This window comes from Schistocerca americana, chromosome 1 (genome assembly GCF_021461395.2).
Source record: "Schistocerca americana isolate TAMUIC-IGC-003095 chromosome 1, iqSchAmer2.1, whole genome shotgun sequence".
NCBI classification, from domain to species: Eukaryota; Metazoa; Arthropoda; class Insecta; order Orthoptera; family Acrididae; genus Schistocerca; species Schistocerca americana.
In genome coordinates this window covers 210,097,562-210,219,457 of record NC_060119.1, presented here as the reverse complement: position 1 = coordinate 210,219,457, position 121,896 = coordinate 210,097,562, and the positions used below count along the sequence as shown (strand labels likewise).

At 40.9% G+C, this 121,896-nt stretch overlaps 1 protein-coding gene across 2 annotated transcripts; it reads right to left on the bottom strand.

Moving 5' to 3' along the window:
* Window positions 1-246: 246 nt before the first annotated feature.
* LOC124597621 (protein ARV1) lies at window positions 247-79,007 on the bottom strand. 2 transcript variants are annotated; one of them, XM_047135959.1, is made up of 6 exons: window positions 78,803-79,007; window positions 43,899-44,003; window positions 27,345-27,464; window positions 14,562-14,727; window positions 12,269-12,502; window positions 247-431 (listed from the first exon to the last, which is right to left on the bottom strand). In XM_047135959.1, exons 2-6 carry the CDS (start codon window positions 43,998-44,000, stop codon window positions 313-315), a joined length of 741 nt encoding a protein of 246 aa, XP_046991915.1. In that variant the 5' UTR covers window positions 44,001-44,003; window positions 78,803-79,007; the 3' UTR covers window positions 247-312. The 2 variants fall into 2 exon arrangements, with proteins under 2 accessions (XP_046991915.1, XP_046991908.1); XM_047135952.1 differs by lacking the exon at window positions 78,803-79,007 and adding an exon at window positions 78,581-78,722.
* Between the last annotated feature and the right edge of the window lie 42,889 nt (window positions 79,008-121,896).

The window sequence follows — 121,896 nt, the reverse complement described above, 5'->3', positions numbered from 1 at the left end:
AATGTTTCAGTCTTCCAGAATATTCTAGTCATTGAATCTCTGTTGTGGGTTCCTGTCTCTATCCCACTTGCCTGTATCGTCCCCCAAGATACTTTAATTTGCAATTTGTGAACTCTCTTGATACCACCATTGTTTGATTTTTATTATTATAGTAATATTTACAGAAAATGAAATGAAAGCTGTTACATACAAATGTAGGAAGGGGAGAGGGGAATGGAAGGGGCCAACACAAAACTGACCTACAAGTTTATTCAACACCATCAATCTATTCTTTATTTCTCTTAACTCCTTGAAATCACATCCTTCCCAGATTTACATTGCATATTTGTAAAGCTGTACATGCAGTGTTTCTGATTCTGTTATGATTGTTTTTGTAAAAAATCCAAGTAGTACCACAAAACCAGCCACTGTTTTTGAGGTCTTGGAAATGACTGTAAAGAAATAAAATTATGTCCTGAATACAATGAATAAAAATGTTGATTTCTACCATACATAAATTTCATATACAATGAATCTCAAATCAACTTGTAGGAGACTCAGAGATAATGAAATATAACACATTTTATAAAAATAAAGTTACAATATTTTGCACTTTTTGTAGGTATGAAATCACTTGCCAGTGAGTGAGAAAGAATCTTAACATTCAGTGAAAAACAAAACTGTCAGCTATGTTTCCTATGCACTTAAAATTAGAATTTCTCCCAATGCAGTCCATGTATGTATAAACACACTTGTCCTCTGCCCTCTCTCTCAGTTTCTTAGAACAAGCTCAAATCATTTGCCTTCTATTATTATTCACCTCTTAATCTTTTAGAGCATAATTTTGCATTTATTTATACAACACATACTATATATAAGGAATACATATTTGCAATTAGAGGTGGTGTCGCAGACTACAGATAAATACATCTGCATCAAAGAACGATGAAATGCTAGAACTAAGAGTAATGTACAACCTTTAACTGACTACTAATTAAAACGTCTAAAGCTAAAAATGATGCTATTTAACTGAAGAAATCTCCTTCATACACATAAGCTACGTCTCTAATATCTAATTCAAACTTAAACTTTTTTAGTTGTGAAGGTATCAACAGGAATACAGTATACATGAAATTGCTAACATGTTTCTCAATATCTGGCATATTTTTAATACTTCATCACTTAATAAGTATACCATAAAAATAATCAATCAAAAGTAGTTAATTAGCAAATACAGTAGAGTCCCATTATTCCGAACTAATTGGGACCGGACCTTGTTTGGATTAGCTGGAATTACGGTGACGAGATTCTAGAATGAAGTATACCAAGCAGATAAGTAAGTACACCAAGTTAACAAATGGGAACAAGTGTGGGAACAATGGCTCACTCTCACTCCCTGCCCTTGTTGCTGTGCACTATTGAGACTTTTGTAGTGTGAGGTCAGTGCACTGCCAGTTGGCTCGCAAAACACTCGATTATGTTAGTTATCGATCGCTGGCATGCGTAACAGTTGTATTGTATTTGTTCAGGTGTAGTGGTGTACGTATTTTCGTCATGAGTAAACTGAAACATACCTTAACTCTCAAAGAAAAACTGAATGCTTTGAAGCAGAGAGACAATGGTGAGAATGTATCTAAACTGACAAAGGAACTGTGTGTTGGTAAAGCAACCATTTGTGATCAGAAGAACTGAGTGAAGCTTGAATGGTTCTGTGCAACGTCTTTGGGAAAAACACTCTAAATTTGGCAGACTATGAAACAGTCCCAGTATGATAAAGTGGATGAAGCTCTTTTCCTTTGGTTTACGCGGGAAAGAGAAAGGGGAATTCCTTTGAGTGGAGCACCGGTTCAGGAGAAGGCTGTTTACCTGAACAAGTTAATGAATGGTGATGAGTCTTTTAGTGCAAGTACGGGTTGGTTGGACAGATTCAAAAAAAACGTCATGGAATCCGTCAGCTAACAATTAATGGAGAGAAGCTTTCTTCTGACTGTGATGCAGCGAAGGAATACTTGGGTAAGTTTGAAAAAATGATGAGAGGGGGAAAGTATTCTCCCCAACAAATTTATAACACTGACAACACTGGCCTTAATTTTAGGGCATTGCCAACAAAAAGCCTGCCATCAAAAGCAGAAGACCATGCTTCTGGTTTTAAAATGTGCAAAGATCGTGTAACTTTATCAGCATGCAGCAGTGCTGCTGGTAATCACAGGCTGCCTTTAATGCTGATTGGCAAATTTGCTAGGCCCAGAGCTTTTAAAAACTGCAACATGAAGTCCCTGCCCGTATATTATCGCAACCAGAAAAAAAACATGGATGGATGGTAAGCTGTTCAAAGAATGGTTTCAAGGCCAGTTTGTTCCCTCTGTTCGACAGTTTTCTAAGGAAAATAATTTGTCTCCCTGTGCAATCCTTTTGATTGATAACGCGCTATCTCACCCAAGCACTTGGGAATTATGTGATGGAGAAATTGTGGCAAAGCTTTTGCCCCTGAATGTTGGATCAGGCCGTACTGCATACATTAAAACTTGATAGCATTCCTTTAGTGAACCTGTGAAGGATGTTGACAAACTGCCTATTTGCTTCTGTCTCAGGTTCTTCAGCCGATATTCATCTGATGATTTTACTGATATTTCGCCAGCACGAGTGGCTGGCATTATCAAAGCTTCACCCTCCACTGCCAGTGCTGAAATGGAGCCGAGCTATATGTACCTGGCGTGCCAACATCCGAGGGCTTCTCTGAGGTCATTTCCGGTGCGGTTCACCTCTTGCTACCTGCGACGGTCGTTCACCACCGGCAATGGAGAGTGAAGCTTTGACAATACCAGCCACTCGTGCTGGCGAAACGTCAGTAAAATCATCAGACGAGCATTGGCCGAAGAATCCGAGACAGAAGCAAATAGGCAGTTTCTCAACAAGTGGCCACGAAAGCCTCAACAATTTTGTATTACACCTCTATGGGGAGGAGATTTGCAGATTGTACCGACACCTTGACCAACGACAGAAGAAGGAAGAGTGATTGATGTCCTCTCTTGCCTTCCTTTCGCGGTGCAGAGATGAAGATGCTACACCGAAGTTCTTGAAATGTAAGCACATATTCACCATCGCCCAAGCACATCGTATCTACGACAGAATGGAACAAGCTTTCCTTTATGAGCGAATTCATGAAACATGGAGAGACTTGTCAAGAACGGATCAGGAACGTTTGGACATATTCTATCACCTAAGTAGCAGAAGGCATAAAGACGACTGGGAAAAGATCGACAGCATCACTCACAGGAGCATGCAGAACAAACACGAATGCTGTACTGAGTGACAGAAGAAAAAGTTTGAAAGGTGCCGGAAGCAGACTGACATGGCGATTCCCGACATGTCACATACAGTGGTCAACTTCACTGAACGACAATTGACCGAAGAGGAAGTGTCTGTTCTTCAAAAAGGAGGGAATTTCGCTATCATCCCAAGAACTATACCTATTGAGGACATCACTGCTAACACCGAATCGGCCATTCGGACCCTTCCTTATGAAAGGACAGAGGAAATACACACTGAAACAGCCAGGATACAGCGCCGAGCTAAACCACCAGCTTGTAATCTGAAGAAAGAAGAGGTACAAGCTATTAAGAATCTTAACGATGACAAAGAGTATATTGGTACTGCCTGCTGATAAAGGGAATGCGACCGTTGTAATGAAGAACAGAGATTATGAGCAAAAGATCCGACGACGTACCAAAAACTAAGCGCAGATCCGACGCAGCGTATCACACGGAATACGAATTGGTTAATCAAGGCTTCTTCTCTGCCAGTGGACATACAGGGAATCCTGTGCAACACGGAAGCCCTACCACCTCTACTGTATGGATTATCTAAGATCCATAAGAACAACGTTCCACTAAGACCGATTGTTAGTGCTCCTGGCTCACCGACGTATAAACTGGCTAAACACTTGGACACACTGCTCCAGCCACACGTAGGGAAGACCAACACATAAATAAAGGACTTAGGACATTTCACCGAGAAGCTGAAGGAACTAAAACTTACACCAAATGACATCCTAGTCAGCTTTGATATTGTTTCTCTGTTTGCGAAAGTGCCACTCAGTGACGCTCTGGAGCACATCGATTCCATTTTCCACGCAAGACACCACAAAGCTCTTCCATGCATGTCTCACCACAAGCTATTTCACATGGAATGGCAATTTCTACAACAGCTGGAAGGTGTTGCCATGGGTAGTCCCCTATGTCCAATGGTGGCCAACTTCTTCATGGAGCATTTCGAAGCACAGGCACTGGAATTGGCGACTTGTAAACCTGAGGTGTGGTACAGATATGTCGATGATACTTTCGTTGTGTGGAGCCACATTGAAGAGCAGCTCGGTGACTTCCTAAGATACTTGAACAGCCTCCACACCAACATAAAATTTACCATGGAAGTAGAAAAGGACAAAAAACTACCATTTCTAGATGTGCTAGTCACAAGGGATGGCGAAAACCTGGGACATAGCGTGTACCGAAAACAGACACACGTGGACCGATACCTGCACAAACTATCAAACCACCACCTGAGCCAGAAAAGAGGTACGATTCACATGTTCGTAATGCGAGCAGGACGAATATGTGAGCCGCAGCACCTCAGACGTGAAATGCAATATCTGGAAAGTGTTCTGAGGAGCAATAGGTACTCCACAAATTATATTAGAAATGTAACAGAACCAAACACTTGACAAAGTTAGAAATCAGGAAAAGAAATGTCGGGTACGGCCATTCTGCCATACATTCCCAGAGTGACTGACAGAATCGGTCGTATATTGCACAAACACGGCGTAAGGATAATATTCAAACCAACAAGGAAGATCAAAGAATGTCTTAGATTGGCAAAGGATAAAAGGGGCCCACTTGCAATGTCGGGAATATACTGCTTACCATGCACATGCGGAAAAGTTTATGTCAGAATGACTGGATGATCAATCAACACCAGGATCAAATAACATAAGTGACATTGCAGGTTGGGGCAGGTGGAGAAATTGAGCGTGGCAGAGCACGCACTGAGTGAGACCAACCATGTAATAAATTTCACCGACACGGAAGTTCTGGCTGTAGAGAAGCACTATCACACGCGCTTGTTCAGAGAAGCTGTAGAAATACAAAAACACATGAACAGCTTCAGTGAGAAAGAGGAAAGCCTTAAGGTAAACGGATCCTGGCTTCCTGTACTGCAGCGAACGACCGTCGCAAGTAGCAAGAGGAGAACTGCACCGGAAATGACCTCGGGGAAGCCCTCAGACGTTGACGTGCCAGGTACATATAGTCTGCGGCTGTGAGCTTGGCTCCAGTTAACCACTGGCAATGGAGGGTGAAGCTTTGACAATGCCAGCCACTCGTGCTGGCGAAACATCAGTAAAATCATCAGACGAACGTCGGCCGAAGAACCCGAGACAGAAGTAAATAGGCAGTATGTCAACAAGTGGCCACGAAAGCCTCAACAATTTTGTGAAGGGTGTTGTTTATTGGGCCGCTGAGGTATGGCAGAATATTTCAGAAAATACTCTGAGAAAATCGTGGAGAAAACTGAGGACATCTCTTGAATTTCAGGACAACCTAGTCGAAAATGAAGAGGAAGCTCTACTACAAATGATGCAATCCCTGATGCGAAGAAGCTAGTGAAGGAGACATAGATGCGTGGAAGGCAGCAGATGGGGCATGTGTGGAGAACCTTATTGACTCTGATTTAGTTGCTGCTGTGACGGAAGTGACAATGAGCCTGAAAGCGACAAAGGAGAGCTGAAAGCGACAAAGGAGAGCTGTTGCCACACAGTGACGCAGCAGAAGCCCTTGACCTCGCGCCATGTTATTTGGAGCAACAGCCCACTGCTACACCTGCTGATATGATGTTTATGAGACTATGGCGCAACTACATGTCGTATAACAGACTGTCTTCATTACGCCAAAAAACAATGAGTTTTTGTCATCTAAAAAGTAGGGATCAAATGTCCGCTGTATTTTAGCAAGTTTGATAGCTTTTATTTCATTGTTGTGCATTATTTAAACCTAATGTTTTCTTGCCAATTTCTCTAATACATTTACTGTACTGTGTAAATTAAAATTGTGTGTATGTACAGCAGTTTATGGCACAGATTTCCGTACTTACCAGGAAAGTACTTGGGCTCGAACAAACAGATCTGTATGACATTTGGTTACAGGACCATTATGTACCTCTGAATGAGCTGGTGGGTGTCGTTTTTCTGCAAAACTCTGCAGTCATGCTCTAGATATCACTGTAGATGTAATTGTAGACGCCATACGCAATGTAGCAATCTTAACTATAAATGTAAATGCAGAATGTCAATAAAATGCTCCGAGCAATACGAATGACTGCAAAACACACAGTGAAGAAACGCAAGTTGATCGCATGGCATATTTGAACATTCTATAATATCAGTGTTGAACGCCACATCAATGACACTTTTGAAGTTGTTCACTGGTTGACCAATATCGTAGTCAGCATTCTGCCACGCTTAATGAAGCATTGGTCTGTATACTCTTGCAGATAACTGACTGTAAATGACAGAATGCATATTCATGATAAAGAATCTGTCGTGCAATTTCGGCTGCATATTACTGGCACGTAGTTTAATGAAGTCTGTTATTTTCTTGGCATATATTTTATATTGCCTGAAGAAATGCACATCCAGAGGTTGTGCATATTTTGTAGTTTTAGGCAGAATGATTTTTAAATCTACATGTTTTCCACCAGATGCTTCCAGTAGTACTCATTCACCCTTACGTCCAGACCAGGAGTCACAAAGTACTAATGACTTTCTCAACAAATGTGGATTCAAAACTGACAGAAAAAACGTCTTCAGATGTTTCGTCATCTTCCCACTCACACTTGCATCGACAACGACATTTGGAGGGCACCGCATTTCTATTTCCCTTGACACGTGGGGTCCAAACTTTCCACTGGATTCTTGAAAGCAAATATAGTGTTTGTCTGCCAACCGTCCATCCATTTATATAGCAAAAAACACAGACGATGTGACTTACCGAACGAAAGTGCTGGCAGGTCAATAGACACACAAACAAACACAAACATACACATGAAATTCAAGCTTTCGCAACAAACTGTTGCCTCATCAGGAAAGAGGGAAGGAGAGGGAAAGACGAAAGGATGTGGGTTTTAAGGGAGAAGGTAAGGAGTCATTCCAATCCCGGGAGCGGAAAGACTTGTCTTAGGGGGTAAGTCACATCATCTGTGTTTTTAGATATATTTTTCCCATGTGGAATGTTTCCCTCTATTATATTCATTTATATAGCAACATTGATTGTTTAACTATGTGTTGCACAGTTAAGTGATCACAGTTCCATACAGAACTAATATCGATGTTTTCTCTTGTGATATGCTCATTGACATCAGCAACAAACGTTTGAAGCTCTTTCAATCAGCTCTTCTTCGTCATCCTATCTTTTCGTGCTTGGAGCATAGTGATACGGCGTGATGTTATCCTAAACTCCTTTTTCAAATCAGTAATAAATTCTAGTGAAGCTGTAAAGTTTGCACACCCGAGATTTCTGGCTACGTCCAATGCCCAATGTTGTAAATGCCAATAATGAATGGCGGAACCGCATTCTTGCGCTTCATTGAATTTCGCCATTACACGCTCCTTGATGGTCTTTAACAGCAGTGTACGATTTCCCTTGAAAACTGTATTTCCTTCTCTTTTAATATTGCTTTTAGACTTCAGTTTAGGGTATCTTTTCAGAAACTTGTCGTATGTGTCAAAACCTCTAACGTAATAATAATCGTACATGTTCTCCAGTGTGTTATCATCAAACGCCGTGATGATACTTGCAACTTTAACCTCCTTCTTGGGAGACGGTTGGTATTCACTGTCACTGCTTCCGTCGCCTCTTCCCGCAGTTGCCGTAGCACTACTGTTTGTAATGAGTTGTTCGTCATTATCATCTCTATCATCATCATTATGTGTTAGTGTTACAACAGTATCTGTTTCTAACTTATGCTCATATTTCTGCACTATAACAGATACCAGAAAACATGCGAATGATTCGTCTTCTACACCAATACCATCTTCACAAAGAAGGGTTCTTTGTAACCTCATCTCAACCAATCGCAATACATTAGCAGGATTGATTACCAATCGCCGAGCCATCTGATGCTTCAATACACAAATAATGTCACAAAACGCAACTTCAGAGGCACACTGCACCATCCCTACTGGTCCCGACTGGCGTACCGGCAGGTCAGTGTGCAATGCGGCATGGCATACGCATAGGCCTCTAACAGACGACTGCAGAGTTTTGCAGATGCGGCAGTATCACTAGTGCAATAAGAGACCTTTACATTATTTCTCACACGATTTTGGTGTATTTGTGTTTGTTCAAGCCCAAGTACTTTCCTGGTTAGACTAACATTTTTCATATTTGGATTAACTGAACATTTGGATTACTGCAGTTCGGATTAGTGGGACACTGCTGTACCAACATATTTAGACAGAGGTGATTACGATATAGTTGTAGAAAATATTAGGTTATTAGATTGTATTAGACAAGTTGTATAAGCTAAAATATTGCCAGAGAAACTGCCTTTAAAATTATATTTACTAACACTTTACTTGAAATTAAAGTATGATTTTAGTGTAAGTAAATATGGGTTAGTATGTATGCACCAAAACACGTCCTAATGCCCAGTTTTGTAAGGTGAAAAATTTCCTACTTAGGCGAAGCATTTTACTGCAAGGGTAAACTTCCTGGCTTCATTTCGGACAACCCATTGCAGAAACAGACAATATTAAATATGACAAATTGTTTTATAGTCCCCTTATTCTTATTGCACTCAATTTATTCATGATTAAACAGACTACACATACTGCCTTGGGAGAAAAACAGTGACTATACTGTAACAAAAATGTTCTTTCCTGTTTTTCAGCCACAGCTCTCTCAAATTGTATCATCTACAGGACTACTGCACAGTTAACACTTATGAGCTTGGCAGAAAGTTCATAAAATCAGTTTCAGACTATTTCTCTAATGTTTGCTCTTGAATAGAGTGTCGGAAAAATGAACATTTAAAGCTTTCTGTGCCTCTGATTTGTGTTATTTGATTATGATGATCATTTCACCCTATGTAAATGGGAGAGAAAGTTGCTGACTGCAACAATATTATGAAATATTAATATCGTATATGATGTAATATTATAATGGATGACGATGGAGTAAACAAAGTACTATATGGAATGGTCAAAAGTAAGAAGTGGTTTGAGAGAAAATGCAACAAAGACAGACAGAAATGGGAATGAGCTTAATAACAAAGACACTGAAGATAGTGCAGAAGGAGTACCTCGAGCATTTGTTAAATCCAAATGGAAATGGCACTGGATAAGATGAAAGGAGGAAAGGCATCAGGTATGGATGAAGTCGGTGTCAAAATGGTGAAGGCGGCAGGGGAGGTTGAGAAACAGTGGCTGTTTCATGTGATGAGGGATGTGTGGAGTAAAAAGAAGACTCCACAAGATTGGAAGAGGGCACTAATTGTCCCTATATTCAAGAAAGGGAATAAGAAGGACTGTAGGAACTACAGGGGAGTCACACTGATACTACACTGTGTCACACCATATGAAAAGATCATGGAGTGCAGAATCTGAACAAGGGTCAAGACCAAATTGAAATAGGATTGGCATGGCTTCAGACCTGAGACATCAACTGTTGACCTTATATTTGCAATGAAGCAGCTCCACGAGCATCACTACGAATTCGGGGAAGAGGTTGTGGTGGCACTTCTCAATATAGAAAGGGTATAAGCAGATGTATGTAGAAGAAATGTCTGGGAAGCACTAAAAAAGAAGGGAGTGGAAAGAGAGAGAACAAGCAGAGTGGACGAGATGTAATGTTGAAGGTTGAGTTGTGAGAAAATGGGAAATGAAAGGACGGATTGGTTCCAGCAGACAAGTGGTATGAAACAGGGCAGTCCAGAGTCACCTGTCCTCTTCAGTTTGGTCTTAGTTATTATCTCATCCAAGATGGCACAAAAAATTGGAGAAGGCAAGATGAAAGCAATCGTGTTCATAGATGACCTGGGAAACAGGGAGGAGGAGATTCACAAACAGCTGGATGCTTGGGAAGGAACTAAGTGACAGCATGGGATGAAATTTAATGTAAACAGGTGTGAGATCTTGGTTACAACTAGAAAGAAAGCTAGACTAACTAGTAGAATGAAGATTGGAGATTAACAACTGAAGACGGTGGAGGGTGCCGAGTACTTGGTAAGTACGATGGAGGAAAATGGAAGAAATGAGAAAGAGATCAGTGAATGTGGCAGAAAGGCAGAAATATTTCTATGAAGTGTTAGGTGCCTGTTTTACAATGAAAATGTTCCACAAAAAAAGCAAAGAATTGTTACTCAAAATTTACTATGTCCCAGTATTGTTGACCTATGCGTCTGAAACAAGGGTAATCAAGAAAAAATATGTAAGCAGATTACATGAATTTCCTCAGAAGTAGGATAAAAGTAACAAAGAGAGAGAAAGAGGATGAGGAATGATTGGGTAAGGGAAAGAGGAAGCTTTACAGAGCAGGATACAAACATCAAGGCTAAGATGGAATGGCCACTTAAAGAGAATGGAAAACAAGAGGATTCCCAAGAAGATACACAAAATGGAGATGTGAAGGAAATTTGTGTTGAAAAAAAGAGGCAAGGACTGGCTCAGAGTGAACACAAAGTTGGTGGGAAGACAGGGCTAGGTGATGAGGCTTATGTTCCATACATCCCCAGCCTGGGTCTGGAAACATTTGTTGATTAAGGTGGTGGTGGTGGTGGTGGTGGTGGTGGTGATAACATAATATTGTTCTTATCCCATCCTGGAATTTCCATTGTTCAAAGTTGGTAATTGAAATTTCATGAAAAGGTCTTCTATAATGAAAAACATTTCTGTTTTACACTGAGGTGACAAAAGTCATGGGACACCACCTAACATCATGTCGGACCTCCTTTTGCCTGACCAAGTGCAGCAACCTGGCATGGCATGCAGTCAACAAGTCACTGGTAGTCCCCTGCAGAAATATTGAGCCGTGCCGCCTCTGTAACCATCCTTAATTGTTAAAGTGTTGCCAGTGCAGCATTTTGTGCACATACTGATCTTTTAATTATGCCCCGTAAATGTTCAATGAGATTCATGTCAGCTCATGTGAGCGGCCAAATCATTGCTGTACGACCGAAGCCAGCACAGCTTGGAGCTGTGAGTGAAGGATCACCTCAGCTCACATCTGAACACAGCCCTTTTTCATGCTAAAGATGACAATCTTCCCTACACAAACACAAGAAATTTTTGATTAAACTACAAAAGCACACAGATGAAGCCAAGTCAGTAACTCAAGTCTGCTCAGAAGCTCATAATATAATGAACAAACAATGTATTCTCCTGGTGTTCCACGTACAGCAGTTAGAACGTAACTGAGCTACCTACAAAGACTGCCAGGGGTACAGAACAAAAACAACATCAGTGATACAGGCTGTGTGAATCTACACTGCATCATAACTGGTTTCGACTTCTTAGTAAGCCATCATCAGATGAGATGATTGATCTGAACGTGTTACTATGTAACTTGTCAAAACACAACTGAACAGGGTGTGAGGCCCTGACAATGTAGAGTGCCTCTCCAGATCTGGCACCTGATGACAACTTGCTAAGAAGTTGAAAGCATTTGTCTGATCAAAGGCTGAAAAATAAATAAAAGGATTTCATTATTCTACATTACAGAGTGTAAGGACACACATTGCAAGATCATCTGAGTGTACTGAGAACAATCTTAAGGGCCGAGATCAGAATAGATTGATTTGGAAAAACAGAAGTTCTTGTTTAACCTCATTGATGAATAATGGACACTGTATTTGGCTAGAGAAACACACCTGTGTACTGACCAAAAGTGCAGAAATATTTTCAGTATTATTAATATGCCTGTTGAGTGCTCAACTTTATGGTGTATGGTACATTTTCTCCTAACATTACATGTATACCACCCAGGACTTTTGAGCAGCATTTCAGGATCACTGAAACTCGTTATTTTATGAGTTCCTAGTCACTATTCATTCAGTAAAAACAGATCATCATCATCATCTTTTGACTTCCAAAAGATTCACCAGGTGACATCCTGTTTAATTTTTCCTTCAGAAAACAAGAAAGTATTTTGCGTTGTTTCTCAATATACAATGAAAATCAATTATGGATGTATAACCCAAATGTTTTAATTCAAAAGAACATGATTAATAAAACAAAAATTACCTGAGTAAGAGTGTAACTGTGAGAGATATACGTAGATTGTGACAAACAAACTTGTTATTCCATTTCCATTGCCATCCCATATTAACTCTGCAACTGTAAGAAATTTTCCAAAATTTGACAGAACAAATGCCTTCCAAAAGATCAAAAGTGTAAAATTGTCTTGATATTTTTTTGGAAACACAATCCAATACAGCTTTGTTACTGCTAACACTGTAGCAAGAAGCAGCATGTGACCTGCAAAGCAAGTACAACATTATGAGAAGTCATTCTCTCTCTCTCTCTCTCTCTCTCTCTCTCTCTCTCTCTAATTAGTAAAAAAGATATCCTCTTAACACATTACAACAAATTAAAACACGATGGGCATTTCCCAATCTCACAACAGCAGCGGCAGCAACAACATTAAAAACACTAGTGTTACATTGTGAGCCCTCTTATATGAAAATCGGCAATCCCTCCACACCAGTTCTTAAGAATACAGTTCTTGTGTGTAAAACAGCTTAAAGCATCTGGTTTCTTTACCAACAAGTAAACGTGCTTAACTTCACATGTCAAGCATGTGAAACCTTTCTGACTGAGTAAAGTTTGTCAGTTTGCACTCCTTGTTAAGAAGAACTAATTTTTCAAGAATCTCAATTTTTATGGAATGTCATGTGTCATACAATGATATAATTTTGTATGTACATTCATGGATCCTGTCTGAAAAATTTGTTGTGAATAAAGTTAGTAGTAATGAAGTAATAAAGCAAATCACTATGCAAATGTAAGCACTTAAAATAATTGTATACTTCTCTACATGTGCTGCTGTTGGTTCTGAAATAGAAATACTCTTGCTGCTTGTGCAAATTTCCTAGGTACTGAATATTAAATTCAAGAGCACTTGATCACGGATCTAACCATTTTGAAGACACTGGTATAGTTCCCAGTCATTTGTTCTCAATGTATAATCAGAACTAATATAGATGCAGCAGAAACAATTCTGCAGTTGGCAGAATGCAATGCAATAAAAAGACCGTATGAGTATTCTAATAAATTATGTGACGGGATTTCTGGACAGAGCTTACCTTCAGGAGATGACCTGTGTAGCACTGCCAATAGACACATCTCTAACTGTCTCTTGATATGAGAAACATTCTCTCCATCTCTCCCACAGTGGTATTCTGCCACCCACCCAACCTACACAATATCTTTTTCTGCCACTACTTCACCCCTGCTCCCAACCCCTTGCCTCATGGCTCATATTCCTGCAATATATCCAGATGCAATACCTGCCCATACACCTTCCCACTACGACATACTCCAGTTCTGTCACTAACATCTCCCAACCTATAAAAGGCAGGGCCACTTGTAAAAGCAGCCATGTAATCTACAAACTTAGCTATAAACACAGTACCACATTCTATATGGGCTTGACAACTGATGAGCTGTATGTCCACATGAATGACCACTGATAGACTGTAACAAAGGACAGCTGGACCGCCCAGTTTCTGAACATCCTGCCCAACACGAACTTCAATGACTACTTCACAGCCTGTGCCATCTGGAGTGTTCTTACCACCAACAGCTTTTGTGAGATGAGTACGTGCAAACTCTCCCTACAACATATTTTTCGTTCCCAATAACCCCACTGGCCTCAAACCTTCTCTTCTCTCCCCCCCCCCCCCCCCCCCCCCATTCCACTAGCACAACTTCACAGTTGCAGTGAATGGTGTGTTGTGACTCCACAAATGTTCATGTAATCCCAACACCCACCCCATCCACCATCACTATTTGCTATCATGGTATGAGGTTCTGAGAATTGTCAAATAGTGACAAACTGGTTACCATCAAAGTAAATGTTTTTGCAGTTGAGACTGTTTGTAATCCATTTTTAAAGTACTTTTAGCCAGATTGCCATTTCTCCATGAGAAATATTCTCAAAAATTGTAATCTTTCCACATTGTTTAACAACAATGAAAATCCTGTGGGGATAATATGTAAAATAAAGGAAAGGCAACCACTCACCTATAGCTGACTCTGTGTAGCATAGTATTTGTACTAGCTTTCGAGCTCTTGCTCTTTGTCTTTAAGTACACACGTTTACGCACACAGCCATCCAAATGCACACACCAATGGCCACGGGTCCAAATGCAATTCAGATGCAGACCATACTGTGCAAGATGTGAATAAGTGAGGGATGATGCATCAATAATGTACACTTGTGAATGCCCGTTTTCCCATATTAACCTGCCAAATTCTGAATGGATGTGATTGACAGAAATATATTTATTTATTTATTTATTTATATTTTACTAACCAAAAAGGACTTGCAAGCAAGTGATGTAAAAGTATTTCTCTCCTTCAAACATAAGTTCTGTACTTTTATAGCCTCCATTGCTTAATGAAGAATATTGTTTCTTCATGGACACCCATTCGCAATATGTTTCAGCCAAAAGCAACACAGCTGCAAGCTTCCAATGGCCCTTAAATAGAAAAAAAATAAAGAAAAAATATAAACATGTGATTTGGACATGTGTAAATGATAAATACAAAAGAAGTAGTTAACCCAGCACACTTCATAGTTACACTGACTATAACAGTATTGAAGTCATGTTAAATCCACAGAAGAATATATATTATTTTGGCTGGGCTTGACTATGACTGTCCTTCAAAGGCCTTGAATTATAAAAGAAATCCAGTCATTTTAAGTATTTTTTACACTTGTAAAATCTGGGATGGAATAATGACAATATTATGAAAAGGATAGATTGCTACTCGCCATATAGAGGAGATACTGAGTGACAGACACAACAAAAAGACTGCTGAACATGTGAACTTTTGGCCACACGTGTGTGGGTTGTGCTTGCGTGACTGAGCATGTGTGTTATCTACTTCAGAAGACCTTCTGGCTGAAAGCTCACATTTAACAGTGTCTGTTGCGCCTGTCTGCAACTCAAAATGTCCCCTATATGGTGAGTGGCAATCTATCCTTTTCATAATACTGTCATTTTATATTTGCAGTACATATATTGAGTAAAATCTCACACAGGTGCTGTAGCTTATTGGGGCTAGTCAAATTGACATGGATCGAACGCATTTGACAGACACGGATAGCTTTTCCTCACTGCCAATCTAGTCTGACTTAGCAGACAAAACCAAGTTTAAAACATTGTCTGCTTTTTTTATTTGAAAGTAGACATGAAACATTGCTAGTTACGTAGCTAAACTAGAGCTAAATAAAAAAAGGAAACTCAGCACATCAAAGACCACACACAATGCTGATAAAATACCCATGTGCACTGCATTGTATGCTGGATCAAAATAGAGACAAACTTGAAACAGGAGAATATCAGTCCAAAGAAATACAGTACTGCAACTTTTATCGATTCTATCACTTTGTCACCCGCTGTGCTGAGTGTAGTCCTGGAGTGTACAAGTAAAATAGTGCATTCTGTTTTCAGAAGTAGTTTACTTCAGTAAACAATGTTTCAAACAGGTTCTTATTGAAAAGTGCAGTGACAACAGTTGTAAAAAGGCAAAAGTTTAACAGTGTATCGTATATAAAGTGTCAGAAACAGAATGTAAAAGGAATTCTGTGTGTGAAGAACAACTTCTAGCTACATGAAAAGTGTGCTTAATCTTCATTAGTGATGGTACTCACTGGGCATGCTGATGTGTTATTCTCATATCTTTCTAAGTGATGAATGACGACTGTGGCCTTTGTGAACATGGTTTCATGTTTGTTAAGTGTTAACATTTCAAATAGCATACTATAGGAAAGTTTCTGACCTTCTTATGTGCATGTTCACGATCTGAGATGGATGCAGCGTATTTACTGGTCGGGACACTGAGGTTAATCTTTCCACATGATGTGGCACTTGCTGTTCAGCTGATTACTCCACGTCATCACCACCCTACCTAGAAAGTGTGCTGAGGGCTATGGCATCCTGCCTAGAAAGAGTGCTGAGGGCCATGGGAGAGAAGTTCATGTTGTCAGCAATATTGTCACGGTAACAAAAGTTGAAGCTGTTATTACATTCGATAACATATCTATACTATGCTTGGAAAAGGACTGTTAAACAAATGGTTATAATTGTGACTTACAATCATATTTTGTGTGTATATGAGGTGTTATGAACTGCAGCTGATGGAACAATATATTTATATATTCTTCTTATTATTCAGCAGCTAGCTGCAAACACCTTGAGAATGTTGCAAAAAATGGGGATGAGATGAAATTACAAGAAACTCAGGAAGTGCATTCTCTCAGCCTCTGTCACCTCAATTTTCCAACTTCCTACCTACATGGGGTGCCTCTGTTGAGCTGAGCAACTCAGTGAATGGTTGGGTAACCAACACTAGTGGGAAACAGTCAGTGAGGGGACAGGATTTGGAGGCCATTGAAAGGCAATGGGAAACCACCATCGAAATTACTTGCTTCAAAATGCTCCTCAGTTTTAAGTTCCCCATTCAGATCTGTGGGGGAACCACACAGAGAAGCTTCATGAAGAGTAAGATGCTGCAAGCAGAAGTACTGTGTGGGAACATGAAATGTAAGACCCTTGTATAAAGGAAAACTGGACATGGCCCAAAGAGAAATGGAGATAACTGGCAACAACGTACTGAGAATAATAAAAATTAGGTGGGCTGGCATGGGACAATTTGCTTCAGATGGCTATATGGTTTACTATTTGAGACAAGAGAACAGGAGCAATGTAGTGGCCTTCTCAGTTAGTAACAGAGTAAGAAAAGTTGTAATGGGGTGCAACTATAAAAATGATAGAACGATGACTATCAGATTCCAAGGTCAACCCCTTAATATCACAATCATTCAAGTTTACATCCCAACCACTGATGTTGAAGAGGATGTTATTGACCAATTCTATGTAAATTTGCAGGAACACAAAAGTGGGAAATCAAATTGTAGAAAGTGTAAGGAGAAATTTTGGTCTTGATACAACAAATGGAACATGATAGAGATTCCTAGAATTCTGCGAAGACAGTTTACTGGTTTGGCACAACTTCATCAAGTAATGGCATTCGTTGGTTATTACTAACACAATGCTCCAGCTACCCAAACAATGCCTATACAATTGCATTTCACCAAGCAGACAATACCAGAATCAAATTGATTAAGTACTTCGCAATCAGAGGTGGAAGAGTGCCAGCCAGTTAACTACAACAAGACCTGGAGCTGATTGCAGATCTGACCATGATCACTTAATTGCAAAGTTCCAGCTGAAACTGAGGAAAGTGGCCAAAGCCATACCATTTTACAGATACGATCTTAAGAACATACCTTCTGATTATACAAGAGACATCAGGAATACATTTAATGCACTAGAGTTAGAAGACAAAAACTCACAAGATTTGTGAACATGTCTATGAAGCAGCAGAACTGACTCCCAAGAAATAGAATAAGGAGAAGGCCTGATGGTTATCGGCTGAGGCATTGCACGTTGCACAAGAATGAAGTAAAGCAAAATTGAAACAGGATAGATTAGCAACATTTAAATTAAATGATAAGTTTTGAAAATCAGCTAGAAGAGACAAGAATATCTTCTTAAATAAACAGTGGAAAGAAGCTGAAGAGACTAGCAGAGTGAGGAGCAGAAGGAAGCTTTACAAGAAGATTAGAGACATCAACGGAAAATTCCGTGTGAAAACTGGAATCATGAAAGATAGAAATGGTAAAGATTTAACAGGAGCAGAGGACATTAAGGAAAGATAGGCAGAATACATACAAGATCTATATAGGAAAGAACTGGAGACTCATGATGAGGAAGGTAACATTATTTTAGAATCAGAGCCAGATATTTTGGAGAGAAATCAAATGGGCCCTATAAAATGTTGGTGAAAACGAGGCCAGTGGATATGATGGAATTCCAGCAGAATTGTTCAGAGTCATTGGAAATAATGCAGTGAAAGTTTTCACTCAGTATGTCAAGAAAAATGGACAACCAACAGTGGCCAAAGATGGGAAGAGTTCAGTATTCATCCCAAACAAGGAAAATTCTAGAGTGTGTTCAAATCACCATACAATCTCACTTATCTCGCTTGCTAGAAAAGTCATGCTCAAAATCTCACTAAATAGACTTCGCCAGTATATGGACCAAGAGCTACATGAAGAACAACCTAGATTTTGTAAAGGAAGAAGGACCAGAGATCAAATTGCTAACATCTGATGGATTATGGAGAAGGCAAGAATTTCAGAAAGATGTATACCTCTGATTTATTGATTATGCTAATGCCTTTGACTGTATCTGCTACAATAAATTATGGGAACTACTCAAAAACAGGGGATTACCACATCACCTCATACAGAATTTATACTCTGACCAAGAAGCCATGGTGAGGACCATATAAGGCACAACTAAATGGCTCCACATTCAGAGGTGCACATCATCACCTTATTTATTCAATTCTATGCAGAGCACATTATGAGGAAAGCCGAGCTAGCTAAAGAAGAAACTGGAATTAAAACAGCTGGGATAAATAATCTTAGATTTGTGGATGACACCATACTGATGGCATAAGGCGAAGAAGAGTTAAAGATTTGCTTATAGAAGTTGGAAGAAGGGAGTCCAAGGGCTGATCTAATGCTGAATGCCAAATCTTGACAATGTTTTAATGAGAAGAGACATAACATTAACAATGAAGATTTGTATAGTAAGAACTATGATCTTTCCAGTTATGATGAACAAATATGAGACCTGGACTGTAAGAGAGACTGAATGACGTAGAATGGATGCCTTTAAATTATGATGATGGAGCAGGAAATTCCTTAGTGTTCCATGAACTACAGAGAGAACAAATAGGTCAGTTAGAGCAAATAAAACCAGATTGTTCCTTGGGAAGGTCTGATACGGACCTACTTTGTGCATATTATGAGATAATATGATTCGCTGGAAAAGAAGTTAATGTCTGGGAAGATCAAAGGCACAAGGTGAAGAGCTGGACCAATGGCATAGATTCCAACCTGAAAATCTGTGAGTGTGCAGGACAGAAGAAATTGGCTTGCCTTTTTCTTTAAGTCCTCTGTCGACTGCCAGAAGAATATATGGTTTAGTGGAAAGAGAAAATCAAAGAGATATCACTTTGACATTTAAAGGGTATTGTAACTTTAAATTCAACACCAGTACCAATTAACATCAAGTACCATAACTGTTTGCAGGACAAAAACACCACTAGTTCACAGGAAGAAATTATTAAAATGCTACATACCAACATTGACACTTTAAAAGAAGAAATAATAAAACTGAGTACTGAAACACAGTTTAGAAAAAGCTGAGGAGGTAGACAAAAATAACATAAAAACCTGATGGAATTCCTACACAAGGAACTCCCATGGAAGTCTCAAACGCTGAAAATGAATATCTGTGTAAAATTGCAACACACAGTGAAAAGTAAACTCAGTGTCTCAGAGATGAAAACTGAATTTTAAAAAAATAATAATAATTCTTTGTCACAGGTGATTCCCTGCCGAAGAATGTGGTAGTGCCAAATTATTCTGACGTTTGCCCAGGAACTAGAAGCTGCCAGTTGAAGTAACACTTCAATGACATATTAAGCTTACAGGATGGTTCAGCAGATGCATCTCTGAAGAATTACAAACAAGTTTTCATCGATGTAGATACAAATTCTCTTAGAAACGACAGTGAAGAGGAAACTATTAGCAAAACAAAAAATTTAATTTGATCTGCCAGTATCCTCTACAAAACACTTGGAATTGTAGTGACTAGCAGTGTGTACAGAAGATCCCTCAGTGATTAATATACAGAGTGAGTCAGCAGCTGCTGGCTGAGAAACAGGGAAGTAACCTGACATTTGGTGGTAAGTTCCTATGGGACCAAACTGCTGAGATCATCGGTTCCTAGGCTTACACACTACTTAATCTAACTTAAACTAACTTATGTGAAGAACACACACACCCATGCCCAAGGGAGGACTTGAACCTCTGACGGGGGAAGCCGCACGAACCATGGCAACACGCAGCAAACAACGCAGCTACCCTGCGCATCTTTTGTAACATTTTATGGGTTCATAACCAGGAGTGAATTGTATAGTTTCATCCGTGTGCTTTGGTAGTTCAGTTTCTGAATCTCTGTGTGTTAATCTAATTTATTAGACACAGTTCCTGCATTGTCCTGTGTGTCTCCGGTAAAGTTCCATAGTGCACGTCGACTGTCATTTGTCCACGTAGTGTAGTTTCCACAGTCTTTAGTATGGATAGGGACTGTGATGGCTGCACGTGCAGATGTGAGCCGAGTTGGTGACACTTTGCTCTTAGCTCCAGGCTGTGATGGCTTTGGTTACACAGCTTGAAGCTGCAGTGGATGGGCATCACTGTTGTGTGCCGGCTGTGCAGATGCAATGGACATCCACAACAAGTCTGACTTCACCGATCGGCCCGCACTGGTGACCAGCCCAGTTACAGCTCACACTGAGGTTGACCACTAACCAACCTGTGGTCGAGTGGGAGGTAGCCTAGGGGCGTGTGGTGAGCAGCAAAAGACTGCCCAGCGGGCTGCATGTAAGGCCAACCTGGTTAGTCTGACATACAGGTTCCAGGTGCAGTCTGTAGCCCTCAGCCAGAGGCAGTCGCTTGTTCTTTTTCAGAGGGAACCTCTCAGCCTGCAAGATATGGGCAATCACAGAGGGTAGGATTATTGGTAGTTGGGGCCCCTTAGGAACTTGGCTGCCAAGGAGAGGAAGAAAGCAAATGTGCACTTCGATGCATACCTGGCAGAGTCATTCCAGATGCGATGAAGAGCACCGTGTGCAGTCACCTGCGGGTGCTGGCTCATGTCGGTACCAATGATATGTGTCACTTTGGATCAGAAGAGATTATCTCTAGTTTCAAGCGGCTATCAGAAGTGGTAAGGGCTGCCAGTCTTTCTTGCATACGACAGCAGAGCTCACTATCTGCAGCGTAGTCAACAGGACCGACTGCAGACCTTTGGTACAGAGCTGAGTGGAGGGTCTGAATCAGAGCTCAGATAGTTCTGCGACCTTGTAGGCTGCAGATTCCTCAACTTGCACCATAGGGTGGTGGGGTTTCGGGTTCTGCTGAATAGGTCAGGAGCCCACTACACGCAGGAGATGGCTACATGGATAGCAGGGGTTGTGGGCAGTTTTTTTTCAGTTAGAGTGTCTTCGGAAAATACAAAAAGGGCGTCAGTCTCACAGGGAGGAGGTTGAACATAGGAAGAATATAGATAGAGGAACAATTGGTATAACAGTTGTAAATTATTGTAGCTGTGTTGGCAAAGTACCAGAGCTCCAAGGGCTAATAGAAAGCACTGATGCTCAAATCATTATAAACGCTGAAAGCTGACTAAAGCTGAATATAAGTTCAGACAAAGTTTTTGCGAAGAACCTAATGGTGTTCCTAAAGGATAGGATAAACACAGTTGGTGGTGTCATGTTTGTTGCTGTTGTAAGTAGTTTATCTTGTAGCGAAATTGAAGCAGATACAAGGGTACTAGGAAAGTTTTGCAATACAACACAACAATAAATTGCAGGAGGCCGATTGTTGCTGTGTTCTGTGCTTGCTATGGCATCTTGGTCACAAAGTGAGATTTGGGCAGTTTTGCGGTACAACTTTTAGTTCCTTTGAGTAAGTATGAGCAGAAGTCATGCTTGGCAATTGGAATAAAAAAATAATTGGATCCTTTTATTCAAAAAAACTCACTTGATGCCTTCCTAAGAGGCAATCTCCACTCCTTCCAAATTAACAATGTACGTGTAGACAACCCTTGGCTTGAATTCAAAGAAGTGCTATTGGTACCAACTGAGAGATTTATACCAAATAAAATAACAAATGATGGAGCTTACGCCCCTTGGTACACAAAACAGGTCAGAACAATGTTGCAGAAACAATGAAAAAAGCATGCCAAATTTAAACGAATGCAGAATCTCCAAGACTGGCGATCTTTTACAGAAGCTTGAAATTTAGCACTTACATCAATGTGAGATGCTTATAATAGTTTCCACAATGAACCTGGCAGAATATCCAAAGACATTTTGGTTGTATGTAAAGTGTGTTAGCGGCAAGACAAAGTCAATGCCTTCTCTGCGTGATAGCAATGGAAATACTATCGATAACAGACATGCAAAAGCAGAGTTACTAAACACAGCCTTTCAAAATTCCTTCACCAAAGAAAACGAAATTGAATCTAGAACAGCTGCTAACATGAGTAACTTACAAGTAGATATCCTCGGAGTAATTTAACAACTTAAATCCCTTAACAAAAGTAAGTCTCCTGGTTCAGACTGTATACCAGTTAGGTTCCTTTCAGAGGATGCTGATGCAATAGCTCCATACTTATCAATCATATACAACTGCTTGCTCGACGAAAGATCCGTACCCACAGACTGGAAAGTCGCACCAATATTCAAGAAAGGTAGTAGGAGTAATTCACTAAGTTACAAGCCCATATAATTAATGCTGATACACAGTAGGATTTTGGAACATATACTGTGTTCGAACATTATGAATTACCTCAAAGACAATGGTCTATTGAGACACAGTCAACATGTATTTAGTAAATATCATTCTTAAGAAACACAAGTAGCTCTTTACACACAAAGTGTTGAGTGCTATTGACAAGGGATCTCAAATTGATCCTGTATTTCTAGATTTCCAAAAGGCTTCTGACACTGTACCACACAAGTGGTTTGTAGTGAAACTGCGTGCTTATGGAATATCAGCTCAATTATGTAACTGGATTCATGATTTCCCATCAGAGGGGTCACAGTTCATAGTAACTGATGGAAAGTCATCGAGTAAACAAAAAGTGATTTCTGGCATTCTCAAACGTAGTGTTATAGGCCCTCTGCTGTTCCTTATTTATACAAACGATTTAGGAGACAATCTGAGCAGCTGTCTTAGGTTGTTTACAGATGATGCTGTCATTTATCATCTAGTAAACCCATCAGAAGGTTAAAACAAATTGCAAAACGATTTACGTAAGATATCTGAATGGTGAGAAAATTGGCAATTGACCCTAAATGATGGAAAGTGTAAGGTCATCCATATGGGTGCTAAAAGGAATCCATTAAACTTTGGTTACATGATAAATCAGTCTAATCTAAAGGTCGTAAATTCAACTATATGTCTAGGAATTACAATTAAGAACAACTTAATTTGGAAAGAACCCATAGAAGATGTGTGGAAAACAAACCAAAGACTGTGTTTTATTGGCAGAACACTTAACAGATGCAACAGATCTAAAGAGACTGCCCGCACTACACTTGTCCATCCTCTTTTAGGGATACTGCTGCGCGATGTGGGATCCTTACCATATAGGATCAACAGAGTACATCGGTTAATTCAAAGAAGAGTAGTACATTTTGTATTATTGAGAAACAAGGGAGAGAGAGCGTGTCAGGGACATGAAACAGGATTTGGGATGAAAATCATTAAAACAAAGGTGTTTCTTGCTGTGGCGGGACCCTCTCCCAAAATTTCAATCACCAGCCTTCTCCTACAAATTCGAAAATATTTTGTTGATGCCAACATACATAGGGAGAAACAATTATCATAATAAAATAAGGGAAATCAGAGCTTGCACAAAAAGATATAAGTGTTTGTTTTTCCCATGCACCGTTTGAGAGTGGAATAATAGAGAATTATTGTGAAGCTAGGCACTTAAGTGTGATTTGCAGAGTATCGATGTAGATGTAGAACACTGGAAACTATAGAAAAGAAAGAATGTTCCTATATTATAGGCTGAAATATTAATGGTCTAACTGATGTCTTTACATACAAAAGTCAAATTGATTTATTACAAATTATTCTTTCTGAATGTAAAAATATCAAAGTTACTTGTCTCAATGAGCAATGGCTTACAGATGATATTATTAAAATTCTCAAAGAAGTTGCATGCATACTTATTCACTCTGATATAAATATAAACTAAGAAACAATTTTCATTCTTTGAATGAAGAGTGTGTAACAGAGATGCTGTGTTAAGGGACCTACATATAGTGTTAGAAATCTCTATTTACAGATTACCAGAGAAGCTTATAATTGAAGCTTTTCTGGTCAAATTTCACGGCATGCCTGAAATTTTTTATAACGAAAACAGGAAAAGATCAACTGCTGACTTCAATATTAATATTACAGTTGGAAGCAATGATTCATACAGATTCATCGACTATAAAAACTTTGGCTTCAAAGTAAACTTTACACAAACCACTAGAGCAAATGTGACCTGTATTGACAAAATTTTTACAAATTATGTGTTTGAAGATTTTTACAAGCTTTTCTTATATTTAGGAATCTCGGACCACTCTGCATTATTCATTGAACTACCAACAATTGACAGAGAAATTTCATGTAACAAAACTGTGCCAAAAGACACTTCAATAAAAGAAATACAACCCTGTTTGGTTGATAAATTACATGAGTGTGAATGGCCTTTTGACAGCTGTATTTCAAATAGTAACTTCGACAAATTTTTAAGTAGGTACTTCAAAATCTTCAATGAAACCTTTTCACTTAGAGCCATGTATAACAAAATTAGTGGTAAACTTAAATGTATAACGCAAAGTACAAAAATTTCTAGTGACAGGAAGAAGTATAATAAAAATAGGCATTGTACTGAGTATGTTTGACATTATCAAGCTATATCTCAATAATAATAATAATAATAATAATAATAATAATCTGTGGCAGGAGCTAAACAAATGGTAAAAAATTGCATTTTACAACACAAAAGGCAATGTAGTCCACTGTCAAATTAGAGTGATTAGTCATGAAAGGCGATGATAGCCTTATTGTTAACCCAGCTTAAACATCAAAAAGTTTAAATGAACTCTTTATAAATGTGGCTATGACAGATGTTAAAGTAAATCCCTTTGGACTTCACCAAAAAGCTGAGGATGGATATAAAAAATGTGGAAAATGTTATATTATCACAACAAAACAAAAACTCTGTTTGGTGGGAAGGGATATCCACTAAAGTAATTAAAGCAGTGTATCACATAATGGCAACTCCACTAACTCAATCAACCAACATTCTGAACAGGGATGCTTTCCTGAAGTGTTTAAGTACACCAAGGTGGTCAGATCTCGTTTCAAGAATGAGTTCAGGGAAGACTTCAAAATCTATCACTATTTTTATTCTTCCAGTTGTGTCACAAGTGTCAGAGAAAGTTGCAACAATTCACACTCTAAATTTTATTGTAAAAAAAATTATATTACAGGATTGCAAGTAACCAATTTAGATACCAACAAGGAGAAAAGACTCTAGATGCAGTGAATAGTTTTAGGGGTGAAAAGATAAGCAAAATATTAGATCAGAGGAGTGTAAAGTTGTATGTCTCTGCTGTCTTACAGAAGCCTTTGTCACAGTAGCAATGAAAATGTCCCACGGCTCCATTTTAGGATCAATTGTGTTCCTGCTCTGTGTAAATAATTTACTCAAATATAAATTCTCCACTAGTAGTGTCTGCAGAGGGTACTCCTGTTTTGATCGAAGATGATAAAGAAACAAATTTCAAACTCTAGTGTGATTACACGTGATACACTAGGAAATAGGTTCCACTGAAACTGTTTGAAATTGAATATTATGAAAATCAAATATTCCAAAAGTGTGGAGCTTGAAATACAATGTAACAATCAACTTATGAGAGAAGTTGACATGATCAAATTCTTTGGACTATCTGCATTTGCAATGCAAATACTAGAAAATTCTACTGATATGAGAACACAAAAAGTAGCATACCACAGTTAGTCTGAATCTGGCATTAGGAATGGTATTATTTTCTGGGGAAGTTCAAATGGCACATCTTGATTACTGAAACTGCAGAAGAAATGTCAGATAAATGTGTATTGTACAGAAAAAAGAATGTTGTGGGCCATTACTTCAAAAAATATAAATCCTCGTGGTTTTCTCACATACATTTATGAAATTATAATGTTCCTACATAGTGCACAAAAATTATTTGAGGAGAATCATTTTAGCCCTACATACAACACAAGACAGTGTATGGATATGAAAATACATAATAAATTAATGGGCAAAAATTGACTTAATTAATGTCAACCCACAGATTCTAAAAATAAATCTGCAGCCTATTCTGTGGGAGGAATGGGGCTATTTGGTAGAAGAATTCATGTGGAATGAAATGATAATTTAAACAAGGGGGACATCAGCATTAGATTTTTTTTACTGCATAAATTAAAATTGTATTATTATTGGGAAAAACTGTATTATTTGGATGCTGTTTACAATGCAGGAGAAACATCTAAGAACAAGATATAGAGGATAAACATTTTTAAAACACCAGAAAAATTTTGATTAAATACTGGATGAATGAAGACCCTGACTTATCTCTACATCGATATTTATACTTTGCAACCCATCATGAAGTGTATGCCATAGGGTACATCCCTTTGTACCCTTTGTTAGGGTTTCTTCCCATTCCTTTCAATCTATGTAATTATGTAAAGAAAAACTGATTTATGGTGAGGTCTTTGCAACAAAACTGTTATTTCTCCTCTCTCCGAGCTTCAGATATACAATAATTGTTGTATCAGTGTGAACCAGGTGAGAGTATAATAAAACCACATCACAACTTCAGTCATTTCCTAGATTTCATGAAACTAAGTTCAGATTTGAGTTTGTCTCCATACTCTCAATCTTCAAACAGCATATGAAGAAAATCTGGATAAATATGGGTTATAGTTAACATCACACCCTAGTGTGTGTGTGTGCGAGAGAGAGAGAGAGAGAGAGAGAGAGAGAGAGAGAGAGAGAGAGAGAGAGAGAGAGAGAGAGAGCGCCCTGGCAGAGTTTTATTAATATTTTTGTTTTAGATCGGTTGGTAACGTTTAAACATTAAGAGATGTGTGTGGTAATGCAGTATGCAATGCGAAGGTTTGTGAATAACGTGACATTAATTCTCTTTAAATATATTAATACATAAATCTCAATTTCACTTCTGCCATACTATTATAAACATTTTTCTCTATCTTCATCATACTACTTCACTGTCTTGGCTATCAATAGTCTGCAATTAATTTGTTATATTAAATACAGTGACAAGTTACAGTCAAAAAGAATATGTGAAATAGTATAAATATAAGTACCTCAAAGCCAGTATTCCACAAGATGTGTCGGTAAGCTTGCTCATTCAGCAGAACCAGGTCAATCATAACAATTACAGGGTCATATTCAATATACTTGTCAGCAATGTTCTTGCAATTTTGCTGGAATAAAGATAGACTGTGTTAAAATAATAAGTAAACCACATATCTTGAAACTAAGTTTAACTCATTTCTCCTGTTTTTCATGGCTACCCATGAACCATGGATCATTCCATGGTGGGGTTGGTTCCACGCCACAATGATACAGATAACTGTACTGTAAGGCTGCAATCATAGAAGCACCGACAAGTTGTTAGACGCCATCACCATAGGTTGCCTGGTACCGTCAGCTGACAGGTTGGTCACAGTGTGTCTGATCCCCCTCATCAGTTTTTTGCAGGGTGAAGGAGGCTAGGTTCAGTTAGAATCTGTTTTATCTATGTAGCATATTTCCTTCAGCTATTGAAATAACCATACAAGTTCAAGGAATATATAAGAAGGCGGGAGAAACATTTTGTTACATACTTGGCATGATTCGTGGTGACCCTTAAAAGCAAGATTACAAAAACCCACTGTTTCACTGTATTTATTTAAAGCTGTGCAGGCGTATGTCAATTAACCTTCAATTACTGTCATTCAGCATACTTGTGAAAGATAATCATAAAATTTAGCATAAGACACTCTGAACACCTAAGGCAATGAAAAGTGCAAATACATACTATACACCACATTTGCAAAACACTTCATATAACAGAATCATCACACTACTGGCACAAAAATCCCAGTAAGCAGTAATAATTATTTGTAGACACCTAATGCCAACATACAACTCAAAAAAGACCCACTACAGAAACTATAAGCCTAAGATATGCCACTCCTCTCTCTCTAACAAATTTTTTTTGAGGTTATAATCCCCACATAAAGTTTCCAATAAAGATTTTGCCTACTTGTAATTTCCAATAAACCTGCGGTTTTAGTCCATAGAGTAAACTAGGACTCACGTCTGGAGAATATGCTGGGTGGTGCAGTACTTCCCAGTCCTATTGATCGAAGAGAGCAGCCACAGCTTGCGCCATGTGCACCTGCACATTGTCGTGCAAAATGATGGGTGGGTTGCGCAGAAAGTGTCTCCACTTCTTTCGAAAAGGTGGTCACAGGTGATGTTCCAAAAAAAACACAGTAATACTGTGGACTGACAGTATGCTGTGAAGGAACGTAATGTGTTACGATAACACCATCACAGTGCTACACGAGAATCACCATAACTTTAGACCGTTTCATTTGCAACATCAACAGAACAAGTTCTATTAACGGTATACTATGTCTTCCACATCACTGGCAACGGGTTCTAAACAATGCTGGTGACTAATTTTGAAAGAAAGTAACAGGTGCAAACATGTAACTCTTTTGTATCGGTTGTCAATAAATAGTTGCACTACTTAAGTTCCAACCCTCATATATTCTGATGATATTTTCATCATCAGAATGCCATGAAACAACTCTTTCTTGGACTAAATTTATCAGCTTCTCACATTCAACATTTTGTGTGTGAGAATGTCTGTCAATTTGACCAAAGAAAACAAACCAATTTGTATTTCACTGATTGTTGTCTGTTTATTCGGATGTTGAGATCGGCTATAGTGTGACTGCACACATATCGGTGTACTGATTTGGTTGTCATCAGATTCCACCGATACGGATGCCACTGTGACTGCAGCCTGTGGAGGGGCCAGACTAACTTTTGGTTCCTGAAGAAAAGTGGCCTTGTCAGTAGTTGCAGGGACAATATTCTGGATGATAGAGATTTGATCTTGTAACATAAGACAACAAAGCCTTGCTATGCTGGTACTGCGATCAGCTGAAAGCAACAGAAAACTATAGCTGTTATTTTTCCCAAGGGCATGCAACTGCTTAATATGGATGACGATGGTATCCTCTTGAGTAAAATATTGCGGAGGTGAAATGGCCTCCCTTTTGGGAGTCTAGGTGGTGACTACTCAGGAGGATATTTTCAGAAGAAACAAAAATGGCATTGTACGGGTCTGGACCTGAGTGTGGAAATTTATTCCCATTAATCGGGTAGGTAGGCTAGAAAATTTAGCATCTTAACACACTGCATTTTTATTTCCAAATTAAGTTTGAAAAATATTTTTTATTAATGAAAAACAACCTGTACTGAATGACATTACATACAGACATAGAAATATAGCTTTTGTAGCTTTTGAAGCTTGAAGTAATGACCTATAAATTTTTAAAGATCACCATTAATAAATTCCTAAGTATACTTGTAAACTAGACTTTGAGAGAAATATCCCGAAGCTTGAAGCCTCTTAAGTTTCTGGGTTCTATGAAGTTGAACCATGTATTTCTCAATGGTTTCCTGCAACAGAAATCTTGGAAAAGCTGGATGAAGCACAGTGGACAAAATTATCTCTGGCAAGCACTTGTCAGTCAATTGACAAACTGCCATAACTTTCAGTCCTTACTGTTGTTCTTCAGTTTCTGAGCTGCTAAATTCAATGCCAAACTCAGGATCACTATAGCCATCCTTTTTGGAAAGCACTGCCTAAACAACAATACAGAACACACTGAAAGCACACAATTTGAAGGGCTCGGAGAGATAAAGTCATAAGCCACAACTTTCACGAAATTGAGTTTGTCATGTTGCGGCATTCTTAACAAGGTCTTCTCCACAATGAGTTGAAAAAGTTCCGTGTTACTGCAACAGATGGCAGACTATGACGGAGTGCAGTTCTATGCTGTGCCATTTGGTGGTAGTTTCAGAAGATACATAGTCACAAGCCACGGCAAAATGGCAGGTGGGTCAGGAACGTCTGAAGCGTCTTCGGGTCTTCAACGAATATTTGACACAGACAGTGGTGGAAGTGAAGAGCTTTACCCTTTGGATCCTGACAGTGATGAATCTTGGCATCCATTCACCAGCAGTTCCAGCTCAGATGATGTTACGGTAAGGAAATAAAACGGTTTATTTCTGGTGATTAATTTCCTGTGGCTTGTGACTTTGTTTCTCTCAACATTGGCAACGCATTTGACAGCCATCTTGTGTGTTGATGATGAAACTTGATGGGCACATTTATATTACTGCTTAATGGTGCAATAATGTAGTTTCAAAGGCAAAAGATGTGTAAAAAATATTTTCTCATTAATGTGATTTTAGCGAAATTTAATGTTTTGTGTGGCTTATGACTATATCTCACGCAAATTCTTAGACTATTTGGCTCTTCATATTATACCTTGAAATAAGTAGAATAAATAAAGAATCACCCGAAGAACCAAAGCCTTCATGGAAAAGAAAGCGAAATATTGATCAATGGAAGAAAAATAAAGCAGAACGTCGACGAAATGCTGGTCAGCATTATAAGTCTTTAAAAACCCACAAGACTGTTCAGGCTGCTACAATAGGAAGTCCCTGTACTTGTTCAAATAAATGCTTCACAAAACTGCTTGCAGAGGAAGAAAACATTTTTCATTTATTTTGGGACAAAAGAAACTTTAATGCCCCAAATACTTACTTGATGAGCTATATGAAAATGAAACCGAAAAATCGGAGGTGTGTTCACTATTTAAATACAAATGGTTTAATATTTTGTACATTTATTTCATTTTGTTATATTTGTCATAATTATTTTCAAAGCTATCCAAAAAAGACTTCCACGAAAATATCATCCAGGGATGTTACATTTTCTTTAATGTGAGGGTATGCGAAGTAGAAGTTATGATCTGCAAGGAAGCTTTCCTGTGGGTTCATGGCTTACAGATACATGCACGAAGAGTGAGGAATTTGCAACATCAAATAAAGCAGGGATTTGCAGTGCCAAAAGAAGATGGGAGAGGTTTGTATGTTACTCTGTGCTATAAGTTACGGATGTACTATACAAATATTTCTATTAGGAAGAGGATATAAGCTCATCTTTTTTTTCTTTCCGGAAAACATGGAAAGTACCCATATAAATTTCAAGACGAAGCTGTACAAAGTGTTAGAGAATTTCTCAACGCCATACCGAAATATAACAGTCATTACAGAAGGCAACAGAACCCCAATAAAGTGTATTTGGATTGTGATCTCACAATTGCTTCCCTTTTTCGAGATAAATACTCAGAATACTGCAAGGAAAATCAGGTTCCTGCATTATCTGAAAGGGAAATTCAGAGAAATTTTCGTTTCTGAATTTAACGTAGGCTTCGAACTACCAAAAAGTGACACCTATTCAAAATGTGATGGATTTCTAATTGCAATAAATAACCCAGAATTATGTGCAGAAGAAGTCACAGAAAAGAAACAACAATATGAACTCCATCTCAAAAAGGCTGACAGAGGACAAAATATGATTGTGTCTTTAACTGCTCTGGCTAAAGAAAATTCGAAAGAGCATCATGTGATAGCAATGGACATGCAGCAAACATTCCCCACACATAAACTAACAGTAGATCCAGCATTTTACAAGAGGAAAATATGGACATACAACTATGGTGTCCACGACTGTGCATCAAATAAGAATTGTGTGTTTCTGTGGAGTGAGAAAGATGGAGGACGGGATTCAGATGAGGTTGGGAGCTGCTTATTGAAGTACTTGGAGATAACTAATCCCCAGACAAAACATCTCCACATAGTCATAGACAACTGCAAGGGTCAGACAAAAAATTGGACTATTATTGCTTTGGAAAGGTCCCTTGTTGCTACCAAAAGATTTGATTCTGTCCAGCATTACTTCCCTGTGGTAGGTCACACCATGCTACCTTGCGATCGTGATTTTGGTTGCATTGAACGGCATGCAAGTAACAGTCGTCCAATAGTGTACACTCCAGATGAATGGGCAGAAGTAATAAAATCTGCGAATCCAAAACATTTCATTGTAACTAAAATGGAAAAAGAAAACTTCAGAAGTTTGGAAAGCCTGAAGACATTGACCTCAAAACGTATAGAATCCACGTCTCGAAATCCCCACCATTTCAGTGAAGCTACTCAATTTAAGTTTGAGTCTGAAGATCCCTTCAAGCTAAGTGTAAAGCACTCTTATTCAGACATAGGAGCTTTCATGTCAGTGGATATTCGTGTCAAAAAGAAAGGAAGGCTAGTTGAACCAAATCCATATCAGCTGCCAATAAAGTACAGAAAGCCACTATCAATTAACCAGAAAAAAACTGATGATGTACTGTCTCTTATGCCATACATACCTGCAGCAAATCAAGATTTCTTTCGGTCATGTACTGGAAATAATGTGTACAATAATGAAGTAGAGGAACTTCCTTGATGTAACTGTATAAATGAAAAAGTAATTTATACATCTCAGATACCTGATATGTATATATTAATGTGTAAAAATTATATATTCTGCTTGCTGTGTAAGAGTAGTTAAAATAAATACTTACAAATTCATACATTATGTTTTAAACAAATTTTTGGGAGATATAGTCATAAGCCACCGTTGACTTCATCTTAATTAGAATCATTCTAAAATTAATATTTCATAGCATGCAGAGAGTTGACTATTTAACAACATACTTCGCAAGTATTAAGCAAGTGTTTGCAGTAGAAATAAGGTTTCTATCTTGTATTGAACATTTTCAGACCTCTATGGAACTTTAAACTCGCTGTATCTCAAAACTAGTTCTATGTGGCTTATGACTATATCTCTCCGACCCCTTCATTTGTTGCCAACTATCTAAATCTGCACCAGTAAAGAAGACTAGTAGAAGCCACATCGAACAAAACATGACAGCCAGGCCACAAATGCAGGACTGTACACACTCTAGGTAGTTGCAGAACACACAAATATTGATGATGAAATTGATATAAGCGAGATTTTTTTTTCCCAAAAGTCTGCTCTTAATTTGTCTATGTATATTCAGGATTTTAAGTTTCTGTCAAAATAGTAAAAACAAAATAATTTAGGATTTTATGTTAAGGGGTTAAAAAGGAAAATAGATAAACTCAAGGCAAATATTTTGGGGATTTGTGAACTCTCGTGGCAGGAATAACAGGACTTATGGCCAGGTAAATACAGGGTTAGCGGTAGAAAACCATATAGGAATAACGCAACATACTGAATGTGTTATCTGACTCACAACAGACATGAAGCCAAACACACACACACACACACACACACACACACACACACACACACACATATATATATATATTCCAATTCTCGATGCCATGTGTGCAAGAATTTAAAGACAAACTATACAAATCACAGTGATATACAATTTAGCATATGAACAAAGTTTAGATGAGGCTAGAGGATTTTTATGAACTGAAATGGAAGATACAGGACCAGACACAAAAATTCCATAATATTATTTGTGATTCAAATGTTATTACCAAGTGAGATATGGAAACACTATATAAAATCCAATAATTTAAGGATGAGATGGAGGAAGAATGTAAAGTTGTAAAAGTGTGAACAATGTTGCATACGCACAATTCTGCGACAAACAATTTGTGAGAAAATTGTAACAGCAAGAAAAAGAGAAATAACGAAACTAGATGGTAAGAATCAAGAAGTACAGGATAGACATAGAGCTGTAAATATGAATTTCTGAAATTGTTGAGTTGGTTGAACAGTGTACACAGAATGCCTCAGTAGAGGTCATTGACAAATAACTGTTATGGAAAATACATTATTTGAATAAGAAAGAAGCAACTTAACACATTGTGAAACATGATTCTGGTAGATACTTATTTTCATATATGTTAGTATTAATTGTTCAAGTCGTTTGGCAATGTGTTTCTGATAACATTTTTTCAAGCAGTTCAGAAATGCATTCCCAAGATTCTGGAATAAGGAAAAGAAACAGCCAAAAGCTGATTAAATTACCAATGTTTCTTACACTCTTACTTAGAAGTAACTCTGAAGAATCACTGAGTGACAAAAAAAAAATACCTATATGAGGAAATTTTTGTGGGAGTAACAGCCACAGAAGAAGAAGAAGAAGAAGAAGAAGAATTATGCCAATGAGATGTCCATGAAAGTACCAAAAAATATGGGTCAGTGTCATCAGAGACGACAAAATTGATTCAAACAATGGAAAGTCTGAGTTGGAATATTAAAAATTATGGAAAGGAGAGATTGCTACTCACCAAATCTGGCCTGAGTAGTCAGAGATAGCAGTCCTGGGTATGTAAGAGGTGTGCTTGCTTGCTTTTTTTCTTTCCTGAGGAGAGCTTTGGCCAAAAGCTCAATGTGTACTAGTCATTGTGTTGTGCTTATCTGCCACTCAACAGATCTTCAAGGTGAGTAGCAATCTATTCTTTCCAAAATTGCTAAAACTGAGTTAGATGGATACAACCACGAGGGGAATCTTTTACATTAAGAAGAAAAAATGTCAGCAGACACGTTAATATCAATAGAACAGGCTGAAGTTTTTACCTTTAAAATAAAATCCTCACTCAAAATTGGTAAAGGAATGAGTGATACCTCTTCAGTGCTCTGTGACCAAACTTTCCGCGATAGCACAGGTTGTCATTTTACTTGTATTTTATGTTTACTTCAAATTCTGGCACCAATGAGAATGAACTGCCTGAATGCATACTTTGGAAAAGAACAATGCATCTACAGAAACAAGTACAGAGCTTAGTAGTGGTTCTAAACTTGAATGTAACATTAATTGTAGAAAGTGATTGTTGTGAGTGTGAAGCTGAGATTAATTCTTGTAATGGGGTTCCAACAAATGGCATGTGGTAGTGGAAAAAGGAGAATGAAAATTGTATTTCCATAGACAGTTTTGAATCCATAATTAATCTACAGCATGTGCACAAAAGTATCTGGTCTCCCTACTGAATGAGCTGTGTGCCTTCTGCTTTAAGCATCTTAGAGAATGTAGTAAGTGCATGTGGATTATGTCAATAAGCCTCAACACACATCACATTGAGGATCTTGGATGGTATCCACCAAATTTAAACAACAAAGAAGTAATACTTTCAAGATCAGTTGCAAGGCTGAGAAGTTTGATACAAACAGCACTGTGCAGGTAAATGGCTTATCATCCAGCGGCAGTGTAAGTTATGGTACTGGTGTTCACACAAATAACTTGCCATGTGATATCACGGAGGCCTCTTGGTACAGACTTCATGTGTGTGTGTGTGTGTGTGTGTGTGTGTGTGTGTGTGTGCACATGCGCGGTGGGTACGTAGGTAGGTAGAGCAAACTACAGTGGAAGGTGTAATTGTTACTGTAATGACAATGAAATGAAATGAAGATGGGCAGGACAGGGAAGTTACTTATTGAATTTCTAGCCTTAAGAAAATATGAAGCTGATGTCCTAATGAAAACTGTGTAAATGACAATGCATGCAGCTGAACCCCACAGTAACATGGAGAAATCTGTGGATGTCAAATGGTTAACGGCCGAAATGCCACTATGTTACAAATTATCTTTAAAAAAATTGTCAAAAATACATTTAACAATGATATTAGTCTGCAGCTGTCTACTTAATTTGTTTCCCCTGTTTGTGTAGATTCGCACCAACAAGGGAATGGTCCAATAAGACACATCGATGCCTACCCTGAAATTTTTTACACAGGAAGAAGACAACGAAAGAAATACACGACCAAAATTTTAGCTGCTAAGAGGCACTGGAAGTATTTTGTAAAAAATGTGGAAGTTACACATTTTTGCCTCACAAAGAACAGCTTATAACAGCGGGATGTACACCCCTAAACGCCTAGTGTGTGACTCAGCGAATCACTCGCGCAGTGTTGTGTAGTGGAATTATCTGGAGTTCAAAGACAACAATTTTAAGCACCTAAAGCCTGGTATACAATGGAGCGAATGGAAGCAAACACATGTGAATGAGCATCTGCAGAAAATTCACTACCATTAACTTGTGTATGGGTAGAACCATTTATACCAGAGGAATGGGAGAGGACATGTGGTACCGAACATTACCTATGAACACCATGTTGTTAGTTTTTGGAGCTAATATTCGGCATACAGGATACAACTATATCTTGTTAGAGCCACAATGCGAAACTTTGCTATTGAGTGAGGATTATTTCACATGGTGAGTGCACTGTTCTCGATGGAGTATGCAAAATGGGACAGGGAAGAAAGAATTTAAGTGTCTCAATTTGTACGGAAGCATGACATGCGTGGAGATTGTATACTTTACATGGAACTGCATCTCTATCTCTCACTGGTCCAAAATTTTCCTTGTATGCTGGCTGCCATTTTTCCTCAGCTTCTCATTACCATTGAGGGTAAATTTATGAACAGAACACTAACTACCGACGTGGAGCATCATCTCAAGAGGTGACATAGCTAGCGTTTCCACTATGTGTGTAATGTGTAGTGGCAAAATGGTAGCTTCACGATCCAGAGAGCATGGGATCAAATCCCGTTCAGACCACAACTTTTCCACCAATCACTTCTCACAGATGTTGGAGAGGCCACGAAAGACATGTGGTTCTTCCACACTTCTTTGGTGTGACGTCATAAGCGAGTGACTGGTGTGAGATCGCTCTCTAAGTTTTTATATATTTTTTTAGGTTTCAGATACATATTTTAACAGTTTTTGTGATAATATTTACTATATAAGTGACTTATTAGTGGTTTCTTCATTCACCTCTGCCTTTCTTGTGTTGTGACCTGATATTTATGAGTGTTTCATATTGAGCAACGTAACCTCTTACCTGTGTTTACATTCCGTGCTGACCAGTTGCAGCTGTCGCGGCGCGCCGAAAGCAAAGTACTAATTAATGGTTTGTGTATAGTGGTTCATTTAGGAACTTTAGTAGTCTTCAACCGGTGTTTTTTGTGTTTTCTGGTGAAATAATTTCAGAAGAACATTTTGGGAACTGTTTTCAGCTTCGTTACTGTGTCATTAGACGTTTGATTCTCTTTCTGTATTAGTATTTTGTTATATTCACATTTGTTGTTGATTAATACTGTTAATAATAGTAGTTACTTCCCTTGTAGAGTAAGTTTGTGATTATTGTAGTCAGGTTTTTAACATCATCTTATTGTAGTAGCGGAACTTAGAAAAAGTAAAATTTTACCATGAGTGAGAAGTGTGGGCTTTGCCGTAGGTTCGTGAGTAGTGCATTGCGGTGTGAGACTTGTTCGAAGTATTTTCACTGGAGGGAATGCAGTGGGGAAGCCAGTGGGCGTTCTGGTGAGATCCTCTCCTGGAACTGCAGGTTATGTAGCAAGAGTAAGTTGATACAGGAGCAGGAGTGTAAGATCTGTGCCCTTCAGGTGCAGTTGAAAAATGCACAGGAGGAGCTAGATAGGATGAGGAGGGAGAAGGGGGTTGGGGAACGGGAGCTGGCTGTTGGCAAGAGATCTGCTAGGAGAAGAAGATTTTCAGATAGTTTTACTATTGGTGTTTACAATAGATATGACCAACTGTTAGAGTCTAGTGGAGAGGAATCTCTAGTAGCTGTAGTTACGGTGGCTAGAACAGTTGCAAAGTCGAAGAGGAAGAAGAAGGTTTTGCTGTTAGGTAGTTCTCATGGCAGAGGTGTAGGCCAGCAGTTGCAGGAAGTGCTGGGGAGTGAGTACTAGGTCACCAGCATTGTGAAGCCTAATGCAGGATTGGCTCAGGTGACTTAACATAGGGGGGTTATGTAGGGATTTTACTAAAGAGGATCAGGTAGTGATTGTGGGTGGGGCTGGTAATAGTATTGATAGGGATGGGGAGTATGACATAGATGGTGACCTGGAAAAGATAGCCACTCAGACTGGCAACACGAATATGCATGCTGTTTCAGCACCAAGATCAGCCTCATCTTAATACAGCCGTCAGGCGTAATAACATGAGACTTGGGGGTGCGCTGATGACAGAAAGCATGGGTCACATTTCACTGGTGTCAGTGGAGTCTATCAGCAGGACGGGTTTCGCTAGACATGGCCTGCACCTCAACAGGTATGGGAAGGGGAGGTTAGCAAAGCTTATAGGTGACATCATAGGTGGGGTTGGTGGGATCACTCATGGGAAAATTCCTGCAGTAGTGGGTGTTAGAGCTGCACCTTTTTTAGATTGAAGTCAGCTGATAGGTATTCCTGCTTAAGGGAAATCTCTCTAATAAAGGAACCACTTTTGACAAAGGTATCCGAGTAATGAGGGAATTAGTATATTTCATCAAAATATACAAGGTATTAGAGATAAAGTTAGTGAACTACTCATAGATGTTGACTCAGAAATTATTGGAATATCTGAACACTTCTTAAATAAGGAGATAATTCAGAGGCTTCCTTTACCAGGATACAGGTTGGCTGGCAGCTTTTCAAGGAGCTCTTTGCGGTGTGGGGGAGTAGCCATGTATGTGAAAAACGGCATCCCATTTGAGTCAATTGATGTTTCATGCACCGAAAAAGTGTTTGAATGTTGTGCAGGTGTGGTTAAATTTAATGGAGCTAAACTTCTAACTGTTGTTATTTATAGAACCCCAGACTTCGATTTCACAACATTTTTGCTAAAGCTAGAGGAGGTTCTTGGTTCACTTTATAGGAAATACAAAAAGTTAGTTATATGTGGTGACTTCAATATTAATTGTATAGGTGATTGTGCAAGGAAGAGGATGCTGGTAGACCTCCTTACTTCATATAATCTTATGCAAACCGTATTCTTTCCAACGAGAGTGCAAGGGAACAGTAGAACAACCATAGACAACATTTTTGTTCATTCCTCATAACTAGAAGGGCATTCTGTTAGCACAAAGGTGAATGGCCTTTCAGATCATGATGCACAAATTTTAACTCTAAAAGATTTTTGTGCTGCAACACGTGTTAAATATAGTCATCAGCTGTTTAGGAAAGCTGATCCAGTTGCTGTAGAAACCTTTGTAAACCTTATCAAGGAACAAGAGTGGCAAGATGTTTATAGCGCTGATACAGTAGACGATAAATATAATGATTTTCTCAAGACTTTCTTCGTGCTCTTTGAAGGTTCAAAACAGGGTACTAGCACAAACAGGCAGCCTGGGTGGCTGACTAGAGGGATAAGAATATCTTGTAGAACGAAGTGGCAATTATATCAAAACGTTAGAAACAGTCAAAATCTAAATGCAGCAGCCCATTACAAAAAAGTGCTTAAAAATTTTATTAGGAAGGCAAAAAGTATGTGTGTATGCAGACAGAATAGCTAAGTCTCCGGATAAAATTAAAACCATATGGTCAGTCGTAAAGGAAGTGGCTGGTCTGCAGAGACAGGTTGAGGATATAGAATCAGTGCATAGTGAGAATGTCCGTGTTCTGATAAGTCACATATATGTACAGTATTTAATAATCACTTTCTGAATATAGCAGGTGAACTAAATAGAAACCTAGTCCCAACAGGGAATCATATAGCGCTCTTAGAAAAAAGTGTTCCGAGCCTGAAATGCTCCTCCATGATACTGACAAGAGGGAGATTGAGTTAATAATTAAATAACTAAAGACCAAGAACTCTCATGGAAATGACGGGGTATTTAGCAGAATACTGAAGTATTGTTCTACGTATGTTAGCCCAGTACTTAGCCATATCTGTAATTTTTCCTTTAGGAGTGGTCGGTTTCCTGACTGATTAAAGTACTCGGTAGTGAAGCCACTTTATAAAAAGGGATTGATAATGTTGACAATTTTAGACCTATTTCTGTGCCATCGGTGTTTGCTAAAGTTATCGAGAAGGTTGTATATACAAGGTTACTGGAGCATTTAAAATCACATAATTTGCTGTCAAATGTTCAGTTTGGTTTTACAAATGGTTTAACAACTGAAAATGCTATATTCTCTTTTCTCTGTGAGGTTTTGGACGGACTAAATAAAAGGTTGCGAACGCTAGGTGTTTACTTTGATTTAACGAAGGCTTTTGACTGTGTTGACCACAAAATATTACTGCAGAAGTTGGACCATTATGGAGTAAGGGGAGTAGCTTACAATTGGTTCGCCTCTTAATTTAAGAACAGAAAGCAGAAGGTAATTCTCTACAATATTGAGAGTGGTAGTGATGTTCAGTCCCAATGGGGCACTGTTAAGTGGGGCGTTCCCCAAGGGTCGGTGCTGGGGCCACTGCTGTTTCTTATTTATATAAATGATATGCCTTCTAGTATTACAGGTGATTCAAAAATATTTCTGTTTGCTGATGACACCAGCTTGGTAGTGAAGGATCTTGTGTATAATATTGAAACAGTATCAAATAATGTAGTTCATGAAATAAGTTCGTGGCGTGCGGAAAATAATTTGATGCTAAATCACAGTAAGACTCAGTTTTTACAGTTTCTAACTCACAATTCAACAAGAACCGATATTTTGATCAGACAGAATGGGCATATTATAAGCGAGACGGAACAGTTCCAAGTTCCTAGACGTTCTAATAGATAGTAAGCTGTTGTGGAAAACCCATGTCCAGGATCTTGTTCAAAAACTAAATGCTGCTTTATTTACCATTAGAACAGTATCTGAAATAAGTGACACTTCAACACGAAAAGTAGTCTACTTCGCATATTTTCATACGTTTATGCCGTATGGTATTATTTTTTGGGGTAATTCTTCTGATTCAAAAAGGGTATTTTTGGCTCGGAAACGTGCTGTTCGAGCTATATGTGGTGTAAGTTCGAGAACATCTTGTCGACCCCTATTCAATAGTCTGGGAATTCTGACATTGCCCTCACAGTATATATTTTCTTTAATGTCGTTTGTTGTTAGCAATATTAGCCTATTCCCAAGAGTTAGCAGCTGTTGCTCAGTTAATACTAGGCAGAAATCCAATCTGCATGTGGAATGCACTTCCTTGACACTTGTGCAGAAAGGAGTGCAGTATTCTGCTGCATCCATTTTCAATAAGCTACCACAAGAACTCAAAAATCTTAGCAGTAGCCCAAACTCTTTTAAGTCCTCATGGCTCACTCCTATTCTGTCGAGGAGCTCCTGGAAGAGCTAAAAAATTAAGCAAATTCCAGTGTTACATTGTTGGTTTTCTTTATTTAAACTTACAACTTGTCACCTGAATATGTTTTTTTTTATATTTCATTTTATCTGTTTCTAATTTCATGTTATAATTTCATGTATTGGCTCGTTCCATGACCATGGAGACTTCTCCTTAATTTGGTCCCACGGAACAATAAATAAATAAATAAATAAATAAATTAATTAATTAAACTACTGGTCTTCATTTTCCAATTAGGTAACTGGAGAAGGTTGGGGACATGTAATTAGCTGCAGTGGCATCCAGTTGAAAGACCTGCAAGAGGCCTGCCGCATACACCAGACAGAATTCTCTTTTGTTCGTGTTTGTTAGTTTGTCTGCTCCAGTGAAAACTTGGCTTAAACTACACAAACATTTTTTATGAATAACTTCATATTGACAGTTAAATTCTTACACAAGAAATTCTGATAAAAATGGCTAGCAGAGAAAATAAAATCATGGCAGTGTCTGATGTCACAAATGACTTCCATCAATGAGAATTTGTAATTTGTTGAAATGAAATATGTCTTGCAGTACTACATTTTATATCAATTCCTGTAGGCCATTCCTTATAATAATGTTTGAATGTTGTGCATTTGGCTATCAGTGAAACAGCTCTTTCCCCGCAGTCATCACAAAAATGTGAAGTGTCTATTGAATGACAAAAACAAACAATTTTCTTGCACCAGGCAAACCGGTCAAAGGAAAAATTGATGCAGCCAGGCACTTCGCAGTAACCACTAGCTTTATTTAGCCAAAACTGGATTGAGTCAGGAATAGTCCTGCCCATTGTTCTGCATATTGCACAGCATACCAGGCATACTTGATCAAATTCATAAATGGTGGCAAAGAAATCTGGTAATGCACACTGACTGGAACTTAAGAATACTGTTCCGCTGATAAACCTGAAATGAGAGTGAGGTATTGGTAATTATGTTGTCTGATAATTTCCTGAAAAATGCTTTCCACTGTCGAAAAAATTATTTATCGAGAGGTTGAATCGCACTAGCAGTTCCAGACAGAATCCACATTACGTCTACAGATTTTTCGTCATCCTATGCTAAAAGAGAGACCATGAATCCAACAAAAGCAATAAATTAATTTCTGCAGCTGGTAGGAATACATTTCGAATGAAATGTTGAAAATTATTCTTTCCCATTTTTCCAGATTTTGATATGTCAATTACAAGATTTTTGCAATTAAACAGTCCATTTTTTATTTTTGGCCCTAGTAGTGTGAAGCAGTAAACCACTCACACTTATCACTGGTATTATCATATATGAATGTGTCATCGCATTCATTTATTGGGCAACTGACTCCATCTTTCTTTTACCGCGAAATGATAAAGCGTGGTGTGCATGCAGTTCTTTCCTGGAAGCGGACTGATCAGCTTTATAAACAGCTGTTGCGGGGTAACAGCAAGTTTCATCTTTACATCAGCTATGAATTTCTCTATAGCATTGTCCATCACTGGCAGCTGCTCTACACGTTTACATGATGTAAACCTGGTAATTTTGCAACTCCCTATTCTGTACGATTTCTTGAACCTGCATAGCCAGGTCGACGAAGCCTGGAAATTAACAATGTTCATGTCAGACGCAATTCGGAGGGCCCTGTCTCATAGATCTCCATGGGTAATGGTGCGTAGCCTCTCACGAACAGTTCTAAATCTTTCGGAAAGTTTGTCCTTCAGATGGTTTTGGGTTTCCATTTGGCGCTTATTTCTTACATCATGTAAAGCAACCAATAATTTGTAATAGATGTTACTTGAGTGGTAAATTCAAGAGAGTAATAACCGTGTACTGTAGTGTCAGAGAAAATATCAACAAACGGTAACCTGAAACGTCCTTTACAAATTACGATCTGGTTGTGTCGTGTTTCCTGTTTACAAATGTACCGCTGATCTCTCTCTCTCTCTCTCTCTCTCTCTCTCTCTCTGTGTGTGTGTGTGTGGGGGGGGGGGGGGAGGGGGGGGGGGAGGGGGAGGGGGAGGCGCGTGTGTGTGCGCGCGCGCGCACTTAGTTGTGCATGTGCAGTTGTTACAGCGCCAGTAGAGGTGTAACATTTCTACCGCTGCCTAGTGCGCTACGAATTTGGCACGTCATCTTTTTTTTAACACTTGCAATGCATCTTAGCAGCTAAAATTCTGACTATTTCTTTCATTGTCTTCTTCGTGCGTAAAAAAATTCAGCACAGGTTTTGACATGTCTTATCGGACCATTCCCTTTAAGTATCTAAGTCTGTTTACAAAAGATCTGTTTGAAAACCTGATACATAAGCAGTCAAGCAAACTATACAATAAGTGGGATCATGACAAATATTTCTTACACTCTTCTCTTACAACACCACCCAGTGTGAAGAGCTTTACAATAATTCTGTCCTGGAAACATACGTTCCTCTTCTAAAATTTTCTTCCGCTATGTCATTCACTCAACCTCATACATTTGTCAATCCCCTTCACTAAATGTTTTGTGTCTCTATCAATAGTGAGATGAAGGTGTGAGTAATTTTTCTTGTTTATGTTCATGTAGGAAAATAGTTATCATTGTTATAATTATTAATATTATTACCATTTATTATTATAATTATATTTACATTATATATATAATAATTAATTAGTATTATTATGTCATTAATCAGTTAGTTACTCACACATTCTGTCAGCTTCAGTACAGTAGCACTGTACTTCTTGAAAAGGTCCTGTATTTGGTTTCCACAGTGGATACATTCATACTGGCACCTATCATTCTGCATCAGCTGGAAACATATTTTGTAAATTTTGCTTGGATTAAAAAATATGCTGTACTTCTTTGAGAAACTATTCAACAAGAGATAAATGCATCACAGTAAATAGAATATCATTATTTTATAAAAATTAATTTTTGCATGCAGTATCAGAGGAATGAACACACACACACACACACAGTACAGCTCATGGAATTATTCAGCAAGCTTATTTATATGCCTGTCAGTAACACAATGATTCTACTATTCAGTAAATTATTACCTTTACTCGTAAATTATACTGTCTAACAAAAAAGTGAAGCAGCCAGAACAGGATGAAGAGGTGAGGGGGGGGAGGATGAGGGGGGGGAGGATGAGGGGGGGGGAGGATGAGGGGGGGGGAGGATGAGGGGGGGAGGATGAGGGGGGGGAGGATGAGGGGGGGAGGATGAGGGGGGGAGGATGAGGGGGGGGAGGATGAGGGGGGGAGGATGGGGGGGGGGGGAGGAAACTAAATGAAGTTTCACAAGTTGAGAAGGTACAGGATGTGTTTTCAGTGATTACAATATCGAGTCAAACTAACAAGGAAATTGGCAGTATCATCCCATTTATCAGTAAGATGTTCCACCCCATCTGGCCTAGGTGCAAGCACTGACGCAAGTGGGAAGGGTGTCAAAGCCATTGTAACCTCTCCTAAGACAAGCTGTCCCATAGCTGTTGTAAATGGCCCACGATATTCAGGATACCGGCACTGGGATCGGGTTGACACCTGACCTCGTTCCACACATGTTCTATCAGGGACAGCTTAGGGGATCTTGCAGGCCACAGGAGTATCTCACAATCACATCAAGAATTCATAGAGACATGTGCCATTTGTGGCCAAGCATTGTTATGTTAAAAATGGCATCATAATACTGTCAAACGAGAGGTAACACATAAGGACACACGATGTCTGACACCAATTTGCAGTCAGAGTTCTTTCAAGCACTACCAGCCTCGAGCTGAGGTCATAACCGATGGCTTTCCACACAAGAACACCAGAAGTAGCACTGCTGTGCCTCTGCAAAACAACGGAAGAATAGGACCTCTCCTCACGTCATCATCATACTCACTGACGACGGTCATCCAAGGTGGTGTAAAACTGGTTCATTGCCGAACACGATGCAACACCATTCATCAGCAGTCCATGCTAACTGGTCATGGCACCACTCCAAACACAACCATTTGTGTTGTATTAATAGCAGCCTATGCATGGGACAGCAATATCATTCCTTGTTCTTGAGCTGCAGCTGCAGACATGAAGATGTTACAATGTGCTTAGCGCACAATACAGGGATCCTCCCTTGTGAAAGTCAAACACGGTCAACCAGAACCATGACAACAAGCATGCCTTCCTTCACATTCTGATGCAGCCCAACGTCGGGCGAGTGTGACATTTAAATGTTCCACAAATGTGAATACTGCAAGATTTGAACAGCCGGCCAAATAGAGACCCACAAAGAGTCACCTTTCAGTCACTGTAAGATGCTGCTGATATAGTCGTACACAAATATTCGTTATGTCTGTGTCCTCTGCGCTCACTCAATGTCTGACGCTGTTCACACCACTTACACTGCGTCTCTCCCCCATGGACCATCAAGTACATTTTCTCCAGTGTTTTGGAAGAAATTAGCAATCTGATTTTTGCAATGTGTAGCTGGAGTTGGCTCAAACAAGTCCTGCTCAACATTTCCTTCATATGGCACCCAGCACTGACAAAATGTCACTTTGTTTCCCATTACAGACATAATGAATTTTGAATTGGAGTTTTACGTTTCCAGTTGGTAGAATGGTCCCAAATTAATGTGTTTTTAGTTTTATCAATATGTACTAACAGGGACAGTAAAAGAAGAATAACCAGTATTCCAGCAGTGACGGAGCAGTATTTCCACATGGTAGTAGTACTCAGTGCGGGCCAGGGTAGTGCTGTCGCTGCTGGAGTACTGTTATTCTTTGTCTTTTACTGTCCCTGTTAATACACGTCAATTAAACAAATATCACCCCAGATTAAGTTGGGACAGCTCTGCTGAATGGGCATGAAAAATTCCACTTTATAAATAACTTTTTGTTTGTAATGAGAAACAAAATGACACTCTCCACTGACACTAGGCATCACATGAAACCCTGGTAACGACTGTAAACACAAAAAATGCTAATGCTCTCTAGAGGCCTTATTACCTGTCACAGATACTTGCAACTTTAAATCACTTACACACTTGTTTATGTATCCATACGAAATTGCAATGCTCTATGAGTGATGATGAGACAAGCCTGTGGATAACTGCAATAGATGGCCCACGTGTATAGAGTACAGAGGATGCCAGTCCTCCAGCAGGTGTTGTAACATCTCCAAATCAAAAAACACGGGCACAGTCTGGGTTTTACACAGGAAATCATTCATGACATGACTTGACAAAAAGACGAGGTGGTCAACTGCAGAATGGCATGCTCGAAATCAACACTATGCAGTGGTTCGTAAATTGTGAGACCCTAGCCACCATATCATCTGGGCATGAATCATATGTTCCATCACCTTCCAAACACAACTGGTGAGAGATACGGGGTGATAAGTAGAAGGAATGTGTTTGTCCTTACCAGGCTTAGGTCTGTATGATAGTGGCTTCACACCAGCATCTGGGAAATGTGCCCTCTGCCCAGATGTGATTGTACTTATGAAGGAGAAAGTACTTGCCCACAACAGATAGGTTCTGCAATATCTGAATGTGAACGTTATCCAGCCCAGGGGCAGAGGATCGGGATGAAGTGACAGCATCATCTCGCTCCCTCATAGTAAAGGTGGCATTGTAACATTCAAAATTCTGGAAAGAGAAGGTATCGTATGAGCCTCCTCCACTCGTTTCAGATGGAGGAAGGCCTGATAGAGGGTGGAGCTTGAAATCGATGCAAAATAGCAGCCCAAGATGTTGGAGATAGCAATAGGGTCTACTACGCCATCATCTGCTACGGTCAGGCCAGAAATTAGGGAATGGACCTTGGTCCCAGAGAGACATCAGAGGTTGGCCCACATGACTGAAGAGGGAGTGGAACTGTTAAAATAACTAGTAAACGAAATTCAGCTAGTTTTTTTGCCGTCCTGAAGAATATGACAGCTAAAAATGCAGGGAGCATGTCCCTGGGTGTGAATCACATTGCAGCATGCCTCAGTCCACGAAGGGAATGACACACAGCGCGGTAAAGAGGAAGTGAGAGGAACGGAACGTTCGATGGCAGTAAGGATAATGTTTGTACAGTATTCTACTTGGTCATCACAACTAAGGAAATGATGTTCATTGAGGATCACCAGGGAGGAGTAAAGCCTCCAGTCGGCTTTAGAAAGCTGCCATTTGCTTGCGCAAATGGATAGCACACAAGATATGGTTGCTCGAATATGTGTCAGAGAGAAGAGACCACTTGAGACGATGGACAAGCTGAACAGTGCAGCAGGATAGGTCCAAATGGGAATAGGTGTGCGTCGGGTCAAAGGAATGTGGGCGCTCCTGTGTTAAGGCAGAGGAAGTTAAGTTGATTGAGGAAGTTAGCCAAGAGAGCACCTCTCAGACATGTTCTGGGCGAGCCCCAAAAGGGGTGGTGCATATTAAAGTCGCCAAGCAGCAGAAATGTGTGAGGGAGTTGCCCAGTAAGCTGGGGGAAGTCTGATCTAGTGACACTGAATGACGGAGGGATGTAAATAGTACAAAGGGAAGATGTGAAGTGAGGAATAAAAATGCAGACTGCAATAGCTTGAAGCCGGTAGTCAGGAAGACGGTTTGACTATGAATGTCATCCTGGATGAGCAGCATGACTACCCCATGAGGTGGAATGCCATCATCGGGAGCAAGGTCAAAGCAGACCAGAAAGAAATGAGAGAACTCAAAACAGTCATGAGGATGATGCAATTTTGTTTCCTGGAGGCAGAGAACAAGTGGACATTGCAATTACAAGAATAGCCATAAGTCCTCTTCGTTTGATCTAATGTCATGAATGTTCCATTGGAGGACAGTCATGACGAGGAAATAGGAGGGGGAAAAAGTTGAGAGGTGTCACATTGGTGGCTGCAAAGTGCCAACCTTCGAAGACTCACTGCTACAGGGTGCAGAGGCTGGAGGATTCTGCTCCCTGATGTCTATAGAGGTGCCAGCACTCTGCTTCTGTCACTCTGTGGAGTCCAGGGCAGAAAAATGGTTGTGCATACCAGCAACATGGAGGTCAGCTGGGTGAGAGTATCATGTGGCGCCACTATCGAAGAGGATCTCTGAGTTGGCAAAGGAAAAGATATTTCGGCTTTGTTTGATTTCTAGGAGCCTTTCCAGTTGGCAGAGGAATACTCAGATGTTTCTTGGCTGGAGGGACATAAGAAGTCTTTGTCTGAGTATTCCTTCTGTCCTTTCCAGCCTACCTGTTATATAGCCGGTTTCGCCCCATGAGGCAAAAGTTTGGTGGCTTGTTGCACAGCTGGAGGAAGAGATGGGGATGCTACCGTGGCACTCGGTGATTTTGCAACTGTGGTGCTGAAATTGCTTTTTTTTTTTTTTGTGGTTTTAGGGCGCACAACTTCAACGGTCATTAGCGCCCAGACTATGTTAGGAATGCGCCGCGAGTCACAAGTTTAAAACAGCAATGAAACGGAAAACACGATAAAAGACAGACTGACAGGCATAGGATTTAAAAAAAAAAAAAACAGCATAATCAAATGTCCTTAGAGAGGATTGTCAAGTTGATAAAATGAAGAACGGGAGCAGCTGCTCGTGGGTCATCCGCTAAAATGGCATCTAGAGTACATGGCAGGCCAAGATCAAGACGCAGTGTGTTAAAATCCGGACAGGACGTTAAAATGTGGCGGACCGTCAGCAATTGCCCACATGGGCAGAACGGCACCGGGCAGCCGTCAGCAGATGGCGATGGCTGAACCGGCAGTGTCCAATTCGTAACTGGGCCAAAACTACCTCCTCCCGCCGAGAAGGGCGCGAGGAGGACGTCCAAGCCGCGGGAAGAGGTTTCAAGGCCCGAAGCTTGTTGTCTTTAAGTGCAGCCCAATCGGCATGCCACAGCGATAAAATGCGCCGACAAATGACCCTGCTACAATCTGACGAAGGGACACAACAAGAAGCTGTCCGAGGCTGGAGGACCGCAGCCTTGGCCGCGTGCTGTGCTGAAATTGAAGTCGTATCTGCGTGGCCATGTTGTGTGTGGAGGGAGATGTAGCAAGAATAATACTGTAAGTGCCGGATGATAGAATGCAGGGTTTCTGACTACCCAATAACTTGCAAGTGACCCAGTAAGGCAGTTATTCCTTCACCCGGGTCTTCCGGATGACCTGCACATCGAGAAACATTAGAATCTCAGGAGGAGGCTGCATGGTCATAATTGCAATTGATACAGCAGGGAGGAGGAGGTGGGCATTCGTCCTTGTGAGCATCCCTAAGACGGGTGACTCATCTGGCCAGGTATCAACAAGACATCCAAGTGCGGTTCTAATGACAACACTAGTAGCAGCTCATCAGGTTCGGAAAGTACATTTGGACTGTGATAACTTCATAGCCTGCTTTGATCTTCAACAGAAGCACCACTATCAAACATGTGAAAAAAGAACATCTGACAGAGACCAACTGGCAGTATGGGAAGGCAGCAGCTCAGGCAATCACCGCTCCCTGGTCCTGGCCTGTAACATGGGGTACGAGTGGGCCAGCCTTCAAGAACGCACAAGAAGGAAGAAGAAAAAGAGGAACCTCAAACGCCAAAGTGGAGGAAGGATAGGAGAAGGGGAAGAAAGAAAGGAAAAAGATACAAAAAACAGTGGAGAGACTATTCTGATGTCAGGCTACTGAAAATGCCGAACACATTTCCAAAAGATCCAGACATTTCACCAAGGGAGGAGAATTTTGGGTAAAAGGTAGGCAGGTTGCAGGTCTGGAGTCATTTGGACATTGCTAAATACAGCATTTAGTGGCAGCCAGGCTCTAAGCTTTAAGGATGTTGAAGTAGTGTGACACGGGCAGTTGGTGTAGAAGGGTGTGGCATCAACAGTGACGAACAGAGTGCCAAGTGCTAAAGGGACAAAAACTGTGCCCCTTCTGCTGCTCAGTCTCTCCTCTGTGCAGTGAGTAGCAATCTACCTTAATTCATATTGGTACTCCATTCCTGATTTTACAATATGTGAGTCTGCAAAGTCTTGTCTACCTCTTTGCAAAATCTGCATAATCATTCAGACACAAAGGCTCCCAAAGCTAAATATACAAAAATTATTTGAACACAACTTTTTCCATTACTGTTAGTTCCATGTGAATAACAATGTTAATTGCTAAACCTCACTAACCAGACATAGGATTTGTTTTTTTAATGGTGTCCATATCAGAACAAATAATACCACAATGGTCAGTCTCCTATTGATGATCCAACTACAATGTCTGCTTTATACATTCCACATTCATTATACTCCTTAAGGTGCATTTACACTGAGATTTGTATCGGCACATGTATGAGATACATGTATATGCGACTTTGCGACATGTATCGCGACTTGTATGAGCTGACAAGTATCAACTTCATACATGTATGAGCGTGCGTTTACACTGATTTGTATCACTGTGCGATGGCTTCCGACGACGATTTGGAAGATTTCACATTTTTATGTGCTGGTACACTTGCTCTTTTGGAAGATGATAGGAAGAAAAGGCGGAGGAAGCGTAGATGGTGGCAGAGAGAGTTTCTTCGCAAACGCGCTACTCACGGAGCTTACGCAATGCTCGTTCAGGAATTAACGCTAGAGGATGGCGCATATTTTATTTATGTTAGGATGAGTATGGAGGATTTCCGCGGTTTGCTATCTCTTGTTGCTCCTCTTGTGTCCAAAACCAACACAAACTTTCGGGAAGCGATTCCACCAGAGGATCAGTTGGCAGTAACACTCCATTTTTTGGCCACTGGGGATTCCTTTTCGACGTTAATGTATCTGCATAGGATATCAAAAAGTGCCATATGCAACATTATTCTTCGTGTTTGCGAGGCCATTGTGCAAGTTATATCCCAAGAAGTGAAGGTAAAAGTTTTATATATATATATCAGAGTATGTAATACATTATATAATTTTTTCATGCATCTGGCGCGTATATCAGTTTTTTGCTATTATTCCGGCGGCCTCGCGTGATAATGTTGGCAACGGATGCTAATGCGACAATCGTGTGTGAGTCGTTGGCATTAGTAATCACGCGACAATGCAAATGTTTTGTCATGAAATCTTCGTTTTACGAGGGCAATTACTTTTAACGAGCGGACGAGGGTACATACAAGTAACTGTCAACCAGGAACAACAGCACAAATTTTCTACCGCGCCGTTGATGTTGCCAACATAACCACGTGAGGATGCTGGAATAGGAACTAAAATTTTAACGGCACATACCTTTTTCAGCATAAATTTCTCAAATTTTGCTGAAATGGGTTAGCTTTTAGTTCTTTGGATCGACTGACATGCTTCACTCAGTAATACAATATCACAATTTCTGAGGACACTTTCTTCACAGTAAAGATATCCAACAACATTAATTTGTATTTAGTTTTATTAAATAGTACTTGACAGCACATTACATGCATATTTCAACGTTTATACATGTTTTTAAAGAATACATAAATTATGTTGCATTTGCATTTATTAGTTCATCGTTTGCCTCCTGCAAACATCTGTAGATTCCGTTTTCAAGTCTTGCCATAATTGTAGTATGGCCATTTTCATACAGAAATCTGAGCTTATTGGCGACCAAGTCACCCAAGTGGGTAAACTGGTCCCTTTTCCTGCCTGCTAAATTGTCGCCAACTTTTCTTAAGGTCTGTAAAAGACCTTCTCGGTCTTCATCCAGGTCTCTCATGGCTCTCTTCAGTGCACTTGATCTACCACTTCCACTCGGACTTGGAGTGGTACAGGGTGCCACGGTTGCACATCCACTTTCACGTGGAGGCACAGATATGAGTGGAGTGGTTTCCACTTCCACAATGTCTTCTGGGGGCGTGGCAAATGTCACCTCCTCCATTTCTGTGACATCGAAAGGGAAACTAATGCTTCCTTCTCCTTCTCCTTCACCATCTCCTTCTCTGGCTGGGGCTTCCATGACCTTTAAAATACATAACACATTTCTAAGGCAAAGTGAGCTATATGTTATACATACATTATAATCAAAGTATCTTAATGTATTTAGAATTTCTTTGAGTGTCCATGCGTAAATTAAATTAAAAGAGTAACAATTTTCTTTCCAGCTTCCTGCTACTGCAGAGGAATGGCTGAAAATTGCCAAAGAATATGAAGAAAAATGGAATTTCCCCAGGTGTTTGGGAGCTATAGATGGGAGGCACATTGACATTGTGGCACCACCCAACAGTGGAACAGTTTATTTTAATTATAAAGAGCGCTTCAGCATTGTTTTGCTAGCAATTGCTGATGCTAATTATAGAATAATTTACGCTGATGTTGGCACGCAGGGGAGGATTTCAGATGGTGGTGTCCTTAAAGACACCACATTTTACAAAATGTTAGAAGCAAAAACTCTAAATATACCACCACCAACTCCTCTTCCTGGTAGGAGCAAGCCTGTTCCATATGTTTTCGTCGCTGACGAAGCCTTTGGCCTAGAGGAAAATATTGTGAAACCATTTCCAGGTCTGCATGAAAAAAATAGTTGGCAACGTATTTTTAACTATAGAGCATGCAGGGCAAGAAGAGTAATAGAAAATGTATTTGGGATTATAAGTGCTGTTTACAGAGTGCTGAGGAAGCAAATGCTTCTCAGTCCGGGGAAAGCTACAGTGGTGGCACTAGCCTGTGTTTATTTACATAATTTTCTTCAAAACAGAAAATCTCAAAGTTATTGTCCAGCAGGAACATACGACAGAGAGGGAGATGATGGCAACATAATACCTGGGTCCTGGAGGGAAACCCCTACTGTGCTGGAGCCACTGCCCAGAACTGGCCGAAGAACTTCATTGCTGAATGACAACAGAAGAGAATATGCTGAATACTTCTGCAGTATTCAGGGCTCCATCCCATGGCAGTATGGAAAATAAGTTGCACATCATTGTTAAATGATGACATAAAGTAATATGCTCTATTCTTCTGCAGTATTCAGGACTTCAAACCATAGCAGTATGGAGAATCATGTTTTTCAGTGAAATTGTAAATATTCACATTATGTAAAGCATTAGCACGAAAAAATGTTGCCAAATATATGATTAATAAAATAATATAACAAATTTACTTACTGGTACTACTTCATGTGTGCTCCTATGAGAGAGTGGTTTGTAATTGTCTCTTATGAACTGCATACTTTCAAAAGCATACCATGAAGTGTGGTACACAATGCTTGTAGCACTTCCACTTCCTTTGCTGCTCTTCCGTTTCGCTAACTCGCGACTATATTGGCTTTTTAAATTATGCCACTTGTCCTCACATTCCTTCCTTGACACGTTAAATGCCTTGGCAATTTCCTCCCACTCGTCGTACCTTTTGTGAGTGTTCTTATAGTCTCGTATTTTCACATCCCATATACAGGGATGCCTGCGCACTGCCTCTATAAAATGCAGTGTATTTTGTTTGGACCAAGAAGTCATCGCAAATTTTAAAACACGCGGCCACAACACACGACAAAATACACAAATAACTACACAACAAACGACAGTCGGCAGCTCCAAAACTCAAAACAGCCGCCAAAGAGCCTGGTACTACGCATGCACTAAACTTCAAAATAAGCGGCAGGCGACAAGACGACAGGAAATGATAGTACTGCGCATGCGCGAGTTCTTAAAATGTCGCTCATACATGTCGCGTATATGGCCAAAAAGCGATATACAAAATGTATACGCGACATGTATGAGCTCGAGGGTCCGCATACAAGTTCCGTGAATTTTTGTATGAGGTGATGTATCGCGACATGTCAAATTGACATGTCGCTCATACATGTCGCGATACATGTATCCCAGTGTAAACGTACCTTTAGATTTCATAAAGGATAACCTTCAGAGTTCAAACAGTTCAAGATCTGCATCAATAAAAGTTAACCTACTTCTTGAAACTTAATCTGAACATTGCGTTTATAACAGCTTAATTTTATTTGTGCTTATTCCAGCTAAACACGTCCATCACTCTGACTTCAGTCAACTAAGAAGCATTTGCTCTCCTAAAAAGACATAGCCACATGCAAGAGTAGCCATTCTATAAAACAGTTGTGTTGCAATTATTATTCAGTGTTCTATCTGTGGATGACAACTAACTAGCTGTCTAGCCACATAAACAGGCACCATCAGACTGTAACTATCTACGAACACTATAACCTAACCACAGAACTTGCAGTACAGTACAACAAAAGTGACTTTCTGCTGCTTCCGGTCTCAAACCCTTCCCTGTTGTGCGCTCATAGGCAGCACACGTTCGATGGCGGTAAGGATAATGTTTGTACAATATTCTACTTGGTCATCACAACTAAGGAAATGATGTTCATTGAGGGTCACCAGGGAGGAGTAAAGCCTCCGGTCAGCCTTAGAAAGCTGCCATTTGCTTGCACAAATGGTTGCTCGAGTATGTGTCAGAGAGAAGAGACTACTTGAGACGATGGACAAGCTGAACAGTGCAGCAGGATAGGTCCAGATGGGAATAGGTGTGCGTGGGGTCTGAAAGGAATGTGGGTGTTCCTGTGTTAAGGCAGAAGAAGTTAAGTTGATTGAGAAAGTTAGCCAAGAGAGCACCTCTTGGACAGGTTATGGGTGAGCCCCAAAAGGGGTGGTGCGTATTAAAGTCACAGAGCAGCAGAAACTAGTAAGCTGGGGGAAGTATGCCCTGGTGACACTGAATGACAGAGTGTAAACAGTACAAAGGGAAAAGGTGAAGTGAAGAAGAAAAATGCTGACTGCAATAGCTTGAAGCCCTAGGTCAACAGGTAGGTTTCACATGTACCCCCCGGTACAGGCCAGGCAGGGGTGATTGCCTGAGCTTAGTGGTAAGTGGCTCCCCTCAGCACAGCCCACTCTACAAGCTGCTGAGATTCCTGAATGGAAGAGATTTATCCATTTTACCAGTAACACAATTAATAGTGACGGAAGTGCAGTATCTTTATGGTTGATCATTAATTCATCACCAAGTGATAGCAAAATGATCTGGCTTAACAATATGCTGTCAACCACAGACAGCAGCAAGGTGCCACATTTATGAGTACAATCCCTTCCCCACTAACACTGCGAAGGTCACCGTCAACATGACAAATTATATACTTCTCAGCTATTGTTTATAGGAACATATTTTATATAAAATCTCATCTAGCAGCTGCAAATTGGTTGGTTGGTTTGTGGGATTGAAGGGACCAGACTACTAGGGCCATCAGTCCCTTTTTCCATGAACTTGAAACCCCCACAAGGAATAAAAACAACAAACAATGGAGATACAAGAGACAACACAGGACAAGAAAGACACAGACAGAGACCAGACAAAAGGAATTAAAATCACACCGAGTGTGACAGTGGTTGGCCGACCATACAAACAAAAAAGAAAAAGCCAACCACCAAGAAACACACTGAAAACTCCAGTCTAAAATCATAGGCCAAAGGCCAGACTCAACACAAAAAAAGAGGACAAACACTTCGATCAAGCGATAAAAACCCCCTGCATGAATAAAACTCACTAAATCTGCCATTGCAACGTCATCTGATAAAAGTGCAGGAAGTCTATCAGGCAGTGCAAACGTCTGCCTGAGCGAAGTTAAAAGTGGGCAGTCCAACCAGATGTGGACCACTCTCAAAGCTGACCCGCAGCTACATAAAGGTGGGTCCTCACGGCGCAATAAATAGCTGTGTATTATCCAGGTGTGACCAACAAGTAGCTGGCAGAGGACAACAGAGTCCTTGCGAGAAACCTGCAAGGAGGAGAGCCACGCACTGGTAGCCACCTTGAAGGCCCAAAGTTTGTTGGGTGAAGGAAGGGTGTGCCATTCTTCACCCCAGGTGCGAAGTACCTTCTGCTGCAAAACTGACCTGAGGTCACTTTCCGAAAGGCCTCTTTCCAAGGCTGGTGCACCGACAGCCTGTTTGACCAGCATGTCAACACATTCATTTCCCAGGATGCCGACATGACCTGGGGTCCACACAAAGACCACAGAGCGGCCACAACGGGCAAGAGTATGGAGGGATTACTGGATAGCCATCACCAGACGAGGGCGAGGGAAACACTGGTCGATAGCTCGTAAACCGCTCAGGGAGTCACTACAGATAACAAAGGACTCACCTGAGCAGGAGCGGATATACTCTAGGGTGTGAGAGATGGCAATCAGCTCGTCAGTGAGAACACTGCAGCCATCTGGCAATGAGTGTTGTTCATAATGATCCCCTAGAGTAAGAGCATAACTGACACGACCAGCAGCCATCAAACTGTCAGTACAGACAACATCAGAGCTTTGAAATGTGGCAAGGATTGAAAGAAAGCAGCGGCAGAGGGCCTCAGGAGGGTATATGCAGAGGGGCCTGGAAAAGAGGTGGAAGACGGAACACCTCAAGCCCTGAGAGAAGAGCTCTGATGCGAACCGCAATCGTACACCCTGACCGGGACTGCCATTCCAGAAGATTTACAACCGACTGAGGGAACAGGAGATGATAATTGGGATGCCTGGGAAGCTACAAATGTGTGTAGCATTAACGGCCAGTAATCGTTGGTGCCGGAACCACAATGGAGGGACACCAGCTTCCACAAGTATGCTGTTGACAGGGCTTGTCCGGAAAGCTCCAGTGGCGAGTCGGGTCCCGGATCCCGCTGTGAAGGATGGAGTCCAGCAACCACAATGCAGAAGGGGATGCTGAACCGTAAGCCATAATCTAGACGGGACTGAATTAAGAGAAGGGTAGACCGATCGGCACCCCAGCTGGTGTGACTCAAGCAACAAAGAGCGTTAAGATGCCGCCAGCATGTTTGTTTAAGCTGCTGAATATGAGGTAGCCAAGTCAACTGGGTATCGAAAACCAATGCATCTCCACCACAGCAAGAGGTTCATCATCATGATAGAGCTGTGGCTCAGGGCGAACAGTGCGTCGCTGGCAGAAATGCATAATGCAGGTCTTGGCAGCCGAAAACTGGAAGCCATGTGTTACAGCCCAAGACTGCGCCTTTCGGATAGCACCCTGCATTGCCGTTCAGCAGCTGCAATGCTAGTGGAGTTATAGTAAAGACAGAAGTCGTCAGCATACAAGGAGGATGAGACAGACATTCCCATCACTGCAGCGAGCCCATTAATTGCAATCAAAAAGAGGCACACACTTAAGACAGATCCTTGCGGTACCCCATTCTCCTGAACTCGGGAGGAGCTATGGGAGGCCGCAACTTGCACATGGAAGGAATGAAGCGACAGAAAATTTTGTACGAAAATCTGGAGCAGACCCCGAAGACCCCAACCATGAAGCACAGAGAGGATGTGATGTCGCCATGTCGTATCGTATGCCTTCCGCATGTCAAAAAAGATGGCAACCAGATGCTGACAGCGGGCAAAGGCGGTACAGATGGCAGACTCCAGGCACACCAGATTATCGGCGGCAGAGCAGCCCTTACGGAACCCACCCTGAGACGGAGCCAGAAGGCCCCGAGACTCAAGTAGCCAACTCAACCTCCAGCTCACCATGCGTTAGAGCAACTTGCAAAGAACGTTGGTGAGGCTAATGGAGTGGCAGCTGTCCATCTCCAATGGGATCTTGCCAGGTTTCAACACGGGGATTATGACACTTTCCCGCCATTGTGACGGGAACTCACCCTCAACCCAGATACGATTGAAAAGGTCTAGGAGGCGCAGAGGGTTATGGGTGCTGAAGTCGCCCAGTAACAGAAAAGGTGGCAGCAATTGGGCCATCAGTGCACCCACAACACGCTGCGGGACATCACCATCTGGTGGAAGATAGAGACTGCAGACAGTAACAGCCTGAGGCGTCCATACCCGAACAGCGACAGCCTCTAAAAGTGTTTCTGGAGGGACAGACTTGCTGTAAATGGAGTGAAGGACGTAGATGCAGACACCACCAGATACCCTCTCATACGCTGCCCGGTTCCTATAATTACCCCGATATCTACAGAGAGTGGGGGTTCACATTGCCGGAAACCAAGTTTCCTGAAGAGCAATGCAGAGCGAAGGGTGAAGGCTGAGAAGTTGTTGGAGCTCAGCAATATCGTGGAGAAAACTGCTGCAGTTCCACTGGAGGATGACATTGTCCATGGCCGAGAAAGGCGTGAGGGGACTGAGGAGGCAGATTATGCTGCTGGGTCACCTGCTGCCACTGATTGAGTACCTGTGCGAGTGACATCCAATGTGTCTGAGAGTCTGGTGAGATCTACGTCCTCAGCGGATACCAGAATCTCTACCTCGCCCTCAGACGCAGAGCTTGTAGGTTGCAGTGGGGTGGGTGCCACCGCTAGTTCCTTCATCTTAGAGGTGGTGGTCTTGGACTTTTCTTGCTGCTCCTTGGGTTTCACTGGCTGGGAGGGCTTCACCGATTCAGTCTTCAGGACGGAGAAGGATTGCAAAGCCCTACGACTAGCTCTGCTTGTGGGCACTTATGCTACTGCTGGGCATCATCCTTCCCACTTGTGGAAACTTGGGAAGGGAGGCACCCAAGGGACCCCTTGCAAGTGAGAGGAGCCGAAGAAGTTGGACGCTTCTCTAGCTTAGAAGCAGGGATGGACGTCCCCGATGGGTGGGGGGCGTGTTGCTCCCGAGGTAGGTGGTGCAGGAGCAACAGGGTGGGTAGTGGTCCCCCATGGGCAAGGGGGCATGTGGAGTTGTATGGCTCGGTGAGCCGACTGGAATTCGCTGAACTGATGGGGCTATTACAGTTGTTGTAGCGGCGGCATATGAGGAAGTCATTCGCACAGGATGGAGTCATTCACATTTCCTCTTAGCCTCGGTATAGGCCAGTCGGTCCAGGGTCTTATATTTCATGATTTTCTGCTTTTTCTGTAAGATCCTGCAGTCTGGTGAGCAAGATGAATGATGCTGTCCGCAGTTAACACAGGTGGGAGGCAGGGTACATGGAGTATTGGGATGTGATGGGTGTCCACAATCTCGACATGTGAGGCTGGAAGTACAGCAGGAAGACATATGGAAGAACTTCCAGAACTTAAAGCACCATATTGGGGGAGGGATATAGGGTTTCACATCATAGCAGTATACCGTCACCTTGACCTTCTCTGGTAATGTATCACCCTTGAAGGCCAAGATGAAGGCACCAGTAGAAATCTGGTTATCCTTCGGGCCCCGATGAACGTGCCAGCAAAATGAACACCTCAACGCTCTAAATTAGAGCGCAACTCGTCATCAGACTGCAAAAGAAGGTCCCTATAGAAAATAATATCCTGGACCTTATTTAAACTCTTATGGGGTGTGATGGTAACTGAAACATCCCCTAACTTATCCCAAGCAAGTAACCTTCGTGACTGGGCAGAGGATGCCGTTTATATCAATACTGACCCACAGCGCATTTTGGACAAGCCCTCCACCTCCCCAAACTTGTCCTCTAAATGCTCTACAAAGAATTGAGGTTTTGTTGACATGAAAGACTCTCCATCAGCTCTCGTACAAACTAGGAACCAGGGCAAATAAGTGTCACTGCCATCCTGAACCTTATGCTACTTCCACGGTGAGGCCAGGGAGGGGAATGGTTTGGGATCATATTTCTGAGCGTTGAATTGAGCCCAAGAACACTTAGAGACTGCTGGCGGCTGGCCACCAGCAAGAGATGATGTACCACACTTCATTGCGGGTCATCCGCCCTGATGCCACCCACTTCAACCAAGGCCCCTCCCCTCGGGCACTACCTAGCCACAGCAAGGGCCATCTGGCAGGACGGCCATTGCCAGGAGTCCCGATGCCCCAAGGAGATAAGCATCTACTCCTTGGCATAGAGTTAACGGCACAGGCATCAGCAGAGCAATCCCTGTATTGTCAGGGGGCTACAACCAACAGGGTACATAGAGGCCCCAGCACGACAGATTGGCTACTGTGCTGGATATTAGGTGCAAGGAAGTCCATGGTCGTCGTCTTTGCAAAAAGCAACACTGTACAGCACACGGTGGAAATCACACCCGGGAATGTATTCTCGCTCAAGAGATGGCAATGCGACGACGTGTCGAGAAAGCTGGCTAAAGTCCTCAATGCACGATGAACACAATGCACCATGTACGGCGCCCTTCCCCAATTGGCTCGCTCTTCGGAAGAATTTGGAAATATGGAGGTCAAACCCGAGAGAGGACCATCACCTATAAGACAAAACGTTTAAGTTATTCTGTCTATTCACATAAGAGAACTGAACAGGAAATGCTACAGAAATAGTCAGTCTGCAAAACGAAGAGCAAGCAGTGTTCGTTGTACGGTAAGTTGCCTTTCCTGTAAGAATGCTACAGCTACCATAGCAGACAACTAAAAATCAATTTCCCCTCTAGCTGAGTACAAGAATGTGCAGAGATTTAAATAGATTCAGTCCATATGCCTTTCTTGCACTAGTATTATGAGGCATGTTTAGAAATTTTAGAAAAAGTGTATTGGAAAAATAAAAATAATTACAAGATGATGTTTGTTAACACATTTATTGGCTATTTTTCCACATAATCCCCATCCCAATCAATGCATATTGTGAGCCATGGCACAAGCTTCTCTATGCCGTCCTCCAACTCCCCTGCCAGCCCCTTCCCCCACTTCAAAAACTTTCTACGTCTGTTCATCAGTTGAAAATTTAATTTCACTCATTTGTGTCTTAAGGTAGGTGAAAACATGATACCCTAAAGATGCCAAATCAGGGGAAAATAGGGAGGGGGGGAGAGGGAAATTCAAAATATTCCCACCAAACGAGTCCCAGAGTGCCCTGGTGGCCAAGACTGTGTGAGGGTGGGTGTCGCCGTGCAACAAGAACACTCTTTATTAGCATTACACTCCTTTTGCTTTGGATGCTCCTTTTGAGTTTTGTTAGGTTCTCACAGAACTGTTGTGCATTGATGGTATCCCACTGAGGCGGAAATTTGACCAAATTGATGCCTTTTTGTCTCCAAGACCCTGAGGCCATGATTTTTTGCCCGAAATTGTGGTTTTGAATTCTTTGGCAAATGAGTAATTGATGTTGCATGATTGTGATGGCTGTCTTTTTGTCTCAAATGTGTAATGAGCAACCTATGTTTCATCTCTAGTCACAACTGGGCTCTGAAAATCTTCATCTTCCAGTTCAAGTCCCTCAAGAAAGTCGCAGGTGCTAATGACCTGAACTTTCTTGGACCATTCTGTCAGCTGTTTAGGGAGCCATCTTGTGCACAGTTTCCTGTATCCGAGTTCACTGCGAGTGTCTCCTATAATAGAGTTCTTGAAAGTTGTGGAAACATTCCAGATATTTTATCCACTGTCAGCTGCAGTCTGCACAAATAGTTTCCTCGATTTTTTGCATTAACTATCAGTCAAAATGGAAGATCTTCCACTTCTCTGTTCATCATGAACATTTGTTCTACCTCCACTAAACTCCCTCCACCACTTAAACACACTTTTTCTGTTCATAACACCTTCATTGTAAACCATTTTGACATGCAAAAAAATGTTGGCTGGTGTTATCCCATCTGTGAGCAGGAAGTGAATCACAGCATATGGTTCGCATTTGGTGGGCTTTTTTACTGACATCTTTCATGCATCCGGACACTACAAAGTTAATTTACATACTACTGTGTTCCTGCTATGCCTGCTCTGGTCAGGAGATCTCCCTCTGCCCCTCAGTATTGCCAACACTAAAAAAAACACACACACAGCCTCTTATGGTCACTGTACACTTACTTTCTGAATATGCCTCATATTATAACTCATACCTGTATTCCATGTGGTGTCAATGCACTTTGTGGAAAGTAAACACTCCCAGGCACGTCTGTGCATTTGATTGCCAGATGCGCTGCGCATGATTGGCACAACTTTGTGAAAAACCCTGTAGTTGCTTCTTTTCACTTTGTGGGGCAGATAAAGTGTGGAATCACAGCCCCCTCTTTCATCTGCAGACCTATGAAGGAGAAGTGCATGGCCACAATATGACCTACCTTCTTCTTTCATGCTTCTACTCTCCACCCAGTTACACCCCCTGAACATAATTTATTCTTTAATAATGCTAGACTGCACTTAGACATGGTACACACATTTAATATTTGTTCTTAAACCACTTCATTTAACAGTAAACATTAATTTTATATCATTAAACACTATTTTTTGATAATGTACAATATTTTCATCCACTGTAACATGGAAACTGTTAGTCCAGGAGAAAAAATAACAGGTCAATTTTAGTTAGAAATGCAATATAGTTTAATTTAGTACTGGGAAACATTTTCACTAGAAGCCATGGCTTTAGAGTTATTCAAGAAAAAATGTAAAAGTTGACCTTTAAATGCCCTCCACCCCAATCTTCACAGTCCACCACTCAAGATTTTTAATATGTTGTTCATGACACTCCCTAAGATATTTACATGATTTTTCCTCTAATTTTCCTTACATAATTTTACATACAATTAATTTTTGTTTGATGGCACCAATCTTATCGGCTATGTCCGTTCTCAAATGATTCTTCCCTTCAATTAAAACATATAATGAATTCAAATAATTGGTGACGTCAACCATAAAAGCTTTTGTCACCCTTAACTCAGTTTTTTCTTTTTAATGGCCACCTTCAGTTAAGTCAGTATTAGTGTCATTCATCAGAACACAAATGCAAATCGTCTTTGTGGCCGGTGTTGTAATCAGGTTCCAATACGTGCTTTTCTAGCTCATAATAGTGTCATGGCATATTAAGCATATTATATATTTTTTTTACAAGTGCACAGATGCTATAGTTTTCCTAAAGCAGAGCATAAATCTAATTTAACACAAGTAGTATTCTCAGCAAACTGCTTGATGTCTGACAAGGCGACTGCTATGCGAACAGCTGCAGCCTTCTTTTCCTCTTCCCACTTATCCCCACTTACCATTGTACCAGAGCACTAAACAAGAGTGCAGCTGGAGCACACTTGCTTGCAGAATGCTGTTTGGCCAGGCATGTTCTAAATATTACGTGTGACATATAGATATTGCAGTATAATGTAATTATGGAAGGGCTAAAAAGGAAAACCTATTTAAAATCATATGTAAATTATTTCATAATGTATGACTCATCAAATTAAGAGTTTATAGAAAGAATTCCATACAATTCATTAGTTGCACCTCCACAAAAATGAGAAAAATATCACCAAAAAACTAATCACAGGTGTTGGTAAGAGACAGCTTCCTGATAAATAGGATTAATATATGCAGTGTGCGGAGTAACATGAATCAAATAAGCTACAAAATCTAAGTAAATAGTGAATGTTAAGAAATTTGCAGTCTGCTGTGAACCAATGACAAAACCTAACCAAAATGTATTTCATAAGAATGTTGGAAACCTTGGAAATAGGTACAGAGAATTTGTCATAATTTCCTTGACACACAAACCTGATAAACTAGTCATAAATGAAGACAGGCAACATGATGGCACTGTTACAGTTTATACCTCGCATTATGATGACCTGGTACAAAAGACAAACCAGGCAATAGTATAGTAATAACTCCTATAAAAGTTATATATTACAATGACATAATGTGTGTTAGCTGCTATAGTGCTGAATTTACACAAGTAAAATGAAAATGGAAAAACAAATGCATAGCATTATAGGTTCATGGACTTCCATGGCCAGATTCATTTTGGATAAAATAATTTTTGGGTATTGACTGTGTCACCGTAAACTACTAAAACAGCTAAATTGCCAACATTTCAACCGACTTGTTGTGGTCCTCTTCAGGTTGGCTCACTGTTCTATACTGGTGAATATCTTCCTTTCTATACTGTCATTTTTGGTTATCTGGCACCTAGCAATGACACATATCTGAGATGTCATTGGACAGTTTGAAGGAGTTATGGTGGTGTGGCTGTACAGTATACTATTGCCTGTGCTATCCTGGTGGCTGATTGGAAGGCAACTCTAGCAGGTGACTGGTAGAAGGTAGCATATCTGCTGTCTGTTGCCTGTGCCACTCTGGTGAGTGATTGATAGGTAAACTCTTGCTGGTGACGAAGGCAAATTTGTGAACAGACTCACTTAAAAGATGAGCTTGAAAATCTACGATCACCATTCAAGTAGAATGGTTATTCTAACAAGGAGGTACACACAGCACTTCACCTTAGGGAGACAATGAGAACTGATGAACAACAGCTGCCCAAAGGGAAGGTTTTCCTTTCATTCATCAGTACAATTACATATCGCATTGCGGAAGTGTTGAGCAAGTTCAGTGTGGAAACTACTTCAGACTCACCAGGAAGGTAGATATACGACGTCCTTTGGTTACACCGGGTGTATATAAAAGTCCTTGTACTTGTGGACGGGTTTATATTGATATCACATACAGAAGTGTTAACACCTGTCTCATTGAACACAACAGGAATTGCCACTGAGAACACACAGATAAATCTGCCATAGCGGAAGATCTTTATAAAGATGATACATTATATAAAATTCACCAAAATGAATGGTGTATCGAAAACACCACATTATCATGTGTGTACATATAGAGAGACTATTGAGATCTATAAACACATAATAATTGTAACAGAAAGGAGGAATGTGTTAAGTTAGCCAGAATTTGGATGTCAACATTGCAACCCAAGAATGAGTGTTGATTTCTTTCAATTGAGAATGTTGGCAATACCAGCAATAATCTCATGGCGACATCATGTGATAAGACTGATGCCTTCTACACTGCCTGTATAGTCAGCACTCCTCTGAGTTCTGATTGCAGTCCTCTCTGGGGGACACCACCCTGACGAAGCACTGTCTGTGCAGGTGGAGAGGCTCGCGTATCTGCAGGAAGCTGAGGGCTATGCCGAAGGTAGAGGACCTACTGCCGGAAAGGCCTCAGCCGATGGATCAGACTAAGAGTGTCCCACAACGTCCCATCTTCCCTATCCACTCCTAGTCCTACCCTATTCCCTGACCCAACCCAGGTGTGATGCGATCCATGCTGAGGGGTGCGTGGCACACGAGAAGATGAGTAATTAGCCTTACACCGTGCGGGGTATTCGTGGTGTGGACCTTCTAGATCCCCAAATCTCGTGAGACCAACATGGACACGACTACAGAAAAAGAAACTGAGGGACAAATTGACACCTCAGATACCCAAGCATCGGGTACTGAACTGATGGAAGGCATTTCCACTACTGAATCAGGGTCTAGACCTGAGCCAGAAGTGGGAACTGTAACCGAAAAGCTAGATCAGATTAAGATCAAAGGCTTGTCTGGGGCCCAAAGGAGGAAGCTACTCAGGGAACAGAGGAAAAAGGATGGAAAAGAATGGCTTCCTAAACACAAGTGGAGGGAAGTAAAGGGACTAGAACCCAAGACCCCTGGGCAAAAACTGTCTCAGGTTGAAGGGGACACACAGACCCCCACAACATCACAGACAGGTAATAAGTGGGTAAGGGAGGAATCAAAGACTCCCTCCTCCCTGGATAAGCCAGTCCAGAAAAAACCGAGGCAAGAAATAGGAAAACAGACCTATAGAGCTGCAGTCTCGGTTTTTAGGATGGCAGTTATCCACTGGTGGCCATCACCTTGCAGCAGGAGGAACTAGTACATATGGCCCTCTTTGAAAAGATTGGGGGGACGCTGGCCCAGGTCCCAACTTCAGGAGGGTCTACCTAGATCGTGACACACTCATTTTTGTCTGTGAGGGGGTGCACACAATAGAATGGCTCAAGGACAAGGTGCCCATGATATCCCCGTGGGAAGATGTGAAGCTGCTGGTCAGCGGAGCTTCTTAAGACTGCAAAGATATCATTATTGGTACCCTTAAGTAAGTCTCTCCCAAGACTGTCCGGGAAAATAGAGGCCCAGAACCCAAAAGTCCCGACATGACTGGAGAGTGATCAACCAGAAGGTTGCTCCGGAAGGACGAACCCTGGTGGTGGAGGTTGGTGAGAAGTCTCTGAAGGCAATGCAGGAGCAGGACCTGAAACTGTTTTTAGCGTTCTCGCAGGTCACCATCAGGGTTCTCAAAGACCTCAAAGATGGCAGTAAGACGGAGCCTGGAGGTGCTGCAGATTAATCTGCAGCACAGTAAAGGGGCCTCTGCTGGCCTGAGCCACTCCTGGGGAGACAGGAAGTGGACGTGGCCCTGATAAAAGAACCCTATTTATACCAAGTGGGTGTATTGGGCCTCGGAGGCACTGGAGGTTGATCTATGCTAGGAATCTAAGAAACTCCAGAACATGCGTCTATGTTAGAAATGGCATTTCTTTCATGCCAATGATGAACTTCTGCTCTAGGGACTTAGTGACCATCAAAATGCAGCAATGTGAGGAAGGTATCACAAGGGAAATTATTTTGGCCTCAGCATACCTTCCTTACGAAGACCGTTATCCCCCTCCCTTGGAGTTGAGGAGACTGGTAGAGACTTGCCATCGGCAAGGTGACCAACTGCTGGTGGGGTGTGACACCAATGCCCACAACCTAGTGTGGGGCAGCAAGGACACCAACAACAGAAGTGAATACCTTCTTGAATTCCTCTTAGCTAACAACTTAGAGGTCCTGAATAAGAGCAATGAACGTACAGTCAGGAATAGCAGGAGGGAAGAAGTAATCGACATAACATTTGGTTTCATGACGATGGGTAGCTATGTGAAACAATAGCATTGGTGTTGGAGCCATCCTCACCGGACCACATGTAGATTAAACTCAAGGTTGAAATGGGAATCAGGCAGACCTTGACTTATAGAAATCCCAGGAAAACAGACTGGGAGACATATAGGAGGGACCTTGACTTAGGCTTAGGCTTATCGGAAATTAAAACCAGGATAAGGAAGCCACTAGAATTTGAGAAAGTAGCAGAGGCTGTTACCTCTGCCATAGTGACCTAATATCAGGACGACTGCGCAATCACCAGGAAGTGCACAAATAGGAGTGTTCCTTGGTGGAATAACAAACTGGAAACGCAAAGAAAACATGTACGGAGACTGTTTAATATTGCGAGACATAAAGGACAATGGGCTAAATATTGTGAGGCTCTTGTCAGTTACAATCTAGCAATAAGACAAGCAAAGGAGGCATCCTGGAAGGCATTCTGTGAGGAAGTGGAAGGCACGGCTGCACAAGCCAGACTTCACAATATTCTCACTAGAGTACCAACTCATCCAGGAGGTACGTTGAGGAAGGAGGATGGGGAATATACAAAGACAGCACATGATACGCTGGAATTGCTCCTCAAAACTCACTTTCCTCAATATGCTCTGCCGGATAACAGATCAGTATGTGACTCCAGAGAGACAACAGTTCTCAGGCACTCAAAGAGAGGACTGGGAATCGGCCAAGGAATGTGTGAACTTCAAAAAAAATCCAGTGGGTGGTGGGAACATTCCAACTATTGAAGTTACCTGGCCCAGATGGAATTTTTCCAGCTCTCCTGCAATAGGCAGGAGGGAAGCTTATAAGAGTCCTATGCAGGATATTCAGGGTTAGCTTAGTAGTAGGAATCATTCCGAATGTTTGGAGAGCAGTGAAGGTTGTCTTCATTCCAAAGCCAGGGAGAATTGATCATACCAAGGCCAAGGATATGAGACCAATCAGTCTGACCTCCTCCAATCTCAAAACATTGGAAAAACTGGTAAATGTATATGTTGGGGAGAGGAGGCTAAGTAAAGTCCCTCTACAACTGAACCAACATGCATACCAACCAGGTAAATCATGTGAGACAGCTCTCCATGAACTCGTTGGGAAGGTGGAAAAAGCACTTCACTTCCAAGAAATAGCCCTCTGCATCTTCCTGGATATCGAGGGGGCCTTTAGTAACACAACCTTCGATTCCATGGTAAGGGCAACAGAGGTGCATGACCTGGAGACCACTATATGTAGATGGACCAGAGCCATCTTAGTGGAAGGAAAATAGAGGCTACCATGATGAATGAAAAGATGGTAATTAAGACCACTAGAGGCTGCCCACAAGGAGGAGTTTTGTCTCTTCTATTGTGGAATCTAGTGGTGAACGAACTCACTGAGGAACTAATTTCCAGACAATGATTCTGCCAAGGATGCGCAGATGACCTTGTCATAGTAATACTTGGCAAATTCACTGACACAGTCAGGAATATGGCACAAGGAGGGTTGGACATTGTGCAAAAATGGTGCATTAAACAGGATCTGAGCATTAATCCTAAGAAGACTGTTGTGGTGCCATTTACGAAGAGACATATTCAGCATGCAAGTTGGAATCTAAGGCTCTTCGATGAAACTCTACCTGTGAAGGGGACAGTGAAATATCTAGGGGTAACCTTGGATGAGAAGCTAACTTGGACCCCTCATATTAAGAGTATCTGCTCCAAGGCAAAAAGCACTTTAATGAGTACTAGGAGGGCTCGTGGCAAAAACTGGGGCCTAAGCCCCAGGGGTATGCACTGGATATACACCACAGTGGTTAGACCTAGGATTTCCTATGGGGCCGTAGTGTGCTGGAAGAAGGGAGAACAGCGGGTTGCTGCTAAAGAGCTTGTTAAGGTGCAGAGATTGGCCTGCTCAGCCATAACGGGCAGACTTAGCAGCACACCAACTGCTGGAATGGAAGCCATGCTGGATATGCCTCCACTTCACCTTTGGATTAAGATGGAGGCAGCAGCTGGGGCATACAGACTTAAAACTGGCAAAAACTGGGTCTCATTCGGATATCCAGAATCACACACTAACATAGTGAGTGAGGTAAATATAGGTATGGCTGGGGAAATGCCCACCGACTATATAACTCCACCGACTATATAACTCCCAACTGCTTCGACAAGCCTTACAACATAATAATTGAAAGTAGAGAGCAGTGGGAGTAAACAGTTCAACACTATACGGGGGACATTGTTTGGTTCACCGATGGGTCGAAAACAGATCAAGGTGTTGGGGCAGGGTTGTACAGGGTTCAGCCAAGACTGGAGAGCAGCATCTCTCTTGGGAAACTGGACTCTGTATTCCAAGCCGAAGTTACTGCAATCAGGAGAATATGAGTAGGTGCTACAATGACTGTAGCATCTACATCTATTCAGACAGCCAGGCAGCCCTGAAATCATTGGCAGCTCCTGCAACAAGATCTAAGATTGTTGCAGATTGCCACAGGGCTCTGGTGGAGCTAGGGGGAAGCAATAGGGTGTACCTAGTGTGGGTCCCTGCCCACTCAGGGATCTGTGGCAATGAACAAGCCGATAGATTGGCTAGGATGGGGCTACAACTCCATTTACTGGACCTGAACCTGTCTTGACAATCACCAAGACTACGATCAAATTAGAACTACGGAACTGGCTTAGGAAACAGCACACAGGATATTGGACCACGGTCCATAAACAAGAACATGGTAAGGTAATGATGCCCAAGCCATGTTTTAATGTACTCCTGGGATTGAACAGGAAAGAGAGAGATCAAACTCATGACTGGACTGATGACTGGCCACGGGGGAACTTCAAAAAACACCTACACACAATGGATATAATGAAAGAGGAACCTAAATGTAGGATCAGTGATGAGGGTGAAGAATCTGCATCACACCTAATCTTTGAATGCATAACAGTGGAGAGTAAAAGATACACAATCTTCGGGACAACTAGACCTGAAGAAATTGTGTCTAACAAAAAACTGGTAGAGGGACGCCTTGCACTATTTAAGGGCATTGGTTGGCTTTACTAGATATACAGGGAGTGATTACCGCACAATAAATCTAGTTTCAGTGCGGGCAGTGGCGGGTCAGACCTAAGCTGTTTTAGCTCTCCTGTTAAAATCAATCAATCAATCAATCTGGTAGCAGTTAGCCATTTTACCTCTGAAGACTTCTCCTGCAATCGGAGAGGAAATGTTAGGAGAAAGTTTTATACATTGACCAAACAGCCTAATGGCCTGGAAGTTTTAAGTTATGTCAGTACAAGCTGTGAAAGCTTACACTGTATGATCAAACACCTCTACGGGGAGGACATGTCAATATCAGTTTGACAGTTTGAGAGAATGCACAAGAAGAAAGCACAACAGCTAAGAATGTTCACCCTCCTGTTATGCTGCAGGGACTCTGCGACTGTTCTGAAATTTCTGAAGGTGAAGAGGATGTTCGTTTGGCACAAGCTCACTGTATTTACAGCCCTACGGAATTAGCAATGCTATGAGAGATCAGTTAACAGACACAAAAAGTAGTTCGCTAGTTTACAGAAGAACATGCCACTAGCTTCGATTGAGGATAATTCTCAAACTATTATCAACCTGTCTGATAAAGTTTTGACTGAAGCTGAAATTTCAACCAAAGGAAGCAATTTAGCTGTGATACCTTCAAAAGTGTCCATGGAAGATATTACAGCAAATACTGAGGCAGGGGATCTTTCAGATTCCACAGCAGTTGGCTGATATAATTAGGACGGTAACAGCTCGAATTTTATGTACAAGTAAGCCACCTAACAGTAATGTGTTGCAGGCACAAAAGAAGGCACCGAGAGGTATCAATGCAGATAAAAACATTATTGTTCTTACTGCAGACAAGGGTAATGCCATGATCCTGATGAGGAATGATGACTATCGCAAAAAGATAACATTTTGGATCCCGCTAACTATGAAAGACTTCAATTCAATCCAACTACAAATATTTTAAGAATCACTAATCAACTGATGAAAGCATTTTCACTCTCCCCTGATAAGAAGTTACTCCGCAAAACGGAAGCATACCTGCCCACGCTCTATGGGCTACCCAAGATGCACAAACCACAGATTCCTATGAGGCTATTGTGAGCCCTGTAGGGTCTCCCACCCACAAATTAGCTGGACACCTTGCCCCACTGCTGCAGCCTTATGGTGGTGGAACTGATAGTCACATTAAAAATTCATATCATTTCATTGACAAATTAAAAGAAATTCATGTGAGCCATGGCGATATCCTTTTAAGTTTTGATGTGTTGTCATTTACCACGATTCCAGTGAACAAAGCTGCCTCATGTACAGCTGAAATCAAACAATGGAAAATGCATCATGGAATGTAACAATATTATGAGAAGGAAAGTTGTTACTTTACAGCGGAGATGCTGAGTTGCAGTTAGGCACAGCAAAAAGACTCTCACAATTACAGCTTTCGGCCATTAAGGCCTTCATCAACAACAGACGCATGCATGTGCACACTGCAGTCTCATGCAACTGAAATCACACTGCAAGCAGCAGTACCAGTACATGATGGGAGTGACAACTGGGTGGGGTAAGGAGGCTGGGGTGGGGAGGGATAGTATGGTGGGGGTGGCAGGCATTGAAGTGCGGCAGTTTAGATGGAGGCAGAGGAGAGGTGGGTAGGGGGAAGTAGTGGAAAAGGAGAGAAATAAAAAAACTCAGTTGCCACTCCCATCATGCACTGGTGCTGCTGCTCGCAGTGTGGTTTCAGTTGCCTGAGACTGCAGTTTTTAACATCATGTACAGTGATATTTTTCCAACAGATATTCTGGAATTATTCAGACACTGCCTCACCACAATCTATTTTCAATACAACAATGATTTTTATGAACAGATTGACGGCGTTGGGCAGCCCTCTCAGTTCAGCTGCTGCCAATTTGTTTATGGAGAACTTTGAACAAGAGGCAGTGCAGACTGCCAGAAAAAGACCAGCCAGGTGATACCACTATGTTGATGATACTTTTGTAGTATGCGCAAATGGTACAGAGGAATTGGATGCCTTCCTGGTACATCTCAACAGTATCAATCCAAAAATACAATTTACTACGGAGATGGAGAATAACAGCCAGCTGAATTTCTTGGATGTGTCTGCTATCATGTGAGGGGACAGGACATTGGTCCATAAAGTATACAGAAAAGCCATGCATATTGACCGGTACCTGCATAAAGATTCTAACCACCACACCAGACAGAAAAGAGGAGTGATTAAAACATTGGTAGATATGGCGCACAAAATTTCTGAACTGACTTACATTAAAGATGAGCTTGAACATCAACGGTCGACATTCAAGAAGAATGGTTAGTCCAACAAGGAGATACACACAGCCCTTCGCCCTAGGGAGAGAATCAGGACTGACGAGGAACAGCGGCCAATCAAGGGGAAAGCTTGCCTTCCATTCATCAGTATGATTACAGGTTGCATTAGGAAAGTGTTGAGCAAGTACAGTGTAGAAACTACTCCAGACGCACCAGGAATATAGAGGAATATTTAGGATCAGCAAAACATAGAAGACATCCTTTGGCTACACCGGGTGTATATAAATTCACTGTAGTTGTGGAATGGTGTATACTGGTACCACAAAAGTAAATGTTAACACCCATCATGCTGAACACAAGAGCCACTGTCGCCTAGGAGATACGCACAAATCTGCTGTAGAGGAACATCTTTACAAAGATGGTTATTACGAAAATAAAATTCACTGAGATGAAGGTCATTTCAAAAACACTGCATTATCATGCGCATGTGTAGAGAGAGGCTATTGAAATCTATACACACACAATAATTTTAACAGACAAGAGGAAGGTGTTAGATCATACAGAATTTGGATGTCAACTTTGCAACACAAGAATGATGATCGATTTCTTTCAATTGAGAATATTGGCAATACCAGCGATGATCTCGTAGCCGGCGTCATATGATTGACTGCTGTGCCCTCTACACTGCCTATATAATCATAGCACTCCCTCAAGTTCTGGTTGCGATTAGCCATTTTACTTCGGAAGATGTCTCCCGCACTCAGAGATGAAACATTAGAAGAAAGTTTTATAATCTACCTTGGCCTAAGAGCCTGGAAGTTTTGTGTGATGCCAAATGCATTACCCAGCATCACTTTAAGCCTTCCAACATGGAAGCAGAAAGTATTCTGTAACAAACTTTTTAAAAGTAAGTTCTTCATCACCCTTTCAAAGTACAATTATTTGATGAAGGATGAAATTTTGTTTTTGTTTTGATAACTGAGTTTTTTGTTCTTGCCCTATCAATCTCTTTCAATTTCAGTGAAAACCATTACTCTTTTTGCTGTAAATAATTTTTTACTCTATACATAAATAACTATGATACTTACAGATGAACATCCAGAATTTCATTAGGGTTTTTAGCCACATCCATCTGTTTGTAGGTTGAATTTACTTTCTCATAGGTATGAATGACATCAGAGGTGGATGTACACTACTGGCCATAAAAAATTGCTACACCACGAAGATGACATGCTACAGACACAAAATTTAACTGACAGGAAGAAGAAGCTGTGATATGAAAATGATTAGCTTTTCAGAGCATTCACAAGTTTGGCGCCAGTGGCGACACCTACAACGTGCTGACATGAGGAAAGTTACCAACCGATTTCTCATACACAAACAGCAGTTGACCAGCGTTGCCTGGTGAAACGTCGTTGTGATGCCTCGTGTAAAGAGGAGAAATGCGTACCATCATGTTTCCGACTTTGATAAAGGTCGGATTGTAGCCTACCGCGTTTGCAGTTTATCGTATCGCGACATTGCTGCTCACGTTGGTCAAGATACAATGACTGTTAGCAGAATATGGAACCGGTGGGTTCAGGAGGTTAACACGGAATGCCGTGCCGGATCCCAACGGCCTCCTATCACTAGCGGTCTAGATGACAGGCATCTTATCCGCATGGCTGTAACAGATCGTGCAGCCATGTCTTGATCCCTGAGTCAACAGATGGGGACATTTGCAAGACAACAACCATCAGCACGAACAGTTTGTCGACGCTTGCAGCAGCATGGACTATCAGCTCAGAGACCATGGCTGCGGTTACCCTCGATGCTGCATCACAGACAGGAGTGCCTGCGATTGTGTACTCAACGACAAGCCTGGGTGCACAAATGGCAAAATGTCATTTTTTCAGATGAATCCAGGTTCTGTTTACAGCATCATGATGGTTGCATCTGTGTTTGGCGACATCGCGGTGAATGCACATTGGAAGCGTGTATTCGTCATCACCATACTGGCGAATCACCCGGCGTGATGGTATGGGGTGCCATTGGTTACAAGTCTCTGTCACATCTTGTTCGCAATGACGGCACTTTGAACAGTGAACGTTACATTTCAGATGTGTTACAACCCGTGGCTCTACCCTTCATTCGATCCCTGCGAAACCCTACATTTCAGCAGGATAATGCACGACCGCATGATGCAGGTCCTGTACAGGCCTTTCTGGATACAGAAAATGTTCGACTGCCGCCTTGGCCAGCACATTCTCCAGATCTCTCACCAACTGAAAATGTCTGGTCAATGGTGGCTGTGCAACTGGCTCGTTACAATATGCCAGTCACTACTCTTGATGAACTGCGGTATCGTGTTGAAGCTGCTTGGGCAGCTGTACCTATACACGCCATCCAAGCTCTGATACAATGCCCAGGCGTATCAAGGCCAGAGGTGGTTGTTCTGGGTACCGATTTCTCAGGATCCTTGCACCTAAATTGTGTGAAAATGTAATCACATGTCAGTTCTAGTATAATATATTTGTTCAATGAAGACCCGTTTATCATCTGCATTTCTTCTCGGTGTAGCAATTTTAGTGGCTGGTAGTGCAAATCTTTTGTTAATATAGAATTATTTGATTCGGGTTCTGGTTTCTTATCACAAAGGGATACAAATCAGAAATTTCCTCATATGAATCTGCTTTATCTTATCTACTATCACTATCTTTCTATAACAGATGGGTAATTAACAAAATTTTATTTCTCTTTTCTTGTAGCTTTATGGTTTTTTTCCATTTAATTTTGCCATTTTTTGCAAAAAATTCCTTATAATACAGAATACTCCACTATTTTTTAAATTGTTGCACTTGCTGGTGAGGTTTTAACTCTTAATGGCAACACCAAGAATATTTTCTGTGAAATTAATATGTTCTGATTTATAGCTTATATAAAATAACCTCGTAAAGATTATTTCAATACGTTTTGCACAACTGCTACATCACATACAATCATAAAAGCTGCAGAACACAGAATGGGGAACTACTGGTGGGAGGAGGGGCATGAGCAATAAATTTTTAAGAGAATACCTGATCATACATGCTGTCAGAGAGATATTTAATGTGATATTTTCTACTCTTTGGCAACAACTGGCATGTTGTGACATTAAAGATAGGAAATCACTATTCACAACATACTGAACCTGTATTATCTATTTAACAGTTTCTACAGCTTCTATATTTTCATGTAACAGCTATGAAACGTTACAAAATAATGATTATGCACTAAAACATATTCAACAGATATTTTTAAATTCCTTTCCCAGTTTGAAAATAAATGGATGATGGCATCATGAACCCTTCATTTATCAGAAGAGACTTCGGAGAACTATGCAGCCATAAACAGAGTGGCTCCATCAGACTCCTTACAAATGTGACTCCCGCCCTGTGCCACAGATTCAATTTTCACCATATAAGCAAAGTGGACAGCAATTAAAAATGCTCAGTTTTATCTGTAATTCGTAGTTGCAAACATAACTGTTTTTGAATGCTGATAAGTATAACACTTGTGAATAAAGACCTCCCATGAATTATAAAGGTATACTAGACATGGCTACAGCCAGTATCCTTTAACTTTAGTACTGCCCGGTGTTCTAAGCACACAGCATTGGTAACTCATTTATCAGTTCTCGCACAAATATAATTCATTTTTGGAAGAAAGATTTCTTCATATATGCAAATCTGTTGCTTACAACTTCCATGATTCAACTATCCTGTGATATCTTACTATGAGTTTCTCCAGTTTTAATGTTTGGCAGATTACTGCACTTGTTTTCATTATTTTTATTTTCTTCACTATTAACTCTAAACTATATTAAGCAGCATGTGAATTTCCTTTAACGATTTAGTGGGTCTATCCTAAACTGCCTTTATTGTGTCAACAAACAGGAAAGACAGCAGAGGTGAGAGACTGCATCCTCGTCTTAAAGCCCGCTCAAAAAGAATTCATCCTCTTTAGTTTCTGCAGATGCTGAAAATTACACTGTCTTGAGGCAAAATAATATAATTTTTCAGAAATTATTTTCTTCAGCTAAACAGCAATTAATAATGCAAAAAAAAAAAAACAACAACAAAAAACCCAAGACAGAACTGAGCAGTACTGAATGCAAGCTTCAAGGTGAAGAGTAAAATGCACATTACTGTTATTAGTAAATGCCATGAGTGAATGGAAACAAGAGAGGCAGCACATATTGACATCTGCATTGTTGTGCACTATTTACAATGCAAAACAAATACAAAGCTAAGTGGAGACAAGAAACCAAACAAAATGCAATAGCTTTTTAACAAGCTGCCAGAGACCATGGATCCCTCACACCAAAATACTAAGGTGGAACTCATTAACAAACTTCGAAAGTTTGATTCACATTGTATAGTTTTGTATGTGTGTGCTGTCATTCCTGAGGAGCTAAACTGCTTGTAATTAACTTCTTTGTATGCTGGGACTGCCTCTGGAACTAAAAGAGTAAGAATAACGTGCATACAACACAATGTTACAGCTAAGTCAAGTATTTCCAATCAAGCCCATTTATTAACATGGACACACTCCACAAAACCATCAACTCTTTCATATCCATTGACAGACAAGGTGGTCTTGATTTCCCCATTCATTACAGCCTGTAGCTATACTAATACAATTTGTTCCTGCATGTAATGTCATCTACCCAGCTTTCCCTAGGTTGTGGAGTCCATCGAAGTATTTATGACATCCACTGACTCTGCATTTGCCTGGTTGTATGTCCTGCCCCCTCCTTTTCATTTATGTTACAGTTATGATCACACCTTCCACTTCTCATATATTATGTAGAAAGTGGCTAACAGCATGAAAATCAATATGAAGAATTATAGATGGTATTATACACATGCTCTTCCCAATATGATTGTCATGATAGATCAACAGAACAGTACAACTTTTGAGCTTTACAATAGCTACCTTTATGATCTACAACATAAAAAATTAAAGTTTTTGTTAGTTGTGGTGTACTTTTTGTTTAGCAGTAATATTTCATCATGAGGACTGTGTTGGAATTTTCTTACCATGCTGTTACATCTAGCAAAGTTTATGCACTCTCAATAAAGTTTCCTGTCTTCCTTCATTTAAGGTATGGAGTTAGTTTGTACCCATTATGCATATTTCCACTCAGGAATGCAAGGAGGCACTGAAGGTGATAGGCGTACATCACAGGCTTAAGAAATTCAGTGACAACAAGCACTGTACTCTCAGTCAACAAGAAGTAATGACAGCAGGCTCTCCTAAAGGCCTTTCTTCAGTTGCAGTGTCAGTAAATAACTTTGAATTCTGGGCGTGGCACTGAAGTTCCTATTTCATTGTTGACATGTAAATGTAGTGAAGAGTATTGTGGCACGGAAAGGCTCCATCACAAAGCAAGTTCCAAATGCCCGACAAAGTCAGATAAAGACATCTCAACAGTGGCGGGAAACTCGGTATGTGAGATGTCGCAAATATTCTGAAAGATTTCAGAGAGCTTCCAGAATCACTCCTGCCATACATTTATTATGATATTTTTACAGGTTGCATGCTGTTAAAAGAAATTAAAGTAGAGACAGTTCTTATGACATGCTTGCTTCTAACGAAAGCACACTTCTCGTCACTATGATATATAATGTGGATCTTTCATTAAATTGCATCACAATCCGAAGTGAATAAAATGGACACAAAAAAGTCTAGCTATAGTTTAGTCCCCCCTCTATTAAGCCAGTGGGTGAAAATGTGATTACCAATCCATTACAGGTCAGTTTTTTCAGACACTGTTTGAGAATACATCTGAAATTGCTTTATTGCCAGATGGCTTCTGTGTCCCACAGTGCCATACCAATGTTGGAATTGAATGATGAAGGAAGCACTAAAAGAAAAGGAAAAACTGTCAAAGCAGTTGATTTATAAGAGTGATAAATGGTTTCAAGATAGTTATGGACGACTTTCACCAAATGTGTGTGAGAACGCTATTCAACACAAGATATCTCCACAGGAGTAATGAAATATAAGAAACCAAAATTAATACCGGTATCAATAAGAACTTTCTCAAACACGGCCAGGCCAGCAACAAAGTCAAGAATCCCAATGAATAAGGTAATGAAAATTATTTTCACAGGTTACTCAAGATGACGGAAGTGGGAACGTCCGGATCATATATACAACATCAAATAGTCAAATGAAGTGATTGGCTGCAAAAGCATTCTAGTATGTAAACTCAATGGAGTACAGCTCTCTGGAGCTGGAGCCGCCAAAGCCGACTAGAATCAATTGATATTTATGATCCTTCAGAATCTAGCCATCTCTCAGCACTTCTTCAGGAAACTTCGTTTTTCCCGATTCCACTGTAAACCAAACAGACTGTGATATAAATAAGGCAAGAATGTAATGCCACAGCCTGATTCTGTCGAGTTTGGACGTACGTAGATACGAAAATAGGTATGCACTACAATCACATAAATGAACGAAACTCAAAATTGCCGTACTGAGAAAATAGTTACGATACGATGCAATAGTATAAGGCAAACGACTATTCTACACGCGCAATAAATTTAGACAATACCATATATGTTGGCATTTCGTCCAGTCACAGAAAATACATTCTTTTACCGCAGTGATTTAATTTCGTTCAAATTAAACCAGTATTTATCCACAAGTAGTTTTAACTGTTCCCATAATACATTATTAGTACGTATCTTCTGTTCACACATCGCGATCTTACTTGACTCTAAACACGTCTAGAAATAATCAGGTAGGCTACACATTTGAAACAAATTTCTCTTACGTTCTTCAAATATCGACAGCGACAAAATACGGAACTGTTGTTATATATTTTTAAGGAAAGCTTAGGTTCCAAAATCTTTGCCCGCCACCGTCTGTATGTACTTCACACTGGACTTCATTAGTCACTTCTTATAAAATTTGCCCCTCGCGCCGAATGTAAATACACAGATGATAGTAAAGCGAAAACTGATCTTACAGCACTTCTGCCAGAACACACGCCCAACCAATGACAGGCCAGAATGGCGCAGCCAATCGCGTGAGGCGAGTAGCGCGCTTGCCTCGAAATTCTACCGCGTTTGGTCATACAATATAGGCTTTCACGGCCGGTGTTGTCTTCAGTTGAAACTTCCGTGCTGAGAGGCCGTGGTCGATGTATAACACTTCCACCTAACGTTTCGTCTCCATCTGCAGGAGTCATCTTCTATTTTTGTGGCTGTTTTCTGTAATTTGACAGCTGTGTTCACACTCTGTATATTTGTTCTCCACAAAAGAATCCCGTAGCTATGAACTGACTGTACAGATGAATAGCATGCAACGGGAAGACTCTGGCTGTGACACACTGACTAGAAGACTCTAAAATTATAACATGCTGATGACATTATGTCTGCAAGTATCTTGGTGGGTTCATATCGTTTCAACTGAGAATCAATATTTATTCCCAGAAATTTTGGTTTGTTAGGCATTCTGTAGAGGTTCCATCTACATTTAATTTAACAGGCGTTGTCACTCTACGAACTTTAATTCATAACATTAGTTTTCTTTTTGTGCTGTGTCACTGTATTGTGTACCGAGCAGTCGTTAACTTCGTTGAGGATTTCACTTTGTATTTTTACCTGCAAGGAGTTCTCTTGTTTGTTTTCCCAGTACTTTAAAATTTCTGTCGTCAGCAAAGACAATTTCTTTCCATTACTATCACTACAGTAAAAGTTACTGACGTACGAACAGTAATAGCCCTAATATGCTACGCTGAGGGATCATATCTTGATGTGTTTTGGTTCAGATAATTGTTTTAGTAAACGTTCAGACTTATTTGAGGTATGTGTTATCTTTACTCTTTGTAACATATCTAGTAAGTGTCTGCCCCCGGTAGCTGAATGGTGCCAGCACGGTAGCTTATATATATATTTAAGGGCAGTAGCCGGAAGACCTCAGAAGATGTCTCCCGCAGATGGAGACGAAACGTTAGGAGGAAATTTTATACATCAACCACGGCCTCTCAGCCCCGAAGTTTCAACTGAAGTCTACCGCGTTTTTTCGGTTGAATGTTCGTGAGTTATGATGGATCGCGGAGAGCCTAACATGATAAGTTTTGAAGAGAACTTTACGCACGAGGAAAAGACTGGAATTCTTGAAAGTGTTTTCTGTTAGTTTTGCTTCATTATTACACTTCTGTGTTGCGTTTCAACAGAAAATTTTGATGCCATAGAAAACATTATTGTCTGATGTGAAGTGAAACTGACAGGAAACTGGAGGAAGTAAATTTCCTGGTAGCTGCTGAAAATGAGAATGATTTTAAGCAATGGGTACTTGAGTTTCAGTCCTTCTCGAAAAGTACGTACAGCATTAGATCAACTGATCTTGCATCAGAACAGAAAATAATTTTTGACCAGCGTCTGCGTTGTCAGCACAACACTAACTGTGAACACATACATGATCCAGCTGTACGTAAGGTAACCAAAAATACAAACTGTCGTTCAAAGCTGGCAGTTACTATACACGCTATGAAGAAAAGATATAGAAGGAAATGTAAATGGAAAGGTGATTTCTTGCCTGAAATGCTGTGTAAAATAAATTTAACATTAAATCATAACCACAGTTTAGGAAGTGCTACATTCTTACTCTTAAGAAAATCAGCAAGTAACGTGACGGATAAGTTGATTAGTCTATTCAAAAAAGGCTATTCACCAGCTGCTGCTTTCGAGGCTATCAAAATCGAAATTCAGATGAATGAGCCAAGTTATTCTTTAGTACTTGCAGATGCTCAGACTATAATTATAGTTATCATTTGTACCGAAGTGTTTTTAAGAAAGACTAAGGCACAGTAGATTTTAACAGTGAAGAAGAAGAACCGTTTTTCCAAAAAAAATATGATTATAGTGTTAAATTTGGAAGCGTGTTTGCTAAAATGTTCACCAGTGAGGGCAATTACTATGTAGTACGGCAAGAAACATTTTTCATATGTTGTTTTTCAATAGTGATTAGAGTTTATTAAGAAAATTTTGATTATTTAATATTCTTTTTCAGCATTTTCTCGCCCCTGGCAATATGTGTACATAAATATATACAAAAGTCACACCACAAGTAGCATTTATGGACCCTACTGGTGGTGTCGATCAAACTGTCAGTAGACTATTTGTGATTCTCACACACAGTGATTGTGGAGGCCTACCACTTGGGACACTAATCACTTTGTCTGAAATTTGTGGTATTGTAGAAATTGGTTTTCAGCTTCTGAAGAAGACTATAGGTGAAAATCTGTTTTGTGGACATATCTACAGTCCAAACATTTTCTTAACTGATGATTCACAAGCAAAACAATCTGCTATTCTCAGTTCCTTTCCTTCATCTGAAGTTCTGCTGTGCACCTTCCACGTGCTCCAAACTGTTTGGAGGTGGCTGTCAAAAAGTACTTAGTACTCGCAGTACTTAAAAAATTAATTATTGAGAAGGTGGAAACTGTGGGTGTTGTCCTATTGCAATGGCCTACTTATGCAAGGCAACCACACAAGTAATTTTTCTGAGGCACTAATTAAAATTATAAAAGACATAGTATATGACAGAGTGCATCCTTTAATGTTGCCCAGATGTTTGAGTCCACAATAACAAAATTTAAGTTATATTTTGTGAGAAGACTGCGTGATGCAGCCAAAAATAGGCAAAGGCACAGTGTTTCCAACAGGCCAGTAAAGCAGCTACATAGGGTGTGCTAAACAAAATTAAGATGATAGAGAAAAATGTTTTCCTTGTGCCAAGTGAGAGTCAAGACAATCACCAATATTTTGTTAACATAGATGTCCTGATTGGCATATGTTTAGAAGGAAACACAGGAAAAATATCTAAACACATGGTTTGGGCAAGTATTGTTTCTCCTTCGGAAAAACACATTGAGGCTATTGACCCAACAGGCTATGAAGATTCTATCATCTAATAACCACAAATGAAGAACCTCCTGCAGGATTGCTGGAACTTTGGTGTGGAACAACTAGCGTTTCCACAGAACTGAATGCTTTCAAAAATGACAGAACATGTATTACAACAGTACTGGAAATGGAAGAAAGAGTGAAAGAGTTACCTCTCACTTCAGATTGTTCATTCAAAAGGACAGAGGAATTAGTGTCAAAAATTCATGGAATATTCAAAGATTTAGCAGACAAATCACCAGAAGAAATGGCCAATGGACTGGAAAAAATGTATGAGAAACTACGAAAAAATTAAAGCGCTGACTGCATTTGCCTCTCACTGTTCAAATTTTGGAGCAGGTAATACATAATTTCTTATGAATCTGTTCTGTAAGGAGAATATAATCTCATATTTTGTGATATCTGTATTTTTTGTTGCATAATAGAAAAGGAAAAATACTGTAAAATACATTCCTGGGCAGCCAACAGCACTAAGCAGAAGAAGAACAAATATTCCAGGGTACAAAAATATGACTGCAGGAAGACTGAGATCTTCAATCTGTCAAAAAAGTCTAAAAAGTATACTTATAAATTTTCCAACACAGTTAAAAGTCTTTCATTAAAATTAAATTAATAAATTTATTGGGGTTGTTGGGAGGTAATCTATGTTAAAAAAACACCTTAAATGTTTCCTTCCAAAAATAAAACTTTTGGCCTCAGTTAAGTTTGTTTTTAAATAATAAGTACTTAGGTGTTAAAAATGTTTAATATTTACGTCCTAGTGAAAGTGAAAATTGATGCTCAGCTGAAATTTTAACTCAGATCTTCACTTCTGAGCAGCGGTGCACTTCCCATTGTGCTGCTGGCCACATCTGCCGCAGACAGATCACAGTTTTCTCATTCAGCTGACTTTTGTTAGGAATTAGTCACTTTGGATGCTGTATTAACTAAAAATCAGTACAATATTTTTCGAAATACCGTAAACTGGGGTGAGATTGGTCCTACAGGGTAACATTGTTCCAATGTGGGTAGTTTGTTATAAATTGCTTCCCTGACACAACTAGTGGGGAAATTATGATTTTCATAGTTGGCACGTGTTGTAGAATGCATGTTGTCAGCATAGGGACGAGAGTTTGAAGTTCAGGAAAATTCCACTAGAGGCGGCACTAATTTGTTTTGGATGGATAATTTTGTAGCGAAAAAGTCGTCTGGGAACTTTCATATCTGTAACCCACAAAACAACGGACAAAACACCTGGTAACCAAGCATCTGGTGCTTAATATTGTGCTTATAAAGTTCCAGTTTGGATTTTAATGCTGAGAGCTCACATTCTTCGAATAATTGAGATGTATGTCAAAGAGGTAACTTTGAGGTTAGAGAGGGGTGACTTTGGTCCTGGAACAATGTCACCCCATTGATTGCATTAATATCAAATAGTTGACATTTGCCATGAGTAAAATAAAATTTAACTGACTTTCTGAACCTGAAATGTCTTATATGTGTTACATTTTTCACCTTTCAGTTCACAATGCCCAGAAAACACAAACGTGAGCTTGGATCTCGTTCATATGTGGACTATTCACCTGAAACTTTACAAAAATGCCTGGAAGACATCAAATGCAAGCGCCTCACACATCGTGCAGGTGCAAAGAAATATGGAACACCTCGCAGTACCATTATAAATAAATTAAAGGGTGTACGAAGCTCTGTTATTGGAGGGCCAAGGGTGTTTACTCAAGAGGAGAAGTAGGGGTTTCAAGAACCATATCTTGAAAGTTGCATAATCTGGATTTCCTGTGACTAAAACAGACTTAAGATTCTGTGCCAAATATTTCTTATTGAAAACAGGCAGAAGTGTCCCCAAATTTAAGAATGCTATGCCAGGGCCAGATTGGGTTACTTCATTTTCAAAGCATACGTTTTTCATGTTAGGTGCATTGTGCTGCCACCTACTGCCAGGTACCCCATATCAGTGATCTCAGTAGTCATTAGACATCGTGAAAGAGCAGAATGGGGCGCTCTGTGGAACTCACGGACATCGAACATGGCCAGATGGTCGCATGTCACTTGCGTCATACGTCTGTACACGAGACTTCCACACTCCTAAACATCCCTAGGTCCACTGTTTCTGATGTGATATTCAGGCCGACCTCTTATGTTGACTGGCAGAGACAGTTGAAGAGGGCTGTAATGTCTAATAGGCAGGCATCTATCCAGACCATCACACAGGAATTACAAACTGCTTCAGGACCCACTGCAAGTATTATGACAATTGGGCAGGAGTTGAAATAACTAGGATATCATGGTCGAGTGGCTCTTCATAAGCCACATATAACGCCGGTAAGTGCCAAATGACGCCTCGCTTGGTGTAAGGAGAGTAAACATTGGACGATTGAAGAGTGGAAAAACATTGTGCGGAGTGACATATCACAGTACACAATGTGGCGATCCTGTGGCAGGGTGTGGGTATGGCAAATGCCCGGTGAACGTCATTTGCCAGTGTGTGTAGTGCCAACAGTAAAATTCGGAGGTGATGGTGTTAAGATGTGGTTGTGATTTCACGGAGGGGGCTTGCACCCCTTGTTGTTTTGTGTTGCAGTATCACAGCACAGGCTTACACTGATGTTTGAAGCACCTTCTTGCTTCCCGCTGTTGAAGAGCAATTCGGGGATAGCAACTGCATCTTTCAATACGATCCTGCGCCTGTTCATAATGCACGGACCGTGGTGGAGTGGTTACACGACAATAACATCCCAGTAACGGACTGGCCTGCACAGAGTCCTGACCTGAATCCTATAGAACATCTTTGGGATGTTTTGGAACACCGACTTCATGCCAGGCCTCACTGACCGACATCGATACCTCTCCTCGGTGCAGCACTCCATAAAGAATGGGCTGCCATTCCCCAAGAAACCTTCCAGTACCTGACTGAACGTATGCCTTTGAGAGTGGAAGCTGTCATCAAGGCTAAGAGTGGCCAACACCATATTGAATTCCAACATTACCGATGGAGGGCGCCACGAACTTGTAAGTCATCTTCAGCCATGTGTCCAGATGTATCTATCCAGTCCATGGTCAAGTATTGTTTTAAACTGGAGCCATAGTTCCGCTAAATGCTCCTGTCCTGTGCTAAAAGTTTAAAGTTCCTCATCAAGATACGAAACTACTGAGTTTTGATTTAGTTTAATGAAGATACATATCTTACTGCTTATTTTAGTTGTCCTTCCTGCTTTGGCAATCATTGTTGTCACAGTTGTGTCATGGTAACTGATATAAGTTTCGATGTGGACATCTATAAAGAGGTCAGGTCTATTTGTTGCCGTTAGATCCAGTACATTTCTATCAAGAGTGCAGTTCTGAACTATCTGTTCAAGGTAGTTTTCAGAGAACACATTTAGTAATGTCATGCAAAATGTCTTATCGTCTATACCACTAACGGAATTGTAATTTTCCCAATTGACTATTGGATGATTAGAGTGTCCACCAATGATTGCTGTATCACTGAGGAACTTACGTAGAAAGTGTACTGAGGTTTCCTCTAAGGTTTTCGGTTGCCTCATGGGATGAGGCTGCCCAAAGAGTTTCACATGAAGCTTCAATTTCTATCTTGCTAGATTTGAGTTTCTTGTCTACTGTGACAAATACGCCACCTCCATTTCCCGTTTGCCCATCCTTTCGATTCACACTCAGATTTTCAGTTTCTGGTTTCAACGAGGTTTTTGTACCTAGTATTATGTGAGTTTCACTGCTATTCAGGAGAAGTTCAAACTCTGACTTTTTTTGTGAATGCTTCAGTAGTTAACCATTAGGATTTTAATACTCTCACCTGTGAGAGGCATTTATTTCGATCTTACACTGATACTTCTGCGCTTCCTAGAGCCATCATTATCCGACTGTATGGAGAGTCGCCTGATTTAAACAGCATTTGTGTGTGCCCCACACACAGTCAGCTACCTGAGTAGCAGCCTCTGATGTGTAGCGCACATCTGACCTATTTAGGGGAACCCTACAGTTCTCAATCATAAGCCACAAATACAAGAAGTTGCAGCCTAGTTGTCACAGAACCTTCAAAGTCTCTGGTTCAGTCTTTCAACTCGACTCAGAACCAAAGAGCCAAAATCAGTTCTGGGGACAATGCTGCAAATTGTGAGCATTGTTGAAACTCCCTGTGCAATGCTGGTCTGGTCAACCTTCTCTGCCAGTCGCTGGAGTAACCCAAGTAAGACCTCAGAGCCCAGACGACAGACACCTTACGTTCCAATGTGTGCCACAATCTGCATTTGGTTGCACATTCTTCCCTCAGTGGCTGCCAGAATATACTCTTCCAGATATTGAATGAGGTCCCCAGGCACACACACCGAGTGCACCTGGCGTCCTTTCCTCTCCTGTGGAGCCATAATTCGCCATATGTTTGAACTACTTGATAATTAATAGATCCTCTTGATACCAGACAAAATAGGTTTCCCCTAAACAGGTGAAGTGAATCCAGTGGCTCAGCTTCAGTTTCAGTGAAAGAGAGCACCTCAGACTTGTTGGTCAGGGGGATCGGTACAACACCCTGAGTCCTGCCTAGTCGCCATCCATACTGTACAGGGCGCCTTGCTCTACCACTGAAAAGCCACTCAGAGTCAAGTGGACAGGTGATGACAGAGCCTGTGCTTTCTGCAGAGGAGACAGGGTCTACCGGACCGGATAATGAGAGGTGACACGCCACTCCCTCACTTTAACAACACTGGCAGTCAGATTAATATTCATATTTTAGGTCATCATCTTGGTGTTCCCCAGTACTACATTTGGTATGTGTAGTTTATGACATTTTTGCCTTAGGAAATTGTGGGAAAAATATTCATATAACTGCATGTGTAGCACGTTGCACCCGAGGAGCTGTAGTGTAGGCGACGGAGAACAGGGAGAGAGATGAACTGTGGGGCATAAATGCCTAGAGCAGCGATTTGGCTATGCGAGTGATTCTGGGAAGCAGCACTCGGTGGATCATACCTGCAGAGGGACTTCTGGCTGTAGCGCTCCTCTTTTTCAACTTATGGTCGGAGCAGGAGGGCACCGGATCGTAAAAACATTTTACCTGGGTCATGTGGCAGTCAGTCATGAAGTTGGCCAGTTGGCAGAAAATGGGTGGAGGAAATCATTTAAGAGAGGTGGCTGTAAACTTAGGTTTTGTGCAAACAGTGGGTAGATGATTCAAATCATGCATTCTCATGTTTGAAACTGGGACAACATGGACAGAGCAGTTGGTCCATGTGTTTAGTGAAGGCAAGCTGTAACTCCCCTGACGCCACGAAGTCTGCAGGTATTTTTTAACAAGCAGCAAAAATATATGTATTTCATGCACACGACAGCCTGGGAAGCTTAACAGCCTTTTTTCAGAAATGGAAAATGGTCGGCCTGGAAAGATTAGATCTCACTGAAATGAGGGACTGTCGTCCCGTCTACATAGATGTTTATATATTTTTTGCCAAAAACACGACCATGCTTACCATGAAAACAACACATCCCTAGTCTAAAATTCAGGACAACAAAACAGTCAATAAAGGAAATCCAATGAATAGCGGATAGTTTGTTTGGTTTGTGCAATGTGGAGGTCGTTTCGTTTCTGCTAATTCGACTGCTATACCGAGGCTTGGTGGAAAGTGGTTGTGATTCTTTGCCTTCTTCGTCTCCTGGTCCTTAGTGGGTGAGACTTTGGTCTGTATCTTGTGGTGTACTAAGAGCCAGTGGCAGTTTCCAACTGTACCGACAGTGGAAATGCATATCATCTCGGGCACACCATGAGTCACGAGGGTGAGTTTATTCGTCCAGAGTCGGCTGTTTTTGATGTTTGACAATTTCAGCGCGCTCCATTGTGCCTATGAGTCATATTGGTTTGGACAGACCAGCGAAAAGGTGCACCTCACATTGAAATATGCTGGGAATTCAAGGCTCTGATAAGGCCGTGTGGTTTGCAAATTTTCGTGGACGTGTCAGAACATACAGCTGCCGCAGCGCGTCGCTCCTCGCCCACAGCTCGCCGTTTTCTGCCACCGCAGGAATCAGGGTGAAAGGGTAAAATACTACTACACTGGCATAGGTTTGTTAAATGAGATTCACAGCTCCCAGTTCTCCACTGAACCATAGCTTTTGGTGTACTTGGACGTAGTTGATTCCATTTGAATAGAGTTGGGCCTCACAGTGGATTCATCTAAACAAAGTCAGATTGCGTTATAAAAGGGATTAATTCAGGTGAAAATTTGTATACCTTCCACCTCCAATGAATGCTTTGCCAATCAAACACCATTCCTTTTCTGATTTGTGTTTATTATTTTTTGTGTAAGATTTATCAGTTTGTTGTAGTATAAAAGGATTAATAAAACTTGTCACTATTTTTGTAAACTTAAATACGCCACTTTTCTCATTCATACTCACTCAACCATTCACTGGTTTTATTTTACTGTGGTGGTACGTGGGTACACCAGCAATTCAAGGTTCAATGTTATTAAAACAATTAATTTGATTATTAACTTGAGTTCTGAAAGTGACTGTAGGCATAGGCAACAAAAGTGCCATGGGTAAATTCGCTAATCTCATATACAAAAATTAAGAGTGTCGCTCACGATACGAAGGCTATTGTGAAGATAATACGTTCCTCTATTTAAAGATAGTAACATTTAGCATCATTCAAAGTTATATGTACACTACTGGCCATTAAAATTGCTACACCACGAAGATGACGTGCTACAGACGCAAAATTTAACCGACAGGAAGAAGATGCTGTGATATGCAAATGATTAGCTTTTCAGAGAATTCACACAAGGTTGGCGCCGGTGGCAACACCTACAACGTGCTGAAATGAGCAAAGTTTCCAACCGATTTCTCATACACAAACAGCAGTTGATTGGCGTTGCCTGGTGAAACGTTGTTGTGATGCCTCGTGTAAGGAGGAGAAATGCGTACCATCACGTTTCCGACTTTGATGATGGTCGGATTGTAGCCTACCGCGATTGCGTTTTATCTATCGCGACATTGCTGCTCGTGTTGGTCGAGATCCAATGACTGTTAGCAGAATATAGAATCGGTGGGTTCAGGAGGGTAATACGGAACCCCGTGCTGGATTCCAACATCCTCGTATCACTAGCAGTCGAGATGAAAGGCATCTTATCCGCATGGCTGTAATGGATCGTGCAGCCACGTCTCGATCCCTGAGTCAACAGATAGGGACGCTTGCAAGACAACAACCATCTGCACGAACAGTTCGACGACGTTTGCAGCAGCATGGACTATCAGCTCAGAGACCATGGCTGCGGTTACCCTCGACGCTGCATCACAGACAGGAGTGCCTGCGATGGTGTACTCAGCGACGAACCTGGGTGCACGAATGGCAAAACGTCATTTTTTGGGATGAATCCAGGTTCTGTTTACAGCATCGTGATGGTCGCATCTGTGTTTGGCGACATCGCGGTGAACGCACATTGGAAGCGTGTATTCGCCATCGCCATACTGGCGTATCACCCTGCGTGATGGTATGGGGTGCCATTGGTTACACGTCTCGGTCACCTCTTGTTCGCATTGACGGCACTTTGAACAGTGGACGTTAAATTTCAGATGTGTTACGACCCCTGGCTGTACCCTTCATTCGATCCCTGCGAAACCCTACATTTCAGCAGGATAATGCACGATCGCATGTTGCTGGTCCTGTACGGGCTTTCTGGATACAGAAAATGTTCGACTGGTGCCCTGGCCAGCACATTCTCCAGATCTCTGACCAATTGAAAACGTCTGGTCAATGGTGTCCGAGCAACTGGCTCGTCACAATACGCCAGTCACTACTCTTGATGAACTGTGGTATCATGTTGAAGCTGCATGGGCAGCTGTATCTGTACACGCCATCCAAGCTCTGTTTTACTCAATGCCCAGGCATATCAAGGCCGTTATTACGGCCAGAGGTGGTTGTTCTGGGTACTTGTTTCTAAGGATCTATGCACCCAAATTGCGTGAAAATGTAATCACATGTCAGTTCTAGTATAATATATTTGTCCAATGAATACCCATTTATCATCGGCATTTCTTCTTGGTGCAGCAGTTTTAATGGCCAGTAGTGTAGGTTTGAATGCAAGGGACAGCTTGCAATTGGAGACACTTGGCCAGGATCTCGAGTCATGACACATTTGTGAGGTAGTAAGGTATCTTGGGTGAATAAGCGAGTGTTTTTTGTTTTGTTTTGTTTTTCCAAAGTGAGACTGTGGTACACTGAGAACATTTAGACTCGGTTTTAGCGCTGTGAATTGCGTTGTATCTCAGTAATTTGTTGTATGTTGTGGACATTTTTTTCAGTGTATGTATTGTCTGTGTCATTGATTTTGTTTATTTTTCATTGCGTTTTGTCAGTGATTTCTGCGTCACTTCTTGTCTGATGTCTGTTTCCTGGGCTTAAGGGGCTCCGGAACGCCCTATACTTGCAATGTTAAAATAACGCTTATAAATTACATCTTTCCTCACAAAGTATTTGAGGTAGGAAGTTGAACTTTTTACAGATTATTTATTGGAATATGGGCTACAACTTAACACAGGGATTTTACAAAATTTTAGTTCAGTTATTAAAGATGATTTTTTTTCAATTGTAATGAAAATTCACAACATTTTTTTGCAATTTTTTATTTATATATTCAAAAATATACAGTTTTTTGGAAAAAGGCTGTGTTAAATTATGCAGAAGGTACTGTGTAACATTTACTGAAAGTTTGAAACAAATATGTTTGGAAGATCCTTAGAAAACATGTAATTAGTATGAGAAAATAAAAGTTTTGGGAATCGAGCGACAAAGATTGGATTAACTTTTTAGTGCATTCCAGGTCAATAGGATGGATTATCTTCATCCTCTGCAAACTCCTCCTCCTGCTTCCTCTTGTTCCTCCTCCTGTTTACTCTTGCTTGTATTTCTAGACTCTTTACAGCCCTGTCTGCAGCCCGAAGGCGTTCCTTGTCTAAAGCAAGCATCGCTCGTTGTTGTGTTCGTAGATTTTGCTACCATTTTCTTCAGTTGCAGTTACTGCAACACTGTTCCAAAAGGTGGTCATGTATGAACACTTATCACATTTCAGTTGTATTTCACTAGCAAGTCCCACGTGCTTTATTATGGAGAGTTCCAGACCAACTTCACTACAATGAATACATCTTACACAGTTTGAAAAAATTCCTTTGAGAACCGACATATCAAATATTTCATTCACATCCGATTCGCCCATAAAACATTCATAGTTTTCACTCATTGAACCAAGCTTCTTCTGTGAAGTATTTCCTTTCCCACTTTGACTGCTATGGGCAGGTGTACTTGAGAGGTTAGGTTCACTCACTTGGTTATCGTCTTTATTGTTTACAGTAATAACACATACCTTTGGCTTTCCAACATTTCTCCTTTTCTTAAAAGCCTTCAGAGGATTTCTAATATTTTACTTTTACTCATTATTATACTTCAACAAAACAGAGACTCAAGAAACAGAATTAATTACGAATATTTTCGAGATAACGACAGAGTAAATAAACATGAAACAATCGACAATCACACCAGCGATATATATTGAACCATCACAGGTTAGCCACAACACATACTTTATCTCACATCACTAAAATGTACCTGATGAACACGGACGTTAATAATAACACCATTTGACAGCAGTTTAACAGCGCCACAGTGGGTCACGCCCATGTAGAACACATTTCAGAAAAAATTTAAAAATAGTTGTAATCTTCGGAATTGAATAAATTATATATCTATTAAAAGGTAATAGTCTGCAGATTCAGAAAACGCAAAAAAGTAAAAATTGAACTTTTCATGATTTTGAGCCTTTCCGGAGCCCCTTAAGGGGACACAGTCGCGAACAGGCTCAAAAAAATCTAATTTTTTTTTAGTCTCAATCTATGCTCCAATTATTTGGCTACAAAATGCCGTTTCTTTCATACAAATCTGATTATTAGATTCAGAGTCATTAATTTGTTCGTGAAGCATAGTAACTAGCGCCACGTCCATTTTTGCTGTGCCTTGGGCAGTAGTCAGCATTGACTATAGTACAACAATTATTTATGTTCCATGGATATAAATACTCTTTATTTGGGTTGCAAGAGAGAATTGTTATTCTGATGTTTGCCAGCCTGTCTGCATTGTCGACTATCGTTTGTCAGTTTCTTCATCCTAGTTGTTTACATTTTGGTGATACAAATGTAATGATTTTGTGAAACGTTATAACACAATGGGTAGAATAAGGAAGTTTGGATATAAGCCTATGTTTCGTGGAGATAAATATGTAAAAATAAACCGCAAAACTGCTAGTTTTGAACAGAGGGCAGAAAATAATATTGAAAGTGAAGTCAGTGCGAGTGTCAGTGCTTTAAGCAAGAAGCTTCTAGGTGCTGCCGGTTTTCCAAGTGCCTCTCAAATGCGTGACAATGCAATATGTGGTTTGAACAGTGTTTCTGTTGTTACTGACACAAACATTCTGATATCCATGAGGTTATTACGTGAACTTACCGAAAAACACACATATTGTAAAAACTGTGGTGGAAACGTTACTTTGCACGAAGATGTGGTGAAAACCAAGGGAATTGTTTGTAATTTAGTTTTGATATGTTTGGAATGTAGCTGTACTGCCAATACAATGTCATCCCCCGTAACAAGAAGCAGATTATATGAAAATAATATAAGGTTAGTGTATGCACTTAGATCTATTGTAAAAGGGCGAAGTGAAGGTGCTGTTCTTTGTGCAGTGACGAACATTCCTCCACCTCCAAGAAAGTTTGATGTTTAAAACAAGACTATTGGTGCAGTTGTAGCTGAGGTAAGTCAATCTACAATGTTGAAAGCAGCCAAAGAAGCAGTTCAGTTGAATGATACGAAATCTGACACAAGGCAAATTTCTGCTGGTTTCGATGGCAGTTGGCAGAAACGTGGGCATACATCCCTAAATGGCATTGTGTCAGTAACTTCTTTTGATACTGGAAAGGTTCTGGATATTGAAATTATTACTAAGTTCTGTGACATCTGTAGCAAAAATCCCACTATACAACATGTGTGCAAAAAGGACTATGATGGTTCTAGTGGAGGTATGGAAGTGGCTGGTGTTGTTAAGATTTTCAAAAGGTCTGTGCAGTCAAGAGGTATCCTCTATACAGACTATCTTGGGGACGGGGACAGGCTTATCATAAAGTGATAGAAGATAAACCTTATGTGCCTAGAGTCAAAATTAATAAACTGGAATGTATAGGACATGTACAGAAAAGAATGGGATCACGACTTCTGAAGATATGTAAGGAAAAAAGTTAGGTGGTAAAGGGGGCCTGACAAAGGCTGAAATAGACAGGATCCAGACTTATTATGGTATGGCCATTAGAAATAACTGCAACAATGTAGAAGCAATGAGGAGAGCCATCTGGGCTATATTCTTTCACAAAATTTCAACAGATGAGGAACCACAACATAACCTTTGCCCACGGGGACCTGACAGCTGGTTGAAATTCAACAACCCAGCTACATCTTCCAGCTATAAGCACAAACATTCAATTCCAGAAAAAATCCTGCTAGCTGTGAAACGCATTTTCAGAGACCTTGGCCAACAAGAGCTCTTTAAAAAGTGTCTCCATGGAAAAACTCAAAACCCAAATGAAAGTTTGAATTCTGTCATTTGGACAAGGCTACCAAAAGCTGTTTTCGTTAGAAAAGAACTAAAATTTGGTGTTCATGATGCAGTGAAGACTGATGTACTAAGACTCTTGGGAACAAAGGATAGTATCACTACTGAAAGGGGACTGAAAAACATTGACATTGACCGTATCCATTATGCTGATATTTCTGCAGGAAATGCTACCAAGGAGGCCAGGATAGCCAGAAGATCAAAGGAAAGAAGATAAAGATCAAGAAGCTGAGCCAAAGTATAGCCCTGGAATGTTTTAAAAGTGTGTCTGTATGACATTGAACATTACTTTCTTGCATGTAAAATTTTAATACCATTTTTCTCAAAACTACTTTTGACCTTCTGGTACACTTTTCTCAAAAACTATAACTGCTACAGACATCAGACTTACAGTATCCCTTGTTAATACAACGATGATTAATTAGATAAAAAAAAGACCAGTAGTGATAAAAAGAACAGATTTACAAGCTCTAAGGTGTTTGGAAAAGTTTTAATTTTTTGTCTTATAGTACAAAAAAATTATTACTCATGAAATATATAAAATGTATTAACCATTCCTTATGTGATTTGAGAATGATGTTTCAGCTGTACACTGTAAAAGTTTCAGGTCTTTATCTTCATTAGTTACTTCAAAAAGTGTACCTGACGTTTGCTCGTTTTAGCATTGATTCCTTATGGGAGTTCCCTCGCGACTGTGTCCCCTTAAGCATAAATGTGTGTATTATTTGAAAGAAGATCAGAGTATAGTTGTGGCACGTGATGTATTAGAGTGGGAAACTTGCAGAAGAAGCAGTTGATCTGAATGCTTATGAGAAGCAAAGCTCGAGGGTGTCATGAGAAATGCTGCTTACTAATGTGGTCGAAAATGGCACACGATACAGCCAATGATGTAGAACAAGACAGAACAGCGGATGAAGTTCATTTAAATTACTTTGCAAATAGTGCGCAAATGTCAGATGCAAAATACTTTGATGATGAGGGTTCAGTTCACTCGGGAAATGAAAGTGCAAACGATGTCGAGGTGACAGGTCATGTAGGTTCTGTAAATATGGAAAGAGGTACAGTAAGGGAAAATAACTGTCCGATTTCATAGACAAGGCGTCAGAGCAGTTGAGTCGTGTGCGTCTAGTCTGTGGTACGTTACTGGAAGTGCACAACAAGAATCAATCATTCAGTTTATGCAAGAGGCAAAGAAGAGATGATAAGATAGGGTAGAGGAGAGACGACAGGAGGAGGACATACAGGGGAAGGAATGGAAAGAAAAAAGACAACAAGACAAGGAAGAAAAAAGACAGGACGAAGTCATGAAAAGATTAAGGAAATTCGAAGGAGGGCTGGCGAGTTTGTCGAAAACGTAAATCAGGTCAGCAGTAGTTCAAGACATTAGGAAAACGTCAGATGAGACGCGAGAAGTAACGGTAGAGTCCAAACGTGAGGCTAGGACAGCCAGATTACTAGCACGAGATGCGCGAACAAATGCCCAGATTGAGTGAGATCAGGCAGCACTCGCAAAGGCCGAAATGAGCACAGCCAAGAAGGCTGTTTCTGCTCTCAAAAAAGAGCGACAGAGAGTAGTCGAAAAGACACAGTAAGAAATTTTAGAAATCAAAAACGAGCAAACGCGTCTCACTACCCAGCGGAATGAGCTGGCGGATGAGATGCTACGAATATGCGAACAGGTCACTTGTGTAGGAATTCAGCCAGAAGCAACAGCACTTCGCCGTGAGTTCATTGGTCACCAGGAATGTCAAAGACAAAATTTTGTAACCCAACCTGGAGCCACATTTCTGGCAGAGGTCAATATATGGCAGGAGCACCCGTTTGAAAGGGTACCACGCTGGCCGAGCGGGCGACGTTTGGCTCGCAGTACACAAAGTTCTGAGCCGGACCACAACTGCGCGCGAGTCGGACGCGCGGGAACATTTGATACACGGCTCTGATGACACGAGACAAGGATATAAGCTGTTATAACCTTGTCTCGTGTCATCAGAGTCACGAAATCTCCAGCACACAGAATTAAGAGGAAGTCCAGGGGTGCAAAATTACGAATGTTTCGACTTAAAGCGTTTTCTCTCAGTTCAAAATTTTTAAGTTTATAAAGACAACCACAATTCATTACAGCGGAAGTCATGGTTTGCTCAGTGTGATATGGTACTACCCGAGTCATGACCACTAGTATACAAATTGGAATTTGTCTGTGGATACCTGAAAGGTTCAATAACAGAGGACATGCGTAGCGTTGCAGCAAACTGAAACAGTTACGACGAATTCAGAGACGATTACCTAAATACCTAATGGCCAGAGGACATCCAATAAATGATTAAAAGGAAGATTATGTTAGGGAAGGATCATGAATCACCGAGGTGCTGCAGTCCGGAAAAGTTTTTCAAGATGTTTATCAGCAAGAACCTGGACCAACTGTATGGTGATAAGGAGATAGTCCGACCTTGGTACATGAAACGGCTATAACTTTCACGAAAACAGAAATAGCAACAGGAGGGAAATGCAAAATACTTACCACTTCTTGTACCCAGTCTGGAACTCAGAGCAAACAAGGAACAATGGAGGGACTGGAAGGTGACGTCCGCAACACGATCACCAGAATGACGTAGCGGAAATCAGACCACCTAACCCCTCAAACAGAAACCGCAAGAGAATTCGTGTAAAAACTGACAGTCTGCCACTGTGGTCTCAGCACAAAACAAAGAATAAAATTTTTACAGTTATGTCATTAAGGTAGTGTTATGAATAATTTGTTTCCGATTCATTTATGTAGTCATCTAGCATATTGTTCTTTAGTTTTTTACGTTAACGCTTTTTGGGTGATTTATTACATTGAACCGCCAAAGAAGCTGGTAGAGGCATGTTTATTCAGATACAGAGATATGCAAACGGCAGAATACAGAGCTGCATTCGGCAACGCCTACAGAACAAAACAAGTGTCTGGAGCAGTTGTTAGATCGGTTACTGCTGCTACAATGGCAGGTTATCAAGATTTAAGTGAGTTTGAACGTTGTGTTATAGTCGACGCATGAGCGAGGGGTCACAGCGTCTCCAAGGTAGCGATGGAGGGGGGATTTTCCCGTACGACCATTTCACGAGTGTACTGTGAATATCAGGAATGTGGTAAAACATCAAATCTCCAGTATCACTGCGGCCGGAAAAAGATCCTGCAAGAACAGGACCAATGACAACTTAAGAGAATCGTTCAACATGAGAAGAGAATCGTTCAACGTGAGAGAAGTGCAACCCTTCTGCAAACTGCTGCAGATTTAAATGCTGGGACACCAGCAAATGTCAGCATGTGAACCATTCAACAAAACATCATCAATATGGGCTGTCGGAGCCAAAGGCCCACTAGTGTACCCTTGATGACTGAACAACACAAAAAATCGCCGGCGTTTTTCTTGCAGCTCAGTTTTCAAAGGGTCCAGTAACGATGAATAATATTCTCCTGTAATAGTTCCACACTTTTCCAGATAGTCTATGAGGATTATCCCTTGCGATTTCCAAAAGTCAGTCGCTATAACCTTTCTGGCTGAAGGAATGGTCTTCGCATTTTTTGGTGCATATTCCCCTTGGTAGCCCATTGTTTCGGTTGTTGTTTGGTCTCAGGAGTATAGTAACGTATCCATGTTTCATCCACAGCGAGAAACGACCCTTAAAGTCCTGTGGATTCTTCCTGAACAGCTGCAAACCATACTTGCAACACTTCACGCGATTCCATTTTTGGTCAAGCGTGAGCAATCATGGAACACATCTTGTCGACTTCCTTGATTCACACGAATGCACACGAAGAAATAGACCAGTATGGCTGGAACTTGGTGTGTATTCTTTCCAAAGATGCTACTCGCTAAACATGACCTTGATACGCACCGGTGGTGCCAGCTCTCAGACTTTGCACGGACTTTTCAAACGCCCCTCGTAGTCGTATCAACGGTCCCATTTCACTCCAACTGCACACGACCCACACCATTACAGAGTCCCCACCAGCTTGAACAGTCTCCTGCTGCCATGCAGGGTCCATGCATTCATGAGGTTATCTCCATACCCGTATATGTCCATCCACTCGATAAAATTTGAAACGGAAGTTGTCCGACCAGACAACATGTTCCAGTCATCAAAAGTCCAATGTCGGTGTTGACAGGCCCGGCGAGATGTATATTCTTTATTTATAAAAAATTCATTTTATCTCTTGATCATTATTATCTGCTGTTTGGAAACATGTAGGGCTTATAAGAAGTAATTACATGGGGCAAACATGTTGCATAACCTAATGTTCAGCACTCTACTCTGGGTGTCTTCACTTAACATTCAGCCCTTTGTCATATGGAGTAGTTTTTTTTTAATTTTAGCATTCTATTGGTCGGTGAAATCGATAGAATATAGTTTAGACAAAAGATTGCTAATAAAAACCACATCCCTCCACCCAACGCCCGACCCCGACGCCACTAGCCTCGCACATGCCCCCAGGACCAGGGGTGCACCGGCGGGCCTGTGAAGTGACGACATGGCCATCAGCTGTCCATTTGGGTCCTGCAAGCATGAGATGGCGGCATCCCTTTCATACTCTACTCCTGAGAAATTCCTGTCGAAATACGTGTTCACATAGGCACCGTTGATGGCGCGATGACACATAGCTGCAGTGTGGGTCCAGCGCCAAGAGATGTGTGCATAGCAGCTAAAAGGTTCTCAGTGTTATACCGATGTCACATGTCTATGTAATGGAAAGACTTGATTCCAAATCATAGACAACATTTCTATCAGAAGGCGTAGCATTGGAGATCTGATCACTAGTGTACATTTTTTATGACCTCAATCAGCACACCATCTACTGTTTGTGAATCCTCTCAATCAATCGTCGCTTATAGCCCAGTCGACATATCACCAAACCTCTGACATGGCACCAAGACAGAATGCATTAAAAATACTGGAGAAATATCTTATGGTGGCGTGAGAGAGTTGCAAATACCTGTTTCATACCACGTTCCTTAGCCAAATCACTTTCTAAATTCGGTAATTTTACTATGGGGTTGCATCATGGGCTACGTGTAACCGCAGTGTTGGTCTGATAACATACACTCTGGCTATCACCATCTATATTCAGTTTTGCGGTATTTGTCTGGAAAAACCACTTCATTCAGAGGTAGTGCTATAAGTCGATTTATAAAGCGGGTATAGCTTTTAACATGGATACTTGTGTGCACCTGTAGAACCAAGACGGTTTGTGATAGTATATGGTGGTGTTTTTTAACATATAGCTGTTTGTTGTAAGACGATTACGCATCTTGTTCTAAGACACAGTGGTAGCAGTCGCAGGAAAAACTTATGAAACTTGTCCATCCATCCCCGGTTTTCGGTCAGTATTATTTCGTATGGCCTGCAATCAGTTATTGGTGAAGTATTATACTTAGTAGCAGAGGGTGCATGATAGGTTCTCCTTGAGCATCAGGCTTAAAAAATATGTGTGTGTGTGCATGTTCCAACATGTGCAAAGGAAATAACTATGTCCAGTCATAAGGAAGGTATGGATCTGACGTGGAATACTGTAGTAGAAAAGGGGAAAGTACGTCAAGTAACAAGAAATGCACAGATATTTCTATTTGCAGAGCCACAGCCATCAGTGAGGTGTATTTCCAATACTTTGCTCATTGTCGAATGTCATCCAGTTGAGACCGCGATTGTAGCATTTAACTGTAAGTATAGCGATCAAATATATATGTGGCCGATTTTGTAGGACGATTCTGTCTAGGGATGCGTGCGCGCTGGCAGTGGCGTGTGGCGCGAATGATTGACGTTTCCCGTTAATGGCAGGAGCCGTCCGAATGGAGAGGCCTGTTGGGATGCAAGAATGTATTTGACTTAACCATGTCGTTCTCTAGACTGCCAAATGTTGAACTAACACTTAGTATGTGTTGGATAGCTTTCTTGATCGCGTGGAAATTAAGAAGATTCAATATGTACGTGTGTTTGCACTGAAACATTATTCCCTCCCATGTAAATTGTCCAATTGACTGCTTCTGCACCTTTCGCGCCTTTATTTAGTTGAGGGAACATTGATTGTGGTGTGTGCATCTAGCAGGTGAAAGACAGATGGAAGACACGTTTGCTGGTTCTCTAGACATGAGAAACACCTTAGTTGACTTTGTAAATTATAAGGATGATTTTGAATCTGTTATATCACCAACATTGGTATTTGCGAGTGGAAATATGAGTTTCCTCCTTTTTTTCATGTTTTCATGTAAGGGTCTACGCAGATGGGATAACTTTCTAGTTACTCAGTGGGTCACAATGATTTCTTAGTCAGGAGAAAATTGTGTGATGTGGGTGGTGGAAGTTATACGTGGAATGCACTGACACAAACCCCGACTTGGGGTTCTGAATATATGTATATATAAAAGTCGCCACTGTGTGTTGGCTGGATTTTCAAGTATCGACAATACCAAAAGGTTTCATGAAAGTGGTGAAATCGACAAATCGAAAAGGCTCTAGGGCTTTTTTAAATTGTAATTACATCCTTTATTCAATGACAAATACGTAATGGCAGGAGGCTTTTTTGCAGTGTGAAAATGTCACCCAGTTGGTGCAAGTGCGGACATATCATAATTTGTTTTTATACACCTATAATTGATAGTCAGAAATGTTATGCTGATGCTTGAGTGTAAAGTACCGTGGCTTATGTTCCGATATACGTTTGTGATAAGTAATCAAACTACTGTTCACATAAAAAGAAAAAAAAATTATGTATGTCTAGTCGTAATGGAAGGATAGACTAGACATGGTGAATTGTGATTTCAACGCACTGAGGAGTATATCCGAACGTAAATGGTCATAGATTCATTTTGTAAACAGCTGAACAATATAACAACGCAAGTGTTCAACTGGACCTGCTATGGTATACAAACAGATCGGACAATACGCCCGTAACAATACGTCCCCTCATCGGCACCCCTAAGCGACCCTCGCATTTTCCTTGTTCTATTGATAAATAACCGATAGTTCTGTACTGACAAGTTACTCTGTAACTGCAATATATGATCTGAAGATGGGCAGCTAGCCTGAAACCGGTCATTGAAAATAAAAAATATCGATCAAAGACTGAAATGCCATATCTTTATTTTTATTTAAAGAATGATCACGGCAATCCCAGTAAGACAATCATGTCTAGATTTGATAAATCTATTGATAGTGACGTTGATTACAGTACACCAACCTGCGTCAGTGATGTCTTCCCAAGCATTACATCCGTGGGTGCGGTATTCATTACCAAATAGTGTTGGACACCTGTCCTTCACAACACTTATTTGAGAGAATCTTGGTAGGATGGAGCACCTTCCAGAAGCACTGGTTCGAGGACTTTGTCAAATAATTTCCTAGGATTGAGGAGAATCTAGACATATAGCTGATATGAGTGTAGGCATACCATAATTTTTTTTGGGTGCTGTACAGACATAAAACATAACTCCACTGTCTGTGTAAAATGTGTATATATTGCAGTGTAATGTAACTGTGGCTTATTTCGTGGCATGACCAGAGAAAATGAATGTATGTCCTATCGTGAAGGATGTACAGATTCAGCGCATCAATATCCTTAAGAGTATGAGAGAGACTTTTACTTGGAAAACTATGCGTGCTGTAGATACTGAGATTCGTTCCAGAACCACAGCCGTCAAGAGGAGATATTACCTGTACATCGATCGGTTTCAGACTACAGCAATAACTGTAATATTTAATTGTAGTTACACTGGTAAATATGTTCCTGGTTCCCAATATTCATGTGAGTCTTCTATGTACTTGATGATCTGTAGACAACTCTTGCGGGGTTTAACTGTCAGTGCAATGTGGCGATCTGTGCCAAATAATTTTGCTGCTGTAAGTCTCAACTGCAAAAACAATGGCGGATGGTGCTCCCACACCGGCAGCAGCAGCAGTAGTTTGATGGGTAAATTCAGTGATGAACGGGGTGTCCTGTTAGGAATGCTAGGAAGAATGCAACCTGTGTTATTCTGGGAAGCATTGCAACAGATTTTTATAGCGCATCCAGAGGGGGGGACTGTTATTTACATAGACACGTGACATCGGTATAGCACTGAGAACCTTTTAGCTGCTATGCAAACATCTCTTGGCACGGGACCAGCACCGCAGCTACATGTTATCGCAATAGCAAGGTGTCTAGGTGAACACATATTTTGACAGGAATTTCTCAGGTCTCAAGAATGAAAGGGATTCTGTCGCCTCATGTTTGTGGAACCTGAATGGACACATGTGTGTGGCTTGGGAGTTGACAGCTGCGTGATTAGTTCGCAGGGGCCACTGGCGCACCCCAAGTCGTGGGGGTGTGTGCAGAGTTGGCGGGGTTGGCATCGGGTGGCAGGATGTGTTTTTTATTAGTGATCTTTTGTTTAAACTATATTCTATTGATTTCACCAACGAACAGGATGCTGCAATTTTAAAAAAACTACCCCATACATGTGAAGAATATCGATTTAATTAATTTGCATAATTTTTTTATATCAACATGGTTTTAGCAGTACAATGGTTAAGGGGAAAGTGTGCGTGAGTGGGTGCCATGGAGCAGAACAGCAGGCTAAGTGCAGAACGCTAGGTTTATTTGCATAATTGTTATGTAAAAGGCAATACACAGTACAATAGTTTAAGGGGGTGGGTGACAAAGAAGAATACGCCAGAAATGGTGTTCAAATGCATGTGAAGTTCGAAAAGTATACCAGAAAATGGCGTGAGGACATAAATAATTACTTAATTTGGTCTTAAAGGCGGTACAACAGTTTAAGGAAATGGGGGTGACATGGAAAACCACTTAACACAACAATAGGTTAAGTGCCAACAAAGGGTCGAACATTAGGTTAAGACACCCAGAGTACAGTGCTGAACATTAGGTTATGCAACATGTTTGCCCCATGTAATTACTTCTTACAAGACTTACATGTTTCCAAACAGCAGAGAATGATGAGCAAGAGAAATCCAACTCCCAGAACCAGATTTTTTTTTTATAAATAAACGATATACCCTTGAATTTCCTGTTATGATCCCCTTACTCTCGACCAAAGAGCCACCAATTTCCATGTATTCCATACCTGCCTTGATCCCCTAAATTGCTTAAATTAACAATATTCCACCGACAGCAATCGATTTCTGGACAAATTCTTTAACCAAGTAAATAAACTATATTCCATACACTGCTGTAAATAATTAAATAATATTCTATACATTGTCTAAAGTGTTTAAAACAATATTCCACACACTGCAACCGAATTCCCTCCAAATGTCCGATCAACTGAGTCTTTTTCTTGCCAGTTTCTGTGAGGGATGGTGGGAGGGGAGGGAGTTTACCAGAGGGTAAGAGGTTAATTAATTGATCAATTTAACTAAGTAGTCAATCAAACTGATAAGAGTCTGAGGGGCTATTCCAATAACTCAGACCTGAATGTGTACCTGTAGCAGTGAGGGGGAGGTTTCCTGAGGGGGGAGGTGAGTGGGAGGGGGAACAATAGGTTAAGTGTCTGTCAATCATAAGGAAGGATCCTTTTAGCAGAACAATAGGTTAAGAACCTGTCAATCAAAGGAGAACAATAGGTTAAGTATCTGTCAGTCAAAGGAGAACAGTAGGTTTGCTCCTAAGTGCATACCTGCCCCTGATGTAGGCAACCTGCACTAACAACTTTCACCAGAACGAAGGTTGTTCCACTGCTAAAAAGTTGATTTTTCTGATCCACAATATGCAGCTGCAGATTGTCCAATGTTTGAACTGTCACTGGAAGGTATATAACATTGGTAAGAGTCTCGACAATCTTATATCCTGTTCCAACAAATCGGAAGAATATGTAAATTGAATGAACCAATCTATTGTTGAGATATGAGTTTGTTGCAGTGTTACACTCAACATGGTTTATACTGACAGGGAGAATATCCACTCTCTGATCAGATTTGTAGAATTTATTGGGATCTGTCTTCAAAACCTGTCACTTTGTGAAACGCAGCAGTGGGCCTACTGAACTTTTCTGCATAAAGTCAACCAATACATTCCCCGTCCTTATTTCGGATTTAAGTGTGCAGACGTTTGCATGGAGCTCAATCCCTTTTCCAGACTGTTTTAAAATCTCGTTTAAATCGTCAATATCGTATGCTCCAGGTTCAATTTCTAAAATTTTGTTTTTACCATTAATTTCCAGATGCAGTTTATTGTTAGCGTCTGTGATATTTGGGATGGTGTATTTGTCCAGTACAATCAGCGCGATGCTCCAATCTCCAACGCTTAAAACAATTGGTAGGAAGTAATTCGCATGTAGTACTGACGATAGTTCTTTTAATGTCAGAATGTAGCATCGTCTGATGAATGAGTGCTTAATACCAGTCCTTATATTTCACTGGCAAACGTTGGAGAAACATGATGCATAGATGACCACACAGGAAAGTATTAAAGTCTTGCTAGCGTCGAAAATTGTAAATCCCATGTCTTCTACCTGTGAAGTATTGTTGTAATTCTTCTGGGGGTTGCAGGTTGCCGAATGAGTCGAAATAGTAGACGTTATTTGTATTTATTTTTTTAACATACGCTACCCATTGAGTTCCAGGTCCTCCAGCTGCATCCAGATTCACAATTCCGAATTCTCCTGATATCCACATAGTCTTTGGTAATGTATTCCGAATAAAGACACCTCGGAATCTCGGAATGTTGAATTTCTTCGTAAGAAACTTAAGCAGATCTGTATTTGGAAGTGCCCTGTCTGATAGGAGTGGTAGAGGACTTTTTTATGAAGAAACCGAGTCCTTTCTTGTATGGTTTCAAGTATAGGCCTTTTCCGATAGCTGCTGCCTCCATCATGTGGTCATGTCGTAGTGCCTCCTGCAGTTGCTCCTGAGAGCTTTGTGCATTCTTGACTGTCCTGGCAATCGCCTGGCACCCCCAGCCAGTGAACCCACCGCTGAGAGACCGGCTAGAGTAGGGATGGGGGAAGGAATAATTCCACCTCGACGTCTTGGGTACTAGTAGAACCCTGGGTGGTTTAACCGATCTTTTTTTGACTCACTCCTTTCTGCTTCAGGGCGTTTTTATCTGTATACAACGCTGTCAGGATACAGTTTTTCATGCACCCTTCAATTTTCATCATCTTCCATAGCGCCCTACGTGCAGCGCTCATAACTTGGCGTAACTTCTTTACACCCAAGCTCAACTTAACTTTACCACGCATAGTTTTTTCAATTGCAAAGGCTACAATGCATTGACCTACACCAATATCCCTTCTCGTACGTATTGCCTTAGCTTTATCAGGTAAAATTCGATCGACGGTGTGACGATCTTTATTTGTTGCGTAAGCGATGTCGTGTTCCACACACGCTTCGTCGAGTAGAGTTATCCCCTTATCACCGCGTGCCAATCGCTTTTGAAGTTTTGTTCCAGGTCAACAGTAGTCATATCCAGGAATGTGTCATTCGACTGGTAGTTTGTCCTCTAATGCGTCTCTTATCACGCATGATATGCTACTGAGGTGCTTGTGATCTGCGCTCCCTATTATATAACAAATCGTCAGCTTCGATCTAGCTGTTTTGTGATGCGGGAAAACCAAGCCATTTAATTAACGCTCTATTCCCTCGACGCTGTAATACCCTCTCTACGAGAAACACATCTGATTCCGTGCTGTTCTGTAACTCTTGTGTGAAAAAGCATCCGGCAATTTTAGTACCACTGCTGTCATTTAAGAGGTACATCTACATCTACATGGATACTCTGCAAATGACATTTAGGTGCCTGGCAGAGAGTTCATCGAACCACCTTCACAATTCTCTATTATTCCAATCTCGCATAGCGCTCGGAAAGAATGAACACCTATATCTTTCCGTACGAGCTCTGATTACCCTTATTTTATCGTGGTGATCGTTCCTCCCTATGTAGGTCGGTGCCAACAAAATATTTTCGCATTCGGAGGTGAAAGTTGGTGATTGGAATTTCGTAAGAAGGTTCCGTCGCAACGAAAAACGCCTTTGTTTTAATGATTTCCAGCCCAAATCCTGTATCATTTCTGTGACACTCTCTCCCATATTTCTCGATAGTACAAAACGTGCTGCCTTTCTTTGAGCTTTTTCGATGTACTCCGTCAGTCCTATCTGGTAAGGGTGCCATACTGCGCAGCAGTATTCTAAAAGAGGACGGACAAGCGTAGAGTAGGCAGTCTCCTTAGTAGATCTGTTACATTTTCTAAGTGTCCTGGCAATAAAACGCAACCTTTGGTTGTTCTAGGATTCGTTCTCTGCACTTTGGAAACTGTAAATTTCTCGGCTGACTAGTTTGGCATGTATGACTTCTCAAATGCTGTCTTGTATTTTGAAATACGTACTATATCACCTTCATTAAATAACTGTCTGCGCAGGTCTGTATCTAGAAGTCTATTATCACGAACATCGCTTAGTCTCATTTTTATGGCACGATGTTTGGTTCGATTATACTGTGCAATTATTTACAAGAAGATATCAATCCATTTGAGTGAGCCACGAGGATTGAATTGCATCCACATTTGGATTTTCACTGTTCTGTTCAGACGTTCCACTATACTCACCTTCAGGTGAGAGAACATCGAGTAGTGATGTAGGCCTATTCCATAATGCTCCATCACAGTCTTGACATATCTATTGTAAAACTCACCGCCGTGATCTATTTGAAAGTTGTCTTCTTCGATTCGTCCCCGTCTGCAGCAGTCCATCAAGATCAAACACAGCACGACTTCCTTCCCTGTTTTCGCTTTCACGCTTTCATGCCCAGGCATATTTAGTATAAATATCAATGACCATTAAAATATATTTGAATCCGTTATTCACACGTGAATATTCCCTCATGTCAACAAGATCCGCCTGCCACAGGTTGTCAAAACCTTTAATCACAACAAATCCTCAAGGGTATATTTTGTGTGCTGGTTTGTGCAGTTCTCCATACTTATTCGGTGATGCCTCTCTCTCCAAGCTCTGAAATTATTGAAACAGCTTCATTCGAATGAGCTGTATTACCAGCGGCAGCTGATACCATGAGCAGTCGCAGCCGTTCTATTAACTCATTGGGGTCGTCGTAATACTGCTAATACTGAGGGAGTAGATTGCTCACTCTTTTATGCTTAATGTTTTTGTGGGTCTTAAGAAAATCAGGTTCCGTAGACTTGGTATTCCTTGAAACTGTTTATCGCCGACCTGTATTGTTTATTTATTTAAAGTTGTAGGCTGTGTGCCCAACATGTATGGTTTCTCACCACTGACACCGAATGTTTTCTCTATCCCAGCGTCGCTGTGACGGTTGATGAAATCGGCAATAGCGTCATCGTCGTCGCCGAGGAAATTCGCTGAGAGTTCATCGAGAGATTCAGTAACTGATTTAAAGGTTTCTCGCAGTGTCTGCTTCCTCTTCAAATGCCCTAACGTCACCACCATAACTTTTCGTGAACAGCCTTCCTTGCCTCTATGACTTTATGCTTAGGCGACATTTCAGTATACACTAATCGGATATGCCCTAACGTCAGCACCATAACTTTTCATGAACAGCCTTCCTTGCCTCTATGACTTTATGCTTAGGCGACATTTCGGTGTATACTAATCGGATTTATGTACAGCGTGAGGTTTTATATATCCGCTCTTCTTCTTCTTTTGTGCTCCTCCTCCTTCTGGGTAACAGCTATTTTCCCTTGAGTTAAGTTGCCTATTTTCTTTTCAATTGCGTTAACTTGTTCGTACGATGTCCCGTTCTCAATAGCAACTATTCCCCCTTCAGTTAAGCTGTTTACTTTCTTCTCGACTGCATTAACCCGATCATTCAGTTTATTGTTCAGACTCAGAAGTGTTTGACAATACGTCTCTAGTTCCTTGCGTACGCCTCCAACTTAATGTTCGAGAGTTTGAATTTTCGCGTCCATGTACAAGCGAATGTTTTGTCTATGTACACCCATCCTATAAACTGAGCTCCCGGCACATGTGCGACTTTATCCATGGTGATGTGTATATTGATGTACTGACCTCTTTGCATGACTATATATATATAGGAACTCCTGGAAGTTCTGTCTGTATCTGCCATCGTTCAGTTTTCTTGTTTTATCAATAACGAGAAACCCATACTGTGATTCATTCCAGCAATTCGCACATATCTTTACAAAATCATTGAATGACATGTTGATTCCTACATGAGCTCGGTAAATGTGTTTTAAATTCATATTGTCCTGTTTGAATGCTATAATTAGGTTTGAATTATCCCTCACCAGCTATTTTGGGATTCTGGAATATGTCTGACTCAGATAAAATACATCAACAGCCATATGGCGATCGAAACAAAAATATTGCCTAATTTGATCTTGGTTTTCCACAGCAACATCGTCAAATATGAACATTGTTTCGCTTTACTTTTTCTTGTGGAGGGATACCACTGCTCTCACTGAGTGTCGTGTATGTCACACCAACTACCACTACCACTACCTGCAATATATGTAATATTTAGTATTTGGGCTGAAACAGTTTTTGAAAATACACACACATGCTCAAAGCAGACTCCATCTGGATGTGTTAGCAGCGACATGAGAACATTTGTCTTGCCGTAGTTGGATGGACCTACAATTATTGCTCGTATGTTGTCGGGAAGGAGTACACCATTCTTCTTCTTCCAGTCTTCTTGCACTTCTTCACGGCTCCAGTCGCTTACAACAAAATCTTGATGCTTCCCCTATCCTTCCATTAGCCTCACAAGAGAGGTCTTCCTCAAATCCAGAGGACCAAACAACTCATCTAATTCACTATTAGGCCACCAGAGGCATCAGAAAGTGGCAGTAGCCAATAGGAACGCAGCACCCGATCACAATGGGGATATAAGGGGAGCCCAGCAGATCTGCAGCCTTAGTTGCACTGAGTCTCTTGTGAGGTGGAAAACTGTGAATTTCAAAAATGGCTGGCAGTATAACCAATTAAGCCTTGTGCACCGCCATTCTTCTCTTTAGTGTATGATTTAACAGCTAATGGTTCGAAACGTTTACATATTGGTGTAGAAGCAACCAGAGACAGAGAGTGGCGTATTGTGACAGAGATCGAGAATGCAGCTAAAAGTACTAAATTGCGGTTTACAGAGGTGGTATGGGATGAACTCTGTCGTGCAAAAGTGTATATCAAGCAGCAGTTGACCGCTGATTGTCATCCGAGCCGCCCTCCTCCAGACTTTCACTGTGCTGCTCTAACTCTATCCATTACAACAGTGTACAATGACTCTGCACTCCGCATCGAATCTACAGCTCTCCACCATTCAAAACTTTTTCGATCTACAGATGGTGCTATCCATTGTGTTGGAAGGACTGAACAGATGGCTGCCTTGTGTTAAGGCTGTGTATAGACCTAAGTATGAACAGCGTGAATGCAGACAACTTCGAACAGTGGGTCAGTATGGTGCCAGCGAAAACTAACTTACTGCCAATACATTTGAAGGAAATACATGTGGAATTCTGTACTTACCTCGTAGGCTTTATTTTCTATATACTGTACTGGCATTAAGATACAGAAGAACCAGTTGATGTAGTGCATCCTGTGTATGATTACTGAATAAAAAATTGAATGTAACCATGTATGTGTTTTTTTTATTTCTTAGCTCTTATTATATTGTAAGTACTAAGGCTATTGCCCCAGTATTTTACTGCAAAAATGCAAAAACAAAAAAATTATGTCATTTTACTAATGTCGCTGTGAAAGCCCATTGCACGCCTGTACCTGAAACCATTGGTGTCATGGAAGGGCACAGCGTTCATTATTTTCTACAAAAACCCATTGCACGCCAGTACCTGTCGTAGTAGGTATCATGGCAGGGTAGGGGAAGCATCAAGACTTTGTTGTAAGCGGCTGGAGCTGTGACAGTGTGCAAGAAGACCGAAAGAAGAAAAATGATGTACTCCTTCCCGACAACATACGAGCAATAGTTGTAGGTCCATCCAACTATGGCAAGACAAATGTTCTCATGTCGCTGCTAAAACATCCGGATGGAGTCTGCTTTGAGCATGTATGTGTATTTTCATAAACAGTTTCAGCCCAAATACCAAATACTACATAAACTGCAGGGTGTAGATGGTAGATGGTGTGACATACACGACATTCAATATTTCTTCTGTTACCCAAGGATTTCTACTAACCCTGGTGTTATTACCTAATTGATCCTCTGCTGCCTTCACTATTTCATCTCTCAAAGCTACCCATTCTTCTTTTACTGTATTTGTTTCCCCCATTTTTGTCAGTCGTTCCCTAATGCTCTCTCTGAAACTCTCTACAACCTCTGGTTCTTTCAGTTTATCTAGGTGCCATCTCCTTAAATTCCCACCTTTTTGCAGTTTCTTCAGGCTTAATCTATAGTTCATAACCAATAGATTGTGGTCAGAGGCCACATCTGCCCCTGGAAATGTCTTACAATCTAAAACCTGTTTCCTAAATCTCTGTCTTACCGTTATATAATCCATCTGAAACCTTCCAGTGTCTCCAGGCCTCTTCCATGTATACAACCTTCTTTCATGATTCTTGAACCAAGTGTTAGCTATGGTTAAGTTATGCTCTGTGCAAAATTCTACCAGGTGGCTTCCTCTTTCATTCCATACCACCATTTCATATTCATCTACTACTTTTCCCTCTCTTTCTTTTCCTACTATCGAATTCCAGTCACCCATGACTATTAAATTTTCGTCTCCCTTCACTGTCTGAATAATTTCTTTTATCTCGTCATATATTTCATCAATCTCTTCGTCACCTGCGGAGCTAGCTGGCATATAAACTTGTACTGCTGTGGTGAGTGTGGGCTTTGTGTCTATCTTTGCTACAATAATGCGTTCACTATGCTGTTTGTTGTAGCTCACCGGCACTCGTATTTTTTATTCATTATTAAACCTGCACCTTTTATATTATAAAATTGATTTTCAGTCAATGAGTTGTACGGTAATTTTTGATTTGTTAAAGATTTTTAGTGAGCTGACTCTGGTGGAGTGGGCTACATTTACCAGTCTGTGTCTTGAAACAATTGGAAAAACGAGCACTTAAATTTTTCTGTGCGAGCCCTGATTTCTCATATTTTATGGTGATGATCATTTCTCCTTGTGTAGGTGGGTGCCAACAGAATGTTTTCACAATCGAAGGAGAAAACTAGTGATTGAAATTTCATGAGAATATCCCGTCGCAACGAAAAACGCCTTTGTTTTAATGACTGCCACTGCAATACACGTATCATGTCTGTGACACTATCTCCCCTATTTCGCGATAATACAAAACGAGCTTCCCTTCTTTGTACTTTTTCGATGTAATCTGTCAGTCCCACCTGATGTGGATCCCACACCGCACAATAATACCCCACAATAGGGCGGACAAGCGTGGTGTAAGCAGTCTCTTTAGTTGCACCTTCTAAGTGTTTTTCCAATGAACCGCAGTCTTTTGTTTGCTCTACCCACAATATTATCTATGCGATCGTTCCAGTTTAGGTTATTTGTAATTGTAATCCCTAAGTATTTAGCTGAATTTACAGCCTTCAGATTTGTGTGACTTATCGCATAATCGAAGTTTAGCTGATTTCTTTTAGTACTCATGTGAATAACTTCACACTTTTCTTTATTCAGGGTCAATTGCCACTTTTCGCACCATACAGGTATCTTATCTAAATCATTTTGCAAGTCGTTTTGATCATCTGATGACTTTACAAGACGGTAAATGACAGCATCATCTGCAAACAATCTAAGACGGCTACTCAGATTGTCTCCTATGTCGTTAATATAGAAGTGTTATCCCCAAGGATAACACTTCCTTGGGGAACGCCGGATATTACTTCCGTTTTACTCGATGACTTTCCGTCTATTTCTATGAACTGTAACCTTCCTGACAGGATAGCTCACTTACAGGGTGGCGCATGATAAGTCACCTGATTTGTTTCATGAGTAACACTTTTGTTCTTGACACGATTTGTAATTTATTGATGTAGAAGCAAAGAATACAGCTTGGAAATACAAACTAATGAATCGCATACTCAATATGACTGCCGTTTTGGTTTACAACTACTTCCAGTCGTTCACATGCATTTGTGACGACGCTCCAACACAAATTTTCTGGAATGGCACGGCATAGCCCCACATTGATGGTCCCAAGTTGCATTGCATTTCCGGGTTTTCTGTCGTACACCTTCTCTTTAAGGAGCCCCCAAAGGAAGAAGTTAATGGCTGGGCTGTGGGGCGGTCACATTGACCCTCCTGCACAACGTTCTGGAAACATTTTTGACAATACCCTAAGGCCAAGTCTTTTGTGTAGGAAATAACAACGTTGGCAGTGCCGCGGCGTGCTCCATCCTGCATGAACCATTGTATCTGCAATGGAAGACCTGAGGCCATGAGTTGAGGAAAGAGCTGGTTTCGCAGAATGTGTAACTAGCGTTCACTGGCTACTGTAACATCGAAGAAGAACGGACCGCTTGATTCCATGGCTTGACATTGTGACCCACACGCACACTTTCTCCCCATAGCTGCCTTTCGTGTGGATAATTTGCAGAGGTTGACGTGCCCATAATCGAAAGTTCTGTTTGTTCACAACACCGCTCACATAAAATGAGCTTCATCAGAAAACCTTAAGTTCTGTAGCGCTGCCGCTTGGTCTTGCTCGACTGTCCACCTTGCAAACTGCAGTCTCCACTCTTTATCTCTCGCAGCAAGCTTATGCGCCACAGTCATCTTGTATAGATACAGGCGAAGGTTGGATTGAATAACTCGTAGTACAGATTGTCGTGAAATTCTCAAATTGGCACTGGCTCTTCTTGTCGATTTACTCAGACTACGAGTCAAAGCCACTCGAACTGCTTCAATGATTTACAGCGAATGTATGGGACGTGCGTGTGACCACTGTCACTCCAAAACAGATCAAGTACCTTCAACTTTCTTATGTAATCTGTCGGCTGGGAGCTCAGCGTGTGCCGAAATGGGCAAAAAACCTTCACTGTGTCAATGTAATGTTGTCCATCGCTGCGAATAGTAACACAATCTTCATCTTTTGTGCAACAGTCAACCGTCCTTTGTGCGCCATCATGTTGTTGTTATGATCTTCAGTCCAGAGACTGGTTTGATGCAGCTCTCCATGCTACTCTATCCTGTGCAAGGTTTTTCATCTACCAGTACCTACTACAACCTGTTTAGTGTATTCCTCTCTTGGTCTCCCTCTTCGATTTTTACCCCCCACGCTGCCCTCCAATACTAAATTGGTGATCCCTTGATGCCTCAGAACATGCCCTGCCAACCGATCCCTTCTTCGTCAATTTGTGCCACAAACTCCTCTTCTCCCCTATTCTATTCAATACCTCCTCATTAGTTATGTGATCTACCCATCTAATTTTCAGCATTCTTCTGTAGCACCACATTTCGAAAGCTGCTATTCTCTTCTTGTCTAAACTATTTATTGTCCACGTTTCACTTCCATACATGGCTACACTCCATACAAATTCTTTCAGAAACGACTTCCTGACACTTAAATCTATACTCGATGTTAACAAATTTCTCTTCTTCAGAAACGCTTTCCATGCTATTGCCAATCTACATTTTATATCCTCTCTACTTCGACCATCATCAGTTATTTTGCTCCACAAATAGCAAAACACATCTACTGCTTTAAGTGACTCATTTCCTAATCTAATTCCCTCAGCATCACCCGATTTAATTCGACTACATTCCGTTATTCTCGTTTTGCTTTTGTTGATGTTCATCTTATATCCTCCATCCTTATATGTCCATTCCCTTCAGCTGCTCTTCCAGGTCCTTTGCTGTCTCTGACAGAATTACAATGTCATCGGCGAACCTCAACGTTTTTATTTCTTCTCCATGGATTTTAATTCCAACTCCGAATTTTTCTTTTGTTTCCTTTACTGCTTGCTCAATATACAGATTGAATAACATCAGGGATAGGCTACAACCCTGTCTCACTCCCTTCCCAACCACTGATTCCCTTTTGTGCCCCTCGACTCTTATAACTGCCATCCCGTTTCTGTACAAATTGTAAATAGCCTTTTGCTCCTTGTATTTTACCCCTGCCACCTTCAGAATTTGAAAGAGAGTATTCCAGTCAACATCGTCAAAAGCTTTCTCAAAGTCTACAAATGCTAGAAACGTAGGTTTGCCTTTCCTTAATCTATTTTCTAAGATTAGCCGTAGGGTCAGTATTGCCTCACATGTACCAGCATTTCTACGGAATCCAAACTGATCTTCCCCGAGGTCGGCCTCTACCAGTTTTTCCATTCGTCTGTAAGGAATTCGTGTTAGTATTTGCAGCCATGGCTTATTAAACTGATAGTTCGGGAATTTTCACATCTTTCAACACCTGCTTTCTTTGGGATTGGAATTATTATATTCTTCTTGAACTCTGAGGGTATTTCGCCTGTCTCATACATCTTGCTCACTAGGTAGTAGAGTTTTGTTAGGTCTCGCTCTCCCAAGGCTGTCAGTAGTTCTAATGGAATGTTGTCTATTCCCGGGGCCTTGTTTCGGCTTAACCCTTTCCAGCCCAACGTTTATTTATTTGTGGGAAAAAATATATTTTCGCGTATTTCCCTACATAATGATTGGAATAATATATATTTATAAGAAATTTTATTATTTTTTTGTTTTTGGAGGGAAATTTGAGATGACTCCATATGGCATCATTGGGCAGGGTTTGTTTCCTTCAGTCAGGTGGTTGGGATGTCACAGTGCTTGGTAATGGAACTTGAATGAATATTTTAATTGCATAATTTGATGCAGTTTACTAAAGAAAAATTAGTACATACAATAATGCAACTTGCATTTCAGGACAATTTTATGTTTTTTTACAGCTTGATTGTTACTTTACATGAAAATTTAAAACAGTTCCTGTCTTTCGTAAAGCAAAGAGGTTTATTACATTTGATGCATTTCGTTCGAGAATATGCTGTTGTTTTCTACGTGCTGTGGCCAGTGTCCCATGTTGTCATACCTTACATCATCAACTGGTCTGGGAACCAATGGGGCTCGTTTCTTCACAACTGTAGGTGATGGACCGTCATCTGATGGGCGTCCTCATCTTCTTACCAAAATGTCTCCTGCTTTTAGTAGTCCACGAGCTACATCAGACCGAAAAATCAACAGACATGTATTTTGTAATTCCTCTTTGTCTGCAGTGTTGGCAGTATAGGAGCCACGCATTCACAACGCACATGTCAAGGAGTGGAATACGATCCTTAGATAAAATCTTTTCACACCAATATTACTCCTATACAAAGCAACCAGCATGTCGTGCAGATCAACTCTTCCCATCGAACGGTTATATTCCCTAATAATGTCTGGCCCTGGAACATCAATATATTTTCGTTCTCCCACTGACCAACGTTTCACTGGTTCTACTGGACTTACTCCTTTGTATGATGATGCAAGAACGACAGACTTGTTATCATACCACTTCAGCGTTATGATGTTCCTTTCTGTTTCATTTCGATAATCGTATGATCCTCGTCCCTGCTTTTTCAGCTCACTGTCTGCTTTTAGATTGCAGCCTTGAGGTCTTGTGGGTCTAACAGCTCCAACAGCCAAAATGCCATAGTTTTTCAGGGCAGAAATAAGATTGTAAGAGGTGAACCAATTGTCTGTAAACACTTTAAAATTTGTATATTTTGGCAGTCCTTCCACAAGCCTTATCACAATATCATCATTTATACCAAGACCAGTATCATTATGTACAGTTCCTTTCCCTCGGTATATTTCAAAATTGTACACAATTCCACTAGAACCAGCACAGGCAAAAACTTTTATACCCCACTTGTGTGGTTTGCGTTTTACATAGTGTTTCAGGGATGAATGACCGTTGAATGGAATGATTAATTCATCCACTGAATGATATTCCCTCAGGTTCAATAATTGAAAAACATTGTTTGATTTTGTCAACAAATGGTCTCACCTTGAACAGCTTGTCATAATCAGGGTCCTCTCTTTGTTTCATTTTAGTGTTTTCATTCACATGTAAATAATTTCTTGAGTTATCAAACCTATTTCTAGGCATTGAGTCAGCTATTGGAGAAAATCTTGTAGCCTCTGCCCAGTACATTCTGTAACTAGGTATTTTCACAACACCTGCTAGGATGTTTATGCCTATATACTTTTCTATTTCACGAACATTTGTATCTAAAGAAGCACCTGTTTTCTGTGTGCAGTATAGATTAGATTGCTCGACTAGGTTCTGGATAATGTCATCACTACACATTGTTCTGAAATACTGCAAAGGTGTCAGTTCATCTCCTGGAGGGTCAGAAAAAATTGCATTACATTATGTGTCCACTTCTTCACTGTCCTTCATTCTCCACCAAAGATCCTGGTGTGTATCACACTGAATTTTCTGAGCTGAATGACTTGGTGCAAGGTTTGGCTCAGCAAGTAATCTTGAAGCTAAGGGAACATCATCTTCATCATTGGCTTGAGGGTCCAGAATTTCAACCATATCAAGGTCCATTCCTTGAAGAAACTGTATATCCAATGTAGTAGGGTCCTGCTGCCGAGCATTTTCAATCTCTTCCTCCACATCAGACATATCAAGGTCCAAATCAGATAAATCACCTTCGAGAAGCAGCAACATTTCTTCTTCTGATGATGATTTATGATTGGGAATCATATGGTAAAGAAACCAGGAATTTTTTACTAAAGCAGCAAAAAAACTGGGAAATTTTAACATATTAATATTAGTTAGTATAATAAAGCTTCAAAAGAAACTTGAAAATATTAAGAGTTACACATTATGGTAAACTTTAGTCGAAGTTATTGCATGTACTACATTTGGTAACATAACAAATGCCCAATGATGCCAAATGGAATCACACATGTTTGTGACTTCCAAGCAGAAAATTGCCTTAACTAGCATTATTTTCAAAGTGTTTACTAGTTAATTTACACTTTCAACAATAATTTATTAGTGCAACTTTGATATTAGTTTGCTTCCTTTACCTTGATATAATATTTTGAAAGTCCAGCTGGGTGCACTGTACCGTAGACACCATGCAACAATACTTTTGTCAAGCCATTGTAGCCTAGTGCTCTCTGCTTTAGCGAATTCACAGTAGCCAACCTAAGAACAATGAACTTTAGAAAGCCCTGCACACTTGTTTATAATCTTTGGACAAATAGTTTGGCCTTGGGAAAAAGTTAAATATGATGATGCCATATGGCATCACTGGGCTGGAAAGGGTTAAGTCTTTCAGTGCTCTGTCAAACTCTTCACGCAGTATCATATGTCTTATTACATCTTCATCTACATTCTCTTCCATTTCTATAATGTTGTCCTCAAGAACATCGCCCTTGTATAGCAGACTTACGACGGAAGCGATGAACTCTCAACGACATCTGGCGTAATTTCCAAAAACTGCACGAAGTTGAGTGTACAATTTGAAAGCTATTGCCCCAATAGTATACTTGTAGGATCAAAATTCAATGGGTGACTTATCATGCATCATCCTGTACTTGAAATTCATTTGCATTTAGAGTAATGTTCAGTGATGAGAAAAATGTGTACAGATTCACAATAGTAAGTATATTAATTTTACTAAACAGAGATCAACAATGATCTCTTGGTCCCACCCTACACATTTCTCGTATTACATTCTTTGTATCTTCCTTATACATGTGCAGTCCCCAATACTGGCAGTCCATACGAAATGTGAGACAGGAACAGATCAAAATAGGTCAATCTGAAATACTCCGAAGTAACCAAATCTTTCAGTTTCCATATTGGGAGGTATAACTGACGTTTTCTCCCAAGTTCAACTTGGAGTCAATATGGAATCCAAAAAATTTAACCATTCTACTTTCTATATCAGCACAGTCCTATCAGGGGATGATGGGTCTTGTTTCAGTTGCACAGAAGTTTGTTAGAGTAGATTCATTTCAATGCAGCACCTATTGATTCCAGTGACATATTTTGTAATACTGAGCTGTCTTGATGAGTTGGAGTTATTGTTGTGTCATCAGCATAGCAGATCACAAATGGGCGAACATGACGTGGTAAATTGTTGACTGCTGTTATGGAAAAGAACGGTCCAAGAACTGATCCCTGTGGTACCCCGGATTCAACAGTTTTCACAAGAGAATGTCTGCTTCTCTTTGAGACATACTGTCTTCTGCTACTTAAATATGAAATTACTATTTTTATTGATTTATTATTTTCCCCCAAAAATCAAGCTTCTCAAGCAACATCTCATGCAGAATACAATGAAAGGCTTTACTTAGGCCACACAGAAAAAGTGAGACAGTGTTTTTATATTCAAAAGCAGTGACTATCTGGATTACTACGTTAAAAATTGCTGAAGTGGTACTTTTTCCCCATCTGTAACGAAACTGATTGTTTGAAAGGAAGTAATTTCCTTCAAAAAGTCACTGATTTATATGAGTGTTTCAAATATTTTGGAAATTATAGGAACTATTGAGACAGGCCTGTAATTTTAGGGGAGATTTTGGTATCCTCCTTCAAAAATTGGTATAACTTTCAAAATTTTTAATGATGAAGGGAAAACTCCAAACTGAAGACATTAGCTAAAAATTTATTTTAAATGTTCACAGATCAGATGAGTAGTTTTCTTAATAATGTGCTTGGATCTCCAGTAACAATCCATTGTTTTACAGTTGGAGAATTTTTTATAGCTGTGGATGTGATGACTTTCCACTTGAGTCTGTTTCAGTGGTAGTTACTTGTGACATAGTTCATTTGCAGACATATTGGCTAGGTTGATTTTCTTCCAGTTTCTTTCACCAAAGACACGAGGAACTCATTCAATTGGTCAGGTTCAAGTAACAGTTGTTGTGTGATAATCTGCCATGTCACTTTGCACTTCTTTGGAGCAGTTTCTACAAATCATTCGTACATTAACTTTTTCACATGAAGAAGCTTAGTTGTATAAAATTTTATATATTTCAGGCATGTCATAGAATCTATGTCAGCCTGTGTAATGTCTGTCTTACACTATTTTTATCTACACGTAGCATTACCAGCATTTGTTCCCTAATGCTTTCAAGTTCTTTGGTACGCCAGTTCGGTAATTTTGTTTTAGGCTTGTCTTTGAAATTAGTCTTTCTTAGAAGTGACGATGATGTTTGATTTGTGGGGCGCTCAACTGCGCGAACATCAGCGCCCATACAAAGTCACATTTTTTACACAGTCCTATATTTTTACACCGTTTAAACTAGCCACTGATACAAATGATGATGATGAGGATGAAATGATGAGGACAACACAAACACCCAGTCTTTCTCATAGGTGAACAACTGTACGACACATCAGTATATTTGACAAAGAATCTTTCAAACATAGTTTCAACACAAACTTGTCCAATCTGTGTTTCATATAAGAAATCCCATTTCATATTAATTTACATAATGGCTCAAACACTGACAGCTGGGAACAAAGCCCAGCAACTGACACCAGGCTGCAGTTATTGGCCAATACCCTGATAGCTCAGCAGAAATGGCTTCTGAAAAATGCACTTCTATGTGAGGGATGTCACATGGACTCCTGTCGCATGACCTTTCTATTATGGCACTCCAGGCTCTCAACCCTGCGCCAGATGTTTCAGTGTGGCCTCAATGCAGGGGACCTTCCACAAATGTCAGGATCAATATGTGGAAACTGGATTTAAACCAGCAGGGACAACCCATCTGCAAGTCGTCTGGGCCGTACAATGATGCAGAATCTGTGTCGTTCATCACCACATCTATGACTCTTTCTCCAAAGGGCCATGAACCAGTGACTGCTGCCTGAGTGTTCATCCTAGGCACAGGGACGCCACCTCAATGCTGCATCACCTCTCTGTAACTGTCAGCTGCCATCTGCCAGCATGCAGCAGTAGCTGGGATGCTGCCACTGTCCACTGCAAAAGCCTGCATCGACAAGCCCTTACCAGGGTGCTGGGGTCTGAGGATCAACTCCTGTCATCTGTTTGTTTCAAATGTGCTGAAACGTGTATGTATGTGCTCATCAAAAAAGTGTTCTATCAACTGATTGTCTACCTTCTTCACCCAGTCCACTGACTACCTCCAGCACAGAACCACTCACCCACTCCTTCCTTTCAGTAAAAGCCTATTACAATGTTGGTGTCATTATACTTTCTGGAGTTGGAAACTGCTGTGCAAAGGAGCCCTGAAGAAAGGAGGTGCAGCAGTGGTGCCGTTTGGCGCAAGTTTTTAAGTAAGTGCCAGGAACAAGTGTTCTATTTTGGGTCTGTTTCATTGTGTTTGTCCTTGATTTTCTATTTTGGTTTTAGTACATGCTTGTAGTCATAGGTATGAGTGAAATAGCAGTCCCTGAGAAAGCAACAACCCATATGGCAAATTAAGCATCTTCTGAATGACATAGCTAAGATCAAAGCTTACAGTGAAGTTTTGTGTAGAGAAGTCAGTCGTTTGAAGGGTGAAAGAAGGGCTTCAGGTATGTATTCACCTATCCTTGTTGCTGGTATGGCTTCATATGGTGACACAATTTTTCCTCTAAATGTGGGGAAGAAGCACTGCAGGAAAAAAAAATGTTGTACACTGTTTTAGAGGTTCCCAAGCCATTGAAGATATAGTGTTGTAACAGTGCATATGGAGTACATGGAATGATTACATTTACAGATCAATAGCATAAATGGTTCTGAGGTACCAGGTATTGATACAAGCTGAAACACCCATATTAGTACACAGGTGTCAATGCAGGTGCTGACTCTAGCCTCCAGTCAATTGTACAGATTGCAAATACTGTCCTGAAATATGTCATGCTACAGCTGCTCGAGCTGTTCGCTTGGTACGTATGATGAGTTGTTGGTTGGTGAGTTGCACAAGTCACTTCTCGTTTCACCATCTGCGACACATGCTCGATTGGAGACAAGTCTGGAGATGGTGCCAGTCAGCGATTTTGTTGCGTGTCTTCCAGAGCACGATGACTTATACGGGCAGTATGTGGGCAGGCATTATCATGTTGGTACAATACATCACCTTCCTGTTACAAGAACGGGAAAAGAACAGGTCATGCAACATTCTGCACATACCAAGTGCTGGTAGCATCCCCTCCAGGAACACCAAAGGTAAACGGGCGTTGTAGCTTATTGCACCCTAGACCGTAAGGCCTGGGGTGGGACGAGTATATCTGGGACAAATGCACTCTCCTAGACAGATCTCAACAGGTCTATGTCGTACACAAAAATGGCTATCACTTGTGTTCAAGCAGAAACTACACTCCTGGAAATGGAAAAAAGAACACATTGACACCGGTGTGTCAGACCCACCATACTTGCTCCGGACACTGCGAGAGGGCTGTACAAGCAATGATCACACGCACGGCACAGCGGACACACCAGGAACCGCGGTGTTGGCCGTCGAATGGCGCTAACTGCGCAGCATTTGTGCACCGCCGCCGTCAGTGTGAGCCAGTTTGCCGTGGCATACGGAGCTCCATCGCAGTCTTTAACACTGGTAGCATGCCGCGACAGCGTAGACGTGAACCGTATGTGCAGTTGACGGACTTTGAGCGAGGGCGTATAGTGGGCATGCGGGAGGCCGGGTGGACGTACCGCCAAATTGCTCGACACGTGGGGCGTGAGGTCTCCACAGTACATCGATGTTGTCGCCAGTGGTCGGCGGAAGGTGCACGTGCCTGTCGACCTGGGACCGGACCGCAGCGACGCACGGATGCACGCCAAGACCGTAGGATCCTACGCAGTGCCGTAGGGGACCGCACCGCCACTTCCCAGCAAATTAGGGACACTGTTGCTCCTGGGGTATCGGCGAGGACCATTCGCAACCGTCTCCATGAAGCTGGGCTACGGTCCCGCACACCGTTAGGCCGTCTTCCGCTCACGCCCCAACATCGTACAGCCCGCCTGCAGTGGTGTCGCGACAGGCGTGAATGGAGGGACGAATGGAGACGTGTCGTCTTCAGCGATGAGAGTCGCTTCTTCCTTGGTGCCAATGATGGTCGTATGCGTGTTTGGCGCAGTGCAGGTGAGCGCCACAATCAGGACTGCATACGACCGAGGCACACAGGGCCAACACCCGGCATCATGGTGTGGGGAGCGATCTCCTACACTGGCCGTACACCACTGATGATCGTCGAGGGGACACTGAATAGTGCACGGTACATCCAAACCGTCATCGAACCCATCGTTCTACCATTCCTAGACCGGCAAGGGAACTTGCTGTTCCAACAGGACAATGCACGTCCGCATGTATCCCGTGCCACCCAACGTGCTCTAGAAGGTGTAAGTCAACTACCCTGGCCAGCAAGATCTCCGGATCTGTCCCCCATTGAGCATGTTT

Excerpts from the sequence above, each read along its gene's own strand:
- LOC124597621 (XM_047135952.1), bottom strand. Across the intron at positions 14,728-27,344 it reads TGTGGAATACTGGCTTTGAG|GGCCATTGGAAGCTTGCAGC; the intron begins GTACTTATATTT and ends TTTCTATTTAAG. Across the intron at positions 12,503-14,561 it reads TTGCTTGCAAGTCCTTTTTG|GTCACATGCTGCTTCTTGCT; the intron begins GTTAGTAAAATA and ends CTTGCTTTGCAG.